General features: G+C 40.9%; 3 protein-coding genes across 4 annotated transcripts; all 3 read left to right on the forward strand.

Moving 5' to 3' along the window:
• Positions 1–15,601: 15,601 nt before the first annotated feature.
• Positions 15,602–27,913, forward strand: lrrc3b (leucine rich repeat containing 3B). The gene is made up of 2 exons (XM_019261598.2): positions 15,602–15,772; positions 26,361–27,913. The coding sequence occupies exon 2, from the start codon at positions 26,507–26,509 to the stop codon at positions 27,284–27,286; it is 780 nt and encodes a 259-aa protein (XP_019117143.1). The 5' UTR covers positions 15,602–15,772; positions 26,361–26,506; the 3' UTR covers positions 27,287–27,913.
• A 22,077-nt stretch (positions 27,914–49,990) lies between these two features.
• LOC104935335 (septin-7) lies at positions 49,991–84,555 on the forward strand. 2 transcript variants are annotated; one of them, XM_010751163.3, is made up of 15 exons: positions 49,991–50,145; positions 50,239–50,240; positions 56,205–56,307; positions 63,291–63,397; positions 72,080–72,180; positions 72,266–72,400; positions 75,339–75,456; positions 76,490–76,582; positions 76,782–76,878; positions 79,844–79,895; positions 80,152–80,277; positions 80,712–80,732; positions 82,137–82,272; positions 82,370–82,515; positions 83,414–84,555. In XM_010751163.3, the coding sequence occupies exons 1-15, from the start codon at positions 50,106–50,108 to the stop codon at positions 83,448–83,450; spliced, it is 1,314 nt and encodes a 437-aa protein (XP_010749465.1). In that variant the 5' UTR covers positions 49,991–50,105; the 3' UTR covers positions 83,451–84,555. The 2 variants fall into 2 exon arrangements, with proteins under 2 accessions (XP_010749465.1, XP_010749466.1); XM_010751164.3 differs by lacking the exon at positions 80,712–80,732.
• A 7,779-nt stretch (positions 84,556–92,334) lies between these two features.
• Positions 92,335–118,528, forward strand: eepd1 (endonuclease/exonuclease/phosphatase family domain containing 1). The gene is made up of 7 exons (XM_010751165.3): positions 92,335–93,554; positions 108,439–108,490; positions 115,992–116,102; positions 116,590–116,724; positions 117,038–117,176; positions 117,265–117,459; positions 118,049–118,528. Exons 1-7 carry the CDS (start codon positions 92,707–92,709, stop codon positions 118,237–118,239), a joined length of 1,671 nt encoding a protein of 556 aa, XP_010749467.2. The 5' UTR covers positions 92,335–92,706; the 3' UTR covers positions 118,240–118,528.
• Positions 118,529–122,154: the final 3,626 nt, after the last annotated feature.

Consider the following 122,154-nt stretch of genomic DNA (forward strand, 5'->3'; position numbering starts at 1 on the left):
GTACCATGAGCTTACTGAAATCAAACGCTATTGAAATGTGCATAAAAGATGTTTTAAGAGATTCTGCAGCCAGGAAAAATGTCTGAAGCATGAATGTCACAAACTAAAAAAAGCTTTTTTGGCTTTCAGGAGTCACATCATTTTATCCTTATTCATCTTTTCCCAACAAAGCTTCCCACGCAGCCCCTTAACCTCAACAGCTGTTGTATTGCATATCATTACAATCCTCATGACATTCACGTGAGCTGTTTATAAGCCGTGTTCATATTTGTTGATTGCCATTCATTACAAAGCGCCGTATGTACTGTAATTAGCCAATTGAAGTGTGTTTAGAATTGTCCTGCAGTCTGCCGTGGTCCTTGTAATCGTCTTCTAAGAGAGAATAATTTGCTGTGAACAATTATAGTCAAGGTCTGCAGCAATCTCTGTATAATGTGATGAGTCTTTCCAGCCTGAAAAAAAAAAAACATTAAGTCGTCAGAGAAGCACTGAGCTCTACATTCATTATCACAGAAACCATACGTATAATACACAGTACATGACAGTATTTAAAGGCTCATCAGCCGTGTTTGCATGAACGTATTTTGATGGAAACACCAAAGAACTTCCTAAATTTGGCCAAAAAGTGCTTTCTTGATTTTTGGGTTTTTGCAAACATGCAACTGATGAGCTGTTACAGCTTCGACTGTTACGTTGCATGGTAAGTAATTTATTGAACAAGATCAGTGAGAGAATCCAGGACGGTGCAGGGCTGGTGATGGTGCAAGAGTAGGTGGTGGCAAAACTAAAGTAGAAGTCTGGTGCAGAGGCAAGACAAGAGCTGGACGTGGCTGGATTTCTGGAGCATCTTCTGTAACCTTAGCTCATCCTGATCAGGGTCGCCTGGGGCTGGTGCCTATCCCAGCTGAGTTAGGGCAAGAGGTGGGGTACACTCTGGACAAGTCACCAGTTCATCACAGGGCAACAAACAACCATTCACATTCAGACCTACGACCATTTTAGAGTCACCAATTAACCTATTAAGTTCATGTCTTTGGACTGTGGGAGGACACTGGATACCCGGAGAGAACCCATGCAGCTGAGGTTCGACCCAGGAACCTTCTTACTGTGAGGCAATCACTGCGCCAAAAGTTCCCACAAGTCAAAAAGTTGTCCATAGGATTGTTCCCGTAAAGGAGACTGAACGATCTGGCAGAGTCTGGAAGGTGGAGCCGGTGCTTTGTAATGCATGGGTTGATTGGATGGTGAGGAGCAGGTGGAGAGGTGACCAGGCAGGTGAGGTGGAAGACCAGAAGCCAGCAAAACACACACAGACAGATGCGCATAGAAAATGACTGGAAACACTAGGAAGGGAAGGGAGGAGGCAGAAGTTTCAATCGGCAGTTCGCTTCGATGGATAACCAGCATTGACACCGTCCATCTCCAAATCTCTGCCTATGCTGTAAACAGAAAGATGAAGAGTAAACTCTGCAGCTTACTTATGAAGTATTTATGTTTTCAAATGACTCTGGCAATGAGCCATGAAAAGTACTACGGTACAGCTTTAAAAGTAATTCCTTTCTGTCTTACAGAAACAGATAGGTAGGTAGATATGCTGTCTTCAATATAATTTGCTGGGTTAATGTTTGAACCATACCTTTAAGGTAAAATAAAAAAGTTCCCATCTGTTCATCAGGAACGGGCCTTGTCATGGATTATCCCTCATGTATATTCATCATTCACTCAAAGACCACACATTTGCTTTGTCATTATATAATAAAAACAATCTGCTGCAGAACGAATAGACCTGCCAACCCGAGAGCCTGTACCAACTAACATTGTTCGTATGGCTCGTTCTCTCTGGGATAACACAAAGAAACATCTTCCTCATCTTCTCTGTGGATCGTTTGACTAACAGATTGCAGCGAGTAGAAGGAAGGATGACAGGCCTCAACCATCTGCTCTTCTTCGTACATGGAGGAACCAGGTCTCATGTGATGATGCACAATTGTTAAATGCCAGCCGTCTGGCTGCAGCTTCCTGCCTCGTTTCATTGTGTCCCTATAAAACTTAACGTCTTCCGTCTTTTCGTCACGTTTGAGTCGCAAAAGCGAGATGAGGCATGTCATCCCCTTTCTTTGAAATGACAATATCCTTTCCACAATGTGTTGCTATTCATAAAACAGTGTTCTAAAAGGTGTTGGAGCGTCACCATTGTAGTGTGAATGTTTAGACAGCCTCCATGAGCTGTCAGGAATTCAACAGACGCTTCTCACACAGCACAGATGGAAATATTTCTCAAAACACTGCGACAAGCCAATATCACAACACAAACCGAGTACACTTCAAGGCCTTTTGCTTTTTCATCATTATTTCAGAAACGCTGCCATAATCCAGAATGTCTATAGAAGCTTTTAGCCCCTACTTATTATGTAGATGCACTCCATGAACAGGTCTGTTTAGAAAGTTATTGAGTCCCATATACTTATCCATATCCATAGCTTAAAACAAGACAGAACAAGAACGATTGGTGCATTGGTGTCAGGGAAATGTCACTTGAAAAGAATCATTAAAAGTTAACACATGAATATGCACCAGAGCTGTATCAAGAATCAAATTATGTAAGCGTGAAAGTACGAAAGCCCAAAACGTTTGATATGTAAATACGGTGGGAAAAAACTGCAAACAACACACGTTGGCGCTTTAGATGTCAGGCAGTGGTATGCTAGGAGCTAACTAGTTTGTACAACGTGTCAGACCACGTTTGGAGGTGAGTCTTCTGATCGGCCACAAAAGCCTGTCAGCATGGAGGATGGTGAGATGTGATAAACATAAGAGAGGAAGACTCATGGAAGTAATAGTGTAAGGGATGAAAAAACATTCACACCCTGCCTACTTGTCAGGGATGTGTCCTTTGGAGGATCCCATGGCACTTATCACAAAAAGTAGGGGGTTCCCTGGTGTTCTGGCAAAATTATCAAACTGCCTGTCTCCATCTGCCCACCTAACCATTCCCTAATATAATTGGGTCAATGTATTCCCTCCCTCCTCACCTCAAGCTGATGGGGCTGCCATGCATCACCCAGGTGGGTCCTACAAATTGGTGGTTGAGGTAGAGTTTCACTCTTTACTGTAAGCCATTTGAGTATCTATGATAAAGTGCTATATAAATGTATTACACACATTGCCAGTCAGCATTGATTTTCTGTGTAACGGTTCAAGCAGTAGGACCCAAATGTAGACTCTGTGGCTGAACTGGTGCAGATCAATGGTATATTATCGCAAAACTGAATGTACAAAGGCCTATGGTTTGTCAGGCAGGCACAGTTCAAAAACTAGGGAAGGCAGTCCAAACAAGGAAACAAATCTGTTAAGACGCAGGCTAAATCAAAGTCCATGAAACATGCAAGGTGTAAGAAAACAATGTAGTAGCTGAAAACACACAGAACAAAGACGATCTGACACTGAAACCAACGAACAAACTAAGGCTAAATACATAAGTAAAGGATGACAAGATACAGGTTAAACTAATCAGGCTGAAACAGATAATCAACACTGGCAAGAAACAAGAAAACCATGACGTTCAGATGAATTCCCTCCAATTCTGATGTTGAAATGGTGCAGAGGTTGGAGGTTTGACAGTCTGATGAATACATCATTTGAACCATACTAACCCTGTAAGAATCATGCTGCAAGGCTGCTTAAACATGTACCAATTATTTTCCGAGTGGCACAGTCCAGACCTTGAACCATCAATACAGTCCTTGTGGTTCTTTCACCAGCTGAGTACATGTTACAATGTGTGCAGCTGTAATATTTGATGTAAGGGTGATGCTATGAGGGAAACACTACCAGATCATCAGAATCGGTCCATTAGGTTTTAGACCAGAGCTCACTTTAGATTGAGAATGCTCATCTTAGTACAGCTTATGATGATGATCAGAATCATTGGCATTCATTATTGGCGGTTCATCAATATTCAAAGGCAATTTAATGGCAGTCCACCCTATTGCAATAAAGATTTCTTCCTCCAGATTAGAGCATTGAACAGAGAGACCAACTGTCTGCCATTGGCATTTCTAGGCCAGAATGCTTTCTCTTCTGTAGATTAGGTTTGAATGGATTTGTATTGAAGCAAAAGGGCAACGGTTGTTTAAGGTCCTCTGCAGACATTTACCGTATTGTATGTTCAGAATAGTAGAAAGCCGAGCACACCACGGAGGGCTGCTTCTGTCCATTTAACGCCTTACCCAGGTAACTAATATCTCTGTATTATCCGTCATCCATTTCTCATCTGCACTCGAGAAACTTCCACATTGGGCACTTGACATTATTCTTGACACTGTGTCCTGGATACATGTATCAACAAGACCTGACACGTTATGGCAGGGTGAAGACAAGTAAACAAATCCTGCAGGGTACCAACACTATTTCTAGACTCTCAGATGAAACATTGACCTGGTTTGTTAAAGACATGCAAATTTATTATTATTATCATCATGAAAAGCTGGAATTCATTGTAAGTTGAGAACAAATGATGCAAATTAAATCCTGAAAAGTTCACCATTAACTGTGGAAACAGTATTATTGTGGTTAATAAATGAGACAACCTTGCCTGTGTGAAGGAAGCTGTTCATTATGAAGCTAAAACGGTAAACGTTCAGAGAGCCAGCAGCAGCATATGCCAAGGATCTACACACAGCCCACATTTAATAGTTTGTTGTGCAAAAAGAACATTGTCTCTATTATTACATTTTTTTTCTTCCTTCATTGATTTATGTAATCATTTTTTTTTATGTGCTGATAATCCAGGATAGACAGATGGGTAAATAATCCACCCATACATTTCCTGCAGCCCTTTTTTTTGTTCAGGATGCTCAACATAACATAACATAACGAATAACGTTAACCCTGTTAAAATGCAGCATGTAAAACAGCAAAACTCATTTCATCTAAGTGAGATTTGTGGAACTAGTAGATCTGCTGAAGGGGTGAAACAAAACAATTTTGAACTTTGACGCGATCATTTTCACAGATGCACAGATGTTAAACTTTGAGGGAGACCTGGAGAACTATGTTGTACTATCCACTATCCAAATCTGCTCTAAAAAACAGGCATTGCTTTCAGTTATAAGTCAGGAGTACACATGCATATTTTGCAACAAAAAAAACTTGTCCTGTTAGCAGCAGAGTTCATCAGGTTAAAAGCTTTTCCCTTGTTGGGTAAAAATCTTTATCTAATAAAATGATGTACAAACAAAAACACCAGGCATTGTTGCCAACTTAGTTAGATCTGATTCCTTTAGCAGCTTCTTTTTCACACAGCAACAAATCTAGTGACCTTGGGTAAACATTAATACGCTTTAGCTACTTTTTTTTATTGAAAATAGCCGGCAACTCTGACACTAGGGGGCAGTAAACGACACAGTGAGAGTGGGAGAATAGGAAAGCGATAGTCTTTGGTTTTATGGCACTTAATTTAATTAAGTTTTCTTTCCCTGATCTCATAAATCAGGTTTCTGGCAGCTGTTTTCATTAAAGAAGCTCTGATAAACACTGATGTACACTACCTGCATCACTCACAGAGTAAATATTGGGCGTTTGCCAGACGGACACAAACACGACCCTGAATGAATGCTAATGTCGCTCTGTGTCTGCTGAATGTGTAAGCAGGTGACTGTAACCCATTTGCTATGTTTACAGCTTGGTGTGCTGACCCCAAGTGGCCAAAAGATTAATGCTTCAGGTGACAACTGCATTATCACATAATCTTAAGGCCCCTGAGGGATGTTGAGGCAAAATATAATTTCAAGGCCCTTTATTAGTCCAGCTTATGTCTTGTCTATTGGGGCCCAGAGCTCACTGATGAATGTTAGCATTAAACTAACTAAAACAGACGAAACACTGACTGTGTCTAGTGTGGCGTTATGTGTGCACATTGAGTTGTGAAGTGTTTGGCTTTATTAACTGGATCACGGATACATGTTGATTTATTTTAATGTGAAATGTAAAAACACCCACAAGGACGCTCTGCTGCACTGCACTGCCTCTGATACAATGAGTTTGTACTTGTTGTACTGCTGTTTTTACCATGTTGGAGAGCTGCATAGCCACATGTAGTCCATGCATGTTCACTGTTCACCGACTCACTGTTGGTTGTCGCGTTGCACCGCTTTCCTGTCCCATTTATTTCGGCCATAAATGTCAAAAAAGATGATAACACGTCTAAATTTTGAAATACCATCTACTGGACTATCTTGTATGCTGAACTTATTCTCTTAAAATATTGGTACAGGGTTATACAGCGTATGCCTTAGCGGCACCTATACCAGATTGACAGGACAGCCTGGTGGTAAGCTCTCATACACTTCAGTGCTGATGAGACTGCAGTCTCTCCTCCTCATCCTAATCCTGGATATATATACTGCAGGTACTACAGTACAGGATTCATTGTTAATGTTGTCTTACTTCACCTCTCCCGTCTCCTACACTACACAGATTTCCTTAGGCAATTGTGCACAAACTGAACAGGTATATTGCTAAGAAATGTACACAAGATTGCTCTTGTTTTATTGCTGAAAGGTGGAAACTTTGGGGATTCACATGTTTTCGCCAAGCAGCAACCTCCGTGGCTGTGAAATTAAGGCAGTTGGCAGGAGTCCCCATGTCCCCATGATAAATTGTACAACTGCACAGCAGGATGGGGAAATTAGCTGTAGAGACCAAAACTGTTTTTTGTACCAGGTTGTAAACATGTTTATTTCTGCTGTGGAGTTGGACATTTTAACATGGGGACTTATGGAGACTGACTTGTTCTGTAGCCAGCCTCAAGTGGACGTTTGAGGAACTGCAGTTTTTGGCACCTCGGCATTGGCTTTACTTCACACCTACATGTTTGGTTGCTACCAGGATGTTATAATATGAGGAAGTTGAAGTCTAAACTAATGTGTTAATTTGTGCCTTCGGTGTTTGGCTCTGTATTTCTGCTTAGTCATGCTCTCCAGGTGAAATCTGAAGCACAAGAAAGACTTGGACACAAGTGTCCCCCCAAGACAAAGTGAAACGTGATTATAACAGCTGAGTAGTGAAATCAAGAGCCCACAATTCCAATATCTGTCCGGTGATTGATCGGCAATTGTGTGTGAGGAGGTGGGATTGAGAAGTGGATGGAAGACAGATGTTTTTCATACTGTAGATGTAATAATGCGGAAAGGAGATTCACTACAATTATGTTTGTATTTCCTCGCTACACCCCTGAGATAATACAATGAACTTCATCATTGTTATCGATCTTAATGAGATATTTTGACAGTGTAGAGTTTCCGATCATTATGAAGCTGGCTCTCAGTGGGAACTTTTTCTATTCTGCTGTCTAACTGTTGCCACAAGCCACTGTAAATTAGAGATGAACATAATTTAATTATCAAAAAATCTAAATCAGATATCAGGCAAAACCTACATTTATATGGCATTTTAAGGGAATATCTACAGAATAAAGTAGTATTAAAAATCATAATTGTACAGTAACACACCTTCATATTTGTATAATTCATATGGTATTTTCATGTCAACTCAATAGTAAAATAGCGTTTCTTTTTATGGGAAAAAAACTTGTATTAATACGGTAAAACATATGTAATAAAACACCAATCTTTAATGTGACATCAACAGTACTAATATCATTTTACCATAATATTTGAAAAAGTTATACCGTATTTATTATGGTAAATTTCTGGCAACCACAGCTGCCAGGTTTTAACAGTTTGGGATTTTTTACAGTGCATGTCATTTCAGTTCACTCCTGTCCTGCACTAACCCACCGGCTGTTACGACAACAACTCAAAAAATGAATGCAGCCTTTAAAAAAAAAGCCTTAAATTGTCAGGTTACCTCTTCATTCTCGTGTAACTTTTGAAAAGCAATTGTCAATCAGTGCAATGTATTTTAAGTGCTCGGCTGCAGGAGGTTTTTTTGCATTACGACGAGACCAAAAAGCAATAACTCTGCGCTCAGTGTTTTGTCAAGTTAAATTCCTGCATTACTTGCTGCCTGACAGTATACCAACCTCTCTGTGGGGGTTTTTCCAGGCAAAGCCACAGTGTGTTGCGCATGGTGTGCGAGCATGTCAAGTGTTATTAATGTCGGACCAGGGAAGGGAGAAAGAAGACCACAGCTGCAGCTGTCAGTGCAGGCAATGTAGAGGTTATTACACCAAATATCTGGGGAAACAGCCTGCCCTACTCACCGTGAGATTCTGTCAGTCCTGACCCAGCCAAGAGGATCTAAACGCCGGCTGTAGTGACTATATTCAACCCCGTATACTCAAGGATTCTGGGAGTAACTATGACAATTAAATACAGTCTCTCTTGATCAATATTGTTTTAACTAATGTGTTAATTAAGCCCCCTGACAAGGAGCAGAGGTTATGTGATTACCTCCTTCTGCAGCATGTAGAAAAGAACCCTTCACAGTGGTTGCGTTAATATAGCAGTAAAGTCTCTTCATTGTTGGGTGTGTTTTAGTTCTTGAAGCATTGGGTTAAAAGACTAAAACATGTATTGTTTTGCATTTAAAGCAGGAAAGAAATGACGTCTCACTTCTCTGTTTTCATACAGCGAATTAATTTGATTCAGTGCAGCCTTTTCCCAACAGTTTCAGACGATGATCATCCATAATGTGCTTAAGGCATCAAGGATGAATGTTAAGGCTGTCGCCTAAATATAAACTCAAGCGTTCAGAAGTCTATTTTAGTTTTTCCTGCAGACTGAAACGTGATTTGACTGTATTTCACCGCTGTGAAGTGTTAATGAACTGTAAGTGACAGAGAAGGTGTTCCTCATTTTCATTTCATTCTGGAAGTTAGGCTGAGGAGGATGAATGTGAGAATCTTCCCGTAGGGATGAGATGAGAGGATCAGGGGGTGAAATGGTTGGATAATCATGTCCGCTTCATATTTAATTGCTGTATGAAGGCGAGCCATTTTTAGCCCCTTTATCAGCAGGGCGAGTTTAGCTGTAGTGCGTATGTGTCGTGCCCTCACACGTACAGGTGTCAGTGGTGTATGGTACTAGATGCCACATTTCAAGAAGTCTGTTATGAGGTTATTCTTTTTGCTTCAATGTTGTTGCCTTCAGCTTTTATTTAAACAAAAAATAACTCCCCCTTCTAACCATTATGGTATTTCAAATGCCAAGATAAATCCATTTTAGTATTATTGTCTAGGTTTGAGACAAATATGCCAGCCTCAATTCTGCCAAAATAAAATAGAAATAATATTTAAAGGCCAAAGCTGCACCGAAATCCTCTAGTTAAACCCCAAATGTGCCTTAATTTTGGCTAAACTAGAACTGTGGAGTCATTAAAGGGCAATTAAAGCAATGGCTTTTCACAAGGAGACGAGGGCTCACATCCTCAGTTCGGTCTGAGGTTAGGTTTACGTAACAAAAACACTTGGGTTAAGAGGTCTGGGAAAAATTGTGGTTTTGGTTTTTGGATGAGCTACACCATTATCTGTATCCGCATCTTTACTCTGAATCAATTAGACTTAAACCAGACGCGTGTGGGACAAACCAAAAGTTAATTTGAGCCTGAAATTGATATGAGTTGATCAGAAGTAGCTTGGAACACTATTTACAGATCAGCATAAACATAATATATAATACATATATAAACATTTATATAATGAGCCACGTGTTTATTAACAAATAATTAGTGTTATTTTACATAAATATAAATAATACAGTAATTATTCTACACAAAACTGAGAAATATCTGTAATTTACTGTGACCATTGTTGGCACAATATTAAAAATAACTAATAATTTGGTGGTTAATTTACAGACAATATCTATTTATATGTATTATATAAATTTTAATAAACAGTTTTCACACTGTTTTATTTAATGTTTCGTTCCCTAACCTTAATTAAATTCTCTAAATACCTAAACATAAATATCTTGCATGCAAAGTTGAAATCTTGGCCAGTGAAAGGTGATGGAAAGCCAATGGGGTGTCCAAAGGGTTGATCTTCTATGAGCATGAATGTGCTCGGTATATTTCAGGGCAATCTGTTTATTCGATTTTAATATTTCTGAGCGCAAGTGGAAATTTTTAGCATTGATTGTGGTGCTGGACAAAAAATGTAGGAGGTCACCGAAACATTGGGGACTTAGAATATCCGGAGTAAATGTCATGGATGTCTGGACCAAAGCATTCAGCAGATCAATGACCAGTGGATGAACAGATACAGAGATACATGGTAACTGGGACTCTGTGCCTTTTATAGCAGAACAGATCAAAAGAACATGGACTCATGAATGAATTTCTATCCTTTTTATCTGCACAATAGATATATAAGCTTGGACATACTGTCCCTGATCAGTGCCCGCCAGTTAAAGAAATCCTCCCAACTGTGCTCCGCTGCCAAACACTTCACCATCCCTCTGCATGTATCGACCACCGAGACTCGACTAACCCACTGCATCAGAGTGGCTGACCTTTTTATGAGAGCATCACGGATCGATAAAACGTTATTTGATGGTCATGTAGATGTTCAAAGAAACGTTGAGTGGGCCATTGTATCATCCGAATTCAATGTGATAATGATTCATGAATTTATTTATGAGTAGTTGATGTTTCTTCTTGGAGGATAAAACATTCATTTGTTGAATTCACCGACTCTGCTTCACATCCACAGCGTTTCTTCTGTCAGGCTTCTCTCAGTGTGTGCGTGTCAATATTTGTAAGATTACATGGCTGAAAATGTGTAAATGAAAACATGAGTCATACCGTGACATTTGAACAGGAAGCACCGTTTATGCTTCGCACCAGGTGAATGGCATAATGAGCTGTGTATTGAGCAGATAAAAGCCTCCTAAGCATTTATTATGTTCCTCTTTCCTCTGACTCCATATACAGCACATAACTATATCTTCAAGCTACAGGAAGACTGACCACTTAAAGAAGACGGGAAACAAATCATGACCTTGTTTCCTGTCAGTTGCATGAAATGGATATTTGTTGTTGTCCATCTAAACGTCAGTGGAAACACTCTAAAGATGTCTTGGGAATGCAGAGAAGATGGGTGTTGGCCCTCGCACTCCGGGATAATGACTCATCTTGTGCTAATGAACCTTTTGGAGATGTACTCGTCGTAATAAATGAGCAGTTCAGCTGAGCAGAGTCGGTTCCTCGTGACAACAGAGTTGCCAAGGAATTTAGAAGACAATACCAAGCATCAACACAACCAGTATGTTGTCTCGTTATTCCTGCTCTGACCCAGAATGATCATGGAAGACATCTCAACAGTAAGAACATCAATGTGACATTCTTTATTAAGCTTAAATCCTCCCGTTGATAACAACTGTATCTGCTTTGTCAGTAGGAAAATTGCAAAGATGGATATCCCGTCCACCACACCATCAACGAGACGTTTAAATCATTTATTAACATATAGCTATACACTATGCTGCTTACTGCTGCGACCAGGCCTTTAGCCTTTGATTTAAAACATATATTAGTTTTAGTTACAATGTAGTCATTGATTTTTTGCTAGATTTGATCTTGTTTCTGTCAGGTGAAATTTATTTTCTGAGGTTAGCGCAGTTGCCGTCTTTGATGCATAGACTTGGAAAATGGTTGCAGGTGTTCACATCTATCTTGTAGATGGTGGAAAAACAAATACATTATAATATTTCCAGAGAAGAGAAGAGTAACTCTGCATTCAAATGGATTCAGTCAGACCGTAGATGGTAAAATTAGTTGACATTGGCTTGCTTGAAATCCTACCGATGGATTACCAGATGATAACAGAGGCAAAATATATTTTATTACGGGGTTGCACAGTGGTTTAATAAGACGCTATCACCTCACAGCAAGAAGGTGGTTCGGACCCAGTGATGTATGTGTGTGGTCACGCATACGTTTCTTTTGTCACCATGTTGGCAGTCCTGCCTCTTACGCCTCCCGGCTAATCTAGAAATCGGCAAAAACGTGGATCACCAGCGGACCTGAGTCAGGCTGAATGACGCCAGGGTGCTCAAACAAGCCACCTGTAACAGCACCTACGTGTCATTCAAAGCTGCCACACTGTTAATTCTGCATAACTTTAAGGCTTAATATAATCTGAACAGGTGAGTTCTATAAAAATTCAGCCTCAGTACAGTTGTCATGAACGGGGAAATTAGCTATAGAGACGAAAACAGTTTTTTGTACCAGGCTGTAAACATGTTTATTTCTGCTGTGAAGTTGGACATTTTAACATGGGGACTTATGGAGACTGACTCGTTCTGCAGCCAGCCTTAAGTGGACATTTGAGGAACTGCAGTTTTGCCATTTCTGCATCGGCTTCACTTCACAGCCATGGCGGTTACTGCTTGGGTTTGACTGAGGGTGAAGAATGACTGGCTGCCAGGCAGACACCTGTGGCCTGGATTGATAGGAATGCATGGTGCTGTGACCTGGCTCTCTTTAGGCTGGCGTGACTCGTGGAAACAAAGGAACAATTTCACGAGCAAACACCATTCACAACTTTAATATTCTGCAACACGTTTATGGAAATAAAGCTGAGATGTTATACTCTATGAATCACCCCCCACGCCTGAACCACGAGAAGAGGAGATGAATGGTGAAATTACCTTAATTGTCATTACCTCATACACGTACTCACACAAACACTTACATGCAAGACCTATTACCTGTCTGCCAAATGATTTTCCATTCATTCAATCTGCTTTCTACATGAACACCACAGCTGCATCAAGCTGCTGCGGTTATCCACAACGATACCAGGAAACCAGGTGATTCTGCTTTCAAAATAAAAGCAGGCCACTTTGCAGAGCAGAGGTTGTTTTTCATTAAATAAACAGGTTAGGTAGTCCTGCAGAAATACACAGCTGAAGTGTAAGATGTGTTGGATGAATGGTTAAAATAATTATGGATAATTACGGATGATGCACTTAATAAATGATGGAAACACCTCACTGGACATAATATTCCAAGGCTATTATGATTGAATTCATCTGTTATTTGTATGTATGTGTCATTAGCTGAGAAAAGTATAAACCTAATATGGCATTTGTCAAGATCGGGAATACACCAAGTAAATAAATAATCTTTTTGAGAAGGAGTAGTATTAAAAAACATCCATGTATCCGAATATTCTGTGTTTCAGTATTCAGAGAGGAGGATGACTCTGTGAAGGAGCTCCCAGCTGTCACGGCCAATCTGTCCATCAGAGGACAAACTCGCCCTTGTGATTGGCCGACGGATACACGGAGGATATCTTCATCATCCAAAAAACGCCCCTATCTCTCTCTCTCTCTCTCCAAACGCTCCAGGGCTTGTTGATTGTGAGTCAGCGGGGAATCAGCGAAGGCCCAGAGGAAGAGTCCAACTAAAAGAAAGTTGGACGCCGTTACTGCAGCGCACAGTAACAGGTAGGTGGTACACTGTATCACTGAGGATTTAAACACATTTTGCTGCACTAAAGCCCAGACAGGAAGAGAAGAAAGTCGACCTAGACGCCAAAAAATGGGGGCGGTCTATGTCTGAAAACCTTAATGGAAAACCTTAATGTTCTCTAGTGGTAACACTCACATGGGATCAATCACAAATGGGATATTGCATATAGTTTCATTTGTAAGGGGTTAATTTACTGTTAAAATTCAAGAGATTCAAAGAAACCTTTAATTGCACACTCAGAGTGTAGCCCTGTCCAAGTGTAGAAGAGGACGCAGAGAGGAGGCGTCGATAGAGCACTGGCAGATGGAGGAAGGTTCTGACAACACGTGAATCTGCTGTTTACAGACTCAGGTCTGGTTTGGATTGTCAAGTATCTGTTTGTGACTGAAGAAATGTTTCTGTTTTTACCACTGTAGGGGACTAAATGACGCTTTAACCCAGCGAGAGCCCATGCAGACACGAAGAGAACATGCAAACACCACACATAAAAAGCCCCAGCCAGGGTTTGAACCAGGAACCTTTGTAGCTGAAAGCCCAGGAGTAGCTCCTTCACCAATGTATCCTCCTGCATTGTGTCTAGGTTTAACATTTATTGTTTTCTTCTACACACTTTCTTTAAATTAAGGATATCTCTCTTTAATTTAAACCCAACCAGACCTTTCAGGCCTCCAAATATGCTGTATCAAATCAACATAATTAAGTCCATATTTATAGACCTTTTTGACATATAATTTTAGGGTAAACATTTGTTACTAATGAATAATTAAGGTTTTGTTCCATTCAGGTCAAACAGAGTCAGAGAGGGTGCTGCTGTGGCGTGGGTGTGCATTTTAAACCGCTCTTCCCGAAACCTGTGGGTGGCGTCACGTATACACAGCCCATTGTTTATACTGTCAGTGTTTTTCTAACTTCTTGATCATGGAAAGACCCAGAGACTGAATGATTGGGGTGTTATTGTTTTGACTAATGTCGTTAGTATTTATGGCATTATTTTTCTAGATTGCTATTGTCATGTCTTGAACAAATCATGTTTTCCCCGCGTATGTCATCCCTGCTCCCTGATTACCTGCCTCCCTTATGTGTCTCACCTGTGCCTGATTGTTTCCTCTCCCCTTTTCCCTCTATTTAGTCTCTGTGCTCCCTTTGTTTGTCGCCAGTTCATCTTCTCCCAGCGTTTCTTTGTCCTGTATTCTTGTTTTTGATTACCTGATCTTCAACCTTTAGCCTGAGACTTTCGCCTGTACTCTTTTGGTTTTCCTAGCTCATCTAGTAAAACTTTTGAACCATCACTTTGGCCTTTGGATCTGTATTGCGAATCCTTCTGTGAACCCCCTATGATCGCAATATGTTTGTGCTGCTGCCTGTTTGTGCTGCTGACTGTCATGGCCAGGACTCCCTTGAAAAAAGAGTTGGGTTTTTTTACATTCTTTTTATTGAACATTTTCAAAATTATGACAATACACAATATATGAGATATGTAGCAAATCCGGAATACATCCACAGCAATGATCTCAAAGGTCCTTGTAAATCCTCCAATTCAGGCAGGTGCAGTCTGAGTTTCCAGGTACCTTAATACTTCTGTCCGTTAATGCGAAATCTTAGTCTTTCCAGAGAGATATAGTCCGATATCAAAGACTTGCACAGATGCATTGAAGGAGGTTCATCTCCTACCCATTTGTTCATAACAGCCTTACGGCCCAACATAAGCAAGAAAATGTATAGTGTTCTTATGTAATCAGGGATATATCCCAATAAACATAATATTGGATTAATGGCCTTATTATCACACTAACCTCATCACATACAGTTTGCCAAAACCACTGAATCTTTCCACATCGTCCCTAAAATAGTCTTACATTTTGGGCCGTTTGGAGAGGCCCCTGCTGTATATTTACTATACATATATGGAGATATATATAGACATCTTGCAAGATATTATATTGCATTTCTCTGAATCTGTTACATATGGATATTTTCAAAGGTAGAAGTAAAATTTCGAAAAAGGAGTTTTTTTTTTCAATCTCACTGGTTAAATACAAGCTGGTAATAGTTCATGCATTTGGTTTTACTCTGAAAGTTCAAGACCGGATGTCTTGTTGTGTCTGTCACCAGGTGACTTCACACAGAAAGAACCCCTCCCTTTTTTTTTCTTTCTCCCCCCCCTCATTCACTCCTGTGCAGTGTTTTATACTGAAAGGTAAAGATGCGAATTCACACTGCGACTTCTTGTGCATCAGTGAGCGGATACTACAGGCTGCCCTCACAGCCTGTCTGAGCCGCTTCATGTGATATGACCGTCTCCACTGCTCCACCTTAACGAGCGGGTCTGCAGGTGAGATAGACTTGTGTCGCCTGTTGCTCCTCTGCTGTATTATGTCTATGCCGTGTGTGTGTGCGTGTGTGTGTGTGTTCTCTGCTTGCTATATTGGTCGCCTCCTTTTTTTTATTTGTATGAAATTGCTGCATGCATTGGTAAATTTGATATAAAATGTAGATTTAAATGATCCTAAATGTGTTGCTGTGTTTGCATCCTGCCTTTTTTTTTAAGCTGTGATTTGGTGTCGGCAGAGGCAGGTAGGCTGATGCGTGATGTTTTCACAGGGAATATCCTGCAAGACGCCATTTAAAAAGATGTATTTAATGTTTCTTTGGTTCTAACCAAAATGAAAGAGCATATAAAATATATAACTAAATGTCAATTTCAAGTGTTTGAAATCCAGACTTTAATTCGGCATATTAAGGAGACGCGTTTTGCTCTGGATTATTTGTGAATTTCCAACTTTATTCCTGCTTCGCCTGCAGTTTGTGCCCAATAAAATGCACAGCGGAGGGCGGTAGCGACAAGCGTGAACCAGCCATAAAAAGTTAAAATACTACTAAAATAAACGCTTCAGGTTGTGTTATATGTGAGCCGAAATATAACATGCGTCCTCTAGTTTCTGGATATGAGTTTTATTTTGCAACAAGTCAACATACCTCTTGTTATTTAAGGTGGATATGATAAATCACTGGATCTCTGAATGGAGTTTTGCGTGACGTTCTTTCCATTTACGAGGCGCATCGGTGGGGGGGCCACAGTTCAGCCAGCGTTTGGGTTTATTGGCTGATAACATTTACGCCTGTGTGTGCAACTAATTGTTTCGTTATCTGTGATTGTTTGGACAGCTCTGCTGTGTTTGCAGAGTCATGTCTGTTATATGATAGCACACCTTTTTTTTTCCCCCCTCTTAAATGGATGCATGCATGCGGCAGTTAAGTAGTTGTGTTAAGGCAGGCACCCCCCTCCCTCCACTAACACTGAGGAGTTAGTTGCTGTATTGTGGAAAACAAGAAATCAGTTCAAACCAAGCTGCAACTTCCATGGCTGTGAAGTTAAAGCCAATGCTGAAGTGCAAAAAAAAAAAAAAACTGCAGTTCCTCAAACGTCCACTTGAGGCTGGCTGCAAGTCTCCATGTTAAAATGTCCAACTTCACAGCAGAAATATACATCTTTTATACGAAGGCTTAAAGTTATGTATAATTAACAGTGTGGCCGCTTTGGTTGACAAGTAGTTGCCGTCGGTCCACGTCTTTCTCGACTTTTAGACTAACCCGGTAGGCGGAAGAAGCAAGATCTACGGGTGATGTCACACATACGCTGTCCATTCTTTATACTTGTTCAAACATGCTTATATTCCCTAAAGTAAGCTATGATAGGCACATATATTGATGCCACAGGCCCTTGTTTCAATATTTATTTATTTAAGATTATTTTTTTGGCCTTTTATGCCTTTATTGATAGTACAGCTGAAGATAGACAGGAAGCAGGGGGCAGTGAGTGACACGCAATAAATTAGCCGTCTGATGCGGGATTCAAACCAGGGCCAGCTGCAGCGAGGACTATAGCCTCCACACACGGGGCGGCCGCTTAACCCACTACGCTACCGACCACCCCTATTCACTATTTGTTTGAAAAGGTTGTCATATTTTAAGTCTAAAAATATGTAAAATAACCCAAATGTTTTAACTAAGAAGTATTTTCATTCCTTTTTTTTGTACATGAAAAATGTCAACAACAAAAAAAAGCATCATTACCCTTCGTCTAATGAACCTTACCAATTACTTGTCAAAAACACTAGTCATAGTTTTAATATTTCTAGCCAGCAAGCAGCACCATGGGGTTGTCCACTCTTTATGGACCAAAAACAAGTTAAATAATTAAGCTGAAGGTTTTTTTAATGAAGGCAAATAAGGGGCTAATTAGAGATGCTGTGGACTGTCAAATATGACCACCACCACCTATACTGCTTTTCTGGTAAAGGTTATTTATCAACTTGACTACTATTAATTTGAAAGCTGTGATTTAGATTTAGTCTTTTAGCCCAAATGTTTGAATAACCGTATCCGTCTGCTGTTTGGGGCTGAGCAGGTTGTTTATAGTGGTTTCATAAGAGATTTTTTTCACAAAACCAGCTACCTGCTGGTCCGACTGAACCATCTAAAAACCAAAAAGACTGGGCTGGTTGTGTAGCAAAAAAAAAGACCTTTATAACTGCTTTCACGTGAAGCTTATCAGTCATTTTCCTTAAATGCTGCAATCCAGTGTCTATATGCACTGGGCTTCAGCAGATATCACCTGATATTTTAGCCCGTTAGCTGATACACAGCATGTAATCCCTCATTCTCGCAGGCGAGGTGATCTGACCTTTCACGATCTAACCTGCAGTAGCAGTGCGGGCGGCGGCTTTGCTGTGAAGTTTTGGAGGCTGTGTAGTATGTCAGCCCTGCCAGCCTTGCCTTGTAATTCATCCAGCTGGAAAAATAAAATAAAAACAGTCGCAGGTAGAGGCGGCGGTAAGTGCTCTAACAGCAGGCTAATGATTCTTTGATTGCAAACTCCTCCCTCGTCAGGAAAAGCACAAACATTCAGTGATTGCAGTCAACAATTACCCGTGACAGGATGCCCGAATGAATAGTGTGTATCAGACCTGTTTATTTGTTATATCTTGAGCTGGATTTTTGTGAATATGTCGTGCAAAGGATGATGTGACTAAAAGCTCAGTTGCAAATGCTGTGTGACATTGTCTCAGCACTAATTCTTGCCCCAAATTTGCAATAATGATCAGGCTTTATTAATCTTTTATTTGTAATATGTTGGCAAACAGTTGTCTGCTCATCTCAACACAGAGATTAGCACTCCCAGGACACTGGATCTTCTCTTATTGATGGATTTATTTATCTCTTAATTGCACTTCGGTCATCAAACAAACCGTCAAACTGTTCAAATAAAGAACAATGTGCAAAATAAACATGCATTCATTTGACACAGACACCGCAGAGACTAAGTATGCATGACTAAATAAATGTAATAACTCGCTGGCTGCACACAACCAAGAGGGACATCAACATCAGTCTTGAAAAATGGGCACTATACCTTAAAAAAGTGGAGCATAAAACTAATTCTTGAAAAATGTGTCCCTGCAAAACATGGATAAGAGTAGTTCCTACCCAGTATTCATAAAAAAAAACCCTACAAATATTCATAAAATAATATATATCTAAATGCAGAAATATCAAATAATAATTTGGAGTCTTGTTTTTTTGCCTAACTCTCCTTTAAACTCCGGTTTGGTCTCCACCCCCCTTATTGCGCTGTTGCAAATTAGTAGTATACAAATGTAATATCTAGGAGACAGGTTTAATTAGAAAGAGATGGAGTAAGCAGTGCGATATACTCAAGAAAATCCTGGCATCACGCGTTTCCCCCCCGTAAACACCACCAGACCCCACTGCCATGTTTCTCCAGGCGCCCACCACCACGAGCGTTTCAATCAGAAACAGAATCAGAAATACTTTAATAATCCCAGGGGGAAATTATTTTTGTAACAATTCTCCAGTTAAGTTAAACAAGTAATCAAACAAGTAATCAAACAAGTAATCACAAGTAATCACAAAGACTTTAACGTTGCTCAGATTTGGAAATCTTTCCTGGTTTATGTGCTTCGAAATATGCTAAGTAGTTGAATTGTTTCCCTTTTGGCTGTTTTTTTTACGATCGGAAGTTTGCACAGAGTGCTTTATCTGTACGTGATTGGCAAGTGTTACTTGCGTCCGTCAAAAATAGACCAGTATTTTTAGAGAGCCGCTTTTGGGACTCTTCTGAAACCAACCTTGGAGCTTCTGTTGGGGTTTGAAACGTTGACTAGAGTGGCTGCGATTGGCTCCGGCGGCCATGGCGCACACAGAACGCGTCGCGTCCGTGCCCGGTGGAATTTAGCCGTTAGATATGGTTGGATGAGATTTCCTTTTGGACTAGCTTGTTTGAAGCATACTGAGAGTTTTACGACGTGACAGAAAACTACACTTCAAACCAGATTTAGCCAAAATGTTAAGACATCTTTTGACAGATCACCAAAGCAGTGCTTACTAGTAAACAGTCTATTCTGAGCAGACATACTGTATATGTAATCTCCTCATTATGACTATGCATTTGCTGCCAAAAGCCATAAATTAAAAGGGGTCCACACAATGCGTGTATAGAAGTCCCCATGGATGTTTCACACCTCGAGACGAGCTGTCTGTATCGTTTAAGTCAAGGTCTATCCAGCATTCATAGAATCCAGTAAAAACAATTAAAACCTCAAACTGAGTCGAGTTCTCACATCCCTTGGTGGCCTTTTTTAAATTATTCTCAGCAGCATTGTTTGGTCTCATGAATGGGACATTGAATTCTTTTTTCCCATGCCAGCCTTGAATCATTAGGCACCTTAATTGACTGGTACATATTCAATGAATAGCTGTGGGATGTTTTTTATTACGGAGGCCAGAAATCCTTGAAAGATTGAAAAAGAAAAACTTGAACTCTTGAGGAGGCGTCGCTCGAAAATCTCTCACCTAACACAGGAGATATCTTGGTTGCACACACACGTACACACGCACACTCACTGTAGGAATTTTTCAATTTCATTTCCAGAAACCTTCAATTTCATTTTGCTATCGTACAAATATACATATTATACAAATCCCTATGCAATAAATCCTCTGGTAACTCTCCTGTGTTTCATTTGGGGCTTAACCAAATGCTGTATGGAGCATTTCTGAAACTGAAACTTGAATTAGTTCGAGGCACAGCGGAAGTTTCAGCTCGTGCAGCCTGTAGATGAGACGAGAGGAGACGATGAAAGGTTATGTGGAATCATGCCTCAAGGGCAGGGAAAGGAGAGGGCAGACCATTTTCTCTCAGCCGGCACAGCCCGGTGTTTTTAATGTCTAATATCAAATGCAGAGTGATAGAACAGAGGGAGCCGAGGTCATACTCCCTCACACTGAGGCTGGGTTTTGAAGTTTCCCCAGCTGCATCCTGCAGCATCGTGGACCTGAGGCGGGCTGAATGACAACTGCCATTTGTAACAGCAGTCACCTGTCAATCAAAAGCAGCCACGCTGGTAATTATGCATAACTTTAAGCCCAAATATAATTTGAACAGGTGAGTTATATAGAAATTCAGCCTCGGTACAGTTGTCATGATCGGGGAAATTAGCTATAGAGACCAAAACAGTTTTTTGTACCAGGCTGTAAACATGTTTATTTCTGCTGTGAAGTTGGACATTTTAACATGGGGCCCTATGGAGATTGACTCGTTCTACAGCCAGCCTCAAGTGGCCGTTTGAGGAACTGCAGTTTTTTGACACTTCTGCAATGACAGAGCCACAGAGGTTGCTGCTTAGTATGAAATAACCATGAAGTAATTTAACACACTGGTGCTCAAACTATGGTACATATACCACTGGTGGTACGCTACCTCCCTCTAGTGGTACTTATTACAATATGTACTTTTTATATATCAAATACATTAATTCAAAAGCTATACACTATCAGAATAACTGCGATATATATCCATCTATGCATCTATCCATCCAGTTTCCATATCTGTGTATCCTCATGTCACAGGGGCTGGACAAGTGAGGGGCACGGTACAGGCGCTGGACAAGTCGTCAGTTCAAAATAACAATATTTCAAATGAAGATCACTGGAATCTTTAATCTTTAAAATAAATTTAGCATTTTCTGCAATCTTTTGCTTTAATATGAGCCTGCTACCCGGTCTCATTCATGCACATAGCACATGCATACATCCACGATTAGTTACAGGCAAAAATGTGACCGCTAGTTCTCGAAAGGTAAAATGAACGGTTCAAAAACACGGCAACTGTGGCTCCAAATGGGAAATATTAGGAAGACAAAGTGCAGTATGTAACATTTTCTACCAAATTAGCTGTGAAACGGTAGAAATTCTCTCACACATTTGTCTCCATTATAGAGAAACCAACACATATGTAGCAAATCGTGATGGAGCTGCTGCACAGAAAAAAAAACGCGCAGATGGATTCACTGTTGTTCATAAAGAAATTGATCCAGCCCGTAACTCCAGTGTACGGGAATAGTGCATTTGTTGGATTAACATGTTTGGTGCTCTACTGAGTATTTGGGGCAGCAGGATGGCGTGTGCGTGGGATTGAGTCAAAATAAACATTTCATCCAGCGCCTTTCAACAATAATGGCACAGAGAAAGAAGATATATCACACACATACTATTTCTGGGTAGGATCCGTTGTTGACTTGGGTCTTTTCATGAGATTTACTGACACTAACAAATAAAGAAATATGCAACGCAATGTGAGCCGAGTTTAAAATAAATAAAATAATCAAAGGTCTAAAACTAGATGCTGGCACAAGACTCATCTAAGAGCCTCGAGCTGTTTAGGACCTTGTTCAAGAACAGGGCTGTTCAGAAATAAGACTTCACACAGCAGCATATTCATGTCATCTGAAAGGCCCCTCAAGCTATTGGCTCCAAATTTCATTTGACAGCTCAATTTTTTTTTTTTTTAGTCATGCTGGCTGTGTAGCTTTAGGGATGGAAATGTTTTCTCAGTCCATCACTCTGGTCCAGACTGTCGGATGGATTTCCCTTTTTATGTTTTATACGTACGACTATGATGCTCTGAAGGTGAATCTGGTGATTCCGTGTTTGGGTCACCAGAAGTTCAAACTTGATACTTACTTACTTGATGGATTTTTTTAACATACCTTCATTATTTCAGGATGAATCTTCTTTGTGTGAAATGTTTTGACAGCTATCAGATAGATTCTCTTGAAGTTTGGTACATTCATGTTCTCTGAATGTTCTCCGAGCGCCATCATGGGATCAAAACTTTGGTTTTGCAAAACTAAGCACATTACCATCGGCCTCAGCAAGTATCTTATCCTTTAGCTTTTAGCCGGTTGATTTGGCAGCACCCCCTGGTTACCATGGTAACAATAAGCTCAGGGGCGTCCCCCCCATCAGCTTCAGCTGTACTTTGTGTTATGAGTGCTAAAATTACATGGTAAACATCACTTGCACAAACATCAGCATTTAGCATTGTCATTGTGTTTGCATGCTGACATTGGACATTTTTCAGCTGTCGGTTACCACGGTAACAACAAGCATGATTTTTCTCGGGGGCATTCCCGTCGGCCTCAACTAAACATCAGCATTAGCATCAGCTGAAACTGTTTTTTTAGCAGCTCCCTTTGAGCAGCCACTTTGTCAGAAATCCAACAAGGACAGTTGACTTATCTGTTTCGGTGAATAATTATTTCCACAGTTGTTAGATGATTTCATGCTGCACAAGGCGCCAGTGTTGTTTACTTTGCCGAGAAGTTGGAGGTGTGCAACCTGTCGCCTGCAGCTCCACATCTAACAGATGTTTTTTGTTCCATTACACCCAGATATATATATAACGCATTATTGTTTTTGTGGAAGAATTTTTGATGAGTGGTCTAACCTCACCAGCAGCGGGAAATGAAAGCTTTGTTATCTGTAACATGAACTTATTGTTTTTTAAACTGTGTGAAGACATGCTGCATCACTAATTACTGGAGATGTTTCAGCTACGTTATCCACTCCCCGCGGATCCACTTACAGCTTTTGTTTTTCCCTATTATGCGGTGACTCTTCCTCCTGATGACCAAACCGGTAGCGGTTGAAGGTGATTTACGAGGTGGTCTTAATGAACCGTAACAATGAGGCCACATCACGTCAGAAGATCAGGCGTCCCATCATCCACAATGCTGCCTTAATAGATCCAGCACAGCCTGTTTCCATTCAATAACAGGTTTTGCCTCTCGTGGCGGAGCAGCAGCTGGATAAACAGCTTGATGTGGGCCTGGAAGCTGCCACTGGTCCTCACTACGCTGCACAAAACAGATGATCCCTCGCCTCTTCACTTACTCATAGGCTGTTGTTAGACATTATTGAATTGTCCTGTGCCAAGACAGAGAAATGGAGGATGCCTGTATGAGACAAAATCTGTCTATTTATCGGGATGTGGTAAAGACAAAGAGCACCAGTCTAGATGTGTTGGTACTTTGTATCTTTTCATCAGTGATGGAAGAAGTACAGAGATGATTAAAAGTAATAAAACACTTCTACTACTTACTACAAACGTGTTATCATCAGAGTACGAAGAGTAAAAGTACTCGTTCTCAGTGAAATGGTTACCGTCACTGATATGTTATGAAAAGACTTTATTAGATTGTTATTACTGATGCATCAATGTGTGAGAAACACATCAGGGTGGAGCTTGTTTTAACATCTTTATTTACAGTTAGGATATATTTTAAATTAACATTTTAGTCCAGTGGTTCCCAACTTAGGGGGGATAGTTCATGATTTAACCTCTCTGTGCCTCAAACTGTTTATTTAAATGAAATTTTGTTTTGAAGTTTAAATGTGTACCACCTCAGGAAATATTCGGCTGTCCACCATCATGACACATATATTCTCATAATAAGAAGATTATTTATCGTTGACTGTTGAATCCTGAACAGAACCGGTTCAAGAACCAGAGCTAATTTGATGTTAAAGGGGCACTCACAGTACCTATCTGAGGAGTAAAATGTACACCACACTGTCTGAAATTGTTGAGTAAGTAACGTAAAGTACCTTAAAATTGTAATTTAGTACAGTACTTGAGTGAAAGTTACTTTACCACCACTGTTTTCCATCCAAAACTTGCACTGCAAAACATACCACATACATAAATGTAAAGTCTCCACATCCAATTGATGTTTTAAAAAAATGTAATTGATGTTTTGCAAATCACTTTTCATTTATTATTACACACATTATACACTTTTTTTGCTGCATACAATATTTTACACATTCAGTTTTCTCAATTTTAAACTGTTCAGATCTTCATTTTAGAAAAAAAATTTATTTTACATTTTTTGGATTGTACATTTCTATTTCAGATTTGTGACTTTTACAGTACTTGTTTGTTTTCCTTGTATGTGAAAACCTTTTCTTTCTGTGCTTCAGCACATTTTCCTGGAAAAAAGGCTCGGACGAGTCATTTTAAAAGCTCTCATGAACAACGAAATCGCTTATGTATGATTATGTTGTAACCTCACAGTGAATACAAGAGAAGAATAGTTTCACTGCTGCTGTTGTGCTGTTGGTAACAATAAGATGAGATCAGGGTGAGGTGATTGCAATTAATCATAAATCATATTATTTGTTCCATACAAATGATCATTAAATGCATTAATGTTCTTACTTTTAATAGATGGATAGTTATAATTATTTTTATTTAGTATTAGTATTTAGTATAGGAATTTTATGCAATTAATTTCAGACTCTTATTTTTAAACTGATGTCTTTGTGCACATTATATAGCTTAATAAAACTCACACTGCAGTATACAACTGATCCTGTATTTAGCATTCTGCAGGCAGACTGTCATTAACTTAAACTGCTGGCTGTCAAAAAACGCCCAATTGTGCTCCAATAAAACAAAATATTAGAGGAGATAATGAAGCAAAAGCTGTTAGGCAAGAGCTAATCAGCTGTTGCTTTATTTTTTTCAGAATTGAGATAAATATTGGGTCATAAAATGTGACAGTATAAGGAATGGACGGCGGGCCAAGTGACACCAGGGTGCTCAAACAAGCCACCTTACCTGTCAATCAAAGCGCCCACGCTGTTAATTATGCTTAATTTTAAGCCTTAATATAATTTGAAAAAGTGAGTTATTTAAAAATTCACCCTCAGTACAGTTGTCATGAACGGGGAAATTAGCTATAGAGACCAAAACAGTTTTTTGTACCAGACTGTAAACATGTTTATTTCTGCTGTGAAGATGGACATTTTAATATGGGGCCCTATGGAGACTGACTCGTTCTGTAGCCAGCCTCAAGTGGACGTTTGAGGAACTGCAATTTTTGCATTGGCTTCACTTCACAGCCACGGAGGTTGCCACTTGGTCAGGACACACAGTAATACCTGCAACAACAATGATCAACAGCCTGGATAAGAGATATTAATAAAGGTTTCTTTCTGTCCCATAACATGTCTCTAATATTATAACAATGATAAAACAACAACCAGGCAGTGTAATATGCATGTAAATTTTAATAACTTACTGACAGACTAGGCTGTGTTTTTGTTTTTTGAAAAACTAAATTGAATAAAATGTAATTAAATAAAAATATTAACATTCACAGACAGGACTGAGGCCAGTGAATGTCAGAGTTGGTGGTGGCAAAATCCCAAAACTAGAGCAAAGGCTGGACGTGGCATAAATGGCAGCAAAAGCCCCGAGACACAGGGAGACAAGGGTTCAAAAGCTGTGTTTAAAAAATCTGTTTAACAGCATTCCCAACTTCCCTCTGCCTAGCAACACATTCCAGCTCCTCCTGGGGGATCCCGAGATGTTTCCAAGCCAGATGGGCTATATAGTCCCTCCGACAGGTTCTGGGTCTGCCCTAGCGTCTCCTACCAGTTGGACGACACCTCCAAAGGAAGGCACCCAGGAGGCATCCTAAAGCTCTGAGATCAACAGAATGTAAATGTAACTTTATTTGCTCACCCTGTCTTTCTGTTTGATTTTGTTTCAGGCCTCCAAGCAGCATGATAACATCTGTTAGCACGCTTGTATCTCCAGTGGGCAGACAGTGAGGACCAGTCGCCACTATGCGATGTGTGTAAGGGACCAGTGGCGGTGTTGTGGCCCCAGGCGGGATGCTGCTGACGGCCGGTCAGTATGACTCTGCTGGACTTGTGGCTGTCGCGCTCCATCCCCATGTGCCTGCTCCTTCAGAGCCTTGTCCTCATGGCCCTGTGCTTCCCCTCGGCCAGCATGTGTCCAAAGGGCTGCATCTGCCAACGCGACCCCCACCTCCACGGCCTCAACGTTACCTGCAGTCAGGCCCGCCTCAAAGAGATCCCAAGCCTGCCGGTCGACACTGTCCTGCTGAGGCTAGACCACAACCAGATAGGCGCCGTACCCGATCAAGCCTTTCATGGACTCAGGCTTTTGAGGGAGCTCAATCTTTCATACAACGCGGTGGAGACTTTAGGGGAAGGTGCCTTCAGCGGCATAGAGGCAACGTTACAGGTGCTGGACCTCTCCCACAATCGCATCACTAGCGTACACAAGGATGCCTTTGCTCGGCTCAAGGCCCGCGTCATTGTGGATGACAACCCCTGGCATTGTGACTGCGCTCTCCAGCAGGCCATCGGTGGAATGGCCCACAACCACGAGGCTTCCGCCCGGGTCCTGTGCAGGAGCTCGGAGCTTCGTGACCACGAGGGACGGCCTTTCATGGCAGTGGACACAGACCTCTGTAATCTGGCCAAAAGGACCACAGATTACGCTATGCTGGTGACCATGTTCGGTTGGTTTGCCATGGTCATTTCATATGTGGTGTATTATGTCCGTCAGAATCAGGAGGATGCCCGACGCCACCTGGAGTACCTCAAGTCTCTCCCCAGCAAGCCCAAGAAACCTGACGAGGCTGACGACATAAGCACTGTTGTCTGACAGCAGTGTGACTTTGTCCCCACATAACCCTAATGAACACCAAAACGTTTATGTAACAGGACCCAAATTTATAGTGTTTACTATTTTAAACTTTTAGGGGATGTGAGCATCAAATCTGCTAAGAAATGTTTGTACTTTGGAAATTTTGTCGTATGTCCTTACCAGGGTTTGTTCATGACTGATCTGAGATGAGATGACAGGGAAGGCCACAGAGTCTAATAGTCTAACACCAACATTGTCTTTTCTACAAAACAATTGCATATGGAGTTTTGAAAATTTGAATCTCAGGTTTAAATATTGACACGATAATGGCTTTTTTTAGATTAAAATTTGGAATATCTGATTTAAAAAAAAAAAGAAAGAAATATATTTGTAAGATATGACACCCTAAACTTAATTTCCCAGAGCCCTCTTTTTGGTATATCAGAACCCATGATATATGTTGAGTTTTGCAAACACTTGCTTAACCAATTGCATCTTTCATACCCCTTAAATTAAATGTAAATTAAAATATCTACATCGACAGTTTTGCACAGAAACATCTCTGTATCCATGACCTGCTTAGGCCGACTAATCTATACATTGTGTAATATTTTAGACCATTAAAGCCTGGGATGTGGGGTATGATATGAGGTATAAAGTAGTCTTATCTTCCTGCTTAGTTTGAGCTATGGTGGCCTGTTTTGTTTTATTTTTATTACAGAAACAATCACAATTAAGACAAATTTAAGACTAGTAGGCAAGACTTGACTGAAAAAAATATTCCACGTCTGTTAAAAAAGAAGGAATGAATGAAAGGTTAGGAATGACAACATTGAATGTTGCCTGCTACGTCACCATTACGAGCCAGGTTAAATTAGTTTACAGCCGGTGGTCTCCCTTCCATTGTTCAGAGTCACAGTTTATTCAACGTGGCATACTGAGACAAGTAAGTGGTGATTCCTTTAAATAGTCAGTATGCCTTAGTCCTCCTTCCTTACATTTCATAGAAAGGGAGTGCATTATTTTCTGATAACCGCACTTCTCTGATGTGATGTGCCCATAGCTGGAACACTGCTGATTTTAGTTCTTCCAAGGCTACTCCTTGTTCGAGTAAGAAAGTAAAGGTAGTTTGACAAAGGTAGTGTCAATACAAGGTTTCCATTTAAGAATGTACCGCCCCCAAAATCTGAAGAAAACAAATATATTTTAACTGTAGCAAGTTGCCATGGTGTAAGCATGATAAACCACTCCAACGTGTAAAGATATTAAACAATAATGCACTCTGTGGGTGCAAATAGCCCACAGCATGCATTATTTGAATAACCACATTGTAGATTATAATACATAATTCTAATCATAATGAATGGAGTTGACTTACCCATTAGCTTTTCCAACACAATGTTCACCCCAGAAGAAGTCAGTTTCTCGGAATATCGATAAAATGTTCTTATTATAAACTTTTCATGTTGTCAGATACAGTATTTTTTTATGTTAGAATGACTTCTTTTCTCATTATTGCTACATAAAAACAATTCAGCTTTGACACAAAACTGGTGATAATAAGATGAATCATATGTTATGATGAGATAAAGTTACATGGTGGCAACCTGCCATAAAAAAACAGCACACGTCAGAGAGTGAATCATTGCTTTTGCCAACACTGTCACCGTCCACAAATAAATCATCATTATGACAATTTCAATCGTCATTTACATGCCATTGAAGTTGCAGTGTGTAGGATTCATGTGGCTCTATTTACAGAATATGGGAGAAATTGAATATATGTATAACTATGTTTACATTAGTGCGTAATCAAGAATTCTCATGTTTTCATGACTTTAAAATGAGCCCTTTGTAACTACAGGCACACTTATAACACTGGCTCTAGATTGGACATTTGCAGGCCAGAAATATAAAGTGGATATATGTAAATTATGTATAAGAAACCAAGACTAATGTTTATTTGTATTAGATCTGCCTTGCAATGAAAGTTTTCAAATGTAGAATATGTTACACTATGTAATTATTTAAAATATACCCATAGACCTAATCCTACAAAAAGCATCCATAGAGGGCTGCATGTTTTAAATCTATGCCTGTGTTTAAACTTATTTTGGAGTATTTAAATTCCATAAAATATGCTCAACGATGCAGAAATCTCAAATCTGAAAAATGAGTATGTCTTTGTGTTGGAACCAGAACAGTATATGTTGTTTGACTTTAGTTTATGGTGCTATGTATAGCATTTTACCATCAGTTTATTGTCTTTAGATTTTTTAAAATCAAGAGTGTAGCACAACATGACACTGTTGGGTATGGTTACAGGTGTAACAAGCAAACTTGTGACCACACCCAACAGTGATGATGGGTGTTTTCAGCATAGTGTGAAATTAAATAACACTCCACGCCAAGTAGACTTACAGAGATGATGAAAATTTAAAAATACCACCAATTAAGCATAATTCTCCCCTTGAGCCTGCAAATTCAAGACCAAATATGTCATTGCAGGTCAACAAGGCACATCCCATTCATTCCAAAGATTCCTCCAAGAGCTTTTTTTTTTGTGGTACATTTAGCTGAAAGCAAATGGCATCCAATTCATCCATTGATTTCTTTCAAAAGAATTCTGGCTCGCTGAATTACTATGGCAGGAAACTACGGTATATTTTCTGGTAGAGGGCTGTAACTAATAGATACCCTGTATGTTCATTTTTGATCATGGGAATAGTAGTGTACAAAATAATTTTAACTCATGGTGCAATTACTGGCCTTTTCCAGAGCTGTTGGGCTAATCTCTAGAAGTTGGCCAAATTCTCATCACGTGACCTGTGTATGGAACTTGTATGGATTGTATGCTGATCATGTGTTGGTTGTATTGGTGCGTACAAGGAGTGGATGATGAGATTCCCTCCAGGATGGACACTGCTAAATTAAAAAGGGACCAAGAATCATCACAGTGAGATGTGGGCTGCCAGAACATCCATCCAGGCAGTCAGCACTTACCATAAACCATTCAGCACCCAAAGATCTCTACTGGTACACCCTAAAGACAGGACCCCCACACCTTATGTATGACATCTCAAGCAACAGTTACATGACATTGGTGAAATAGCGATGACCCTGGACAAAAGACTGAATTGCCAGAAAACGGACAACGTCAACACCCAAAAGCATCACAGCATTGACTGGGAAGGGGGTCAAAGTCATCCATTTTCCAGTACCCAAGAAATTCTTCCAACATTGGATGATTGTGCACCTCATGATTTACATTCATCATCAACGTGTCAAGGGAAGAAGTAGTGATTTAACCAGGGTTAAACCATAGTTAATTTGCCAGAACCACAAACCTTCAAAGCTTAACCATACCATATTTGCCAAGCTAAGATATTGTAGAAAGCAAACACAAGACATTTATTAAAACATCCCTGATCATATTCCAATCTTTGGCCAAATTGGGTTCTTTCAGTCACATAATGACAATCTGAACAAAGTCCAAGATGAAGACCATTAGACACTGGAAAAAGCTTGTAATTACTCCTTGAGTTGAGATTAATTTGTCAAAGAACTTGTGTCTTATTTGATGTTTTAGACTGTAAGGTTTGTGGTGATGGTTTAACATCTGTGGACAGGCTGTTTGCTGTGTTGTACTGTACATTTCTTCCTTCAGTTTGTGAAGTCTACGTTTGTTCCTGTTGTCTTTAGTCCGCTGTTGTCAATCAGAGTCCGTCTTTGTATATCTGTACTGATGAGAAGTAAGCACAAGACTAAATGTCAGTTTCAGTGGACTCCTCTTGTTGGTGTTTTGTGATTACTCCAGTTCTTCAGAGTCAATGCTGTTACTGGTAATTGTTACCGTTTGCCTTCACTCAATTTCGTCCCAAGGGGAGGACAGTTTTCTCAAACATGGGGATTGCAGACTATAGGATCATCTTAGTCATGACAGATTAACACAAACATCCCTATTGAAGCCAAGCTGCCAATGCATGCATCATTTCCCTTTAATAACACTGTGTACAGTAATGCTCCTAGCAGCGGGTGAAGAGAAAATTGATGCTGTCATTTTCTCAAATGGCTTCCCTGCCATCACAGCCGCTGGAGCTCAATCAAACATAGGACCAGAGAAAGCCAATGAAAGATAAGATTGATATTTAAAAAAAGGTACAGGAAATTAGATTTTCACCAAAAAAGCTCATTTCGTAAATGCTACCTACTTAAAACACTAATCTAAAGAAATCCTGGACATGATTGGTGACATGTTGGATACTAGGTATTGCTGTTATCTTGTGAAATTTCCTTTCGGTTCATGTTTTAATTGTTTGTCACAGAATTTGTACAATAATGGTTGTTAAAATGACGTCTTAGGGGATATGCAATGAGAATATGTAGGTAGAGAACACTAGGATCACATGTAAATAGGAACGTTGATGTTGTGTGAAATACTTGAAATCCCTTTAATTAGTTGTTCTTGAATGTGCTACACCCCTTAGCCTTGTCTTGTAGAGGCAACCTCATACTCCTCATGACAGGATCAGGATAGGGTATACAATGCATGTACAGTGTAACGAAGCACAGTGTAGCCAAGGACTCGAGAGTATTTCTAAGTGCCTGAATACTTCTCTCACAAGTTTATTTTCTTTTAATTTATGTCTTCTTTCTCCACCTCTGATCTTTGTTCTGAACACATTAAAGCCTCACTTAGTTTAGGATTCTCACTGTTTAGCAGATTAGTCGACTTAGGTTTATTTTGCAAGTTAGAAAAAAAAAAACTGAATCACCATGCTGTTGTAAAGAGCTGTCAAACTGAATTATACTGTACCATATCACAGTTTTCCATATACAGACAGGGTGTGATAGACTATGTCACACAGCCGAGAGTGAAAATGTTAGCACTGACTATCATGGTTGTGTTGTAATGGCATGACATACAGAAACTGAAATAAAGGAGGTATGCATTGGTTCATGGTATATTTTCTTTCCTTCTTGATTTACCACAAAGGAACGAGTAACATAACATGAACGTTTGTGAACTCTCTGCATTGTTCAGATGTGCAACATCCAAAATATCTATTATTTTAAACCATAAACCCAACTATTAATTGGTAAATTAGTAAGTTCTTGAGGCCATCCAATGTAATCTAAAAAGGGTTGATCACTGGCTCATTAACGGTGACCGCAGAGCAAAGTGTTTATGCATTAGTTTGAATGAAATGTTCCCACATTGCACTACAACCAAGCAGTAACCTCCATGGCTGTGAAGGCCACTTGAGTCTGGCTACAGAACATGTCGATCTCCATAAGCCCCCCCATATTAAAATGTCCAACTTCACAGCAGAAATAAACAGATGGATTGTTTGAGCACCCAGGTGTCATTCATCCCACCTCAGGTCCACCGATGATCCATATCTTTTCCCATTTTTAGATTAACTGGGAGGCGGCAGAGGCAGGACTGCCAAGCTGGTGACGACCAGAGCCACCACACTGAGCTTCAAAACGGCTCTTCAGAAGACGTCAGAGACAACAGCATTTCATTCATCAAACTGTCTGCATTCTATCATAGATAGAGCACACTGAACAACAAACCCTTACTAGCTTTCCTGCTGAAGTCTCCTTCTTATCTAACTTACAAACCTGAACACACGTCTTGTCCTGAACTTTAGCTTGTTGAACAAGACACCAAACATTTGCAGAGACAAGTGTAGGGGAGTTATTTCAGCAAAAAGCAAGATGTGGCCTACCATGTTACTGAGAACTGTTTTAACAGACTGTACAGACAAAATGCTTCCATAACACGGCTCAAAGTTCACTCACTGACTCTGATTTTCTTGTCATAGTTCAATGCTTTCAGTCTCACTGCTGCCTAAAGTCTGAGTTGCTTCTCAAAAATGTTTCTCCCCTCTATTGGACGCCATACCCAGTCACAGTTTGTTAATACGCTTTGACAAATCCAACAATGGTTAATTATAGTACAGTTATTACAAGCAAATATCACCAGGCTGCTGTCGCTGATTATTTGCTTTTTGTGCAGCACAAATGTTAGTCAGATTAGACCGGATGACATTCTCATCTTCTTACCTTCTGTTATTGTAGGCTGCTATTTGTTTAGTCCATATGTGCTCTGCAAACTGGCTAAATTAATACTAATTAGCTCCTCAGCTGCAGCACATCGAACAGCGTGTAAGGATACCAGCAAATGTCTCAACAACATGTCAGCTCATGACATGTAGGCCACAGGGCAAGTTATTTTACTTTGTCTTTGTCTAGTTTTTACTGTAGCTGCTGCACCTAAACCCGACTGAGGCCTTTTTTAAATAATATAAAATCATTAATACGTTAAAAAAAACATGTTGACATTATTTATTACAACACAAATAAATAACTAAAGGGTATTTGGACAACAGTTCTGTTGATTCAGCAATCCAATCTTTAGTGTCCATGTGTCCATGATGAAGATTGTGACAGACAGTCAGAGTAAAATGTGTCATTAAAAAGTCATATTAGTGAGTGAATTTAAATGAAACGCATTTATAATTTGGAATGTTATAATCAGTTCATTAATACATTAATACAGCACATGCTCTTTATTTGAGCCACTGTGTAAATCACACAGTCCATATAATAAACTGCCTTTTAATCGAAATGCCCATCAAAAAGGCAAAAATTTTAAATACAGTGTATTTCCATGAATTAAAAAAAAACACATGAAGCCTGTCAGTATGAAATAAAATGAGAATGAATTACTTTGGTATTCAGGTGATGCAAACAGAGACTTCAGACATGAAACTGTGTTTTTAGAAACAGAAGTACAAATTAATTTTGTTGTATTCAGTTTTGATTATTAAGTCCTTACTTTACCTCTGAAATTAAAGACACGCAGTAAACTTCCCAACAAGTTAAAAGCTTTGGTTCAGCTCTCAAGAGACATTTCACTCCTGTTTTAATTTTCTTTTGGCTTGTCAGTGGAAACAGAATACGCTCTTCTATCTTGTCTTAATTGCGCTATGAAACATTATTTTACGAAGCCGATGCAGTAACTCAATATTTTCCCTGACTACAAATAGTCACTTGTCATTTTCTGCTGCTCCGCTGGGATCTATTTATCTTAATTCAAACTAATAATTTGACTTTGAAAGCCTCGTACTGAAAGTGGAAATTAAATGACTATAATTTTTAAGACACAACGAGAAAAGTAGAAAGTGGAACGTGACTGTGTAGAGACATCTTTGTTTTTTGCTCTTCATTCGACTGAGGCAGCTGCATTGCAGAGATTAATATTGAATCCAAGCAGCTTTCTAGCTCATGACAGCAAAGTAGGCCAAAACTGATTGTATAAATCTGTCACTAAGATGTAGAGTCGACCTCAATCAAACTAATTGACCCTCATGATTCATACAAATATATGTGTAAGAGTTTAATGACCTCACAGTTGTAGAGGGCTGCCGTTAATGTTGAGTCCACATTACAGTTATTGCCTAGATGAGATATTTTGGTTTGCTGTAACTCTCTGATATTGGCGTCTTTATTATAAATCAGACATCAGCCACTCTATCACAGGTGATTTAAAAAAGATGTGACAGTAGATATATGTGCATTTTTTTAGTGCTAGCAGTTGGACTCTGTCAGCTTTGGTCTAAACAGAAATATCTATTCTTTCTGAATATTACTCGTAGTTGTATTGGTGTTATCTTTTGTACATTCATGGTCACAATGTGTGAATTTATGATCAAAAATTACCAAGTTGATCACTTTACTAACAGCCAAACATTAAGAAAGTGCAACAACATATGACATAGCAGCCAGCTAATATTACTTACGTGTCCAACAACAAGAATCCCAGCTCGGCGTCTGTGTTTCAGTCTTTTATTTCATGAATCTTATGCCGTTTCAAATTTTCTCCTCTGCAGAACAGCGACCTCAGTATCACATCACGTTACGGTCAGTGAGTCAAAGCGAGCACTTTTGATTTTGCACCCATTTTACACGAGTTAAAGTTCAGAAAACCTTAGATCAATAGAAAAAAACACTCTGCTGCTGATTTCTTCTTGCTTTTATGGACAGATCAAATCAGAACATGCCACGCCACAGTTTTTCAGTGCAAAACCTACCAGATACACCAAAGCAAAATCCAACATAGTATGTGTGCAAAACATAAAACATAATGATACCAAAAGCACTCAGCAACAACATTGATGTGTTCGCTATAACCAGTTAAGTAAAGAAGATTAAATAATCCGTAGATTAGTCCATGAAAAGAAAATGCTTTTCAATGTGCACTTTTGATGCTGAAGATCCGTAAGGCACAGAGGAGGAACTCACATCTAAAAGGGCTTCTTGTTAGTACTTAATACCTAATGGCAGTGAGGTGAAGGCGGTGAGGGCAGTGTGGTTCACAAGCTTCTTTATAATGCAAAGAAACACAGACAGCACTTTGAAGCTGGATCTGCTTGGGCACTCTGGAGGTCAGAGTCAACCACGTTCCTCACGTGGCAGAGAGAGCTGTCTGCCACGTGAGCAAAGAAGCAATATCAGTAAGGTCAAACCTTTTCCTGGAACATTATTAACAATTTTATACTGCTCGCTTATTTAATATTTGTGAAAAATTACATTAAACACGCCATATGTCAAAAAAAAAAACATGCACAGATGGATTTCCTATCACGACTACCGGGTCACAAGGAGCCCACAGGGTCAGGCGACCTGAAGGTCAAGAGATATAAAACCACCACAAAGAGATGCTGAAGTAATTTGCGGCTTCTTTCACTCTTGCCTTTCTGTAGGAGAGTAGAAGTGTCTGTGTCCACAGTACTAAAGGGAAATACTGCGGTTAGAGCCTAAACCCTGCACAGGGCTGCACCAGATCAAATATAACATAAAAAAACTGGTTAGTTTGCTTATATATGCAGCAGGAGACCAAGGAGGAAGCTTTAGGTGAGATGTTATGGTCTGCTCTGAAACCCTTTAACGTGACGTTATCTAGGTGTTTCATTATAAAAGAGCAATTACTATGACATAATTACAGAGCGTAATGCCCTTAGACAATCTCTGCATCAGTGGTAGTAAGGGTTTTAGTGCAATGAATCACAAGCACGATGAGACTATAGTGAAGGATTTAAAACTGATCCTGGTCCTCCGAGTCCATCCATCTTTTTGTCCGAATCGGTCTGTGCGACAGCGCCTCCCAAAACCTTTATAAAACACCTTTGCAAAAACGAGTCATGACTGTTTACCAAGAGTTGCAAAGATTAGAAAGAGATGATGGTTTGAGTTACAACGGCGACTTTGTTAAGGAACTTATTGTTGTCATGTTGCACGATGTTTCGCTACTTCCACCTTTCTTCCCGAGAGACTGATACTGTGTCTTAATTCAGATACTTCCGTTAGTATCATGTGTACACTATGTACTTCCATTTACAGTACAGGCTGTACACATGTTTGTATTTCTGCTGTGAAGTTGAGCATTTTAACATGGGGACTTATGGAGATTGACTCGTTCTGTATCCAGCCTCAAGTGGATGTTTGAGGAACTGCAGTTTTTGGCTTTCACAGCCACGGAGGTTGCCAGTTGTGTACTTTCTGGCACAGTATGCTAATGATTATAAAACATGTACAACTTACATTTGTATATCACGGTATTCACTGCAACTGCTTCACCTCCAGCAGCTTCCTCGGGTCACTATGAGCTCATCTTGTCTGACATCTTCAGTAACCTGAGAAGATGGTGATGATGGACAAGCAGCTGATTCACTCTCTCGCTCTGTTTTCTTAAAACTCTGAGCGATGCAGCCTAATTTTTCAGTAAGATAGTTCTCCCCCCCCACTCTCCCTGTGTACTTAGTTCAACTCTTCCTCTCACCACTAGACCCTGGGTCATGTGATGATACATGATGAAGGTCATGAGATGTGTCAGAAGGGGCCAGAAGACATAAGTGGACCTTAAGCCAATAATATTTAGTGAAACTACCATTTCCAAGGTCAAGGATAAACGCTTCAGGCTGGATGTTTTTAAATGAAAGGACAGTCTGGCCCTGTTTAGAGCTGTATAGGGATGAAAAGATGACCTGATGTGTGGTCTCTGCTGCATTCACACCCCAGAATTTCCACATTTAAAGAAATAAACTGAATCAGACTTCAGACACCAGAACGAGGACAGTATTCAGAGACGTTTTTTTTCTTCTTTTTGTCTGGCAGCCTTGAGTCAGTGAACACAGTGAAAGGCTTCATGATCACGTTGAAAATATGATCCAAAGATTTGCTGAATGCCTTCAGACTCTGACTGCGCTGCCTCCCTCTGACTGCATCTCATGTAAGAGTATTGGGTTTTGACACGGCCATTATCAGTTCAGTGCTTCTGTTGCAGTCTGCCTCTCAAAAAGAAATTAAGCAGAGCTCAGAGGCAAAGTGCCTGTTCTGCCTCACAAAGAGACAATATGGACCATCTGGAAATTTTTTTAAGTTGATGATGTAATGAAGCGAAAAATTTCTCCTCGCACAAATCATTACCTCCTGGCCAGATTACTCAGCTCTGACAACAATGCCTTCGTGAGAAGTTGTTAAATTTAGGACAGAAAGCTGAACAAACTCAAGTCCTTTGCTCATTTGTAAGATTATCAGAATGCACAAGCAGTTTAATTAAAACAGTGCTTTTAATTTGCTGCTGCTTATTGGGGTGACTAACTCTTCACATGTCGTCATTTGTTAAACTATGCAAGCGGTCCTATTACCGTTTGTTATTCTTCATTTCCTTTGCACTCATAAAAGGGCCAATGTCTTTTGGGGATGTGATTTTGGTAACCACCTATGCTTGCCACCTGGTCGCAAAGCACCCAATCCCTGTACCTCTCACTGCAGGTGATGAGCCCACAGGACAGCGGCTCCATGTTTCTTTTTCAGGCTGTGCCGCCCCATGGACTAAGACCCAGCCATCAGATGCTCCCCCCAGCTCTGGCTCAAGAAGGGGACCCCAGTTTCCCTGATCCAGGCATGATGCTACAGCTCCTTGGGGTCCAATTCGTAATAGTTTTTGTAAATTGATGTCTGGAACACCCTGTTAAACCTGCTGCCACCGTCATCCAACCCTAGATAACCCTGTTACGTAAGCATCATTTTTGCACATTGCCTAATTTTCTTATGCATCCTGTAATGTTCATAGCCTGTCCGGCAGATCTGAACTGACAGGGTGCAAGGAAAGTACAGTTTCTGGGCAAGGTCAGGAGCAGGAGATCAGTCACCAGCAAATAAATCCAAAGAGGGGCAGATGGGATATGAAAAGTCCAAAAAACAGGCAAGCAGAACACGAACAGAGCATGCTAGAAATGCTAGAAACTGGTGAAAACATTTGAGACAGTTCTAAATGGACTGGTATATATACACTGAGGGACTGATGAGGAAACAAGCTGCATGTGAGAGATGGGTGGGGATAACCAGGTGATAGGAATGAGTTGATTGCAAGTCATGCCGTGGTCACTCTAAACAATGTATTTGTTTGTTAGATGGTCACTGGGTCAGCGATTATAGAGTCGTAAATCCCTGACACGACAGGCACGTTCCTCCCCAACCGGTCATTGCTTGCCATCTCTCATGACCAAGCAGCAACCTCCGTGGCTATGAAGTAAAGCCAACGCAGATGTGCCAAAAACTGCAGTTCCTCAAACGTCCACTTGAGGCTGGCTACAGAACGAGTCAGTCTCCATAAGTCCCCATGTTAAAATGTCCAACTTCACAGCAGAAATAAACATGTTTACAGCCTGGTACTAAAAACAGTTTTGATCTCTATAGCTAATTTCACTGTTCATGACAACTGTACTGAGGGTGAATTTCTATAAAACACATGAATTCAAATCATATTAAGGCTTGAGATTATACATAATTAACAGCATTACACATGACTTGTTTGAGCTACCAGGTATCAGTCAGCCAGCAACTCATTGTCCCATACTGTATGATAAGAAAATTCTGTTTTGTCAGACGTGTTCACTCCTGTCAGGGATGCATTTACTCTACATAAAGTATTTTACATATTTTATGCTGTACTGTACAGCTGGTGTCAGCGTTACATAAATCCGAGGTGATGCGTACCCTGTGAAAACATCTGTGTTGATCCTGAGAAGGTGAAGCCACAACAACTCCCACAATGCTTCTGCTTTTACCTCTGCTGCTGCTACTGTAGTTGTTTTTAACACTACAAACATGCTTTCTCCTGCATATGAGGTCACAGCACTCGCTCTTGCATGCTGTACAGTATGTGGGTTGACCTGGAGGAGCCTTCACGCTGCACGCCCCGTGATCTGTTTTTAGCCACTTTCACACCTGATGACTGTCGACGCTCACTTAACCCCCCAATTAGTGAGTGAAACCTCAAGAAAAAACACTGACTCACTGCTGTATTAAGTTGTTGCACTTGGCAAAGGAAAGCATGACAATTTGCATAAGTAAGGAAGTTATTTCCCCTGTTTCTCTTACCATATTAATGAGGGAATATTCAGAGGATGTGCAGCGACGGATGTCACCAATCTGGGAGTGATTCACCTCCTGATCCTTGAGGAATCGAACGTGCGTGCAATCTACAGATGAATCAGAAGAGGAAACATGCACTTTCCACAATAATCAAAGTAATCTAATCTATCCGAACACGTCAGATTTATATTTGTGTAAAAACACATTAACACAGCTAACGAATATGAATAAATGATGAAGACAAACACTGGAAACGTGAAAGAAAGTCCCTCAATCTTCCATCTAATGTGTGTTTGCCTATCAGTGATTCTCCAGCTGAGCATGGACAGAGTAATCTAAGATGACTTCCACTGAAAGCTTCTTTGTTTAGCTTGTGCTTTTAGAAAAAAAAGGATGCCTGACGCTATTATCTTGAAAGTTTATTTGTTTGCTACCATCTCAGAGAAATCTCCAACTTTTGCAGCCTCCTCTCGTGTAGGACTGAGTAGGCGGTTTCAAAGAAATTCCACTTTTTCAGCACTGAGCTTTGCTGGTTTGCTGTAGTTTTCAGGGTGGAGGGAGTCAGGGGAAAGAAAATGTCAGTTTCTCTCAAATCCAGTAAAATGTGGCTTTGTGAGGGACCAAGTTTGACAGTTTTCTGACAGTAACCATCTGCACAATACTCTCGTTTCCTTCTTTGACTCGCTGGGTGGAAGTTTTACTCTGCATACTTTAGACTATTTCTGCAAAAAAAAACACATTTACTTGTGCTGTTTTAGCCTCAGTTTGACAGTGAGTTTGTTTCCATCTAAATCTGTGTGTTGTGGTAGACCAGTAACGCCCGTACACCTGGAAATAATCTGAAGGTTTGAGGATTCAGAAATTGTTATTCTAAGCAAAGAGGGATTTTCTCGGCATCGACTACAAGGTTTGTAAAGAAGCTTTGCCGAAACTGGATCAGTTGTATCCAAAGCATGATCAGCCAGATGTGAGCACACCATCAGAAGATCAATACTCAAGCTTAGTCTCCAGAGAGATATAAAACCTAGTTCAACACAGATTTGCTAAATAAAGAACTTCAATCAACAAATGTCCGTTGAACATATATGCACTAACATCAATATATACAATCAAATCTCAACTGTATACACTTAAACCTACAGTATGTAATTTCTGCTTTGACGAAGTCTCTTATGTCAATACAAAAACATAAGATGTAGTTTGATGAGGTTGTGAATGGTGGGATCTTTGGAGTCGTTGTCTTCAGAGGTGTCTGGTTATGGTTTAAAGCTGGGTGAGCAAACTTGGAACGATATAGATATATAACGAGCAGGGGGTCCTCGTCCAAACAAATTTCATGCACTTCAAGGAAAATATTGTTTGCTGTACCTTTTGTTGTACTTGAAATAGCTGACCCGTTGATCCAGCTCAGCGTTTCCTACAGGATTTTGTGAGATCGTGATGGGCAGACCCTCTACAGAGCTCCAGGGGCCACGGTCCACCAGAAGAAAATGTACATTTTAAGGTGAAATGCATCATTCTGGTGGACTTTGAGAGAGATCTATGAAGATATATGTATGTATCTTGTGAACAATTGTGTGCTCTTGTAAACAGTTTATTTAAAAAGACATTGGTTGTATAGATATGAATGTTGATGACAATGCAAAAAACTAAATGTGACACTTATTATCTGATGTATCCCATCTTTACCCAGAAGATATAGCAACTAGATGACTAGGTATACACAAAGGAGCACTAACGAACCAAGTGGAAATGTTGGCCTGGTTAACAATGCCACCAAGGCTGAATAGGTGGACCTCTCAACTGAAGAAGCCTCTTGGATGATCTTCATGGATCTACAATCCAGTCCAGTTGCCCCAGATTTAACCCTTCTCTGAGAAAGATGACCTGGATGACTGAACTTTCACAGACGAAATGTTACATATAATATCTCCAAATGTCTGTCACATTCACATATATGTGAATAAATACAGAAATAATAATAATAAATAAGAACTGAGCTTTGTGGAAGTACCTTACTCCCCCATTGATGCTCTATTGTTTTGTTTACCACTCCCTCCTCCCACCAAAGAAGAGTATCCCTTTCTTTCTCCTACGATCCACCTCAATTCCCTCCTAATCATTCAATCAGTACACAGAGCACGCGTGTGCTTTGTATGTAGCGTTCATCGGCTCGGTATGTTGCTGCCTGCAGTCCGTGTGGTTTATCTTGCTTCACCCAACATACCAAAAATCATGTTTAATTTTAAACCCAATCCTTCATAACACAGCTTGACTCACTTTTATTCACGTTTCTTATTTTATAGTGATTACGTAACTGATGATGTGTGATGTCTTTAAAACATGCACTATGTGTGTGTGTGTGTGTGTATGTGCGGGTTGTCTCACTTGAGTGTTGCTCACATTGCTGCAGGGCCCAACACCATGTGGCAACAGATGGGGTAACTCTGAGCTCTGGTTATCGCTTATGAACAAAGAAGAGAAAAGACTGTACACACCACACACACTGAGACACACACACATACACAATCACGACACGCAGGCTTCCCGTCTGTTCTCCTCTCTGTTCATATGTGATTTTTTCAGCTCTTTGTGGAGGCTGATAAATGGAGGAGCCACTCAGTAGCTCTTGCTTACTTGTCTCGATAGTAACGTCTAAAGAAAGAATTCCAACCTCAAGGCTGAAAATTTTCACTTTCAGTAATTGGACTTCCCACACTGAAGCACATCAGCCTGGAGATATAAAAAAGAAGAAGAAGAAGAAGCAGAAGAAAAGACTATAAATCTATAAATGGAGGTGTTCAATTATTTATTTTTTATTTTTTTTACTGTAAGAAGTCTGGATTCATTCAAGGAAGACCGCTTGTGTGTTTTTGTGTTCAACACCTGAGTGCTATCTGTGCTTTTCACTGTGGAAGTTCTGATGTGAGCTCAATTTCCAAGTCAGTGGGAAAAAAGGTTGTGACTGTAAAAGCAGCACAGATCATGGGTGTGTGTGTGTGTGTGTGTGTGTGTGTGTGTGTGTGGTGTGTGGTGTGTGTTGCGGTGGATGGGAGATGAAACGGGAATACATCCTCAGATGGATATAAATGACGACAGCGAGGCTTTTTTTATGTCAAACTCGCAGGAACATCAAAGAGCGTTAGTGGAATATGGAGCCACATATGAGCTGTGGTGACATAATTCACACTTGCGATGGAGGATATTAAATATACAATGTAGTGTTAAAACACTGTTGCATACTAGTACATTAAGAGATGACTAATACAATTGTTTACACACGTTCTCTGAATCATTTTCTCAAACCTTTAAACACAAAACGCGACAAATATCTGGAAAATACTGCATATAAACTGTTGTATCTCTCCCCTTTTTGTATGAAAATGACACACACACATGCCATTATATGAAGAGCTTTCAACCAACCCACAGCACACTGCTATGAATAAATTATTTTCTCATTTTCAGTGTGATACTGTGGCCGATTGTCGAAGATTGTTACAGTAATGTATATCTACTCAAGGCAGCAAAGACTCATTGATGTACTTGGGGAGCAAAGGCTGGCCCATGTGGTCCAATCCAACAGACAAACTACCATAGCTCATATGCTGAAAGGCTAATGCTTGTTTTGATGGGGCTGCGTAGCCACAGACCAGTCAGGGTGCCCATGCTGGCCACTGTCCACTGCCGATAACACCAACAGTGGGCACCTGAGCATCAGAACTAGACCACAGAGCAACGAGAGAAGGTGGCCTGTTCTGTTGATTCTGATGAATGGTCTCCTGGTCAGGTGGGATTACTTACCTGGCACCAGGATGCACTATGGGAAGAAGGCAAGCCGATGGAGGCAGGGCGACTGTCCAAAGCAAGACAATGGGAAACCTTGGGTCTTGCCAATCATGTGGTTGTTACTTTGACACATACCGTCTTCCTAAACATGGTTGCAGTCCATGTACACCATTTTATGGAAACTATAGTCCTTGATGGTGTGGCCAGCAACAAATTTAAGGTGTTGACTCGGCCTCTAAAGTCCCCAGATCTCAATCCAGTCGAGCATTGGATGTTCTGGACAATTCGAGTGTGATCCATGGAGGTCCCATATTGCAACTTACAGGACTTGAAGGATCTGCTGCTAACGTCTTGGTGCTAGATACCACAGCACACCTTCGGAGGTCTCATGGAGTCTGGTTTGGTGGCAATAAGGGAACCTTCACAACATTAGGCAGGTGGTCATAATGTTATGGCTGATTGGTCTAAATAAACACACACAAATGCAATACAGAAACTTTAAATGTTTCTCCAAAATGCAGTACTTTGGAGCACTTTTGTTTTTTATGTGAAACTTATATATATATAGGAGAAAATCAGCAAAGGTATTCAGTTAGAAAAAAGGTTTAACTTAAATAAAAGTGGCTCATTATTTTCAAAACTCTAAACACAAAGAGACAACAACAAAGTGTAAGAAAAAAGAAATCAGGCTGCATCCTGCATCCTGCATCTTATTTTGGTCTGACTATAGCACCTCATCTACATCACAAGCGATGTTCTCCAAGGATTTACAGCAGGGAAAGAATCTTCTGGAGCCGATCAAAGATCTTTCCACACCTTCACAGTCAATGCATGGCCGAGCATTGGTCAACCAACGTGCCCCTGATCTCATCGGAAACAACTGTCCCTCCTTGACCTCTAGCTCTTGCTCCCCATCAACTTGCTGCTTTCCAAAGGAACAAAAGGGACTGTGCTTAACATGAAAGTCTTTTTCACTTAGAATAACTCATAATGAATCTGCAATTTGTCCATGGTGTATTATACTTCTTGCCCGATGACAGCTGGGATCGGCTCCAGCCCCTACACGAGCCTGGTAAGGATAGGTGGCTATAGAAAATGGATGGATGGATGGCAGTATCTATGCTAACTAATTGAGGAAGATTTCAATAAGCTGGTTGCAAAATATGGAGAGCCCAGTGAGGTCTTCATTGATAAAAGCAAAGGCTTTGGTTTCATCCCTTTGTAGTCCCGTTGACTTGCACGGATAGCAAAAGCTTATTAGACGACGTGCAAATTAAAGAAAGACCCCTACGTGTCAGATTTGCCACGCAGTCGCCATTGTTGTTTTCGAGCAAACAGTCACTTCTCACACACACATCTAGCATAAAACCACGCCTGTGGCTCTTGAAGCTGCTGGTAGTTCTTCATAGGACGCTGACTGGTCCAGACCACTTTGGTTCGGGCACAAGCACATAGCTTACTCATGGCTCCAACCAGTGCAGCAACAGATATTATCAGCTTACAGTGCTACTCAGATGTTATTTCATTGTAGATGTTTTCCTAATGATCTCTGCTTTCCTTTATTTGATGCCCTTGATTCTTATTTCCATCAAATTTAAACAATTTCCCCCTGGGATTATTAAAGTATTTCTGATTCTGATTCTCAAACTAACCACAGAAATCAATTGAATTATCTCGAAGATCCACAATGAAAGCATTTCATTTACAACATTTTCTTTGGTGTAATATAAAAAGCCAGCCCTTTAAAAAATGAATGGAATATGAAGTTCCCCTTGCATCTCTTGAGGTTGCGTATATTAAAATGTTCACTTAAGTGAAAGGACTGTTGGTCTGCTTCAGGCCTCCGGCTTTCCTCTGCCCGCTCTGGGAGGAAGAGACTTTCTTCTCCCTTCCTAATGAGCTGCTTCTGAAGATGACAGGCAGCTCCTCCACCAGCACCAATCATTATTCTCTCATCCACACCGACTACACTGCGTGTCCATGTAGCTCATGCATGAGCGCATATACACACCTGCTCCCTGAGCCCCCCCCCCTCGCTACAAAAGGGACAGTAAATAGATACAGTGCATAAAATGAGCACTGGGCAAACCCACACTGAATTGGCAAAGGGACAGTTGTTTGCCGCTGAATGGAGACAAACAGTGTTGATGAAAAACAGAGGGAAGCTTACTGTTTGTTTCAACATTTTTTTCCACTGTTAAATAATAGATGAGACACATTTGCATAAGTTGAGTCATTTGACAGTATATTAGCGCGGCAGGCAGGTACATGATACCCTTCCATCTCCAATGAGAGCGAAAACAACCGTGAAAGCAAATTACCTCCCTGCTCATGGAACTACAATTGTGCATAGATGCTGAATAATAATTGCATCTCCTCGATTTGAAATTGGGTTCATAAAAAGACTATTTGGATCACAGTTGTAAAGTCATTTCATCTCCCTTCTCATATTAGATCTCATGCTGCTGGTGGATGCTCCATGCACTCTACATTTCCATTCATCGGTATCCGTCATCAGGTTGTGATGTGATTTTGGGCTTCTCAGCAAAATAATCAAGCGAGTGCCGGGTCAGTGGGCTTCTTATGTAATTACGTCATTTATTCACAAAATGAACCAGGCTCGTGCTTGTTGCATTATGTTACCCACACTGACACCTTGTGTATAACTTGAGAAACAAGCAGCAGAGATCTCTGTCATGTCATGTACACAGCTCAACAAAATAAAAAAAAAACTTTTGTATTTGTACTTAATTCTTTTACTCCACTACATTTATCTGACAGCTGTGGTTATTAGTGACTTTGAAGATCAAGATTTTACCAACAAAACATAAAATCAGCTTATTAAACACATCACATGCACTGTTAAGGATTTGTTCGAATTAGCTGCACATCAAGAAGAAGTGGATTGACTTTATTGATTCCTCAATGGGGGAATTCAACTCAAATTTACACATCGATCTGAAATACAATTACACACACTGGGGGATTATAGACATGCAAATGTGGAGAGATGGGCAACCACGTAGCAGCGCCCTGGGAGCAGTTTGCAAGGGCACCTTGGTAGTGAACAGGAGGGGAACTGGCACCTGTTGGATACCATGCTCCATACTGTGGTCCATGGTGGAATTAAAGTAGCCATCCTCTACTGAGCTACTGCCACCTCCAAAAGAACAAAATGAGGGACAAGTAATCACCACAGACTGTATAAACAATGGACTTCCTATGTGTGACATCACCCATAGGTTTGTGAAGAGCCGTTGTGAAACTCACAGTGTGGTGTCTCTGTTTGCCGCCATCTTGGCAGTCCTGCCTCCGCCACCTCCCAGCAAAGAAATGGAGCATCAGTAGACCTGAGGCGGGCTGAATGACGCCTGGGTGCTCAAACAAGCCAGTAGGGGCACCTACCTGTCAATCAAATCGGCCATGCTGTTAATTATGCATAGCTTTAAGCCTTAATGTAATTTGAACTGGTGAGTTAAATAGAAAGGGGTACACACTCTTTCTGAAGTTGGACCTTTTTAATGTGGGGGCTTATTGACTTGCCAGCCTCAAGCTGGTCCATCCAACTACAACTGCTTATCCTCATCAGGGTAGTGTGGGGCTGGAGCCAATACCCGCTGACATTGGGCAAGTTGCCAGTTCATCATAGGGCTGACACATAGAGACAAACAACCAGTGATTGCTCAGAGTCACCAATTAACTTTGGATCTCAAAGTACCCAGAGATAACCCAGGCAGACACGAGAAAAGTCCCCACAGAAAGGCCCCAACTGAGGGGTTTGAACTGGGAACGTCCTTGCTGTGAGGCAACAGTGCGAACCACTACACTGCTGTGGCGCCCCTCTGGTCTTTCAGACTGTTAAAAGTCTTAATATGTATGGTAAATCAGTGTGCACTGGCAGCTCGCCCGGTGCTGTGTGCTCCCCATGTACTATGACTGAATCCGCACTTCAGTGACCTTGGTTCAATTCCAACCTATCTGCATGACATCCTCTGTCCTCCTCTCATTTTCCTGTCTAATTGTGGCTGTCACTGCACAAATAAAGGAGTTAAAGCCCCTCCAAAAAGTCATAATAAAAAATAAAAAATAAAACACATGCCATGTTAATTTCTTGGAATATGAGTGTATGTGTCAATGATGTGGAACTGTATTAACAAAATAACAAAAACAAAATATTCCCTTTCACTCTTGCTGTGAACCCACAACAAGCTGAAGAATATTAATCAAGCCAAGAATTGCTGTTCATTATCAGTGTAATTATGTCATTTACAGTCTCTGAGCAGCTACTCTTCAACAGCTCCAGCATCTGTGACACAACAGCTCAATCAATTGTATGTAGTAATAACACTGAGCAACACATAGATGCAGGTGCCTCATGTAAAGCCTCGCGTACATCAGCTGCCAGCTTCATATAATGTGATGCGACATGCTCATTCTCCTCTTTGCCACACTCCGTCTCATTTGATTTGGCAGCCGGAGGCTGTCTTGTACGTATACGGAGCTCAGAGAGGCTGCTCGGGATCTGCACATTGATTTTACTGCTGCCTTGCGTAGGATGGTTCATGTCTTCTGTGCTCTTTGCTAGTTGGTTTTCTTTTCCCCAAAAGCACCAAGCATCCTGTGCAGCACTCTGTAGATCTACTGTATTTTCATGTCTGCCCTTGTTTCTTTCTTTCTTATGTCTAATTAAAAGACATTTATGTGCAATTTTAACCACATTAGCATCTATTACTGTTGTTTTATATATTAGAACTTCGTTGTACAGATCCCCGCGGTTCCTTTACGAAGACTTGAACTTAAATGCGGAACAGACATTCATGATCACAAACGTATGTATCCTTGTCCAGCACTTCCTGACAGGAAAACCTCCAAAATAAATGTCTGCTGCAGTTTCGAATGCTGATATTTGAATATTTCTAATGGCTAAAGGCCTAACTGTGCCCAAGTTCCCTGACAATGTCGAGCTGACCCAGAGCTGTCCACTGTGAAGGCTTCATCAAACAGAGTGCTCGTTGGATTGCCTGACACCTTCTCCCCTGACACCACTCAGACATCAAAACTGGAAGGGCCATATCTATTTTTGTAACTTTCCAAAAAAACAGCAGTTACACAGGTACACCCACTTCACACAGCAGTTATTTCTCTCTCAAGCTCTTGTTTTCATTCACACAACTGCATTGTTCTCATTTGTACAGCTAAGTGAAACACATGGGTGTCTTTGAGGGAGAGGCCAGCTCACAGTGAGTTCATGATCTACACATTCAATATAAGACCATTGAGAGTAAACCAGGTTAGTTCTATTTATTTATACATTTATTATATATTTGTATATATTATATACATTTATTTATATATTTATACATATTTAAAGTATATGTATGAGTATGATGCCAGAAATAATTGCACCGTACAGATACTAGATGCATATATATCTATATACAAAACAAGAATATGGAAGAGATTTTACAGCAAAATAAATATGTCAAATGTATTGTTGGCGTTGAGGATTGGTTGTTGGTGTTGGTGTTGAAGAGTCACAATGAAAGAGGCAAAATATTACAAAAAGCAAAATCACATAAAGCAAGAAGCAATCCTACTTTTATTTCTAAATCAAATATGCGTCCGAACCCCAAGGTTGACCGCTAAATATACAGTGGCTTTGTATTAAAAGAAGAAGCATGTCTCTGATATGATATGGATCATCTGGACCAAGAGGCAAGGAGGTGAATATACACAGAAGATGACAAGTTGGCGAAGGAGACCACAGACCATCTTGTTCAACATAGAAATATACAACCTTAATCTGGAAACCCATTTCTCTGCACCTCCTCCATTGTATCTCTAATCAGCATTTAAGGATCCCCTTCTGAACCTCATCCTGGGGATTCAGGTACACCACCAATGTATCTGCCTTAATACAAACACACTTTTACACAGGACACACTCATCTTAACACAAAATGCATCCTTCCATGAGAAGTACTAACTAAATTGTAACTAATTTGAATAGCCTCTGGATGGCACTGTTGACCGTCTAATTTCCCCTTACACTCTTTCAGCAGCATGTATGGTGTGTGTATACATTTAAACTAAGTTTAAGTGTATTTCTTTTATATAGAGGTTGAATTTAGTTGCAGTTAATTAATTAATATGATCAGTGTTAAGAAATTCGAATGTTATGTCAAATCTCGCGAGATTTCGCGATACGTACGTACGTTAATTAATTTTAATTGTCGTTTTTGCGAAGCTTTACTCGTCGCACACTGTTTGAGTTAAGTAGTTTTATCCTAATTAATATTATTAGTATTAGTTTAATGAAAAGGACGTATTTCCAAATGGTAGTTGAGAGAAAATCTCGCGAGATGTAAGCCCCAAAACCGCCGCCGTTATTCTCCAAGGGGCACGTACATAGACATATATATATGTCTATGGGCACGTACGCTTTTTACGTTGACGTCCTTTGCGTCAGTCACATATACCACTACGCCCAATAATGTGCGTAAGTCCAAAGTTAACAGCTACTACTACGACAACTACTACTACTACTACGACTACTACTACTTCACAGAGTCGAGCGCTTGAGTTTGGGAAGAGAGGGAATGTCAAGCGGAGAAACAGACGGGAACGGCGGCATAATGGGTGAGTTTAAGTCTTTTTTTAATTTAAAAATAAAACAACATTATTTCCTACGCTCTTTCCACGACTCGAGTTAACCGTTAAAAAACAGTTGAGCTGTCTCGAGGACACATTCGATGTGTAACCGTCACGAAATAAACCGTTTTAACGTTTAAGCCGTTAGCCCTCCACCGGGTAAACTCCTCTCACCAAAACCGTCTTTTAAACAAATAAATAAAAAAATCTTTAACCTTTTAACGCCTTTTTTTTCTTTCTTTTTGGTAACGTTAACATCGGAAATTGTTGTGGTCTTCCGGTAAAATTTTTCGGTGTAGGTGTTAGCACCTATTTAAATCTTTACCATGCATGCTGTGTTTCAGTGTTAACTTTAAGGGGGACGTCAGGGTGTTTTTAGAAAGTGTAAAAGTTGAATAAGTCTATTTTAATGTTTTTTTGAACGTATGCCGAATTGAAACAAACAAATATTAATGAGTGTTAAAGTGATTTATGTCACGCTAAATCAACGTTTAAGGTGTGCTATAGCACAGTCTTCACTTTTATGAATGGGGTTTTGTTAAGGTGGACTTTGTCTGGTTTTGCTGGTTTACACGTTTTTTTTTTTTTTTTTTAGCCTGGCGTTTCCTGTGTGTGTCATGAGTGAGTGGCTCCAAGCCTGCTTATTATTTGTGCTGTTGTTGCAACCAAAGATATTTAAAAAAACGGGTTAGCCTGTTTGGCTTTGTTCAACCAGAAACAACACAATTGAATAGCCAAAGAGAGAGAGAGAGAGCTAGCTGATCCACCACAGGTTAGAGGCACTGAAAAGTATGTCTCCATTTTAGCTTTAACAGCATGTTGATCTATGTGAGGTTGACAGACCTATTTGGTCATCAAAGCAGTCTTGATTTGATTTGAATACTGCGTTTGACCAAGTACATGCAGTAATTAAGTAGTACTGGTGGTGGTATCTTGCAGTCAGAGCCAAGTGGCATGTAGTCTGTGCTGTTTGCATAGTGGCAGTGACATAGCACAGATGGGCAGGTCAGGCATGCAGCCAGACAGACACAGGCAGACTGTGAGTGTCAGATGGCGTGGCTGTGAAATACCAGAGGGGGAATCTGCGATGACCGAGCTGTGTGTGTGTGTGTGTTTGGTCTCAGTTTGTTCAGGTGTTACATTAATACATTATTATCATTTCTCTATGTGTAGTGAGAGGCTGGTGCACGGGCCAGTTTTAGGTTTGTAAGCCTGCAGGTTGTCCTCGTCTTCACGGTGGTGTTTTTTTGTGTCACGTCTGATTTGGACTTTTTTGTCTGTTAAGCGTACGTGGTCCAAGCTCCATTTTATTATCTTTCTATAAACATAGATACAGTCATCTGTTTCGCAATGTTTGCTCTGTTGCAAATTGTCAGCTTCAGTGTGTCCTGAAATGTGCACTGTGTGTTATATTTAGGCTCGGTTGCACGCCTAGAAATAAAACAAACATCACATTTATGGACGCTGTGTTGCGAACACTTAGACACTGTATCGTATGCATAATTTAATTTATTCATTATTTGTCAAAAATCTCTGAGATCAACAGGATTTGATGCGAGTATCAGAGACAAATACACCCCCCACGGTGATATAACCTTGGGGTCATAGGATTCATGCAGTGCTACAGTGTGTGCTCTGTAGTATGTGATGTTGTGAAACATCTGTTCATGTGACAAGTGCAGCGCACATGTGAGGGGCCTAATGTATGTTGCACGCAGGCTGCGATGCTGCTGAGCCGAGCTGAGTTACCGTGAAGCAGCACAGCGAGGTGACAATTATCTGCACATGTGACTGAAAGGTGCATGGTGTCAATTTAAGTGATCTGTTGTTGGTTATTGGAAATGTTTCACAAACTGCCAACTATGTTTCAAATTGTCACTTGTGTTTCACGTTTGGATGCTGTTAACATACACTGACAGCACTCACTTTGCTAATCCTACTGCGTTATTATTATTATTAAAAAATAATATTGTAATGAAGTGATTGTTTAACCAAAAAGACCTTCTTTTTCATTACTTTGAGAGTCATTGTGTTTTATGATAGCAATTACAATTGTGTAACTCAGTGTACCCTTAAAAATCTAATTTTAGCATCATTATGCTGATTCCTAGTGAGTCACTGTTACCCGTTGGCATAAGGTCAACTTTGTCCAAGGTTGCACTAAACCCTCAGGAAGAGTGCCGGGCTTTGAAGTCGATTGGCCAAACTGTGTACTGACAACAAATAGGCCTAAATAGACTTTTCCCCCCATGAGCTTGCATTGTGAAAGGAGCTGCTGTAAAACGGTGGATCATTTCTTTGAGCATCACAACTGCTGTTTAAAAAACTTTTGGTCCAGTAACATGTTGAAAGTTGAGAAAAGCTGCACTATTAAATCATTTTATTCCCATTTTTACGTTAGCAAAGGGCCAAACCGACGGTTAGTTAGACTGCACGGCTGATAGAAGTCTCTAGCTTGCTCTATAGACTGCACAGTGTGGAAGAGCTGAGTCATTTCATACCCGGAAATCTGAAATCAAACTTCTTTTGGATTCATACTCCGCTGCAGGAGCTTCAGTAAGAAACAATGGACACCCCAACACTATATCTAGTTCTCCTTAATACATCCATGGTCTGCATTCACTGTTCTTGCCGTACAAGGCTGATAATTAGCCACAGCTAGTCCCACTAACTAGAGCATCAATTACACCTGCTTATGAAACATGTTTTCATGAGATGAAGCTGGGCTGCATATGTTGCAGAAGAAGAAGATTGCATGCAGGGACATGTGATTAAAACTGACTGATCTTTATGATGTCAGACTAATCAGGCTCATCTGAGCTCGGGCTCGTAGACTGAATCAGCTGAAATCACTCAAGCAAACAAACATTTTTAACATTTTTGTATTGAGCTACTCAAGCAAACAAACATTTTTAACATTTTTGTATTGAGCTGTTGTAAAATGTGAAAACATCTCCGCTTTAGCTTCTCGGTTTGCTGCGAGCTCTTCATCAAACCGTCTATTCCCGTACGAGTGGAAAAAAATCTAATTGTGGACGTTTTTTCAGAAGCGGTGTGACCGGAGCCAAGTCGTATCAACAGAGAAAGTTTGGAAGACTGAACAGTGTGGGATGATGCATGAAATGTCTGAGCCCGTGCTAAGGTCGTGGGAAGGAATTCAGAAAACACTGGTATCCTCTCTGCTGTTGAATTCATACTGGGTGCTCACACAGTCCTGCCTCTGAGCCAGTTGGACCTCCTTGTAACCCCAGCTTCCTGGAGGCTCACCACATTGTTTCCGGCAGTTGAGCAAACAGCACAGTGCAGCGTGCATTACTCTGTCTGTTACTGTCGCATCACTTTCCTGCAGTGATTTCATTTGTCTGTGAAAGTGTTCCTGCTCCACCTTTTGACAATGCTGTCATAATTATCTAGTCAATGCTGCTTTTAAACGAGCCCTGCCTTCCTTTTTAATTAACGCCTCTCCTCGTTTTAATTCTCATCTGCACGATGAGAAGTCGATTTGACTTGCCGGGCCTGTAACTAAAACCGATGCACAAACTGACCCAAATTCAGCGAGCTATTTTCTAAATTGTGCACATACGTGGTGACAGTTCGCCTGAAACATAGCGTCCGTTTACGTGACACCTCTCTGGTAGATAATAGCACCTTACCCACAAAGCAACACACAGCTGCACAGCCGCCGCGGATGCTTTTTTTTGTAACGTGAGAGTTCAGTGTTGCACGTCACAGTGCGAGGTAGACCAGAGCTTTCAACTTCAAATGTCCTGACTTCAGTGTTTCTGTGAGTTTTATGTGTGTATCACATGAGAGACGAGGTTATGTTTGCAGCACATTGTTTCAGGCTGAATGTTTGACTGCTCTGCTCTTCGTCAACTGTGTCCACCACAGGAAGCAGTTAGGAGACAGGGATGCCGGTAGTCTGTCAGAAGTGTGTTTGCGTGTGTGTGTGTGTTTTAGACCTATACGACTGGAGGACTCATCATCTTAAGCGTTGAAGATTAACCGATGACAGCTCCTATAAACACACGGGATATAACTGCTCAGTGATGCTGTACAGTCGCTCCACTGTAGGTCTGACATAGTGCCGCAGTAATGTGATGTGCTAACGGTCTCTGATATCTGTCAGGGCTTCCTCTACAAACTGAGCTGAGCTGGTTAACGTGGGAGTCTAACAGATGATAAAATGGATGTCCAGCTGGTAGCCGGTTCATCCCTCACTCTCACACATCCTCCCCACATATAATGTAAACCCCTTTGCTTGTCATATATCCCAATGCGGGGAAAACACACTGATTACATTACTTATTATCTGTCATTACCGCAGAGGCTGCTGGGTTACATTGCCTGTTTGCCCACCTCTGATTCTGGCACGATATCTCCAGACTAAAACCTCCTCCACCTCCCCGCGGTCCAAAGCTCCTTTGTCAGCGGTGTAGCAGTATTCCTGTTAACTTACTTTAGCAACAAGCGAAGCTTTCTGCACATCAGGAAACTCGAGGTGGAGTCGAGGAAAACAGAAAACATTTTCTCCATTTAAAATATGATCAATTTGGACCAAAATCAGCAAAATTGTTGGTTGTGTTAAGCTCGTCTCCTGATCCGGAGCTCAAAGTTACGACCTACACAGTGTTGCTTTAACAAAAACATAAACATGTTGATACCAGTATATTAGCATGAATGCATACCTCTCTAAAGCTAAAAGATATGACTATGAATGGGGTGGACAAGATAATAGAAACACCTGTAAATATAACTGGAAGTCAGTTATTTTAATTTGAATGCCCATTTCAGAGAGAGAATTCACAAATAATGTGAATATCCATATTACAAACACAAACTGTTAACAGTACGCACACTCCAATGAATGACTGCTTTGTTTGAAAATTTTAAGAAGGTAAAACTATCCAGTATTTCATAAGAAACAGCAAAGTCGGCTAAAATAGCACTCCCTGTACCTGCTTTCAAGTTTGTATTCATAAATGTGTATATTAATCTCTTCTGATGTTAGTGGAGGTGACTGTTATAAAGAGCTCGGGGAAACACTGTTATTTTTTTTTACAAATGTCAACTGACTTCTGTCCGAGCAGAAAAATACCTCCAAAGCTGCTGCTGTAATATTTAAGAAAAGACCGATATTGTTGGATGTCTCACATCTGTTAACTGGTGAATAGAGACGTATAAAAAAAGACTCAGAGTACATCTGTGTTTTATATCTGCTGTGTTTCAGGCTCACTGTTGTGCCTAAAGTAACACTAGACATACAGTATATTCCCTGTATTTATGTATATTGATCAAATTAGTCGATTATCATTAGTTGTTAGAGCTAGAATGGAATTGCTAATTTCTTCCTCTGCTTTCTTTTCTCTCTGGGTTTGTTCGTGACTCATGGACCTGCCGCCTTCGGTCATCTTGTCGACCTGTCTGCTCTCCAAAACAGCTGTAAGTACTCTGCTCGTTTCTTATCAGCCTGCAGGGCCTCTGGGACGCACAGATTGTAGTAAAAATGACTCACTCTTCACCAAACGCTCATAAATACAATCAGTTTGTTGTTCATACTCTACCTGTGATTATAAATCTTGTGTCTGGCTTGCAATTTATGTTGCAAAATAGTGACACAAAGAAGTTTCATTTGGATTGTGTCCGATAGACACAGAGAGTGAAAGCAAGCAGTGGTCAAGAGAAAAAAAATACGATAAAGCCGGTTAATCTGTGAAATAAAAAGTGATTTCCTTATTGTTTTACAGCGGTTACGTTCAACACAAATAGACACACCTCCACAAACCGCCAGGCAAATCGTCATAGTGCCTGATCCTGTCTGAATGTGCCCTTAATTAATTGATTTTCAGCCCCATGATCCATATTGTTACGTATTTGGATATAAAGGTTCATTCACTCAGTTAAAAAGTAGCACTGTACATCCACTCAACATTAGAGTGCCTTCACATAACTTTATTTATTATTCATTTATTTATATTACTGTGGTAACAAAATAGTATTCTGCGGTTTTCCTCATCAGCTGTGTTGTTTTATTTTTTCGTCCACAGCAACAGAAGAACCTGGAGGGCTATGTGGGCTTTGCCAATCTACCCAACCAAGTTTACAGAAAATCTGTGAAGAGAGGTTTTGAGTTCACACTCATGGTTGTGGGTGAGTAATTCTCTTTTCGTCGTTCAACATCGTTGCCTCTCCTCGGTCTGTGACACAATCAGTCATTCATGTGAGGATAACAAACACAGAGGAGGCAACTGTTTCTCAATATGTCTCCTTATTCAAGTGTGAAAGTCTTAAAAGATGTTGATAAAATGTAAATCAGCCCCCATGTTCGAATTTGTAGCTCCTACTGTACATGTGTGGAGCCGGATTGAGTTTCACGGAAAACGTCAGGGCCGAAAGCGCTAGCAGCTGGCTGCCCAAACACATTAGAGATAGTTTTTGTTGAGAGGGATAAGTCGCATGTTAAACAAGACTCCGGGAAACCATATTTAAAACAAATGTTTGCCATTCAGCAGTCCACTCCTGCTGCGTGTGTGTGTGTGTGGGTGTGTGTGTGTGTGTTGGATTGTGTGGTGGGAGGAGGTTTCCTGTCATTCCATTCATGCAGCCAAAGTCAAAGCCCGAGCAGCTGATTCGAAGAGAGGCGCACCCACAGAACCCTTCCTTTCTCCGCTGTATGCATGTTATCCGACGGTACCTGAGCAGGAAGCCGCTCTTGAATGCCTGCTCTGATGTCACATCCTGTCCCGTGGCTTTTTCAGTGCTTACCTGCCTCCAAGGGCTTAAGAGCCGGTCTCCATGACAATCAGATTACCCTCCTCCCTTCTGGCTGCGCTCATGTAGTCACACCCTGGAGTTTCCCCCCTCGCTGTGCGCTCTCAGGAAAGAGGCTGTTATATGGCAATTTTGTGTGCAGCTTGTAATTATAGTAGCGGGGGTAATTGGCAAAGTCAAGTGGGTGTCACGCTGGAGTAGATGAAGCGTCAGATAGTGTGTGCTTTTCCATCATTTTTGAGGGGTTGATGGTAGTGTTGTAGACCACATTTACCCACTGGGGACCCGCCAGTTCTGGTATTTATGAGATATGATGGAATTTCTGCTGGCATATTTCAGACAGAGACAGCTGTGAAGCAAGAAGGACTTTATCTTACACTGCACTGTTTTCACTGTAGACGTTACAGCATTTTAAAATAAATAGGGTGGAAACCAGGCTGCTGATGCTTTATGGAAACTATGAGCACACCAGGAATTAATAAAACTTTTGTCTTTTTATTATGTGCTTATAACTACATACACAACTAGTCTGCACTAGGACTGCAACTAAACCTAATATATCGATTTATTTAAATGAATAATCGACTATTTGGATTGCTTTTAAATTTAGCTTGACAATAAAGATGTAATACTTAATTTTATAAACTTTTAAAGGTCCAGTGTGTAACATTTAAAAGAATTTATTGGCAGAAATAGAATACAATAAGTATAACTATGTTTTCATTAGTGTATATTAGCCTGAAACTTTCCATGATTGTACAAATCAAACACTGGCTTCAGATAGGACTTATTGTGTTTTTTTTATGGCCGCTGTAATTTCTCCTTCATCCTTGGAACAGCAGAGTGAGGCGAGTGGTCTTCAGTTGAAATCTGCGACTCCTCCCCTAAATCCCACTAAATCCTAGACACTTTTAAAGATGTTTTGGGGGCTTTTCAAGCTTTATTTGACATAGACAGCCGAAGAGGAGTGACAGGAGAGACACATGCAGTGAAGGGCTACAGGTTGGAACAGCAGCACAGGGTTCAATTGAGTTTTCGTACATGGTAGCACGCTCTCTACCAACGGAGCTAACCAGAATCAGAATCCATCTTTAATGAACTTTCCTGCGTTCTGAGGAAATGTTGCCCCTCTATTTGCCTAGTTTCACAATAAATGATGTAAGTTGAGAGCCTGGTTCGAACAAGATCAAACAAACTCATCATTCAGATTAATCTAGATTCAACCTATTAACAATCCAACAACTAGCTCGTTGAGGCAGGTCTTCATCAAAGAGCTGATGTTGCTCCTCTTCAGATAATCCAGCATAACTGATGTGATCCATACCAGGCAAGGCCAGCTCTGCAAATATTTTGGTTCACAAACTTTTTGGCCAAAGAGTGAAATTCTCACCCTCTTTGGAGGTTTTTGGACGTGAATTTGTTGCCCTTGCATGATTGTTCGATCGTACTACTGAATGATGGCTTTAGAGATCGCTTACTGGAGTGAAGTGAACAACAGCCCAATGAGCCACCAAATAATCGATAAGTAAACATGTTGCCAACTAATTTGGTCATCGATTTTTGTCAACATTGATTACAAACCCAAGCTCATTGAGCTTGTTTGGAGGTTACATCTGGATAGAAAGTACATGGTAAAAAAAAAAGGTCTGACAGAGGGAATCTATAAATGGTTACACACTTTTAACAAATTATACATGCACACATACACAAGCACCAAAAACACTAAAGTCTGGAGTTGCAGTTAAGCGGTCCAAGCATCCGTTGCAATGTTCAAGGGACGTGTAGAGAACAAGCCAAGAGTTAGACATGTGATTCAACACTGATCTGTTTCTATGCTTGGGAACGTCTTTTTTTTGTATCTTTTTTTAAAATAAAAAATCAAACTGATTTGAGCTCAGTTCACCACTGTGGAAGAGTGTGGCGAATCAATGGATCCTGTTTTATAAGTCAGTATGTTCCCTCTCAGAAGCCAGACTTTAAGCATACATCAGTGTTAGCGTGGATGTAGTGGGGGGGATGGCTATTGTTAGAGAACAAGTGAAAGTGGGCCAGAGCCATTTGTTGGTCAAAGTCAATATTTGGCAGTGATTTGCACATTGGCAGGAGCTGACCTTGGTGTTGGCCACGGCAGCCGGAGCTCATTGTGTTTGATCCTGGTCGACAGTGAGAGTTGAATGAGCTCTGTTGTACCACTTCTTTTTTTTCTTTTTTTTTTAAGGAAAGAATGCCATCGCATAAACAAAAGGGAGGCTTTTAGGAGAAGGAGATGAAATCCGACACAGGCAGCAGAAGGAAATTGATGGCTGTGCCAACAGATACATACGTTGTAACACTTTTGTCGTGCTCGAGACTTGTTAAATGTTTACTGTCTCCTGGGAAGGGAAAGTCCCATTCATAAACACAGAGTAGTGACTGCTTTCAAACGATAACGTCGAGCACAGAATTTCCCTTTTTGACAAACGAACAGACCTGCACATTATTAGCCCTGTCAGATGAATTAACCTTAACGTGGGCTGCCTCTCACAAGCCAAACTTTTCCTGCTTCCCCTCCACCAGCCTCTTGTGTGCAGTGGGAAGTGCCTTTTTGAATAAACCCCCATGGTTTACACAGCTGCTGGAAATTTCCTTTAAAGGAAGTGTGTTGGCTGCCGAGTGAGCCGAGCAGCGAGCCGGCGGGCCTCGGCTTTGGCGGGCTGGCTCAGTGAGAGTGGTCTTCCTCTGGTGCTGCAAGTCAGGATGCCCCAGCTGTAACGGCTGCTTTATATATCCCGCTTCAATTAGCTGGCATGGAGGATTTAATGAAACTCTAAAATAGCATGGAGACGTCAGAGTGATTGAAAGTTGAAGCATTTTTTAGCTACAAAGGAACTCTTGTCTTAAAATGACATGGCTGGAAAACTGTAATGGAAATAGGATGAAGCTTAATGGAAAAAGAGGCCCGAGCAGCACCGTGCACACCCTGTTTCTTCACCTTAGTTTCCCGCCGCTGGAAACTCTCCGCCATGCCGCTGAATGCGAGTGAGGTCAGCTTAACCGCTCCTGAACCGGTGCACGCCTTCCTCTGCATGATCGCCCCTTTGCTGACAGCGTTGTTAGTAAGACCCACAGATCATCGGGGTGTAATTACTGAATCATAATTAGGCAGCACACTTTCCTTCAGTGTGTGGAAATCTAAATGTTTTCACACCATTTATGGCGATCATGTTTAATGTCAGTAAAAGTGCTAAGCAGAGGTGAAACTGGAGACTCGACATAGGTTGTTATCAAAGTGTAGTCTGGTTTGGGTGTCCTCAAATATTCAAAACATCAGTCCAAACCAGAGAAAAATATATACTTCCACGGTTTTAATTCTGGAACAACCCTATTAAAAATTATAGTTTGGACAATTTAACTAATTACAGAGCACAACATGTTCTATCTGCAGTGTTTTTGTCTTAAATAGACAGAACAGAGTGGAGAGGGAGGGATGAAGGGAGGAAAAAAGGGGGGGTGACATGCAACCAAGTCCTCACCCGGACTCGAACCGATGTGGACAGATGTGGCCGTGTGAATTGGTTCAATTTACATGTGACGATAAAGACTTCAAAGGTCTGGAAATGTTTGATCCAGGTACCTTGAAAAGTGCTTGAAAAGTACTTGAATTCAACTCACAAAACATGAAAATTTTGATTGAACATTAAACTTTTTTCTCTTGCAGTTCACTCACTCCCATCGCTGAATATTATAAGGCAGTTTTGTGTCAGTTGTGGGTAAAGGGTCAGACTTCATGTGGGGGCGGTGAATATATTTCAAGTCAGTCAAAGCAAATTATCGTCTGGTTCAGTTTTGTGGCACATTTCATGGCTCCCTCCCATCCCAAACAAACAGCCACAGCTCTGACCAAACATGATCAGCATCTTCACTAAGCCCACCACCACCGCCGCCGCCACCGCCATGACCATCATAACTCTGAGTTTGATGAGCTTTTTGTAACCAGAGCTTCTCATCTCTCCTCTCCTAAACACTGAAGCCCAGACCTGGATCCCGCTCGCTCCTCCTTGGTCCTGCTGTTCTTGTTAGCTCTTAGCTTCCTTAATTCAAGCTGACATTTTTTATCACATATTTCACCCACAGTTTTGCACATAACCACAGCCCTCCTCTTTGGGTACCCATCAGCCTTCAGTGCACAAGAGTTCCTCCGTTCCCTTTCAGCCTTCAAGAAATGTTTACAGCAGTCTCGCGTGTTTCATCACAGACCAGCAACAATCGCTGAAACATTTCTGTTTCAGATTGCAAGATAAATGTGACTCTACCCGCATAGGAAAATATTTATGACTCCAAGAGCACGTTGAGTGAAGGATCCTTTTGTGTGATGTTTTCTTCATCTCGCCGTCCTCCACCCCTATTCATGAAGCGTTGAGTGGCTGAGTTGTTGGCAGCAGTGGCCCGTGTTGGCCCCGGCCACTTGTAAAGGTCAGGAGCAGCTCTCTGGCTGCAGTGCCAGCCCGGCGTATGACTGCCTCTTCTCTCACACTGAAGCTTTTGTTCAGCAGCTCCTTGTTGCCCTCCACTCAACCCAATCTCAACAGGCACACTGCTGATGGTATTAGATTACCACAGTCAGCCCCTCCAAGGTTTTCACAGAAATGTTTGTGAATATTGCAGCTCCAAAAGCTCTTGTACAAACTTTTATACAATTCATAACTTTTCAGAGTCAAAGTTGGCCTCTTTAATTTCTTGTTCACTAACCACAAAATATTCAATTTACAGTGATATAAAACATTAAAACATAGAAAAGCAGCAAGTAACTACATTTAAGAGGCTGGAAGCAGTATCTGGCGTTTTTCTTTTTATAAATGATCAAAATTGGTCTTGATTTGATTTTTTTTTTTTGGTGTCAGTTTATATGTTGATGGTTTAATTTGACTAAAAACACAAGAGCAAAAGTTGGATGACAGATTGGCTGCTCTAAACTCAGCTAATAACATTAGCATGTCTGGCTAAAAATCTGACAGGATCACATTGAAAGCCAAGGGTTTGCATGTAATTAGTGACCATGCCATGTAGTGCTGACAGCAAGATCTGTAAACCTCCCTGTAACGGAGGTCCTTGCAGTGGAAGCAACCAGCCTCGCCTGAAGAAAATAGACAAAGATTATTACTTCTCTGAAATATATTAAGCTCAGTGGAAACAGTGACGCTACATGACACTTTCGTATTCAGTAATTAAACTGATCCAAAGATGTGTCTGACTCAAATTATAAACATTTAAATAGATCAACAGAGCTGTTATAACACTTTACAAATTAATATTTTTTTCTGCATAAATCAACTTCAGCCCTGCTCAAAACTACCAAACATTCGATCACTTTGAGGATTTTAACCCTTTAAATGTTTTATTACTTGATGTCATTTATGAAAAAAGGGGAAAATAACAAATTGTTTGTGCGGGTGGGTTTTCATAAATATCAGACAGATAAACCAGAAAATATTAATTTGTAAAGTTTTTATAGCACTTTTTTTGGAAGAGGTCCTCAGTGACTTCTGATGATAGTAACTTAAACTTAGTTAAATGATGTAACCCAACAAGAGCCTTAACTAAATAAAAACTTTGCGATTGGCAAAAATACGATGTAAATCAGCAGCAGGGAGGTTCATTATTTGCCAGTTTGTACAATAAACTTGCAGTTGCAACCCTGTCCATGAAAAACACACACACACATGTGAGTATGTGAATAATTTACTTTTCAAAACTTTGTGTCACCAAGCTATTTTAAAAATGAGCTGTAAGTTTATTTTGAAATGAAAGAACGGGCCTCACGAGAAGGTTTAGTACTCTATAAAAATGAGTAATAGAGTGAATTAAAGTGTCAGTCGACTGATTTCTTCTCGTGCCTCAGGTTTCTTTGAGTACAAAGGAATGCAATCTGTGCTTTTGATTTCTGTTCTCGCTCCTTTGTTCGAGTGAAAATTCATGATGACTGCAGTGGTTTTAAAAAATCTTCCTTCCCCTTCTCCTCCTCCCTTCCCATGATTCTCTGATTAGATTCCTGAAATGCAGACAGGAAAAGAATTTGGGAGGACAGAAACTTCCACCCCGTCTGTCTCCTCCTTCGTCCCGTGTTAACGCTTGCCTGTTTTAAAAAAAGGGGAGGAGGAGGGGGGGCGAGGGTTAAAGGGAGCCATTTCCTGTCGTGAAAAAGTTTTGAATCTGAACCACGTAAAGAATGTCAAACAGCGAAAAGCTGTGTTAGAGTTGGGGTTGATAAACATCTGGAGAGTGTGTCATGTTGCGCCTCGGTCTGGCATGAAAAAGAGGATTAGAAAACAAGTACAGCGTGAAATGCATCTCCCACTCACTCTGACACTGTCTTTGTCTTTCAGGGGAATCTGGCCTCGGGAAGTCGACGCTGATCAACTCACTCTTTCTGACAGACCTGTACTCCCCTGAATACCCGGGTCCTTCGCATAGAATTAAAAAAACTGTACAGGTAATTGTGGATTTATCCTTTTTTCCCTTTGTGTGCCACTGATTGAATTTAAATCCCAGTAAGAGCCAAAGGTTAGGTTACCTTTACCCTGACACCGGCCGGTTAAAGTGTCAGAGCCCGAGGCTGCTATAACACAGGTGTGCCCTAACCTCTCTCTGTTTTCTTTCAGCATTGCAGCCATCCACTAAATAGTTGCTGTGTGAGATCTTGTTTTGTGAAGCTGTTGCCACCCATGTGTTTGTGTTAGACTGTGAAACCGGTTCATCTGCTTTAACAAAGGGATGCCAAAGGCAAAGATGTGTCAATTTAAAATTATGCAATGTAATGAGATCATTAGGTCTTAAAGTTGTAACAACACATCCTTGTGCACAAAGGTTTTGAAGAGATTTCCTGTTTGAACGTTTAAATTCATTCATTCAAGTTTTTTTTGCTTGTTTGTTTGTTTTGGCAAGTATTTTACACAAAGATCTGCCTCAAAATCAGGAAACATTCCTTTGATTCTGATTACGCCATCATGATCCGCACACCTCAAACTACAGACCCGAGACTGATGATGATGATTTCATCTGAAAGGAATTCCCAGAGCTAATCCTTCGACAGTGAAAAGGAAATTCGCAGAGCGTGGCAACCATTCGCAACCCAAGCCTCTGTTCACAGAGCTAAGGAGGGCCGATCACAATTTGAAACATTTTCAGAAAAATAAACAATATTAACATTGTAAAATAAATGCAGACAAAATAAGAAATTAACAGTGAAATTATGAAATAATCTTTCTCTGGCTGCATTCATGTGATTATTTATTTCATAATGTTATTTTCAGTCATTTAATTTGTGACCTTGCATCTCCATATTGAGCCAGGATGTATTTTACACCATGAATTATTGCAAGTGGAAGCAGAAAAACAGCACACTATGTATTCTTAGTATAATTATCTTTAATTAGCCAAAAATTCTTAACAATTTAAGAAGAAATTGATCAATAATGACTCAGTAAAACATCTTAAAACAGCAGTCCTAAAAAGCACAGCATTTCTCCATGTTAATGACTGCTTATTATGCTGGACCAGGACCCACCAGACTGGGTCTGACTGTGTGGGGTCTGCAGAAAGGAGGCCCACGGCTGCAGCAGGACAGAAGCTCTTTTATGTGGGCTGCTGGAGTAAATGAAATGCACAAGAGAGGACATGAAATGTGTGGAGAGTAAATAACAGCAGCTAGATGTGATGTGAACAAGACTACCTTATTGATTTGATACTCTTGGTTTGCGGGTAAGCGTCTGTGTGTGTGTGTGGGGGGGCTCTCTCTGCTTCTGTACTGTGAATGAATGAGGTTGTGCTCCAGTCCAGAGTATCCCATGTAAATCAGAAGCAGTAAGTAGCAGGTGAAAGTGAAGGAGTAGGTTAACTCTTAATGATTAATCTGAAGCAGCATGCTGAAAAGAGAAGCTGTTATATAGTGTGTGCATACAGCTGGAGTGCATGACAGCAGAGAGTTTAGTCGAGCTGCGATGGCCGGTGGCTATGCTTGATTGGACACGGACATCTCTGTAAACATTTACTTCTGTGGACTCAACAAGACTCGAGTGTAAACATCGGGGATAATACTGTTTCTCTTGAAAAAGCAGCATCTCATAACTGTTTAGAGATTATAATCCTAAACATTTGCATTATATAGATGAATGCATGACGTGGACACATTCCATGCGATGCTATTAACCGACCCTGTGTTTGGTATTACGAAGTCAGATGTCATTGCTCATCGTCTGCCTTAGTTTTCTTTCAGTGTCCAACGTTTCCCTCCCTGTTCTTCGTCTCAGCGTCAGGGTGCATTCATGTAGGATTCACCACAGGGTTGTCCAGCAGTGCGAGGAGGGTGAACCACTGTGAATCAGTCAGAAAAAGACTCTATTTAGCTGATTAACTGGCTTTATTGATGCTGCTCGCTCGCTCGCTCTCATTCACTGTCTATAATGTTTAACTAATGCCCTCTCTCTCTCAAACCATCAGACACAAACCAAAGTAAAATTCTTTGTGTCACTGTGTTGCAGTGTAAATGCGAACCAGACTCAGATTTAGAAGTTGGGTACATTAAATAAACTAAGCCAGAACGCACAACAGGTGGAGTATCATAGTTTAGTTCATGAAAAAGCTGTATCCAGCTCCTGTTCTCTGTAGCCAAAACAGTACCCCCACTCAAATGAACAGATTGTGTCTGAATGCGGCTTAATTCATTCAAATCTGAACAAGTGAGAGAAATTAATTATTTCCAATGATGGCACTATCTCTGCAGATAGACATCAATAAATCTGCTTATATTATCTGTATAATTCCCTCATATTAAAGACCTAAACCTAATCCTGATAACTCCAGATCTTGCCTCATATTTATCAGATTTAAATGCGTCATCATATTAAAGTAGTTTTTTCAGTTAAAGTAAAGTAGTTGTTAGGATTGTACCATGCTCTTGTGAAAGAGAGAGCGAAAACGGAACAAAAACAACCCGGTGGTCGTCTTCGTTTGACTGAACCATGAGACCGAAACAGAATATCCCGTGTTGACTCTGACAGACAGGTATCTGTAATGTTTGAAAAGAGGCTCATGTTGATCCCACATATTGAGAAACATACTGGAAATCCATTCTCAGAGCTACAGCCGCCTTCATTTAACAGATCAGGTTTGAGCAGTGCAGTTTCCTGTGTCTCAATGATTGTTAAGTCTCTTACAGCTCCTTTTTTAAAGTGTACTACACAAAACCTCAAACAAACAGACAACATCCTGTGATGATGTACTGATAAAAGAAGGCACGTGCCTTTGGTTTACAGTACACTGCCCTTCCCCATTCCAGGAAAAGAAGCTTCCTCTCGATTCACAACAACGGTATGACTCTGGTATGACTGATCACACAGGCACTAGTTGAATCCATGTGTTACAGACCTCCTGTGACAGATTTGTCATCACTTCGTCATACAGTGTATAAACTCATGATGTAGTGCTTTAAAGATGGATTTCGATTGCCACTGACTTCTCTTTGAAGCTGAAAAGCATTGTGCGACTGATCCTTTATAGTTCATGATAAACTAGTTTCAAGTCTGTCGCTCCTCTCACCACACCTATCATCAGAAGCATTGTGCCTGTGTAATGCTACGTATGTCACCCGGCACGTTTATTCAGGTTAGATGTCGGGAAGTGAGTTGGGCCTTTTGAGGAACAGGTTTTTATTTCCTGGCTCCTATTATGTTATGAAGGGCTATATTTAATTCAGTTAACCACTTTAATCTTTTGTGTTTGACTTAAAAGTGACAGTGGTGGAGCTTGTTATAGTTTACAGACTTGTTATGACTTCATCATGATCAATAGATGGCACAATGAAGTGACTGTACAGGTCATTTTCAAACTTAAAAAAGGGCATTTAGTGTTAACTAGGACTGTGTATTTCTTTTAAGGTAACTACCGAAATTACCTAATACCAAGTTATATCAAAACTTCGTCAAACAATACTTTGCATTCAGTCCCTTTTCTACCAAGATCTAGGAAACACTGGCTATTTGTATAGTTAGTCACCTCAAGCGTCTTTTGATTAATTGCGATGTATTATTGGCTGGCTTTGGCCAGTACAGATAGCTAGTGCTGTGTATTCGGAGTTGGTGGTTCAGTGTACTGAGATGCAAAGCATGCAAAAAGTACAGCTTGATTTAACACGTTTGTCACGTGTTATGTTATGAGCCCGTGACATTTTCTACTGGAAGCAGTTGTCTCTGATCAATAGACGTCACAGTGAAGTGAGTATACAGACTGTACATGTACATATTGTTAAGTAGGCCTCTGTATTGGTCCTTTTTCTACCCATGCCACCTAAATGGGCGACAGTATGGCTATACTACATGCCTGTAAATGAAAAATAAATGCATACAGTGCATAAAGATATTGAAAAATGAGTAACAGAATGGCGGTGTTCCCAAAACAAATGGCTCCTTCAAAACCAAGCATCTAATGCAGTATTCTGTTGCCATTGTGGTTATTTTTTAAAAATAATATTGATCCTTGTTGTTACGGTATCAATCCCAAAGTATTGTTACTGGCTCCAGTAATTTCTAGCCATACCCAGCTCTACGTTTCCCCCCACCAGACGATGCTTCCCGTCAAAAATGTCTCGCTGTAGGTTGAACATGTGTTAAATCACGCAGAAACAAACATCAAAGTTGCAGGTGTGACTGTGAATGAAGCTGCAGCCAGCAGTGACGGTGAACGCACTACAGGCATGCGGTTTATGCATCCTGAGTCTTTCGATCTTTGATGCCGTTTGCAGTGACGGTGCAGACGATAAGGTGGGGGTTTTTGGCAGTTTCCTCAAATAGAGCTCACAGCTGCATACTTTGATTCCGGCTTCCTTTTGAAGAGTGAAAGGTGATACTGTTGGTGTGACGGAGCTCCGACAGGCTCCCCTCTCTCTTGTCCTCTGCTTGCACTAAGGGAATTCACTTTGGGCCGGTGTACAGTAAATCAGCTGCATGATGAGGATCCTTCCCTTCACCTGTTCCTTGTGATCTGCTACTTTACTGTAAATCTCCTCTAATCCCTGGAAACACACCGAGGGGCTCTGTCTGCTTTTGCCCCACGGCTGCTTCCAATTTGTTTACCTGCCTATTACGCCTCCTCAGCACTTATTAAAAGTTTAAATAAGATTTAGACGCTGTGTCTGCGCGCTTATGTCGAATCCCAGACTCTATGTTGGGGGATTCCTCGAGGTTTCCAGTCCCAAAGGAAGAAATTCAAAGCTCAAGTATGTGCTTAAAATTAAATATACTATATTTTGTGTTGTTTATCCTTGCAAGGACCGAGACAATAAAACAGAGTTCTTCTTTTTTCTCTTTCCAAGAACCACAAGCTAATTACATTTCAAATAATTGTGGCCACTTTTGTTCCCCCCAAGTTATGCCAAAGAATGGGATTAATCCCAGAGGAATGCTGCGTGTGATAAAATCCAATTTATTATTTAAAAAGAAAAAAGAGGAAGATGACAGGCGGTGTTAACTGTTAGAGGCGATAGACGAGGGCAGAGGTCTCTCGTTGTCCCTGTATTTAATAAGGCTCGGTGAGGCTGCGGAGCATACAAGGACAGACACTTGGTGATTAGCCAGTAAACTGCCTTATACCCTGAGCTCTGTCTTGTCCTGCCAATGCACAGACATGCCTTTTTTTTTATCATCAGTCACTCCCTCGTTCCTGCTACAGTGGAATTGGAGATTAAAATAACAAGATAATCTGATGGGAGTCAGAATGACACAAAGGACAGGGTATCTGTCTTATTCTCAGCGAACGCCGTGTCCACTCCGATCTAGAACGGCAGTTTCAACCTTTACTAAGTAAAGACTCCAGTTTGTGTTGCTGTGGTGTGAAACGGTGACAACAAACATTAACATTCAACTTCAGAAATCCTAAGAGAAGTTATCTCATGACCTTTCCATATAGAGCAGGTCTAGACAGAACGGTTATTATATTTTTAACAGACACTTCCCACCATGAGCAAGCGCATGGCAGTGGTGGAAAAGGCAGAAACCTCAAGCAAAACTGAGCTCACTGTTGGAAACATAATGATGATTCTAAACTTTAATGGAGATATAACTAATAGTAGTAATAATAATACTAATAATGTAGCTTTTCCAGACATCAAGCTGGACCTGAGCAGCAGCAGATCAATGACAACCACAGTTACTCTGATGATCTGTGATATTTCTGGGTGTGGTACTATAGAGTTGGATAATGTGACAGTAACAATAACTTGAGATGATATATGCTGTGTCTGTTGTCACTTGCACTCGCCTGTGTTTTCCTTTAATGGTTTGTTTCATATTTGCATTTTGACGTGGTGCCATGCCCTGGTGACATAGGTGTTAGGCAACAACTATGAATTGCAACATCCCTGATTCACACCCAACTGCGGCTTTAGTTGCATGTCATCCTGACACTATCTAAAGATGTTTTACTAGGTGAATTACAGGCATATCATACTATATACACATATGTTTTGTATGCTCACCTTGTAGTGCGCCCCATATACAAAGTCTCAGTCCTTACCAGAGCTGCCCAAAGTTTGATCCCTTTGCCTGTCTCCCCACTTTCCTGTCACTCTTCTTCAGCTGCTACTGTCAAACAAAGGCTCAAAGTTTGCATATACTTCTGCCCAGAAACAGATAACATGCTGAGTTATTGTGGTGACATCAGTGAAACTGCCCAGCCTAAAAAACAGGATGCAATGTCAAAGTTTTTACAGAATGTAATAAAAAAAACTGAGCAGAGCGATTACAAACAGTTTGTCAGATCGATGGTGCAGTTTGTGGTCTGGTAGTGTTGTATTGTACTAAACAAGTGATGACACGTCGTTAGAGTAATGAGTTTCGTTTCAAACCGGCAGATCATAAACAGGAAACGCATTCTTGAAATTGGGCTGCAACTGAAGCGATTAAGTAAACAGAGTATTCACACAGGAAGTGTATAAATGCGCTCCATCATGTGTAGTTTGTCTGTACTTTTACATTATATTACAACTAATTAAGCTTGCAGTCCTGTGATCCAGTCAGAGACTGTTGGTGGCTTCAGCGCTGATGTCTTCTATTACTGTCCTTGTGCGACGTGATGCATCCCAGCCTTGTTGTTCCTTTTCCCATGAGCTCACTGTCTGTGGGCAGCCTGTCTGGTTAATAGGCATGTCTGTAGCTTGACTCATCCTGTTATGCAGCAGCAGCAGAAGAAGAAGAAGAGAGACACTGCAGCATTCTTCAGTGTTGTCCACTCAGCAGTCCTGCACTTTTAATTTAAAGTTTGTTTCAAAGCACCATCGCTGACTATCACAGATACTGCTTCGCCCGCTTGGTTATCCTCCAAGTGTGACACGCTCTTATCTATATCAGCCTGTTCAGATCTGCATAGACATTTCTAGAATTACTGGCATAATTCTTACACAGTCACATGGTATACAAGGTATTTTAAATACTGCACACACTCACATAGACCAAGGACAATTGAACTGCCTCGCAGAGGTTTTCATTTTCACCCTCTTCTGTGTATAAAATAAAGTATATGTAATCTAGAATAGCTCGTCTGTTTGTTGAACTTGCACTCGCTTGTTTCTTGGTGTCAGTGTGGTCAGCCCAGCCTCCCAGTAGCAGCTCTGTGGGGTCAGAGGTCAGTTTAAAGACAGGCCAGACTGTGATAGATTTCAGTACATGGCACATGCCACTAAGAAGTGGTGGGTGGGGGTCACAGGGAAGTTAAGGTCTGCTATAAAAGCTTTGCTACAGGGAAGTCTGTGTGATAGATTGGAGAACAGTTGGAACGAACGCCAAAGGAGAGCAGACCTGTAGCCACCCAGGTGTGATGGAAGAAGAGGAGATAAATGGGTGTTTTTACAGCAGACATTTTGACTTGTCATAGAAGTAAAAGCACAGTTGTAATTAACAACAGTACCAGTTCCAGGACAATGGTTATGCCTTGTTAAGACACCTAAATGGGCCATGGAAACAAAGCCACATGGCTTTTTATTAATTACATCTCTGCATCTTTGTGACGAGTCAAAAAAGAGCTCCAGCAGTGGCTAATAGATCGATAAAATCTACTATTATTGTATGTTATGTAGCAATATGATATAACACAAACAAGGTCCTTCGATCATCAATGAGACAGCTGGTGATTCAACTGACAGAATGAGATCAGACTCTGAGATTTGAATCAAATCTCAAGACTTCAAGACTTTATCCACTACTACTACTACTACTACTACTACTACTACTACTACTACTACTACTACACCAAAACAAAGAGTCTGGACAGCTCAGATTCATAAAGGACACTCTGCACCAAACTTCCTTTTGTCCAACTTTCTCTTGACTCACTTGTCCTTGTTTGAGGAGCACTGTTGTCCTGGATGAATGTGGTTTCGCTGTGTAACTGACATGTGGTGTGGTGAGTGTGCAGGCCTACCCCAGTCAGTGAGCATACCAGAGGCTTTCTGTGGTGCTCCTTAAGTGTAAGGTATCGGCTCAGTTAAGCTGAGGTTAAACTCAAATGTGGCCTGCCCTCAGGGAGAGAAGACTACAACTTTACTACACAAACACTCATTTTTCCTCTCAAGTCATCAGCTGAAAAGAAAATGTTCAGACTTGAACTAGAATCAAAGGTTTTACAGTACACCGCGTATGTATTTTAGGGAGTGTTGTAATGTCAGTGTTTGTCTGCTAACTGCTGCGTGGACCTGGCTTGACCTCGATGAAGGTTTCTCATCACTTACACTCTGCAGAAGCTCTGAAGTCTCTGATATGAAAGACTCGCAGACAACGTTCTGGTTCAGATCTGCTGATTACATCAAAGTTCATCTGCTGATCACGAGTTGTGCCTCGACCCCACGCTGATCAAAGCCCGGCCCTTCTGGCCCTCTGATGTGTTCAGAGGCAGCTTTGTTCACCACGTTCTTCATCTGTCCAATGCTCTGCACAGATCTTTGATTAGATACTCAGTAGTTTGTTTGGGCTCAATTAATTTGCAGAGCTGTTTTTAGTGCAGTCTGCAAGTACATTGAGTTAGTAAAGAAGTAGCCAGATGATGTCAGTGGCGGGCAGTATTTGATTATTAATGTAAATAAGTAAATAAACCATAGTTGACCCTAATTTCTTGATTTGTGTCTCTGCAGGTGGAACAGTCGAAGGTTCTGGTAAAGGAAGGAGGAGTGCAGCTTCTGCTCACCATCGTAGACACCCCCGGCTTTGGTGATGCCGTTGACAACAGTAACTGGTGAGTTCAGCCATCTGTCATTGGTTAACATAAGTTAATATTGTAATTTTACCTACTATTGATGTGAATAATTTGTGGTCCTTAGCTGGCAGCCGGTCATCGACCACATTGACAGTAAGTTTGAGGACTATCTCAACGCAGAGTCCCGGGTCAACAGACGGCTGATGCCAGACAGCAGAGTGCAATGCTGCCTGTATTTCATCGCTCCGTCTGGGCATGGGTAGGTACAAAGTCATGGAGCCCTTAAAGCTGTGTTTGAAATAGGGAAGTTTACACACCGACCACTTAAGTACAATGTAGCAATGTTATGTTCAGACTTGTTTTACTGGCTCTAGATGGTAAACAATTGGTCCTGTCTTGATTCTGGCTGCAACACGGGTGCGGGAGCTGATCGTGGCCACTTGAGGCAATGCTTACTGTAGGATTCAATTACCAAGCTTAGACCGTGCCAGGAAGGAGGTCAGAGACAAGAACGGCACAGAACATCTGGTCAATTTTCAAATTAAAACACTGTGTACAAACTCCTTGACACAATTAAAACAGTCCCACAATCCAAAAAGAAACACTTTTCATCCATGGTAGAAGCACAAAAATCAGGGAAAACAAGTCAACAAAATCAGGCAAGCAAAACTCTCTACTTGTGAAACTTAGATGTGACGTCTTAGGGTTGCACCAGGTAGAACAGAAGAGTTGGAGTCATTGAAGCATTCTCAGATTTTAGATTTTAGAAGGGTCCTAACGTGACACCCTTAAGTTAGACAACGTAACCGCCAGGTTGACTTCTGTGTTCAGGAAAACATAAAGGTGAATTAATTCTCAGCCTACCTACATTACAGTATGTTTCTCATCAAGATAAACAACCCGACCGTTGATGTGTGTTTACTATAGCCACAAATAGTGACAGTTTTCAGTTAAAGGTTAAAAATGGGCAAGAACAAGCAGGTATAGAGCACACACACTGGGACATATGGAGAATTATGAAGCAAGAAGAAAATACTTTATTCCAGATATTGTTCGCAGTTAGAGAAAACTAAAACTACACAGAAGAGGTGTGTGTGTCTCCTGAAATTATGAATCAAAAATGACACCAGTGTGTTTAACATACTCGGCCAACTTGTTAAGGTGGATATTGTGATTAAGGGGTCTCTTGATATTTAGCAGTAAATAGTCATATCTAAGAATGCATGTAGGTGGATTTGGGAAAGGATATCAGGGCCCAGGATTGATCCTAGAGGAACGCCACAGGAGACACCAACTATGAAGGTTGCGAAATTGCCCAAATTTACCTCAAAGAACCTGCCAGTAAAGTAAGATGTCAATGTGCGAGGCTGTTATTGAGGAGGTTTTCCCCTCACGTCATCGTGCTCTCCAGGGGAAACACATGGGAGGAAATAAGCAACATAGCTGCAGATTTCAGCTGTTGTGTTTCAGTGTTTGCTCCCCCGCTGCTTCATTCTCTGGCCAACAGTTAAGTAGACCAAACCCAGGCGGCTCTGCCTGTGGCCTCCTACCGGGCTACCAAGCAGGAATAACATTGGTATAATCTGTCCTGAGCTTGTTGACCTGGAGACCCCATTCCTCCCATCTGTGTCTTGGCTCTGGAGGCTGCCAAGCACTCACAGTTACACAGACACACAGAGTTGGTCTGAATGTTTGCACACACTCGACCGCACTCTGCTGCCTACAACAAAAGGTGTTTTTTGCTGTTGAGCCTGTTGGCCAACAGTGACCCAATGTGGGTTACTGACCGCAGAGTGCCATATGGGCCTATTAATTTTCTTCATGTACCCTGGAGCTGTGTGTGTGCACTTATGTAAGCGTCTCCGTGTTACACTAAAACATTAGACCAGCGTCAGCGTTTAACAACTGTGAAATTCACAGCACAGACTACAGGGGGCAACTACTGTAATGTTTTAAATAAACCTTTGAGAAATACTTTTCATGAATGTACATGTATTTAGTGGAAATGTATGGATCCATAAAATAAACATTTGTCACTAGAGTGTATTTTCACTCCCTTCAGGAAATAAGTGACTCTAGTTCTTCATTTACTGATGGATTTATTCGTTGTTATGTACCCTTAATCAATCAATCAATCAATCCACTGTTGAGCTATTACTAGATTATATAGGACGATATTCAAAATATACATACATTCATTTAACATTGACTCTTCAGGGGCTAAGTATACATGACAAAACAAACTTAAATAAACAGACCTCACTGGCCCTCTTAAACAAAAAAATAATCTTTTTAAAAACAAAGTCACTCAGCACTTAAACTTCCTTCGCCTTGTATGCTTTCTGGAAGGAAAATTCCCGTGGTAAAATGTGTCCCTGCACAATACGTTTTATAATAAATAAATACTGTTGTCAAAGTGGAAATAATGTGCAACATTGAACACTGAAAAACTAAGAAAAGTTTCACCATCCCAGGACACAGAGGTGATTTTACTCATCGACTGTCAACAACAGATGTTTTTCACTCACCGTATGATAAATGGATCATGAATACATAACACACTGTAATCATGTTACATGTTTGTACATCGGCTGTTTTTCAATGTTTGTAGTCAATTCTGGTAAGCTATCACTACAGTCTTATGGATACAGATGAAGACTAGCCAGATACTGTTGTGGTACTATAGCATACTGTAGGAACTTATTAGAGGACAACTCGGAGGTAAAATGATTTGTTAAAAATTATTTTGTTACTTGGATAGAGTGAGGCTTACAGTCCTTGTGCTAAGCTAACCACATCTTCCAGCTTTGTACATGCAGACATGAGTGGGACTGATCTCACACAAGGAAAGAAGGCAAACATGTAATGGCACCAATGTCAACTACATGCTGCTTAAATCTAAACACTATTGTCACTTTTAGACTTTTATATTTTATCCCAATAGAGCTCTGTGTACTCTAGGTGACCTGACAGCAACACGCAGATAAACACATATACAATAGTAAAACATTATGACATTTGAGTTGGAACAGACAGATTTACAATGCTGTCTGCTCCATCCAGATGTTCACTTTGAGGTCAGCCTGGCCATGAAACCTGACATCCAGCTGTGTCTGTGTGACAGCACTGAGCCCCGCAGCTCCACGCTCTGACCTTTTTTAAACCGTCTCTTCTCTCTTTTGCTTCTTCTTCTCCAGACTGAAGCCGCTCGATATCGAGTTCATGAAACGGTTACACGAAAAAGTAAACATCATCCCTCTCATCGCCAAAGCCGACACAATGACTCCTGAGGAGTGTCAACAGTTCAAGAAACAGGTGTGTGTGTATGTGTGTGTGTTACTTCTGTCTGAATGCGTATGTTTCTGTTTGATCGGTGTGTGTTCTCTGTTAACGTGACTACATGAGTCAGTGTCAGCGCATATCCTCTCTGCAGTACAGTCAACATCCTGCTTCACGCAGCTTCATTTGATCAGATATGAGCTACAATTGAAAGTTTCACTGTCGTGAAAGACATTAACGGATCTCTCTTCTTTCCATCTTCATTCAGCTTCTTGTCCAATTTGTTTATCTTGAACTAGCTTTATTAGATGAAATTAAATTATGTGATTTGATAAACAAAATGATCCCAACTCAGAGGAAAACCTTTTTTATTTTTGGATGACCTCTCTTCCTGTCTACTTTAAAAATAAGTATCTGAATCTTTTTATTCTGAACTGTGTTCTTTCATTAATACAAAGCTAATTAATGCCACATTAATATTTGATCAACAATTGCCACAAACCAGTGCTCTCTTAATTTACAAGATAGATTAGTTGATCACTTTAATCAACCTTTAACTTTTGATATCAACTTGGCGTTTAAAATCTGGGGTTCCCGGGGATTGAACCACTGATTATAACCCGCTCTACCTCCTGCTATATTTTAGAAGTTAGGAATATTTTGTTGTAAGAAATTATGGTTTTGTATTAAAAACAGTCTTTGGTACAGAAACAGATATTGTACAAACAACCAACAAATTTCAAATCATTGCGTGGCAATAAAAGCCAACATGAGTCCACTTTATTTATTTCATTGTATGTCACAAGCTTAAACAGGAAACCACTGTTGAAGGCTTCAGTTGTGCTGTTTATTTATCTTCGTGTTATGTTTGAGGACAGCTCATTGTATTGATGCACAGATATTGCATCCATGAAACGATACTGTGTGTGTGCGTGCGCCGAATAAATAGGTAGATTCCTCTCCGGTGTGTATTGACGAACCTTCAGCGTGACTATCGATGTTTCTGGATCTGTTTGTCCCCACATCCAGCTCACAACACTACACTACACCACCTCTCTGTTGTTCGCAGATCATGAAAGAAATCCAGGAGCACAAAATCAAAATCTACGAGTTCCCGGAAACAGATGACGAGGAGGAGATGAAGATGGTCAGGAAAATCAAGGTGTGTTCTTCTGAAGCAACTCTCCTTTAAAACATTAAATCAAAGTGCCTCTGTGGTGATTTGTCATTCGTGCTATGTCTATCTGTCTGTGTGTGTATATGTATGTGTGTGTGTTAGGGCACAGCCATAGCCTGCAGTGTATTTTTAGCCATTGTGAGTAAGCTATGCAACAGTTGTGTCCCCTCCCTCCTCTCCACAGGATCGTTTACCCTTGGCTGTGGTCGGTAGCAACACCATTATCGAGGTCAATGGAAAGCGAGTGCGCGGGAGACAGTACCCCTGGGGTGTGGCTGAAGGTGAGAGGTTGAAGGTCGACTGATCTCGGGCCTGTCAATTCATCGACTTAAGTGGAGCATCTCGCTCCCTCAGACACACATGTGCAAACACTCCGATATTTCCACAGTTCCAGGATGATCATGTGTGGATGGTTTGCAAAGCGGTAACACGATCCATGTGCTCTTGTTTTGCTTACATCCTTATATTTACCACACACACGCGCACACCATGGTCCTGTGTTATTGCGTAACCACTCTGATAGTAGACAGATTGCATCAGCATGAGGCGTGCTGGAACAAATTATATATTTTAAGATAATTTGTTTATTTTTTTGTGTGGCATTTTATTGAACATTATAAAACAGTTCAGACAAGAGGCATACCATGAGTGCTAATATAGAGCACAACCACACAGGGACTTTTAAATGCATGTATCACTTGGTTACATTCACAGTCATCATTGATCTTGATAGATTGTAACAAACTTTGCAAACTAAGTTTCAAAACACACTCAAGAATCAACCATTCATTGTACTGAATACAATCAGCTCATAATAAAAACACAACCAATAACTAACAGAACTCAGCGTCAGACAACCGTATCATACTTAACAGTTTCCTAATGTTTCTGTAGTGTGGACAAAATGTTAAAAAATAAACATTTCTGCAGTTTGAATTAAACTAAAGGTGCAAAAAACTGGAGCATCACTCTAGAAACACAATATAAAGGACGTCATATGTCGACAGCCTGGTTAATTCTGCATCAGTATAATACATAATCAATACAATGAACTGCATAACTGGCTCCTCACTTCCTCTTTGGTGGTTATAATTAGCAACACAACCCCACCGGATGGCACTAAATTCTTTCACGTGAATAAAATACAAAGCATGCAAAAGAAAACTGAATGAAAACTATAGTTTCTAAAAATCTAATCATTTCATAGTGGTTAGTAGTGAAGAATTGTTTGGTGTGTATCTAAAGGAAGAGAAACTGTGAGCTGTCTCTTCACATTTACATTTGCTTTAAGTACGTATGTAGGATTTCTAGAATAAGATGAAATATATGATACTGTAAAAGTGAGATATTGGCCAGGAAACGTAGGAGAGCAGCAGGGTGTCTGCTCTTTAGCTGTGCTCGGTCGCTCAGAATTTGAAACACGAGGGTTTAGTTTATGCGTTGAACACGTCTGGTCTCAAGGACACGCATGTTTCAGTGAGCTACACTGGATGTAAACAGATTATAAGATTACTCCACGGTAGCTTTTATACACGACTGATAAAACAACTGATAACAAGCACACAAACAGTTTATCGTCTGTGGCAGAGAGACAATCAGCTTCTGTGTTTTCTATGCTCCTGTAACATGAAGACAAACACACAAAACCAGAGTCACCAGTGAGAAACTAGACATTTTTGTCTTCAGCTCCGGATATGAGAGCCGTGTTTAACCCGACACAGGAAGCTGCTGTCAGGTCGTGGCGAGCTGTATGAAACATGACAACATATTAAAGTGATGAGGACACGACTGCAGTGCGAATGTGACTGAGCGTTGAGGTATTTACTGAAGCTAATGAATTGGAGGCAGCGAGGGTGGAAACATTCTCATCTTATAGATCCTGATGTGGACGCCTCAGAGGAAAAACAACAGCACAGCTGAGGACAGTATGACCTAGTGGATGACTCGCCGGAGTACTACTATGAAACTGGTTTGCCACCAGTGTTAGCCGTCCATGGGGAGTGAGTTTTGGAATACCTCAAATGTTTTTGGCTGCATGTCAGCATAAATATGGAGAGAGGGCGGGAGAGAGAAAGAACGAACGACAGAGGGCAAGGTCTCTGAGAAGCTATGCAAGTCACTCCACCACAGCAGTCCTGAGAAACCTCAGAGGACTGTGGTAAGAAACTGGAGGAGGGACCCAGACGGCAGCACATGATGACACCTGCTGATGATTTGTGGTACTACAGACATCCACATGAGTGCTGCAGGGCCTTGAAAAGCCTGATAAAATTAGCTCTGGAGTCCCCAAACCAACAGAAGGCAGCAAATGTGACCCAAATACTTTGATAAATAATCCAGCTAAGACAAATAAATTAAATCTTTAAGCAGATATGAGGTTGGGGAAACTAAATAAAATGAGCTAGTAGAAGGGTTCAAGGATTTTCCATTGTTTTGTGTCTAAGGGGGACAAGAAGTTTTGAAACTGGTGCAGTATTGAGCGAAAGCTCTGTGGCTGGCTGAAGTGAAACTGGCTAATCCTTTTGTGCCACAGCACACCGTCAGTTTCCATCCATTAAAAGTTTGTTTTTTTGCCACTGATGTGAAAATATTCTGGCTCTACAAGTTGTTTCTTTCTGATACCCCACCTCCTTCTCACTTCTCTCTTGATAATTTCACTGCCCTTTGTCGGTTTTCTGAACTCAAACTTAAGTTGTCCCAACAGCTGACTTTTGCTTCAAGGATAAAACACGATATGTCACTATTGGACATGCCTATATACATTTAAGGGCCTTGTGTGTAAAACTATATTGGCAGAAATGGGATATACTATTCATATGTATGTTTTTAGTACAATCACCTAAAAAAGAGAACTTGTTTTGTTTTTGTTACCTTAGCATGAGACTTTTGTTGGTTCTGAAAACATTGTACTCACCAAAGTATTTGCTGAAGACCTTTGAATATTTCATCATTTCTAAGAAGAAGTTGAGTAAGACATGAAACCGAGCAGTCAGAGGATCAGATGTGTCAGTCAAAGTTATCTGGAAGAGAACAGGACCAGACTTACTGTAATTGTAAGAACACTTTGTTTTCCTGTGCAATGAGGGATTGTATGGGAACTCTTTTTAGCAACATCACCACATTCCAAGATCTCAGCAATCACTGTGGTGAAGACAGTGTTATTGTACTTGTAAATAATCCCTAAAGGGATCAATTATGCTCATGTTCTGAATGTATCTAAACTGCTCCATTTGTCTCTTCGTACAGTGGAAAACGGAGAGCACTGTGATTTTACAATCCTCCGGAATATGCTCATCAGGTGAGTAAAAACACTTCTCCTCTTCAGTACAAGACAGTCATAACTCTGTGGAAAACAAATCCCTGGGTCTGTAGTATCTTTATACTGAATCCAATAAAATGTAAAAAGACTAAACATTTGAGTCTGTATCAGACAGATAGCACTTCAAAAGGATGAAGTGAGGAGGCTTGGAGATTGAAATAAAGTCTCCTCTAGTGTTTAGTAACTGGTACTTGAGAGAGAGTAAATGAACTGTTTTATTTGACTCTTGTTCCAGGACCCACATGCAAGACCTGAAGGATGTGACAAACAATGTTCACTACGAAAACTACCGTAGCAGGAAGCTTGCTGCGGTCACCTACAACGGTGTGGACAACAATAAGGCCAAGGGACAGCTAACCAAGTAAGTTCATCTGAACAGCAGAGATGGAAAGATTCTGAAATTACTGCAGTTATTGCTAAAATTAACTTGTTGTTTGAACATAATGCTGATTCTAGCAGGACCCTCTGAGCACCTCGTTTATGTGTAACCGTGGAGGAACCTACAGTTCAGAGGTCAAAGTCCGCTGCAATTGACCAGCAGATTAAAAGCTGTCAAGCTGCCACTTGGCCAGTCCAAACCCTTTAAGCCCATTCTTGGTCCAAACAAATCAGCACTAACCCCCTAACTAACAGACCACCAGTATCCGTCATGTCTAATCTGACGGTACTAACCAAGGCACCACCTGACTCCTAATCCACCGGCTGCAGCTGTCAATAATCACCAGCACACTCTCACAAAGCTAATGCATGGTTCATGGCAGCATGCTAAGTGTCTGTGCATTTGTTTGTTTTTAGACCTGAGACGGCTGACGGCATGTAAGTGTTCAACTTCACTTCTTCAAAACCTCTACGAACGATGCATTTTCACTCCTATCTCCTTCCAGTCTCCTTTGCTTCATAGCATTATCTTTTTTTTCACCCGCACCGCTTTGAAATGTATATTAGTTTAGTTTATTTGCATATTAATACAAAGAAAAATAGAAGGCAGCAATTACAGAGCAGAAGAGGAGGGAAGCCTGAAAAGTTTTCGTCTTCTCTAATTTTAGCAAAATAAAAATTACTCAACCAAAACAAAACAGGAAAACAACATTTAAGCATTTCCTCATATGCACCCTTTTAGTGCCTTGAAATCATTGTGTAAGATTGGTATCATCTACAAATAATTAAAGGAGAAGACTTCACTTGTCATAGCCAAGTCACTAATGTATATCAAAAATAATAAAGGATCCATGATAGAGCCCTGGGGTACCCCACAAAGTGTTTTTAACATCTTTAGCAGCTATTAATTGTAACAGCAACATCCTGCACACATATTTCCTGCGTTTGGAGTGAGAGTATTGTTCTCCCAAATTTTTTTGAAAGATGTTTGTACATATATTACATAATGTCTAATACTGGAGACTGTTACTTTCATTACACATTTTTATTAACCAAGAACTGACTTCCAGTACTTAAGGCACGTTCATGTCATATTGCCAAGTGGACAAAACGGTTGTCAGCCTCCTAGTTGTCTTTTCAGTATCTAAAATAGCCACAATCCCTCCTTTGTGACTAAAAGAACAAAAATGTCAACAAACAGCAAAGCCACCGCTACTAATAGTTGTACAGTTGCTAAATAAAATCCACTAATCTAATAAATTAAAATTTAATTTGTGTGTTAACTAACCATAACAAAAATAGCATATTTACTGTGTTGACTATCATCTTATTAGCATGCTAAATAGGACTTAACACAAAACGGCATTGCTGCCATTAGCTCTCACCTCCACACAGGTAATGAACAAATTTTGCTTGCTACCTTGCAAAGGGCTAATTTAACATCAATAACATATAAAATATGCTTTTATTAGCCTTCATTAACATTGCTTATTAACATATCAGACAATAGGCTACCAGCTACTGTTGACCATAAGCTGAATGCCACCAATATGGCTGCAAGAAGGTGTGTTTTTTCATCTTGACATGATTGTAGCAGGGTATGGTTAGTATCAAAATCGCCTGTTCTCCTGAGAAGCCCCCTGTCGCCTCCGAGCTACATCCCTCACTGGAAGCCGTCTGTTACAGAGGGCTTCCAGGGAAGGCAAGCAAGCTGGGCCTGTCCTCCTTCCCTCATCCTGCCTCTTGTCCTTTCATCAAGATCTTTTACAAGTGGGAGGGCAAATCCACCTTGGATGTCACAGGTGTCTGTATGTCTGTATAAACACTGGCTTGTGTCTGCAGGAGTCCTCTAGCCCAGATGGAGGAGGAGCGACGGGAGCACGTGTCCAAGATGAAGAAGATGGAGCAAGAAATGGAACAAGTGTTTGAGATGAAGGTCAAAGAGAAGCTCCAGAAGCTCAGAGACTCTGAGGCTGAGGTGACTAATGATAGTTTATTTTTTGTTTGTGTTTATCAGTTTGTGTTTCTTTGTAAATGCCTAATTAACCTGTGTTTGTCCTCTTGTGTCCCTGCAGCTCCAGAGGCGTCACGAGCAAATGAAAAAGAACCTGGAGGCCCAACACAAAGAACTGGAGGAGAAACGTCGTCAACACGAGGAGGAGAAAGCCAACTGGGAGGCCCAGCAGAGGATCCTGGAACAGCAGAAACTAGACGCGTCCAGGTAAACACACCATCACATACGATGATCAGTAATAGAGTTCAAGAGAGGGGTTCGACTGGAGACTTAAGATTTCACTTACTGATTGATCACCATGGGGGAAAACATGACCACAGACACACAAAATGTGCCCAATAAAAACTGAAACTTTTAACTGGCTCTGTTCTTCTACTGCAATTGGGAGTGATAGGACGGCTACCCAGAGCAGAGATCCAACATAAATAATAAAATCCTTCACTATCCCACAGTACTGCTTTGTTTTCTTTTATGACTTGGGAATGAATTTCATTGCAGTGGGATGTTGCAACACTGGTTGTAGCGCCTTCCCACACCATCACACGGCACAAGCTCTCAGTAGATTGTCCAGTAAGCTTTCTTCACAGCTGTGGTCACACTCTGTGGTCACTTTGTGGTATGGGCAAGTAAAAAGCACTCACTGCAGGTCATTTTCTGGACATTCTGGAGCCCTGAGCACAATTGTGATGCTTAAACACTAGAATATTTCACCATTTTAAAGTGAACTTGATTTGATTTCTGGTCTTTAATCACACTCTTTCACCACATCACGGACCAAATACTCAAGTTATCAACCAAACAGTGGCACTTTAGAGGTGCTCACATTGTCATTATATATATGTCATTATAGATCAGCAGCTAACTCGCTCACAGCATTCTGTGGTCAGTGTTAACCGAGCACATGGAGTGTTTTTGACTGCTTTCACTGCAGAACAAACCTCTGGATTTATCTGTTTCTGTTTGTCTTTTTTGTTTTTATCTCGTCTAATACCCTAGCAAATTAGAAGTCAATTTTAAGATGTTGGGGAGGTTCTTCTCGTATCATATCAGTCTGTGAAGATGATTGTTTTGACTGCTCTTCTCTCGTCTCTTCTTGTGTTTACAGGACCTTGGAAAAGAACAAAAAGAAGAAGATATTTTAATAACTCTGGAGGACTTTCCTGATGTTACAATGTATTATTTTTTTGCCAACCTGCCAGCCTTGATTGTCAGAACACCTGTCAATCAACTACATCCGCTGTTTGACCATATTACTGTGTAATAATCAAGTGAAAGCCAGGGGGCAGTATTGTCTGGACTCTGAATTTAACCAATCACTCCCCGCTCATCCTCATGTTCCCTAATTAAGAATGTGTTTTGGATCTTTGCTCATAAAAAAACATATATTCACATAAAAACACATAACCAGCGTTTTTCCTTCATGACAAAGTTCAGAGTTCAGTCATTCTTTCCTCTTTTCTTCTTCTACTTTGGGAATGTTGGATGCTGCACTGCTCTGTGCTGCATCCTTTTTTTTAAAAAAAAAAGCCAAAAAACCAAACAAAGAGGTCAGCCTTTCACTTCCTGCACATTAGCAGACAGTGTCAGGCTGAAGCTCACCTCAGGCACTGTTTTTGTTATATATGTATCTTTCAGTTGACTTATTTAGGTATCACATTTAATTTTCCTCCCAAGATGTTATGCTCTTCCATCTCCTGTAATTGTAAATTCTATAACCAAAAACTGCAGTGTTTAACTTCAGTCATGTGTAACATTTTCTTACTTTTTGTTCATTTCTTTTTGTTTTTTGTTTTTTGTATTGGCCCTGGCTTAGAAATTGTGTTCATTTAGTTTCCAGTATCATTGCTGGTGTTTTCCATCCCTGCTCTTGGAAAGCAAACATGTATCGCTGACTTCACTCATGCTGAGTGTAACATTGTTAAAGAAAACTGCTCCTGAAGTGCTTTTACATGGAATTATTTGTACTTCTTGTGCAGATTCGATATGAAAAAAAAAATGTTTTTCCAACTGAATCAAAACTTTCCAGGGGCAGGATGTGGAAAGCTTGTGTTGGATGTTGGTGGGATGGGAAAGCTGGAGCTGAGATGCTTCAGTCAAACAGACAGCAGTCAACTCAATAACTGTACCAAGCTGGCTTTCTTTACATCACATTTAGCACTGTTGGTGTACTGCATCTGTATTTTGTAATGTCTTGTTTTTAATTGTACAAAGTCACATAATAAAATTGTGATGGGATGATCTTGGCTAAATGTTTAAAAGATCTACAGTATGTGATGGACATTCAACTGTTGTTATAACAGCCTCCACTAATCTGTTTTCAGGCTTTCTACAATATGTTGGAATGTGGCTACAAGAGCTTTAGTGAAGTCCAGCACTGATGTTGGGTGATAAGGTCGCCGTTCCAGTTCATCCATCCATCCATCCAGTTGAGGTCAGGACTCTGTGTAGTTCATCCACACAAAAACTAGAGAAACACTTGAGTTAAAACAGGGAACAGGGAAGTCTTCCTCAAACTGTTGCTGCAAAGCTTGAACTTTCTCAAACTTTTTACACTACATACCACCACATAAAATACTAGACTCTCCAAGTACCAGCATTATGACAGAAGCAGCATAAGCCAACCCTATAAGAAACAGACAGTCTAAGTAGGCGGTAGGTTCATTCCTATCAAGAATATTTTATGTCGACTGTTGTTGGATTGTGAATGGAAGCAGTTCAAGAACCACAGTGGTGAAAAGTCCTGCGCTGGATTCACACTTGTTTTGCTAATATTTCTGGAGGGAGCCACATCTGCAGTTTTTTTTTTAGCCATTCATTTTACCTACTGCATACTCTTTATTGGGACGAAGGGTCCAGACAACTGCAGTGTCCCAATTCCTACAACTACATTCTCATTCCAAGCAGGTTAAAAGCATACTCAAGAGTATACTTATAGAGTTTGATTGTGGTGTAGGACTTGAAGGAGTTGTTCATGCTTGAAAAACTAAATGTGAATGGTGGTGAAGTTTTCTCAGAAAACACCTCAAAATCAAATAATTTTTGGACTAACATCTTGCTTTTACTATGAGACAGTACGAAACCAACATGCTTTACTAAGTGCATAAACATTATATAAAGATAAGTAAGAGTAGTTCATTGTTGGCACAAAAAGACATTATAAATATTAGTTGCTGCTCTTTCAGGATTCAAAGTGGAGAATTCTGAAGTCTGCTTTAAGAGGTTTTATTTCCAGCAGGTGGCAGCCTGAGACCTCGTTGAAGTTCAGGGACTTTGATCAGCCTTATCAATGTCTCTCTGAACTTTCACCATGACCCAGTTGTTTTTGTCTTGATGTACCAAAACCTTAATTTGTGCCTAGTTAAGGATTCACAGCCAGCTTGTGTTGTCATAGCCTTTCACCCACTGAAAAGATCTTCCTTTGTAACCTCCTGTGTTCTGTCAGTCTGCCTAAACAAGTAAGATTAGAGGCTTTATCAGAAACACAGTTTACCTCAGTCTGAAAGTCTGTGAAGCGATATCTGCCAACTTGGCACTGATGACACTGAAGGTTATAGTTTAAAGTAAGCTTGTTTTATCATTTTTGTTATCATTATAGTTTCCTTGAATTCAATTAAGGTGTTGGTTGGGGTTATCTGAGGAATTCTGAGACCACTGTGTGCTCTTGAGGGGCTGCCAACAGTTACTCGGTTAACTCCTTAAGGGAGGTTCTTGGGATTGTTGATGGTATTCCAGGGGCATTGAGGGCCTACTAGAGGATTCTTGCAATATTGAGGGGTCCTTTTAGGGTCACATAGGCTTTTTGAAGGAGCTCTTTGAGTTCTTGTGAAAGTTTCAGGAGTTCTTCAGGAGACTCTAGGTGTTCTTGGTGTATTGTACCAGTTCCAGAGATTCTTGTGGTGGTTTCTGGGGTCACTGAGGAGGTTAAGGGGGTCCTTAAGTTAGTCTAAGGGGTCTTTAAATGTTGTCAGGGTTCTTCTGAGGCTCTCAGGCCATTTTTAGCTCTCGGGATCATAATAGGAATTCAGGGGTTTTTGAGGTGGTTCACATAAATAATGAGGTATTATAACACAAGGTATTGAAATAGGTCTTTAAGGGACTTGAGAGATTCTTGACAGATTTTGGTTTTGAGGAATCCTTACAGAGGTTCAAAAGCATGTTTAAGAAGTTGTAGTAGGTGGGGGTGTTCAGGGCTCATAAAGAGGGTTCTCAGGTTCATGAGAGCCCTTGACGTTCAGGTAGGTCTTGTAAAAGTCATTGGAGTTACAGGGGATTCTTGATGGCCCCTTGAACTCTTGTGAATGTTCTAGGCCGTAGGGGCCTGTGGGGGCTGTAAGTGGTTGAGTGATTTCTTGGAGAGGTATGTGGTCATTGAAAATGTTTTATTAAGTTAGATCCAAGGGGGTTTGAAGTGGTTCTCTAGGTTATTTGGGATAAGAGTCTTTTTAGGATTACAGGGGTTCTTTACAGGAATCTGTGTGAAATCTGGTATTCCGGGAGGAGGTTTTGGGAGTCACTGAGGAGATTTCAGGTGGTTCTGAGGAACTTTGAAGGGACTCTTTTTAAAGGATCTTTGAGGGATTTCATGGATCGTTAAGAGGGTTCTGGAGTCCTTGTCAGGGCACCATGTAGATATTAGGTTATTCTTAAAGGTTTCTTGAGTTCTTCAGATGACCTTAAAAGGTTCCAGCGAACACATTGTAAACATTGCAAATATAAACATAATAATATTATTGATCTTTTTTTCTAGACATGTCCTTGGTGTGCATCATTTTCTCTAGTAATCATTAACCTTGGCAATAATAAAGTTTTTGCCAGACAAACAAAACCCCGCAATCGTCAAACTTTCTTTTCTTTTTATTTTATTATTTGTTTGGGTTTTTTATATGCTTATATTATGTAATAGATTGGAGAAGTTAACCATGTTTTCATATCCAACTAAAAGACTAAACAAGAAGGTTGCATAATATCTTAATGTCACTCATTGTACAAAAAAAAGTAAATTGCTCATCATCAAATCTGTCAGTATGCTCTCCTTGTGGGGATGAAGAAATTTAACTGTATTTAGATATCTCTCTGCTGGAAACTTTGAAATAGTTTTCAGCGGGAAGTGTCTCAGGAATTTTGTTGCTAGGAAACAGCTTGGGTCCAGGTTTCCGTCCTGTCCTCTGTTGAAGCACTGCAACAGGAAGTTAATGTAGGCCCATTTAATGATTTCTTCCCACAGGGAAACAGTATATTGATCAGTTCCACCATACATATCTAATCAATCTGTATCATATCCATATTATAGATGTTCATAGATTATTTAAATTCTGCATTGGCTCCATTTATTGACGTAACCTTAAATTTGCCCTTCTCTCTGGCTTATTCAAACAAAACCTGGAGCCTTTGGACTCCCAGCTGCTGTGTGGAGTATGAACACACAAAGTGCTGCATCACGCCACAGCCTTCCCAGTCTGACAACTAATCCGCTTTGCTGATTGGCCAGCGGTGGCCTTGGGTCACCCAGGTGAAGGCATCCTCAACCAGTTACAAAGGTGTACGCTGAAACCCCATCTGTCAGCCCACATGACAAGACAGGAACTGGTCACAAATCTAATTCTGCCTATGGCTCCATAAAGACTTGGGTCTACCCTGACTGCATTACAAGGATCTCTATGTACTGGGGAGTGAATAACCCATCGTACCTCCCTATTGGGTAACGCCAACATTGCTGCCAAAACCCCCTATCTATCAGGTGGATTGGAGGTGGTTAATTGCTGTTCTGACATTGACCTGGTTCACTGAGAGCTGTAGTGTTTCTGGGTTAGCTCCAGCCCTGGGCAAAATCACAAGACTGTAGCAAATATGTCACTGAGGCCTTCAATACTCCTTCTCTGTGAATCTGTTTTTCCATGCACTCCAGTCTCAACACATTTTTGGTATATTCAGCTCTGTACCTATTTTTTTGAAGGGTAGAGGCAATACTTCCACCAATTTTACTTTACTAGGAAAACAATAGTTTTGACTATTTTCATGCTAAAACAACTCCAAATGATCCGACTTTTGTTTTAAAGTCTATCATCACCATGTAGACAATCATAGGACATTAAATCTAAATTAATCCTGATGCATGGACATAACATCTAGTAGTTACAATAATTACCCGGCCAGACTAAAAATAAGTGAACACTACCTTTAAATACATATGAGTTGATCCGACAAAGATTAACAGGACTTAGTACTGTAGAAGCTGTGAGGCTGTGCTTGTGCTTTAAGCTAAATACTAATGTCTACATGGTGAAATGCTCATAATGCTCGTATTCAGCATGCTAACATTTGCTAATAAGCACTGAACACAAATCACAGCTGGGGTTAATGGTCGATTTTGCAGGAATGTAATGGACAAATTAAGAGTTTGACCTGATAAACCAAAGTTCATCCTATGCAGAGCATCGTAGAGATTACTAAAACCATCAGGATTTATCTGTTGGGAAACATCAATGTTACCTAGCCTTACCAGTGAAATAATCCATAACAATCTGTCCATTTCATTTGTATTTGTTCTATATACACTGGAAACCTTCATGACTCTAGAGGAAATGTCTATTGGCTCATTATTTGGGGTACCATGAATATTAACAACTAATTTTTGACATCTTGTATGCAGTTTTAATAGTTTGGCACTGGGAAGATCTGCATGAATGTGCTCAGTACATCTTAAGGCAGCACTGCTGCTGAGAAAAATTCTAGGGGAAACTGCAATGGATTATAAAATGTTGTCTTGTGTACAATAGTAGCACTGTAAGAATAGTAAGGGGGTCAATAAAATCAATGTGACTCTAGGGGCCACAATTATCCACAGTAAATGTGTTAATGCTGTGAGAAGAATTAAGATATGAATTACATTAATTTGTTTTTATGATCTCAAACCATGCACCACCATAGGTTCTTTGTACATGTACAAAACAACAGCATACATGGAACAAAACAAGGACACTCCAGGAGGTACATGAATGGGAAATTCAAACTGATTGACCATTTACTGCTCAACATCTGATCTGTTCTGGCCTTGGTTCATAAACTAACATGAGTGTTCACTTACAAGGTCAATTGTCAAGAGCTCCAACTGCCAGGAACCACAGGATTAGTACTACTGGACAATAGACACGGAAAGATACCATCAGAGAACATGAATCCTGAGCTACCATCATGTTTTCATATCACTGTGAAATCTAGATCCCCATACCTGAATTTGGATCAGCCTCCTGAATCCTTCCTATCTTCCATTTGCCCTTTTTAGGGATGTGGATGTCTTTAGTTTGGAGTCCTCCTTTGGATTATTTTATTGGATCATGTCTCCTTAAAATCTTCTACTTTATCTGTGTTACATAAGAGCTGAGGTCAAGAAGAGGTGGCCATGTCCAGTATTTATGCCATGGTACTTCCTAGCTGTAAATAGATGTGATGTGAACAGTGGCTTATCCCTTCGCTACCACAGGATTCTGGCAAACAGCTGACTCTCAGTCAGTGCCAGAGATCCATGTAACTGGTTACTGACTGAACATGACACACATTTGATAAAGTAAATAAAATGCCATGTGACAATTTGCATTTGTAAGATATAATTTCTGTCATACATACAGTCAATATCTGTGGAGAATAAACAGTGCTAACCATGAAACCTGTCATCAAAATAATACTACTACACTCTGTCATTGTGAAAAAAAAGCTTTGTAATTAAAAAGTCATCAAATTAAATCCCTGAAACTTTCTCAACTTTCTCATAAGTGTATCAAGATGTACTGGAATCTTACCAAGGGCCCTAAGGAAACCCTAATGAACCTTTTAAGACCCCAGGAAGCATGTCAAGGATCCCTGTAGTAATCTAAATCTTCTTGCAATATTTTAAAAAACTCATGGAACTTTGATAAGGATCTGAGAGACCCAACCAGAATCCATAAAACACCCTTTATTACTTTTTAGAACCACCTCAAAGACACTGTGAACCCCACAAAAACCTTCCAAACCCTAGGGACATTGTGGGAACACCCCAAAACTCTATCAAGAACTCATGAGTACATACCACTAGAACCTTACCATGGGCTCCACAACTAGACTCCTAGACACCATTTAAGAGAAGAAGCATTTCAAGGATCCCTCTAGTAACACCAACAATCTTTTCAAGAACTCACAGAAATCTCATAAGGATCGGTGAGATCCCTAGAACACCCTCTAATTACTCTTAAGATCCCTCACAAAGACACTTTGAACCCCACAAGGACCTCCCAAAACCTATTTACATTGTCGGAACCCCCAAAATGCCATCAAGAACTCTGGGTTCCTCCAAGAATCCCAGGGACCCTCACAAGGATCCTTAGAACACCCTTTACTACTCTTCAGATTCCTCTGAAAGACACTGTGAACCCTACACGGATCTCCCAAAACCTAGTTACTTTGTGGGAAGCCCCCAAATTAGTAGTATCATTAGGAGTATCATTCAATCTTCAATCTTTCTTTTTGTCCTTCCTAAAACCCTTTAAAGAACCATTGGATCCCCCTCCCCCTTGTCTTTAAAAATGGTGTCATATTATATTTTTACTATAACTATACATTAGCTTGACCTAACCGAAACCAAACCAATGGTGTACCTATTTATTAGTCTGAGTGCATGCATATATAACTCTCCCTTTGTGACTGTGTTTCTCATTTCCATTTGGAAAGAATACATTTAAAGCCAATGGATTGGTGAGAGAAAGAAATAATGGTCCCACCTATGAATGACAAGCTTTTCAACACCCACTACACAAGAGCGAAAAAAGCAGAAGATCAATGGATAATCATGGCCTTTTGTTGATAAAGAATGAAACCAAAGCAGTTGTCTTATCTGTCTATCTATTATAATGTTATGATAATTCAATCAGGCAGGATCAGAGAAGAAGGAGCCGTGGTGGTAATTACATCCGTCCACTGATGGAGGCCACAGTTTAAAACATTTTGAATCATCCTATTTTTATAAAACAGCAACTTTGAAAGTTCATTGAACCTAAGAAACTCTTAAAAACCTCATATCCATGTGAGTTTCTGTTCTTCTAACCTCTAACCATGATCATGATTTGAAGCCACTGAAGTAGAGAAACTTCATGTATATGTAATCAGCTCCTCTTCCTTAACGACAGAAACATTTGGTTGTCACGCGTTGAGCCACGCCTCCCGACACTGATGATGGAGGAAGTATTACAGATGACAGCAGAGAGAGTGTTTGGTTTCAAAATAAAAGCCCACTTGACAATTTCTTTTCTTTTTTGACACCTGTGGGACTAAAATAAGAAAAACCAAAAAATATACAAATAAATACATTTCATGGAGAGATTGTACATAAATAGTAACACTAATGTTTTTTATAAAATAGTTGTGAAGTTTTGTTTTGTGTTTTTTATGTGTTTCTTCTAAAGAATTGATTAACACACTGGCTGTCTGTCATGCTAACCCAAATGGTAAATAATAAAATTCAATAATATACTAATTTTAAAATTAGTAAAAATGTGTACCATAAATTAAAATTCAGAAAATTACATTATATTATATACAATTAAACTTTTATGTTTTATAAATTTAGATTTTATTATACTTTTATACATTCTTCTTCTTCTTCTTTTTATAATTATTATTTTTATTATTATCAGCCCTGTGGTGAACGTGTCCTCTCATCCAGTGTCAGACCAGCTCTAGTGCCCCATTGTTATTAAAAAATTATATATGTGTGTATGTATGTATTATTATTATTATTGCATAAAAAATATACATACAATTTCAGACTCAGTACAGTTTTCATGAAGGGGAAAGTTTTTTGTACCAGGCTGTAAACATGTTTATTTCTCCTGTGTAATATGGGGTCTTATGGAGACTGATGACTTATTTTGTAACCAGCCTCAAGTGGAGTTTTTGGCACTTCTTCACAGCCATGGGAGTCTTTTTTTGGACTTTTATTTTGAAGACCAACACTAAGTGTTCCGGTGCTTGAACCTGTGTGACTTGACGCACGTTGGAAACGATGGTCCGTATTGATGTGATCGCTGCTGGCGTCTCCCTGTCAGATGAGTGTGCGTGGAGGCCGACCTGTGACCAGTCACACAAGCAGCGCAACGCTGCAGGGCAAAGTTTACAGCGGAGCCTGTATATCCAGCTCCACCGAGGACACGCACACACACACGGACTTAGAGCTGCACGGTGAGACGCTGAGCTGAGCCGGTGTGTGTGGAGGAGGAGGGGGGGCACATGCAGCATGTAGCTGCTGGTGTGCATGTCTGTGATTAAAAAGGAAGGACTGTCATCTCTCTATGCTGGTTGCTGTTACCAGCCTCTTCTCTCTGCTGTGGCCCGCTTTCTGCTTCTGATCCCCGGTGACCAGCTGGAGCCATGGGTGGGAGTCTTGGCTGCCACCGCTCCATCCCCAAAGACCCTACAGACTTCAGCTGCGGCAAGCGCAAATTCAGCGCTGCGTGTAACTTCGGCCACATTTTGGTGAACCAGGAGCGGCTCAACATCAACACAGCCACCGAGGAGGAGCTCATGACTCTGCCGGGAGTCAACCGCACTGTTGCGCAGAATATCGTGGAGTACCGGGACTGTATCGGTGGGTTTAAAAAGGTGGAGGATCTGGCTCTTGTGAGCGGGATCGGTGCGACTAAACTGGAGGTGATCAAACTGGAAATATGCGTCTCCAGCAGGACCAGTTCGTCCCAGCACTCCCCGTCCTCCCTGCGCAAAGATCTGGATCACCAGTCCTCCACCGGGATGAACATTAACACCGCAACCCCGGCTCAGCTCATGAGCATCCGAGGCATCACGGAGAAGATAGCCAAGAACATCGTGGCATACCGGGCGGAGCACGGTCCATTTAAAAGCATCGAGGACCTGGTGAGGGTGAACCACATCAACAGCTCCTTGCTGGATAAAATCCGCTTCCAGGTGTTTGTGGAGCGCTCCAGGGCGCCGTCCACCAACACCAATGGAGGGTTAACCTGCACCACCAAGTCCCACCCGAGCCCTACTTCATTCAGTCTCATGAGCGATGACCTGGACCTGCCGCCCGGAGGACCGACCCAGATCATCTCTGTGCGGCCCAACGTGGAGCCCCCTCTCGGCCTGCGAGATGGGAAGTCCGTGGTGCGCCTGGCCACCTGGAGCCTGCAGGGCTGCTCCTGCGATAAGGCCAACAACCCGGGGGTCAAAGAGGTGGTGTGCATGACCCTGCTGGAGAATGAGTGAGTACACTTACCTGACATCTGAAGTGTGATTAAACTAAATGAGATGGAGGATGTCCACATGCCCTTTAAAGCCATTTTTAACATAAAAAATCAATTAAATGCTTTATTATTTATGAGTAAGTGAATAAAGTATTAAACAAAACAGCTCGGTACTGCATTACAATGAAAATAACAGACAGCTTTAATCCAAAGTTTGTCATGTTTTAAAGGTAATTCTGGTTGCACACACTGCACATCCTTTATGTAACTGAATAGATCTACCAACAAAAAAAAAAAAACAGCAAACACAGCACATTAAAACCAATATTGGCCCAAGAATCAACTCAAATGTGCTGATTGTAGTCCAGCGGTGCTTGCAGTTGAGTTTCTGCTGATTCAATTCCACAAGGATTTACAAATTTGATGTGAAAAAGTGGCCAAAAAAATGTGTCCAGCAGCTCTCATTTGATGTTGTGTGTGTGTGTGTCATCTTTAACAACGTGCCACCAGGGCCATTGTTAGTCCATTCTTGGCACAGATACCGGCATAAAAAAAAAAAAGCCACATCTGGACCAGATCAGTCTGCTGCTGCATGTGTAAAATAAATACACTATAAATTAACCTATAAATGCGTGTTGTGAACTAATACTGTGGTAACTTATAAGCACTAATTTGCAGAAGTAAGCAAGTGAGGAGGTTTCTTTCACAAACGATGCTGTAAACTTTAGATTTTGAAATCTTTACACAGTTTTGGTACATTGCCCTGTAGCATGTGAGCCCTGTGTTGCAGTGTGAAAATATAGTGCTCGCATGCTGCCTAATCTTCAAACTTGCCTCAAACTTGGTGAGTGTCACTTCGTTGATCGTATAGTTTTATTCATATGAGCACTGGTTGGTCTGAGGGTCTTTGTGTGATGAGAATTTGGACACTGGAGGGTAGGACGGACCCCAAAAACACATTTTTACTCTAACATGTTTATGCAGCGATGGCTTCTCTGTGCATTAAGTGAACTTTTTAAGCAATTGAACTGGCACTAACACCTAAACTTGAATTGAAGGTGATAAAAAGGGAATAATCTTAAAATAGCAGTGGTTAAATACATATTATTTATTAATATACTTAATTTTAACAAAAGAGGTACAAAAACCCGAAGAGACTTATTTGGGGATCAGACCCACTGGTTGTAATTAGGGTTGTAAGCTTCAAGACTGGCTGTGAGTTTAATGAACTTCTTTTTAGATCCAGTAAGCCTCAAACTTAACCGTAACCTTACTCAAACTTCATTTGACCGAGGTCAGGCAGAGATCTGGTTATAAATCCACCCACACACCAATAAATATTCAAATCTGCAGCATGCAACAGTGTTTAAATCCAGTGTAACTTAGTCAAAAAGCAGGAAAAGCAAGAGTACATTTCCATTATCAACTCTCTCCAATGTCCTACAGTATGAAAGCAGCAGGTTTCTGGGTCAAACCTGTTTTTAAAGTCACAGGGATGGGCTTAGAGTCTGATGCAACATCTCTTGAAAATTCGATTCACAGAATTGTTGTTCGACGAGTAAAGACAATGAATGAAGAGCAGAGAGGAACAGCGATCACGCTCTTTCATCCCTCGAGTGCAACATTTGTGCAGTTAGCAGGAAAAATAGGCCTGTGTGAATCCAGGTTAATCTGCCCAGATAAACTCTGAGGGCAGTGTCAGGTTCCACAGTCAATGAATAACGAGATTATTTCAATGGGATTCAGTGTTTGCCTGACAACAAGCTGCTCAGCTCACCTCTTCTAAAAGCTCTATAAGCCTGTGGTAGCTCAGCCTGGCCTCACATACAAGATATTTACTTTGTTTGGTCATGTTCATGGTCGAAATGTTCCTCGACTATTTGTTCTTGAGCAGGGTGTGGCCACTTTCTTAGTGTCTCTTGGCACCAGGTTAAACTGGTTGGCTTTCCCAGATGAAGTGCCTGCAGTACCATGCCTGGGTGGGGAGTTCTGACCTGCTTGGAAGGGTGGAGGGAGGTGAAGAGAGGGATCGCGGGAGGGCATTCCTGCAGTACATGTTGTTAACATCTGAAACTGCCGCTGCCAGTAAAATTAGTACCCTACGCAATGCAGCCATCATATCACCCATCGCAGCTCTTGAACATTCTGTTCGCTACCATATAGAGAGCCCCCCCTATATGAAATACTATTTTAAAGCAATACTGCCTAAAGAAAGGTATTTTTGCGATCTAGCACCACCAGTTTCACAGTGCCGTACCACTGTTGCAAATATGGACACCTGTAAACATGTGTTTGTTATGATTTTATTACCCATGATCAAAAACTAGGCAACTTTGCTAACAGCCAAACATCAAGCAAGTGCACGAACACAAGATGTACGTAAAATATGATCAAGTTTCACCTGACTATACGTCAGTGTAGCTTCAAAATGATTTAAAACCTGTTATTTCATGGTAGAAAAGTTACACAATGTTGCTTTAATGCTACTTTTCTTACATGGCTAAAGACCTTCGTTGAATCGTCTTCCTCTGTTCTTCAATTCATCACATAATCCTAAGACACTAAGTAGACCTGTGATTTCAGTTTCTATACCTCTTTTTCATACAATACTGAAAAGCTGAACTTATCTTGAGCTGTAGGAAACAAAAATCAGATTTTTTTCTGAAATAATTGGTACCGGGTTGAAGAATTTAACAATTCACAGCACACACAGTCTTATTGGTCATTTTCTGCAAGGTGCCAGAGTTGTCCCAGTTCTTTTCGGCACCCAAAGCAGATTTGATTCTGCATTATGTGCTTCAGCTAACGGCCTCATTCTGCAACATATCAAATTACTAAGTGGCATCAAGTTAGCTAAGAAACTACAGCTAACAGGCCTGTCGTCTGAATTATGACATCCTCCTTGTTCTTAATAGCTGAAGCTTTTCTGTGGAAACCTTTGTTGTCATTCAGTGGAAAATAAACTTGCTGGCTGTTTGGCCGTAGAACCCTTGAGAGAAAGATCTCTGAGTGGCTGTTAAGCCTTTCACCCTCATTTAGTACACTTTCTCATTATCCAGACTATCGACCTGCAAAGAACAGCAACCCTAATAACACTAACAAGATCTAGCAAGACCATGCCAGGTGCAATTTTTTAATCAGACATAATTTCAATTTGGGAGTCGAGTATGTTCGATTACATTCGCAGTAGCGTGAAGCCGGTTGCCTTGTTTTTTCTTTGGAGTAAAAATACAGACGAATGCTACAGTAGCATTGAATACAGTACAAAGACAAGATATTTAATGTTTAAACTGATAAACTTTATTGTCCTTTATTGAACGTTGATACTTAATGTATCTTACTTAATGTAGTAGCTGTTGAATTGCTTTACATGGGGTTACAAGTGGTCACCTAGAGGTCTTAGCAGTCTTTGAACAAAGTAATCTCCTAAACCTGTTTTCAGAATTACTATGGTGATGTGTGCAACTTTCTGAACCAGACAATTCATCAGCCATGGCCTGTTTATGCAGCAATTGGTCAAATTTTGGGACAGGGTGTGTTATTCTTCACAAAACTACTTCCACCACTTTTCATATCAGCAACTTAGTGCAACACTAAGAATGCTTTCAAGGAGAGATTGTCTGAAAGTGGGCACCATTGTCCCCGTTCACATATTTTATTGTGGTCGCCCTTCTCTATGACAGCAGGCTTTTCATCCAGCCTTGGAGTGCGGCCATTTAGAACAGCTACAAGAGAAAGTGAGATGGCACTTTAAACAAACTCATTCGTTCGGGCTTTTGTTGATGTTAGTTCTTTAAAGTTGACTTGGCATGTCAGGACCCTTAAGGCTGATTTATAGTTGTCCGTAGGTTCTACGTAGAGCCTACGGCAGTAGTCGCTGTCATTAGCGTTTGTATTTGTGCACTGGTGAGTCTGCATCACTCTGCAAATAACGCTGCCAAAACAATAGCTGTGAGGTTTCAATGCCACTGCCGAGTTTGTTCGTGTACTTCAAACAATGGTCGACTGAAACTGAAACTCTCCTTCATCTCTCTCCTCAATCTGTCTTTTCTCATTTCCTTTTTTACCCACTCGCTGCCCATGAAATGACGTGACATGGTTACTAGAGGACAGACTAAAGCATGTCATGCAGCAATGCTTTGCTTTTGTCTGCAGACATGGTCACCAATCTAGGTTAGGTAAAAGGCTACACCATACGCCTACACCCACCCCCAAGTCAGTTCAACACAGAAGTCAGGCTTTAAGGGTCGCTGAAAGGTGTGCTTTTCCTCAATGCATTGCATCCCTAACCTCTCTCCAGGAACTCCTCTACTGTAGAGGTAGATGTACATTGTAGATGTACTAGGGTCACTTTGCCATCAACTGGAAAGGAAGCTCCTTTTCCACGGCTGTGACAGTTATAGGCACCTGTTTGCCTTCGTTCCCTCCAGGTCCAGACGGATAATGTTATGACATGATCACAAAGTACTGTGACACATTATCAGTAAAGTAAATATCAATCTCTGGAGGACTTCCATGGTTGCTGCAGTGAGAAGTACGATAGACAAGTGCTATATGAATAAAATTAAATTGAACTGAATTACTTGTGTGACTAAATATTTGTATAAAGCATAAAAAGAGAAGATGAGAGAGAAGTTCAAAGTTCAAACCCTGACAACTTCCACACCTTAACACAAGCCGGCCAATCCTTACATGAGGTGGATGGCAACTGTTCTGGAGAGTTATAAAAACCATTGGATGCTGCTCGAACAATTCAACAAGCACCTTTGAAGCACACTTACTGCTTAATTGAATGAATGCTTGATGGAGAATTCAGACAATTTTCAAAATAAAACACCCCGTGCATATGCCTAATCTTAAAACTTAACTACATAGCCTGCTTCCCAAGGGTAGAGGCACATACATCAAGGAAAAATGACCAAATCTGGACAAATTAACTAAATCTGGCAGGTAAAACGTCTTGTCGGGTATGGAGCCGCATGGAGAACAGAAAATAGTGGCTTGGTGTAATCAATAATAATGAAGGCAAAACAAAATATTGGAAGAGAAAGAGTTTAGCGTGTGACATTGTCTACATATTACATGATTACAATCATCCATGTTTATTAAGCCATCCATAAAGCTCCACCACACCCAGTGCAAACGACCTTAAGTAAACCTTCAGCCTCACATGACAAATCCATTTGATCAAGGAGCGTCTGTTGTGTGTTTTGATTAGAGCGGTCTGATTACCTTTGGCGCCATCTTAGAACTGCCTCCCTTTCCATCTCCTACCAAACCCACCCACCTCCACCCCTCTTATGAATCTCCATCATTTCCCCTCGCTCATGCCTCCCACTTCCTGTGTTCCCAAGCCGCGGGTAACAACCCTAATGGTGACATTGGACGGATCATTGTTATGGAGAAGGCTGTGGAGGAGATATGGAGTGTTTGCACAGTGCTTGGGCCGCCGCTGTGCGAGCAATCACAAGATCCAGGCTGAGTTTACACACTTCCTGGCTTTCCTCCAGGCACAAGCAGAGAGCTACTAGAGTTCAATGAACTCCCACTTACCAAAGGTTACACAGCAAACTGCGCTTAGCCACCACAGACTCCCCAGGCCTGCTGATGTTAGTAATCAGCCAGCCATTAGTCAGCTTCACACACTGCGCTGAAGGGAAGTGAAAGAGACGCTACTACCTCTTAACAGCAGGGTTAATATGGATCAAGGTGTAGATGTGAGCTGACAGGGACTCGCTGTCAAATCTGCTTCAGCGATCGTCTCTTTCTACGTGGCAGATTGTAGGAGGACGTTTCTATTCCTGGAGTGTTCACTCATGTTTTTTTTTGTGTGCTTCATCAGTCTGTGGTTCTTTTTCTTGTGTCACAGAGAAGAATTTGGCTCTGTTGGGGTTGTAATCTTCACATGGTGCCCATTGTGTTGCGTGTGCGGTACTGTGCAACTTCCAAGCTGCATTAAGCAACAAACACCATCCATCTTGGCTCATCCAAATTGTAAAGCGGGACTGAAAGAAATAACATTCCCAAAGTGTGGCAGCTTATATTCATCCAATTTATCATCCATCCCACCCACCCATTCACTACCTGACACATACAGGTGTCAGATTTAGTAGGCCTTATTTACAGAATATGGCAGCTGATGTTTTTTAAAAAAAGAAGAGAGTGAGACAAGGATGTTGCCAATGCCACTTAACCCTAAACACTGGTTGAATAATGTACACAAGAAAAAAAAAAGGATTAAAGCATAAAACTGAGGAAGAACGATAGGCTCGCCGACATTCGATATTTTGTCATCTCTTAAAATTCCTTTTGTATGAATCACTGTGTTTAGCAGTTTGCATTTCGGGAAGATGTACTGACTCTCTTTCCAAATGTGAGATGTGAAGATCAAATTAAGCACGAAGCTGGAGTATTTTTGTTGATTGATTTGTACCGTTTTAACTCTCGATGCAGAGTTAGCATGGTTTTGTAGAGAGAATTTAATTTAAGATCACAAAAACTGAAACTGCAATCAGTCGTCAGTAATACGATTTCAAAAACGTCGGATTAAATTTAAGATCCTGGCAAGGTCTTGGAATGTCATTTACCAAAAAAATGTGACAGCTTTTAACTACACAAAAGAGGCTCCCACATATTTTTGCACTTGCATAGTCGATTTCTCCACATTTAAGCGTGAGTCGAAGAGAAATTAGCTTGTATTTGGAACATCAGTGTCAGTTTCCTGAGCCTTAAAGCCACAGAGTCACTCAAGGTTGTTTTTCCCTTATTTCATCACAACGTCAAGTCACGGAGGTTTTGTTTTTGAGTGCTGCGTCTGTAGTCGACCCTTGACCTCGCTGACAGAGCTGATGATGATGATGGGGGATGACCGGCTGACATCACGTACACACAGAGTGAAGCATTCCTGTTAAAAGCTAACTGCAGGGTGAAAGAGGAAGAGACATCCTCATTGATTTAGCCAAATAAGTCTCATGATGAGATGTGGATTGTTTTGTTCGGTGTTCAGTTTTATTTGCTTACTGCTGACTGACAGATCAGTTGTCATTTTGGCTGGATACCAGCTATCGAACCATGTAGCACAGAGCAGAATCTGTTCCTGTTATATCGACTGAAATCCAGCCTCGAAGAGATGAATAAAACCTTTAAAATGCACTTACTCCCCTGCCTGTCACATTTCCGTCATGTTGTTAGCCGAGGTGGCTAACAGATGATAGCAGCGTGCTGTGTTTACACTGATGATCGTCTTCCTGGTCTTTGAGTGGCAGGCGTACAGATGGCAGCTGCTGTCGTCGCTTTCTTGGTAATTATATTACCGTATAATCAGATCTGCTTCTGGCCCTTGTTTAGCTTATCATTACTCTACTGGGAACTGCAGCTTTGTAGCACCACTACAGAGTGTACGTACGATATTTTCATGTGTCCTATCTCCGTATTAACCCGTCGGAGAACTTCTGAACCTAGGACTGTTTTTATTTTAAAGAATCAATGCATAGAAATTGGTATTTTTGTGATTGAGGGGTGATAATTTTTTTCTATCAAAAACTAGCACAGCCAAACATCAAGCAAGAACAACAGCACAAGACATGGCAGCCAGCTAATATTACGTACTAGTCCAACGAAGCTCTCGCCAACGACTAAAAGTCAATCAATAGAAGTTCACTTTCATTCAGCGGCTTCCTGCTTGGTCACTCTCATTTTCTCTTCTTAGCTTCCTCCATCAACGTTCCCTTTGGTCTTTTCGCCTCTGTCATTATATACATAGAGGCTGCTGAGTCCGGTTACATTGCCTGCTTGCCCAGCTCCTGTTCTGGCACCACACTTGTTCCTCTCCCCATTAACCTGGGCCTGAAAAACCTCCTCTTCCCAGTTGTCCAAAACGTCAGTGATACAACACTCCTCCAGTGCTCTGAGCTCACAGTCCAGGCCGGACTGCCTAACAAACTGAGCTAATAGTTGGCAGCAGTTTACTTCACTGTCCATCATTGGATGCACAGAAGCTGGAGAGGGAAAACTAGAAAACATTTTCTCCATAAAATATGTTTCAGTTTCACCAAAATGAGTGAAATAGATGTTGCTACATTCAGGAACACAAACACCAGCACTAATCATGCTGCTGGCATGTCATATTGGCTGATATCCATAACACGTGTTAACAGTAATTACACCAAGGAAGCAGTTAATATGCAACTAGTATTGGGTAAACAACTGTACACACTTTGATACCACAAAATCCATTTATACCCGCAGCAGCCACTCCCAGGCTTTGGGAGATCTGTCTACATGTGTGAGGCTGCAAATCTGCATGTTGACAGCAATCCCACCGCCGTTGAGATGAATTACCCAACATCTGTACGGTACACCTGGATTATGAGATAGGCGTGCATACTTTTGGCAGCAGTCTTTTAATCCCTTCACAGGCTGGCAGAACTATCAGAAACACACACATAAACATGCTGGGTGTTCACTTTTTTTCTTTTTTTTTTAGAGATGTTGGTGCATAGTACTTAAAACTGCTTCACTAGGAATCCAGTGAGTCTGAGGCCAGCGTGGGTGCTGAGGTCATGAGGACAGGGTGCTGCAAAGGAGGTCTGTGCTGAAGCTGACGCAGGGTGTTTGATGCTCATGTGGAAATTTCCATTGGCGCAGCGTTTTATTGTTGGGTGGACAGTGAATTAGGGGCAATGCCCAGTGAGCCCTGCCAGCCAGGAGTCACTCGGGCCAACACAGAACTCACAACCCCCATTTCTTTTGCTAAACAAAGCTGATTTAGGGCTCGTTTGTCTCCCGCAGCAGCAAAACAAACTGACTTACTGCGGCTAAATGCACGATTAATCAGTGAGATTGAAACAAAAGATGCATTATGCTTTAAGTGCGGGAGACGTGATTTATGGGTGAGTGTAAAATGAAAAAACACTTGATCTGAAAGGTGTAGCTTCATTCTTTTGATTGGAATGGATGCATTTGATGGCGAAAGGAAAGAAACACAGTCTAAACCACCAGCCTACAGTCGTATGCTCAGTATGTTCTTCGCCAAAATATAGCTAACTCACCAATATAATTATTATGGCGAACATAATTTGAAGTTGTGTTTGTTTCCACCTGATGAAAGCATGTCAAATGTTCACGCTCATTCTAGCTCTGGTTTGGTCTCCACCATCTCTAGAGAACAATATCTGGCTCTTGTTCACTGACTCAAGACTCACAGTACAGAATCATCTCCTATAATCTGTAGTGGCATTGTGTTTTTCAAATGTATTTTGTAATAACAAATATATTTGAAAAGTATTTCATGACTTTTTTTTCTTTTGCATGTCATTGGAGACATCCTCCATTGTTACATAACACCTCTTCAACTCTGTGTTTCATAACGTAAATCTGCAGTTGCAAACATCTCAAGTTTCCAAGTTACGTTGCATGCATTTATTTAGCATTTCAGCTTCAGTAACTGTGGCAGATAGAACCACACATACATTATGTTGCAAGTGCAGCTAGTTTTGCCCTTGACACACTAGTGTGCTCTATGTAAGACACAGAAGTGGGTTGGTTCCTGAAGACTGAAGCCGATTTGCCTCTGCATTATTATATAACTTTTATGTGTTTTGAATTGTCAACTGAAGCGAAGGCCTTTTGGGAAATGTGTCTGTCTCGATTTACAATATGTATGTTTTTATATCTGTATATATTTGTTGATGGACAATGCGACAGTTTACAGAGCTGATAGAAGAACCAAAAACAAAAGTTTTTCTCAAACCGCAGCAGTGATCCGAGATGAACCACCCTCAAACATTTATTGTCGGTGTCAGCGCCGCATCAGGCTTTGTGCTCTTTAAACACGTCTGCTCCGGAGCCCTCGCTTCATTTTAGAGCTAGAAAATCCACAGAGGCTTTATTTATGTTCAAGGTCATCTCCGCTCCTGCTGCTGCTGTTGCTCGTCACTTTTGATTATGCAACCTTGCGTCTGCCCTCACATTTGCTTTAATCTGACAAATGCCGAAGCGGACGATCTGTTTTGCTCCGTCGTGTTTTGTTTGTGTCTGAGCGGTGGCGGTAGATACAGGGGCCCCCAAAATGCATTGCATCGACGACAGGCTCTGTTGTCACGGTGACACTTGAAGGCTCGATGTCACGGTCTGTGTCTGTACCCTTTTATTGTGCTTATTTGAAATATTCCTCGAATCCAAATGAACTCCTATCGACACATCAAACTCGATCGACCTCTGCGGGCCTGAAACTCTGACTCAGCGTCATCCTTCACGTCCTGATGACACGGCTGAACCCCGGGTCAGCTTTAGTGTGTGCTGGGTTTGAATCCCTGCCAAGAAGAAAGCGGGAGGATCAGGATCTTAACCAGCGGGAGCGAAGCAGTGAGAGTCTCCGTGAGAGTTTTCTTTCATTGTGTAGAGCGATCGCCCCTACAGGAGAGGGAAGGGGGTATTGTCTCTGTGACTGCAGGCCTGTTTGTTCTGAAAACAGGATCTGTGGACACGTTGACGACAAAGTTTCTGCTTGGGATCTAAACGTTATGTAACGTGAACATGTGCAGACAGGTGGAGCAGACGGATTTGTAACTGAAACTAAAACATGAATTATTGATACTAGAGCTCCATTTGAGTTTCAGTTACGTATTGTTACGTAATGAGTGCTGTAGGCTCGTTATCACTCAATATACTATAGACAATCTATCTTGGATGTGTTTTAAGGCCGGCGTTGCAGATTGAAACTAATACACACATGTTGTCTTCATGCAGCTTTGTGCTGTTACAACTGAACTTTTATATGCAAATATGTGAGGCTGACATGCACCACAAACTCAAGTCACCCTGCTTTGTTACAGGATAGCCTCGCTGCTGCAAGAACAAAGCAAAAAAACAAAAAAACAAAACAAAAAAGAGGACGTGCTGCTGTTTTCCAGCTGTGTGAAAAGTGGTTAAGCTAGTCAAGGCTTTCGCAAACAGAGTTATGTTTGCTATAAAACATTTGCATATCTCCATGTTTGCTGTTAATCAGTGAGATAGCGAGATCTATATACTGTTTATGTATCTTAAAGACACTTGTTTGTTGGTTCTTGGTCATCCATCCACCTTTTTTACCCCGATCTTAGTCGGTGTCCACAGCTTTAAGATCTAACTTGCATGTTGCCATGAAATCTACATGATCCATGATCCAGTGGATCTTTTTTTTTATTTTGGAGAGTTAAAAAGCTTTCTTCCAGCGCCATCGTTTGACCAGAATGTCCACAATATATACATAAAACGCATGGAAAGATAGATAAAGCTAGATGCCACTAAATCCTTCAGACTGGGCCTTGAAGAAATCGTCTTTCCTGTCGGACGTGAATGCTGCGTGACCGACATGGCGGTCATCGGTACACCGAGTCCAGAAAGTGTTCTCCTCCTCTTTATGGTTGAATTTGCCCTTGGCAGCTTAGCAGAATGTGTACAACCACGCAGAGGATTTATGTTGTAACCCGTCTATGTTCTCCCTCACAAGTGCTGACTGATTACATTACACATGCTGCTGGTGCTGGTCACTGAACACTCAGCTAAGTGAATGTGAGTCAGCGTGGAGTGGTAACGGAGCTCGTGTAATGCCCAGCAGCAGCAGCAGCACTTCACTAATAGCAAAAAACGGTTATGCAATGTGATTTTCTGTGCGGCTGATTTGGGATTAGTAGGTTATAGGTGAACGGGGTCAAAGCATTGCCACCAACTTGATTTCATTGTGTTGCACCACAGTGACTCAGTCTAGCATACGGTGCTACAGACTGAGCTGAGTGTGTGTATTATGCAGTTTTTCACCTCTAATACAATAAGCAGCTCAGACTGAGCTCTTGTGTGTGTCAACTAGCAGGATTTCTCAGGAAGTTTCCCTTCTTATTACTATATAAGAGACGTTAATCCAAATGAAATACCGGGGAATGCTTTCCCCACTTGTGTCACAAATTGCACTGCAAAGCATTTCCTCCTCAGAGCACCGGTGCCTCTCAGAAATGTACTACTTTTTTTTTTTTTTTTTATTGTGCTGACTGTTGGTCTGGAAAATCATTTAAAAAGTAAACAGATAAATGTTTATTGGACTGTAAAGGCTGCTTCCTTCACAGTGCAATAACATGTTGGCAGATAGGATTTAGGACACCAGTCTAAACTCCTGCTCGGTAAGAGTTAGTCAGATTTTCTCAACTCTCTGCCAAAATTAAAAAAGCACTGAATTCGCCCTGAGGAAACGGCGCTGTTTGTTATGTTGAGGATCCAGTCTGGGTAGTGCCACTCGTATCTGTTGTGTCAACACCGTCTGACTCTGTCTGTTACGCAGTATATCATTACTGTGGCCTGGTTTTAGCATTATGAAACATTACTGCATGTGCTAAACACTCTATGGAAATCCAACATTTCCAGTGTGTTCACTGTAAGTAGACTAAATGTGTCAGATTTGGCAAACCTTACCTATGAGGTGCTACTAAAACCTAGTGGTTGTTTACATAAAGGGTTCAGTTCTGAGACTCAGATTACAACATGTTGTTACGTCAGTGGAAAGTAGTTCCTCCGGGAAGTGAGCTCTGTTTCTGGAGGTTTCTGTTGAATTTCTAAACAGGGGCGTAGCAAAAGATTTCGGACCCTGTACAAAGGTATTCACGATGGTCCCCTCCCTGCATCAGCAACAACAATCAGCCATAACATTATGACCACTGACAGGTGAGGTGAATAACACTAATTATCTCGTTATCATGTGATTTATCAGGCAGCAAGTGAACATTGCATCCTTAGAGTTGATGACCAAACTCTGTTGACTAGACGACTTGGTCAATGCATCTCTAAAACTGCAACTCTTGTGGGGTGTTTCTGGTCTGCAGTGATCGGTACCTGGCCAGCACCAGCGACAGGGCCATGGGCAATCAAGGTTCATTGAGATACATATAGAGCAAAGGCTGACCCGTGTGGTCCGATTCAACAATCAAGCTACTATAGCTCAAATTGCTAAAAAGGTTGATGCTGGCTCTGATTGAAAGGTGGCTGCGTATCCATAGATTAGTCAGGGTGCCATTGGTGACCCCTGTCCACTGCAGAAAGCGGCAACAATGGGCACAGGAGGATCAGAACTGGACCAAGGAGCGATGGAAGAAGGTGGTCTGGTCTGATGAATGTTGTTTTCTTTTACATCATGTGCCGATGGAGGCAGTGTGATGTTTTGGGCAATGTTCTGCTGGGAAACCTTTCGTCTTACCAATCTTGTGGCTGTTATTTCGAAATATACCACCTACCTAAACATTGTTGCAGATGATGTGCACCTTTTCATAGAAACAGCATTCCCTGATGGAGTGGCCAACACTAGTTCAAGATGTTGACTTGGCCTCCAAATTCCCTAGATATCAATCCAATCAAGCAACTGTGGGATGTGCTGGACAAATAAGTTGATCCATGGAGGCCACACCTTGCAAGTTAGAGGACTAAAAGGATCTTCTGTTAAAGTCTTGATGCCAGATACCACAGCACACCTTCAGATCTATTCCATGCCTTGATGGATCAGGACTGTTTTGGCAGGCAGGTGGTCTCTGTAAACTCGTTCCACAGACATCTTAAAATCAAATAATACCAAAGCTATTTTATCTGCATGGCTGGATACCACTAGAAATAAGTGATAAAATGTCTCCCTTTAACGTGTTGACTTAAGAGATCCTCACAGCTGTTTCTAGTCTCTTGTCTTTGATGCAAAAAGCAGTCATTGCCGTCGTGTCCTAGAAACCATCTGTGAATCAACCAGTGTGGGTAGTACTGACACATCTCCTCCTTGAATTTTAATGATGTTTGAGTTTATTTGGGTAATGTGTTTTTCTCTGGTTCTTTGTGTTGGTAGAAACTAAAGGCTAAAGGACAAGATTTTCCACTGTATTCAACCTTGAACAAACAAGAGACAAAATAGGATGCTTTCCAGGGATGAATTTTATTTTTACAAATCCCATTATCTAGTCTGTTTAGTGGTCTGATTCCTTTATTGATTTCTGATTTTAAAAAGTAGTTCTGCACAGGTTTCCTACGCAGGTCAATGGTTTTATTATCTCTGGAGCTAAACACAGTGTAAAAAAAAAAGAAAAGAAAAAGACTTGCATCAGCAAAAACTCCACTGTTTAATTGCTGTTTAATTTGTAACCCATTAGTCTGAGAGCAAGCTCTAGCAACAGACATCATCATGTCATCTAAAATGGATATTTCTCTTCATTTGCCTTAGCCAAGGACACATAACAAGATATTCTCGGTTGGGAAGCAGTGGCATTCGTGTTTAGAGCATTAATACATGGCCACGGTTACTTGAAATGATTTTACAGACGTTTATTAACACTTTTGTCATCTTTCTTTAAGATATTACACAGTTTGTTCTTGTTGCAAGTTCCCAGCAGACTTTATTGTTTTGAAATGCACAAAATAAAAAAATGAAACTCCGACCTCTAATGTTTCAATAACTGTGTTTATAGTAAGACTATGTAACTTTAAAAAAAGAAAAGAAAAAATAACCTTCCTCTCTTTAAAAAGTTGAATTTAGACGCAACAAAACAAACCTTTACTCATTTTAATGCACACAAGGATTCTGCAGCTGCAGCTTTACTTGGTCTGGTATGACCAGTAGCTTATTTCCACTAGTGTTAGTTAATGTTAGCAAACTTTGTTTACTGTAAACGCAGAATATTTCACCGAGGAGACATGCTTTCTGTTTCTTTCTTCTCCCTCTCAGTCAGATTGCCTAGTAATGACTCAAGAGAATATTGGGAAATGGAGGGAATTTTCCAGTAATTACCATTTCCGTGCCATCGCCAATGGCACCTGTACAAAACTGAAACGCAACTAACTTTGTGAATGTCGGTGTACATCCAGTGAAAATGTAAAACTCATCTTCTCTTTCTGTTTCCAGCATCAAGTTACTGGCAGTTCAGGACCTGCTGGAGCGGGAAGCTCTCGATAAGGTAAAGTTCTCTCTGTCCGGGTCACGCTGGTTGGACTGTACGTGCTTTGATTTGCAGCATCGTAAAACAAGATGACTCACTTCTGAGAGAAATGCACTCAGAAAGTCTCACGCAGTGTTTCCCATTTACTTAATGTGTTGCTGTTATGCAAATGTCCCACCTTTCCTCCCTCTCTCACCCTCTCTCTCTCTCTCTGTGTCTCCTGAGTGTAAATGTCTTCTATTTCTAGGCTCACATTTGGGTTTGAACTGTGTTAGTGCTCTCCTGTGCTTTCATTACTATAAATATGACAGCGGTTGCTAGCGGAGTTGGAGGGTGTCCTCTTCAGCAGTGTCAGTAATCAGGATACATCAGACTCTTTTATTTAATAAAAAGAAAGAAAGATGTTGGCACATTTTATCTGACAGCTGGGAGCCGTGACGGCCAGATTTCCCACAAGACAGATAACTCGGAAACGTAAAGCTGTAAAGCTTTATACGTTATTTATTAGAGGATGTCTGATCACCCGATGACCTAATAAGAGTTTAGTTAGTTTGGTTAGTTAGTTCTCCATATATTTGCTGCATATTTAGAGCCAGATCCGTTGAGAAATCTTCAGGTATTACATTATTAAATTACATTATACTCTGTAAGTGTTTAATCTTTATGTTAATGTTAAACCTTATAACAGTTCTGGTTGATGTAGACTTTAAGGACAAATACTTGGAAACAGCTTTACTACAGATTTGATGCAGAACACTATTCAATATATATTTGCTTATTCATTTTCTTTCTGAGAATTATTAGATTTGTATTGAGTTCATGTAAGTCTGGATTCTGCATTCAGGATGCAGTTAACCTAGTTGAGCATGAGGGGGAAAAAGCACAAAAGTACTGTACAACAACTCTAAAGTTCAATGTTCAATCTGTACGTCTGTCCACATGCTTCTTGAATTATGCTTTATATGCAAATTAACACATAACCTACATCATCTAAATTATTTAAAAAAAACAAATGTTGCTGTTTTTAACCTGAATTTAATGAATTTACTGTTTCTCAAACCACAAATGAGACGAGAATTCAAGTCAAGTGTTACTGGAGGCTCTTCCTCATGGATTTAGCCTACTGTACAAAAAAAACCACACAACTTTATTTAACTTCATAACTTCTAATTATGGTGAAACTTGAAAAATATGGCTCTCCTCTGGCTGCCTGTAGTGATTTACACCTGTTTTCTGAATGAATCAACAGAAATTATCAAAGCTGTGACGACATTAACATCTGTCACTAACCACGCCTCTTTTATGGAGCAGAAGATGCTCAATGAAAGTGAAAAATACAACAGCTAATATTAGCGTCCCCTCTTTTGGCCTCTCCATTCCCCTTAAAGGTCAACACTGTCAAAGAGATTTGCATGTATTCCCCTCCCCCTTGACGGCAAATACTCTGATATTCTTGAATTCTGGTGCCTCGGGGCATGAAGTTTTCAGTGTGACTACTGTGGAAAACACTGCATAAACTCAAACAAACAGAAGCATTAATACATAAAGTATGCGGTAAGGTCACCCACTCTCTTACTGAGTGCGGAGATGTAGGGCGCCTGCATTAATACACAGATGTCAGTGTATCCATAAAATGTCAGAGTTCAACAGGGCTCTCTGGGCGGTATGATGTGTTCCTGCTCAGCCTACGAACTTGTTTGCATACGTGCAATGTCACTCTCTGTATTGGCTACCAGATGGATGCCTGGCATAGAAATCAGAGCTCTGTGGAAGGCGAAGTAGGTCAGCAGCAGAGTATTTTGGAGAGAGAGAGGGAGAGAGGGAGGCGGTGGGAGGATGAGTTACCTCTGGACTAGTGCTAGCACATTGCAGTGTTTTCGCTCCTGCCAGCCTCCCACGCTGATATTCTGCCTTTTTTTTCACCATCTCTTCTGTCTTGTCTTAGTCATTAGCACCCTCTCTTTGCATCTTCTACCCCTGCAGTGTCTCTTCCTACAGCGTGAATAAGAAATGATCTTTCACTTCACCCAGTGCACTGCAGCTTGCCAAGCTATGCCTTAGATTGCCTCCGAAGATTTCCGTTCAAGGACTTTGCATTACTCCGTCTGGCAGATTGTATTTATTTAATTGCATTGTTCTTCATTTGACAGCAGTAAAGGGTCACAGAGTTTCTCCACTATTACTTAACTATGCTTGGTAGACTCTTCATGAGTCTTGGTCAAGCAGCAACTTCCAACCTCCTCTCCATAAGAGGTCTCCATAAGCCCCATATTAAAATCACATCACATATATGTGACATCATGGGGTTGCGTTGGCTTGGAGGTCCTACAGTAGTTCACACTGGCAAACATTAGCTAACTATTGACAGCTGTCAATCACAGACCCAATGGAAGATTATGGAACCCCGACCTAAAAACTGACACAAGGGTGTAACGTCTGAATTGCCTCCTGGATGCTGCGGTGACTTTTACAGACTCAAAACCAAAGAAAAACCAGTCCATTGTCATGTTTTGCCCCTCAAAGTTGTGCATAATTAACAATAACTGACAGTTAAGTGGCTTGTTTGATCACCCAGGGGCACAGATACGCCGTCCGTTCTTTATACTGTCAGTGGTCTGGGTTTGTTGACAGATTATGATCTCAGTTATTATTGTTGAGAAACTCTAAGTATGGCTTTGTTGTAAAATTTCACATCTAAATATGTTATTATAACTCTTGCCTACATAGTCATCTCCGGTTCTGCACCCACCCTTATTCAGATATACAACATGTTCCCTCCCGACTGTTGCGTTCCTCCAATGAACGACGCCTTGCTCTGACACCCGTACGTTCAGGATAATCCAAGTGCTTCTCGTCTGTTGTTGTTCCCCGTTGGTGGAACGTCTTACCAGTTCCTACCAGGGGCCTATCAGGGGCGTCCTGAACCTCCAGCTCATCAGAGAGGACCTCCTCTCCAACACGACCAACAACTGGACATGCTAAATCTATCCCTCTCTAGAACTGTCACCGTACCAGGCACATCAATTATTGCTTTCCTTTTGCATGTATTTGCTGTGTCGTGTTATATTCTGATATCAGAAAACATCTTTATTGATACTGTGACTATGATTTCAACCATTTCACGCAGCAGTTCCCTTTGACACGTCACTGAAATAAGAGGATGTGTCAAATTAGTATCCAAGGTAGCACAAAGTAAACTTCCTACTCTATCAGAGGACTCTCTGAAGAACAGAGGAAGACATATTTTACTAATGCAAATAGGCTGTATTCCACATTAAGTAGCACTGGTTTATAGCTCTGTAATCGTGCCACATCACACTGACTCCTAGATCTGTAAGGAAAATGTAAGTTTAACTACCAAACTGCCCATGAGAACATTTCACTGTAACTTTGGGGGACATGTTTGCCGGACATGTGTTGTGATTAGTCACACAGTGAGTGTGTGTGCCGGTTTTAGACTGTTGTCCTTTGTCTGTTTTGTCGCTAAGGGAACCCTGTGTCTGTGCTTAGGTTTCAGACTCATGATTAATCGCACTGTATGAAACCTCACTATCAAACAGCCTTTGTGCAAATACAACAACCTACCAATGGACAAAAGAACAAGCTTTCTACCTCGTAAATACTTGTTTTGTGTTTCGTGTATCCCCAGGCGAGTAATCTGGCGTTCGCTCGCCTGGTAGTTCAGCGAGTTCACTGTTGTTTGCAACTAGAATTCGTCGTCCAGCTTTGAAGAGGCCGATCTCGCTCACGATTCAGTCAGAGTGGATTTCACCAGGGGGAAGTGAAAGAATGAAGCTTCAGTCCACGCCACTGCATATGTTTGAACCTTTATTATTAAATCTGCCTCATGTGATCAGATCTCTTCTCAAGAGGGGATCTGAGAGCAGAACACAGACATTCAAAACAGGATGCGACAGACAGAGGCATATTCTCGATTTATTTTAATATATAACCGATGTCTGAAAAGGTGTTGCTGTAGGCCTCCCCATCTCCACAGAGCTCCTTTCAGCTTCAGCGTCACCGCTCTTCATCATTTCCCCGAACAGCTGGCAGTGAAAAAGCTCCCATAAACCCACCGTAAGCCACTCGTCCAGCGCCAAAGTGCAGACGGACAAAATTAGAAACTAGCTGTGGTGAACGTAGTGAAGAGCTGAAGAACAGCAGAGAGTGAATATTGGATTTAGATCCATCGCGTGGACGTAAAACATGACTCCAAATGAATTGCTGCTGCGTCTGCTGGACGTTTAACTCGATTAAAGTCACCAGCAGTTCTTAACAACGCAAAGCAATTAACCAACTTGTCCTGTGATTTGGTACCTGCTGGATTTTTAAAGATGGAGATGTCGTAGCGCTCCTTCTTATATGGTGGGAGTAGCAGAGCTGTTTAAGGGAGTTGTGAGTTAGTTGAGGAGTTGTTCATCCTCTTAGCCCACTTCCTCTGTGGAGTATAGAGGACAGTCCAGGACCAGTTTGTCCCTAGATACCACCTCAGTGTCATAGAAAGTTTTTTAACGGAGTGCCGCACACTCCAAAGGACCTCAGTCTGCTCAGCAAGCGAAGACGACATTGACCCTTTTTGTACAGCAGCAGGTCCGACAACCTGTTCTGCACCATGCGTCATGTAGGACAATCCGATCGACCTTCACGTGATGTCTTAACATGTGTCAAGAGGCACAGATGGATGCATCCGGTTGATTTTTTCAAAATAAAACATCTTTCAGACTCTGATCAATGAAATGGTTTTTATTCATTCTTTCTGCAAATGACCCACGGACTGTGGGACCGGTGGTTGGGAGCCGGTGTTGTACTGTGTCCGACCGGTCCAGTTTATTTTTAAAGTGAACACCTAGGTGTTTGTACGCTCCCCCCACCATCTCGCGTCTTCCTCCTGGAAGTCGATCACCATCTTCTTTTTAAGTTTTGCGGGCGTTGATGTGAAGGTGCAGCCGAGGCTGAGATCTCCTGACTTTAACTCCATACATAACACAGGTTATCTGTTAAAAGATAAAGGTGAGATAACCCTGATGACTTCACATGAAAGAGTATTGTCGAGCAGGTTTTACATCACCTCTACCTGCACTGTTGATTAACACTCAATCTTGTAAGGAGATAATTAAATCACTGGCAGTGACAGATGAGTCCGTGCTTCAGTGTTTTTTTTTTTCTGGTCTGGACCAGGTGTCACAGTAGGACTTTCCAGCTTTGCCAGGCGATTCCTCCAGGCCTGGGCTCTTCGCCAGGGGCCTTGACTGCATGCTGCGCTTGCACTTTGGTCCTCACAAGCTGAATTATGAGAGTGTTTTGTGTTTTGGCAAAGTTATACTTGTGCGTAATTCATCCTTGTACGCTTTACAGGCTCCACGGCCCCTGGGGACTACAACTCAAAGTAAATCCTCTTTGGGGGTTTCTAACCTCCTGGCACTGTGAAATCGCTTTATTATTAATATTATTACTTACTTACTCGGGTTCACTGTGATTGTATATCTCGCTGCAGCCTGATAGAGCTGTGTTATCACTGTGAGGTGATAGACTTTGCAACAGCTCTTCGGTGTTAATTACTGTTACCTAGCTTTGTGCTGATCTGGTTTGTGCCTCAGTCCCCAAGGACAAAATCTATTCACACTCCAGAGATCTGTCAAAAAACCATACATGATGTTTCACAGTGTTAAATATCTATAACCTTCTTCCATTTCTTTCCAACAGAAACATCTAAAACAGATTTTTGTTTTGTTTTGCTGAAGTAGAGATTGTCTTCAGGTACAAAGTCCCAGTGTGTCATTTAGTTTGCCCTAATTTGATTATGTGCAAATCTTTTTTTGGACTTTGCACTTTCTAAAGCACGATATCAACCAGGCAGGTCCTGCTTCATTAACTGATCTTGTGGCTGTGTCTTGGAAAAGTCCCCCCTGCCACGTCCAAATGTTTTAAGACGGTAAATATTTGAGTTTATATTGAGCTCACGTGGCGCTTATTCTTAAGTTAAATTGGTCAAATTGGACAAATTAGTGCTCGTGAATTAAATTATGTACACGATTGGATAAAATCACAAAATTAGCCTTGAAGGGTTTTACAAACTGGTGGCAGTTTAAAGAATGGACGCCGTATCCGTAACGTCACCCACGGGTTTCCGAAGAGCCGCTTTGAAGCTCATATCTGTGGCTCTGGCCACCATCGTGTCCGCGGGCCTGTTATTTGTTTCTGAGTGTCTGGAAAAATAATAAAACCGCTATGTTTAGCTCGCTGTGTGAAGTATGCTTGATGAGGTATTGAGGTATTTCTGTCCCGTGGCATCCGAACAGGTTGATCTAGCCACGCACAACATCTGTAAACATCTGTGTTTCTGCTTTATTGTGCGTATTTATCATGTGTTTTTTTTATGTGCTCTACTGAAGTAGACGTTACGCTGCATGTTATTGAAGTATGAGTGGGTGTCATGTCAGCATGGGCCTTTCTCGGAGAGGTCACGTATGTGTTTGCGTGCACTAGGTGGGGTTCCTGTGACTCTCCCGGTGTCCCACAGGGGACGGAGGTTAAATTTAGCACCGGTGGCAGGTCAGCCGGAGCAGCAACCTGAGCCTTCATGAGCATTTCTTTCCTTTCTCCCACCTCTTTCACTTTCCTTCACCAGCCTTACCCATTCTACCCGAGACCTCTTTTCAGTGATGTCAACATTAGAGGCTTCCTCTTTCTCGCTGTATTTCCTCTAAGAGATTAGATCAGGCTATTTGAGTTCAACGAACTGTGTATTGTTACTGAGCGACTGTTAAACAAAACACGCTTCATATTGGCGAGAGTTTATCTGCCCTCAAGTGTTAAAAATAAAGCACAGCACTCCACATGAACTGCTCTTTGTCGTGTATTTCTAACAAAGCAGAAGCCAATCAGGCAGAAATAAACTAATTTTAGCATTTAAGTATCATATTTTAAAAACTCTGTTTTACCTTTATGTACTCTTTTTTTTCCATGTCATCCTCCGACCATAAACTCTCAGTGTCCTTGTCATTGACAGGGTACTTATGGTGTTATGATTCATGAATTTTTAGCCCTACAGAAACCTTGTAATTAATATTTCTTAGACAGAACTCTGAAAGCAGTAACAACCTTCTGTAGTGACGGTAATTTTACTGTGTCGATGCAAAGAAGCCGTCCTTTGGTTAACATTTTTCATACTGATAATGAGATGTTCAAAAACATTCAGCTGTATGCGGACGAATGGGGAAAAAATATAATGTACAACCACTAACTTTATCTTTATTGCTTCACCTTTTCAGCATGCACTGTAGCCATTTCTTTTAGGGCATAATTTGACCAGAATAAAATCCCAGTATGATGTTTTAGCTTCTAAAAAAAAGACTGCCACTTTGCTGTAACTTGTACTGACTGACTTTTACATAAGTACACTTCCTCTAAGTTGGCGGAACTGAACGTACAACCAACATTTTCAACTAAAACTAAACTAACAAATCTGGTGTCTGTGCATAGTGTTGACAAAATATCCTCCTTGTGTTTTGTGTTGCAGTTTTGTGTGGAGTTAAACCAGGGAACACTGGCCAGCGTACGGAAGTGGAAATGGCCTCGAGGGTTGTGGAAAAGTATCGTGTCTGAAAAACCCACCGGACAGTCCAGCAAGGTACGACAGCACTGATGACTGAAGAAGCTGCGGGGTCGTCTTATCTCAATAGATGTTTTCAAGTTACCAAACTGTCTCTTTAATTTGCAGAAAATAGAGCAGTCTGATAAGTGTGACTAAGCCCTGTTAGCGGATCTTTCATCTATAATACATCTCTATGTTTGAAATAAGTCCTCCTGACACAGCATGCAGCTGTCACCCAGCTGAGAATCACCTCAAGGCTCGTACGGTGCTGTAGAAACAAATCCAATTAAACCGGGATCTGGAAGTGCATGTAACATTTACATTTGAGTGGATGTGCTCTTTGCTTATCTCTATAGCAAACAGATATATAGCCATAGCCTGCAATTCAGTAGGTCATAAACATTTATGGATGTTGCTCATGGTGCTATAACCCTGAATTTAAAGATGACATCAGTTCAATAAGCCGAGATAAGATTAAATAAATGTCTGACTCCATTTCCCATGATCCTTTTTCCCCCCTCAGGGACTGAGCTACTCCGGCTTTCTGTGGGACAGTTCGTCCGGCATCGAGCTGAGGGATGCTTCAGTCCTGGATTCTCCTGTCGTCAATGGCAACGGGAATCATACCTGCCCTCCACTCTACCTGGCTCACTTTTCTGTAAGTAATGATTGATTCAGATGAGGTGTTAGAAAATTAATTCCAGGTTATTACAACTATTTTGATTTAGTCATGGTAAAATTGAACTCTGGGAGATCTGGGAGCATCGCAGAAAAGATGAGGCAGGAAACGTCGCCGTCAAACAATGTTTTTTTCTGTTTATAGAAATGATGATGGACAAATCTATAAAAAACAAAACCCAAGTTATAAAAATCTGGAATTATCCTTTAATCTGGCTCCAGTCGTCAAAAACTACAAACTGAATTTCAGAACGAAACACATTGCTGACGTCTTTGACCTCTTGCTTTTTTAGGTTGGTTCGTACGAGCTGACGGTGGTGAACGTCCACTTGCAGGCCGCAGCTGTATCAGGAGAGTCTAATGGCAAGAACCACAACACAGATGAAGCCAAGTGTCATCGACTCTCCCCCAAGATCCAGGAAACACTCAAAGGTCAGTCTATCAGATTCTTGTACACGGCATACCGCACGTCAGACACTGTGAAGTCTTTAAGTTGTTGTCTCCATGTATTTCTCTGCAGGTGAGAAGGAGTTGGTGGTGCTGGGAGATTTTGGCTCACCTCCTCAGAGCTCAGAGCTGGAGATACTGAGAAAGGAGAAGCTCTGTCCCCTGGTACCATCCACCCAGTTCACCAACATCAGCACACGGACACCACAGGGCACCCGCTGCCTGGACAACATCTGGATGAGCCGTTCCCTCAAGAAGATCTATTCTGGTGAGTGCACTGGATAATCTGAGATTTATAGTCATTCGTAAAAGTTCATGCCATGGCATTTGAGACTTAAATCAAAGATCAGTTCAGACACGTTACGTCTCGAGATCATTTTGAGAGTCAGTGTCAGAACTTAAGTCAAAGTTCAAGTCCATTTTAAGTCAGTAGATAAAGTTATTTAAGATAACTCAAGGTCAAGTCTTCAGTCAATCAAAGTTTAAAGTCTCAAGCCATTCCAGACTTGTCTGTGTCAAGTCTTTAGTCATTCAAGGAATAAGTCAATTAAAACAAGTCTTTCGTAGTTTCGAAGATAACTCCAAGTCATGTTTCGAGTTATTCAAGACTACTTCAAGTTAATTCAAAGTCAGTCCAGACTAGTAAACTTTGAGTCCCATGTTGTTTTAGACATGTACAAGTCAAATCTAAGAGTTTTTTACATGACTGAGACCAAGTACCTTCAATCTATCAGGCTAAAAATGAGAAATTCAAGTCCTGCTCGTTACTTTTATTTCATTAATTACTGTCCTCGTATTTATCCAGGTCAGAACCTGTCTGCTCACTTTCTGCATCCTTGTTTCTTTTCCTCTGACAGGTCACTGCATGGTAGTGCGGGAAGGCCTGACGAACCCCTGGATCCCTGACAACTGGTCGTGGGGCGGCGTGGCGTCGGATCACTGCCCCGTGGTGGCTGAGTTTTACGCAGATGTATCCACTAAGGAGCTGAGCAGGCCTGGTATGGCAGTGGTGGACAGAGGAGACATTATGCCCAAACATGAGCGGTGACAACATCCACGGCCATATAGTAAAAGATAGACAGCAGAGGATAACATCAAACTTTGTCCTGCTCGGATCCTGCTTTGTCTTCGTGGTCGGTGGAGCGAAGAGTTTCCTGATGAATGTGAAGAGGTGCCAAGGATTGCCTTCTGGGTTTCAATTTATCAATGTATAATACTAACCTGTAAGTCATAGAGCCATACAAATGTTCAGACAATATATATATAATGTACTTTAAAAAGAAATGTGCCAAACATTTTCTATATGTATATAAAATAAAGAGAAATTAATAGATGTTCCGGCGGCGTCTGTGTCTAATCTGAATCGTCTGAATGACCCAGCTCTTCGAAGCTCGGCGCTGTGACGCTCATCTGTTCTGTCAGTTCACAGGACGATAACATCTCAGCTGTAAAGCTCATGAAGGCTGCACTCTTAAATTATGTAAACCAAGGCCTCTGTGTGCTCGCGTCAGCTGCCATCTTTCCTCTGCGACGGAAAAGAGCTGCCAGGGGCAGAGTGCCATCAGAGGACACTGCTGCTGCCTCAACCGGTCATTAACCACCTCCGCACTGAGGCTTCCAAAGGAGCTACAGCGGAAGTTATCACTATCAGTTTTTCACAGATACGAAGAGATTCATGTTGCAACACAGATTGAAAATGAAAGAAATCTCAGAGAATATACAGATTTTTTTGACCGTTCTGTTTTATTGCCACACGGGGCCACAAGATGAAAACATACTTTCTCTTTAGTTGCTAAATGCTCAACCATGTTCTCCTAACTTCGCCTGTCTGCTGTTACTGTTCGGCTTCGGCAGGTAGTGTACAGTCAGTTTTAACAGTGGATGTAGCTGCCTGGTGCTACTAGAAAGAAAGCTGAGATGAGGCGCAGAACCTGCAGGCTGTAAACCCAAACCAAAACAAAGAGCTGATAGAAGCTAAAATGCTCTATACTGCAGAGGGGAACTGTCATTTAGTAAGTGAGTTTATCACTACGAGCAACACGTTACACTTCGTTTCAGGTGCATATTTAAGGTCATTTAAGGCCTTTGTGAACTCATTTCCCATCTCTATCTATCTATCTATCTATCTATCTATCTATCTATCTATCTATCTATCTATCTATCTATCTATCTATCTATCTATCTATCTATCTATCTATCTATCCTGCCCCCTAGTGAGTGAATCCAGCCATGCTCCTTCTAGTAGCCTGCAAACATCACAGGTAATGTTTAAAGATTATAAATGCATGCCTGATGTATACATGATTGATCAGTATCAATCTCTGGACATCAGGACGTGATTAGCCAAAGACAGATGAAAATAAAAAACATCTATAAAGGGAAATTGTTTCAGGATTTCTGCTGTTGTCACCTCTTGAAAATGGACTGTATGCTGCTGTCCTCTAGTGGGGATGTGGCTCCATTTCACAACCACTACCACAGCTCCTCATCTGATGAAAACATGTTCTTATTCTTAGTTATTTTAGAGATGACAGAGGTTTAATGTTTGTGTCATCGATGGTCTGTGCCCTTAGTCTTAAGGCCAATATTCCTGCCTCACCAAAACACCTCCGCATGCAGAATATCACCGAATATCTGCATCAATCAAATGATTTATAGTGTTTTACCACACTTGTAAATAGTCACTGTTGCTATTGAAGCAGTAGGAGTAAACAGCTTTGTCTTGATTGGTTAGTTTAAGAAGGTGTGAATGCTCCTAACACCCTAGACTGGGATGTAACCCTATGAATATGCAAGTTTTTTTTTTTTGTCTAAATTTTAACTTCACACTTTTGGACCAGGACTTGTTGTGACATCACAAATTATGCACTGACCCCTTAAAATCAGATTTTCAAAGAGCGCAGAGAAACTTTTTCACTTTCAGCAGATAAATATGAAAAACGCCTGTGCTAATACATCTTACTGCACGGTGAAGCTCAATCATCAAAGTGTCGGAACAAGAAGTAAAACATATTTCTGAGTGGAGGACTTTAAAAATCACCATCAAGGCTGTGTCATCTGCAAATTGAACTAAAGTGAATCTCTGCAATAAATCCTCATTTTATTTGACTTGACAGTCGAGTGTAATTCACTATGTATTTGTCAAAAATGAAAAAAATAGAGAGTTAATGGACACTGCGTCTAATAAAGTCCTCATGTGGAGGGACTTTTCATTGGAAAACTGCATTTTGTGCACATTGTGTTGATATATCAGAGTCCAGTGTTAGGTCTGTGTGTGTGTGTGTGTGTGTGTGTGTGCTGCGTGGACTGATGCCTTTTGTCTGGCATGTCACTGCTTGTAGTTGTCAGTCACCATTCACGTCCTCAGTGGTTTCCAGTTTCCCAGTGAAACCGGACGCTGATGAATGGGCAGAGTGACACCTCCGGACAGGTTTGTGGTTGGAGTGTGCTGCGATAGATTTGGTTACTGTACTGTCAGATTGTGGGTCAGCGTGTTCTCTCCATTGATGTATGAGCTACAGATACTTAGCCGATATTCTGTTCAGCTTTATATCCATTTGGTCTTTTGCTGTAATCCTTACCTAACAACATCCCAACCAGCTGTTGTGGATTCTGTGTTTTGTGATACGAATGTAAAGACACAAAGCACACAACTCATTTTATTTTAGTCCACTTTATTACTTTAATCGAAGATATCTACCTATGAATATCACAAAAAAAAAGTAATTCAAATAGAAAACAGCAAATATAAATGCCATTTTATTAAACTGTACCATTTAAGGGGTCTTTGAGGAAACAGAGTAGCACACATGCTCCTGGCATTAGATCATTCTTGGTGTTAACAACACAAAAACTCATCAGATATCACAGTAAAACCACGAGGCATTTGGTTTGGTTCGAAAAACATAAATATACCACTCTGTATAAATGCCACCGACACAGTAACCGCCCCACATCGGGGCAGCTGAAAAGGTAGATCGAAGGTAACAAAGTGCAAATAGTCTAATCGGGCTTCAAGTCAGTGCACTTGGGATCGCTGGGGCTTCATAGAGGACAAATAACGAGGGACACACCTTCACACTTTCATGATGTGTCCATCTCTCTCTGAGCTGCTGTGAACGATCCTCCTTTCACCAACTTTCTTTCTTTTTTTTAATGCCTAAAATCTGTACTACAAAATATTGACCTCAAGTGTTATCTAGAGGAAACAAAGTGCAACAGAGACAGATATAAAACACTGCAGGTAAGTACACTTAGATCAGGTGCATGAGAGAAAGACAAAGAATCCTTATATTAGAACCGGATCAACATCTTTTTGATGGCTTATGCTTAAAGTATAAATGTAACCATATTCATGCACGTGAGCCCACAAAAAACAAAATCAGCTTTCAGGTATTCTCTCAGGCAGCATTTAGATCCTGATGGATCCGTTTCCACCTGCTGATTTAACTTATCACAGAAAAAAATTGGTATTAGGGAGGTCACTTCTTCAAAAATCTACTTGGAATAAATTCAAATTTCTTTGACTGCAAACCATTTTTAAATCTTTTTAATCCTTTTAATGCTAAATGTTTTGGAATAATTAGTGTTCTGTTCTTTCAAGTTGCCTCACCGAGCAACAAGCTGACGTTGCTGTAAGGTAGTTTCATTTTAAAAGGTCAACTTCATCCAGATTTCAGTTCATTGCAAATGTTTCCTCACATTACTTCTCAGATGATTCGGTGCAATGATTGTGATCATTATTCTTTTTAACATAGCTGGCTTTAAGGGAACGGGGCAAGCAATAGGTCAAAGCGACAGTGACTTTTGTGAAGATATTCAAAGGGTTGTTTGAATTCGGAGTAAGTGACAGCCTATATTCAAAGGGTTGTTTGAATTCGGAGTAAGTGACAGCCTTGATGGGGATATGTTGGCCGTTACATAACAAGAAACTGAAGAAAACATCATTTGTTCACCACAGAGA

The sequence above is a fragment of the Larimichthys crocea genome, chromosome XIII (genome assembly GCF_000972845.2).
Source record: "Larimichthys crocea isolate SSNF chromosome XIII, L_crocea_2.0, whole genome shotgun sequence".
NCBI classification, from domain to species: Eukaryota; Metazoa; Chordata; class Actinopteri; family Sciaenidae; genus Larimichthys; species Larimichthys crocea.

Coding starts and splice junctions, on each gene's coding strand:
- lrrc3b (XM_019261598.2), top strand. CDS start 26,507: ATGACTCTGCTGGACTTGTGGCTGTCGCGCTCCATCCCCATGTGCCTG.
- LOC104935335 (XM_010751163.3), top strand. CDS start 50,106: ATGTCAAGCGGAGAAACAGACGGGAACGGCGGCATAATGG. Junction 75,457..76,489: donor GTCAACAGTTCAAGAAACAG/GTGTGTGTGTAT, acceptor TGTTGTTCGCAG/ATCATGAAAGAAATCCAGGA. Junction 82,273..82,369: donor TCAGAGACTCTGAGGCTGAG/GTGACTAATGAT, acceptor GTGTCCCTGCAG/CTCCAGAGGCGTCACGAGCA.
- eepd1 (XM_010751165.3), top strand. CDS start 92,707: ATGGGTGGGAGTCTTGGCTGCCACCGCTCCATCCCCAAAGACCCTACA. Junction 93,555..108,438: donor ATGACCCTGCTGGAGAATGA/GTGAGTACACTT, acceptor TTCTGTTTCCAG/CATCAAGTTACTGGCAGTTC. Junction 116,103..116,589: donor CCACCGGACAGTCCAGCAAG/GTACGACAGCAC, acceptor TTCCCCCCTCAG/GGACTGAGCTACTCCGGCTT.